General features: G+C 48.1%; 8 protein-coding genes across 16 annotated transcripts; 4 read left to right on the forward strand and 4 right to left on the reverse strand.

The window, feature by feature from the left end:
• The first annotated feature begins 1,941 nt into the window (after positions 1-1,941).
• Positions 1,942-15,604, forward strand: IMPDH2 (inosine monophosphate dehydrogenase 2). 2 transcript variants are annotated; one of them, XM_058844791.1, is made up of 15 exons: positions 1,942-2,136; positions 2,232-2,280; positions 2,376-2,477; positions 2,672-2,746; positions 3,193-3,399; positions 7,586-7,673; positions 8,246-8,445; positions 9,497-9,587; positions 10,259-10,354; positions 11,696-11,767; positions 13,937-14,080; positions 14,270-14,414; positions 14,500-14,643; positions 15,018-15,101; positions 15,359-15,604. In XM_058844791.1, the coding sequence occupies exons 1-15, from the start codon at positions 2,039-2,041 to the stop codon at positions 15,378-15,380; spliced, it is 1,617 nt and encodes a 538-aa protein (XP_058700774.1). In that variant the 5' UTR covers positions 1,942-2,038; the 3' UTR covers positions 15,381-15,604. The 2 variants fall into 2 exon arrangements, with proteins under 2 accessions (XP_058700774.1, XP_058700775.1); XM_058844792.1 differs by lacking the exon at positions 11,696-11,767.
• Positions 15,605-17,007: 1,403 nt separating this feature from the next.
• On the reverse strand, positions 17,008-18,734 carry NDUFAF3 (NADH:ubiquinone oxidoreductase complex assembly factor 3). 2 transcript variants are annotated; one of them, XM_058844799.1, is made up of 5 exons: positions 18,354-18,734; positions 17,800-17,992; positions 17,647-17,713; positions 17,395-17,495; positions 17,008-17,274 (listed from the first exon to the last, which is right to left on the reverse strand). In XM_058844799.1, the coding sequence occupies exons 2-5, from the start codon at positions 17,947-17,949 to the stop codon at positions 17,182-17,184; spliced, it is 411 nt and encodes a 136-aa protein (XP_058700782.1). In that variant the 5' UTR covers positions 17,950-17,992; positions 18,354-18,734; the 3' UTR covers positions 17,008-17,181. The 2 variants fall into 2 exon arrangements, with proteins under 2 accessions (XP_058700782.1, XP_058700780.1); XM_058844797.1 differs by lacking the exon at positions 18,354-18,734 and adding an exon at positions 18,118-18,230.
• Positions 18,735-19,471: 737 nt separating this feature from the next.
• Positions 19,472-25,563, forward strand: DALRD3 (DALR anticodon binding domain containing 3). Its single transcript, XM_058844793.1, has 13 exons — positions 19,472-21,855; positions 21,983-22,272; positions 22,356-22,627; positions 22,850-22,908; positions 23,006-23,128; positions 23,253-23,323; positions 23,426-23,484; positions 23,815-23,897; positions 23,999-24,122; positions 24,211-24,269; positions 24,376-24,489; positions 24,710-24,778; positions 24,965-25,563. Exons 1-13 carry the CDS (start codon positions 21,685-21,687, stop codon positions 25,082-25,084), a joined length of 1,614 nt encoding a protein of 537 aa, XP_058700776.1. The 5' UTR covers positions 19,472-21,684; the 3' UTR covers positions 25,085-25,563.
• A 140-nt stretch (positions 25,564-25,703) lies between these two features.
• Positions 25,704-30,343, reverse strand: WDR6 (WD repeat domain 6). 2 transcript variants are annotated; one of them, XM_058844787.1, is made up of 6 exons: positions 30,217-30,343; positions 27,733-30,148; positions 27,360-27,455; positions 27,051-27,167; positions 26,750-26,868; positions 25,704-26,668 (listed from the first exon to the last, which is right to left on the reverse strand). In XM_058844787.1, the coding sequence occupies exons 1-6, from the start codon at positions 30,326-30,328 to the stop codon at positions 26,181-26,183; spliced, it is 3,348 nt and encodes a 1,115-aa protein (XP_058700770.1). In that variant the 5' UTR covers positions 30,329-30,343; the 3' UTR covers positions 25,704-26,180. The 2 variants fall into 2 exon arrangements, with proteins under 2 accessions (XP_058700770.1, XP_058700769.1); XM_058844786.1 differs by having other exon boundaries at positions 25,704-26,868.
• Positions 30,344-30,414: 71 nt separating this feature from the next.
• P4HTM (prolyl 4-hydroxylase, transmembrane) lies at positions 30,415-48,043 on the reverse strand. 2 transcript variants are annotated; one of them, XM_058844794.1, is made up of 9 exons: positions 47,749-48,040; positions 47,597-47,678; positions 38,080-38,270; positions 37,013-37,109; positions 34,885-35,047; positions 33,082-33,267; positions 32,578-32,668; positions 32,017-32,140; positions 30,415-30,736 (listed from the first exon to the last, which is right to left on the reverse strand). In XM_058844794.1, exons 1-9 carry the CDS (start codon positions 47,995-47,997, stop codon positions 30,507-30,509), a joined length of 1,413 nt encoding a protein of 470 aa, XP_058700777.1. In that variant the 5' UTR covers positions 47,998-48,040; the 3' UTR covers positions 30,415-30,506. The 2 variants fall into 2 exon arrangements, with proteins under 2 accessions (XP_058700777.1, XP_058700778.1); XM_058844795.1 differs by lacking the exon at positions 30,415-30,736 and adding an exon at positions 31,692-31,821 and having other exon boundaries at positions 47,749-48,043.
• On the forward strand, positions 38,277-47,585 carry LOC131582030 (secreted frizzled-related protein 5-like). Its single transcript, XM_058844796.1, has 5 exons — positions 38,277-40,696; positions 41,421-41,593; positions 42,519-42,605; positions 43,775-44,103; positions 47,272-47,585. The coding sequence occupies exons 1-5, from the start codon at positions 40,371-40,373 to the stop codon at positions 47,377-47,379; spliced, it is 1,023 nt and encodes a 340-aa protein (XP_058700779.1). The 5' UTR covers positions 38,277-40,370; the 3' UTR covers positions 47,380-47,585.
• A 1,369-nt stretch (positions 48,044-49,412) lies between the features above and the next one.
• ARIH2 (ariadne RBR E3 ubiquitin protein ligase 2) lies at positions 49,413-83,729 on the reverse strand. 5 transcript variants are annotated; one of them, XM_058845453.1, is made up of 16 exons: positions 83,534-83,651; positions 81,171-81,304; positions 79,380-79,727; positions 67,198-67,265; positions 65,486-65,549; positions 60,683-60,830; positions 60,045-60,166; positions 59,062-59,171; positions 58,120-58,237; positions 56,808-56,858; positions 56,686-56,707; positions 55,026-55,177; positions 53,813-53,956; positions 53,390-53,458; positions 52,337-52,420; positions 49,413-51,860 (listed from the first exon to the last, which is right to left on the reverse strand). In XM_058845453.1, the coding sequence occupies exons 3-16, from the start codon at positions 79,626-79,628 to the stop codon at positions 51,789-51,791; spliced, it is 1,473 nt and encodes a 490-aa protein (XP_058701436.1). In that variant the 5' UTR covers positions 79,629-79,727; positions 81,171-81,304; positions 83,534-83,651; the 3' UTR covers positions 49,413-51,788. The 5 variants fall into 5 exon arrangements, with proteins under 5 accessions (XP_058701436.1, XP_058701437.1, XP_058701438.1 ...); XM_058845454.1 differs by lacking the exon at positions 81,171-81,304 and having other exon boundaries at positions 83,534-83,673; XM_058845455.1 differs by lacking the exons at positions 81,171-81,304; positions 83,534-83,651 and adding an exon at positions 83,205-83,488.
• On the forward strand, positions 83,701-95,090 carry SLC25A20 (solute carrier family 25 member 20). The gene is made up of 9 exons (XM_058845459.1): positions 83,701-84,034; positions 84,640-84,732; positions 86,664-86,791; positions 88,935-89,025; positions 89,978-90,095; positions 91,230-91,302; positions 91,870-91,979; positions 93,327-93,451; positions 93,942-95,090. Exons 1-9 carry the CDS (start codon positions 83,930-83,932, stop codon positions 94,002-94,004), a joined length of 906 nt encoding a protein of 301 aa, XP_058701442.1. The 5' UTR covers positions 83,701-83,929; the 3' UTR covers positions 94,005-95,090.
• Positions 95,091-113,455: the final 18,365 nt, after the last annotated feature.

Here is a 113,455-nt window from a genome sequence, read left to right on the forward strand (position 1 = left end):
TTGGAGCTCATCAGAACGGGAAGGCAGATCAAACCCACTTACAGCAGCAATAAACCATGTCTAGAACTCGAGGGAACTGCAGGAGAGAATGAGGCGGAGGGGATGTCTCAAAAAGGCAGGGTCCAGTTGCAGCCCAAAACCTCGCTTGATAATGAGTGTGCAGCCTATATGCAAAATACATCTTGTCTGTCCCTCCTGTGTTGACCCAGGTCTAAACAGCACATGTGATTGGCATCCTGCAAAGTGACCTTCAGAACTCTCCAGTAGCTTTGCCCCGTGAGTAACTCACACTACAAATCATTTTAAAGAGATGCACTCAACTATTTTTTTAATTTAATTTTACTCTTATATTCTCTGCTCTTTGTAATCTGCTTGGAAATAAAATGTTTTTCCCTGCAGCCTTTGTTGTAGTCTGTTTGAGAACCATTAAACTTTGTCTGATGTTTCTGTTGGAACAGAAAAGCCAACATGCCTGTTTACTGCTGTGCCTGTGCTGTAGCACGACAGCTCAGATCCGTGTGTGCCTCCCAGATAGGCTCAGCAAACCTTTGTTAGCCTGTTCTTTTTTTAAATAAGGGTAGAGAGACCTATCACACTGATCTTGGTCTGGCATGACACCTCCTGTTCTGCTGATCCTGTGACAGGTAATGCTGGCTCAAGAGTGCATGTTCTTGGCAGGAGGCGCTTTCTGATCTGTTCGCATTTTCTGTGTCCTACAGGGTAGTATGAGTAACACATTTCTTGAAGCTGCTTTCTGATCCTTGGACAAGGAATGAATATTCTCCAGCAGGGAGATGTAGGCACAGGAGCACTGTTCTTTACTCCCTGACCTAGTTAGTGTTAGATAGGGGTTGCCTTGGACAGCGTGTTATGGGGGAGCAGGTGAGAAGGTGTGTGGTCATCTCATGTCCCTGGTGCTATGAGGCTGGATCTGCAATGTCACAACAAGCAAACAAAGAGGAGGAAATTTCTCTGTAACCAGCAGTACAGGAACTTTTCCTGATGCTCAAATGGAACTGCAAGGATGGGAACATATCCTGGAAAAAGCCAACTGCTGTGTCCTGTAAGGCTCCCCTGATGCTGATCTGTGTTTGTGCCTGCTCTGCTCCTCTGGGCATAGTCCTGCTACAGCTCTTCTCCAAAATCCTCCTTCCAGCCCCAGTCTGTGGCACAGACCTGAAGGTGCTACACTGCATCCCCAGTGTGTAGCTATCCTCTTCACACTGCTTGTTTGTACAGTCTGGCCTCGTGGCTTTGGGAAGAGGAGGCTAATGCCTAGCTGGGATCACCTTGGATCCTCTGGTGAGACTTCTGCCTCTCCTTTTCATTCCCCTTGAGGTGCAAGACTGGCCTCGCTCCTGCCTCTTGACTTTCATCCTTCGTGCAGCTCCCTTTGACTTACAAAATTGCTTTGGATTCTCCTGGTTTGTCCCAGCTCTGCATTCACCACAGACCCAAAAAGCCCATTCTCATCTTCTGAAGCTGCAGGAGTACCCGATGTTGGACTTGGCTCCCATGTAACATGCACAGTGTCTCTCTGTGCATGTCACCATGTTACCTGTAGCTGGGCTTTTTTTGGTGATCTTCTAGCAGGTATCACACTGTACTGGTGCCACAAGTTGGTGCCAACCAAGCCAGAGCCCGGCACGCAGGGCCCTACTGAAGTTCAGCTCTCTCCTGTTGGTTGCCTCCTGTCGGTACACGAGCCCGGCGGCTCGGCCTGAGCAGAAAGCAGCCGCGATGACACGATGTCACCAGGCTGAGCACGTCCGGGCTCGGTGCTGAGAGGCTGTTCAGGAGGTGCTGAGAGCGACAGCCGCTCCCGGTGTGTCCCCGCTCCCGCCCGGCACAACTCCGGGCGGGGAACGGGGCTGTGCTCCCTCTGAGGCCCTCCACGGCGCCAGGGGGCGCTGTCGGTGCCGGTCGCTGCCGGAGTCGCTCTGTCCACGCCGTCCCGGGGCGGGCACAGCGGGTCCCTCCCGGCGGCCGTCGGGGCGCGCGTGCGCGCGGTTTGGCGGCGCGGGCACGCGGCGCGGCCATGGCGGACTATCTGATCAGCGGTGGCACCGGCTACGTGCCCGACGACGGGCTGACGGCGCAGCAGCTCTTCAGCTGCGGCGATGGGCTCACCTACAAGTGAGTGCGGCCGGCACGGGGTGGGGGGGGGGAACCGGGACTCGGGGCGCGGGGCCGCGGCGGTCGCTGATGCGTCTCCTCTCGTTACCCCGCAGCGATTTCCTCATACTCCCGGGATACATCGACTTCACGGCGGACCAGGTGGTGAGTGGCCGGGGCGGGGGAGCGGGCCGGGGGCCGGGCCGGCGGTGGCGCCGGTGCGGCCGCTCACCCGCCGCCGCCGCCTGCCTCCCCGCCAGGACCTGACCTCGGCGCTGACCAAGAGAATCACCCTGAAGACCCCGCTGGTCTCCTCGCCCATGGACACGGTCACCGAGGCCAGCATGGCCATCGCCATGGCGGTGAGTGCGGCCACCGGGCTGGCGGGGCAGGAAACGCTGCCTGAGGCGGCCGCGTGGCTGCCCTGGGGTCCCCGCAGCCCCTCGGGGCGAGGCCGGGCCCGGGAGCTCCATCGGTGCCGAGCCCGCTGCTGCACCCCGCTGGTGCAGCGCCGGGCAGTGTCTGCAGTGATTCACAGCCGCCTTTGTGTCCCCAGCTGACCGGAGGAATTGGGTTCATCCACCACAACTGCACCCCGGAGTTCCAGGCCAACGAAGTGCGGAAGGTGAAGGTAAGTGGCTGGAACGGCAGCGCCAAACTGTGCTGGCGTAGGGTCCTCCGTGGAGGTGAGCAGCGGGTCTGGCCTCGCTGAATGAGCTGTGTGAGGAGATTGCTGACGTGTGCCCGATCTTGGTGTTTCAGAGCTGTAGTGCTGCCAGGCACAGCCCTCTTGTTGTGTGCCAGGCACTGTCTGTGGTCAGCCTGGGACTTGAATCCTCCTGGTGTGGGAATATTCCTCGTCATTTCAGCTAGGAGGTTAGCCTGGAGACTCTTGGATTTTAACATTATTTGTTAGCCCTGTTGCTCGTTTGAAAGTTGTCCCGTTGGTGAGAATGTGGCTAGGCTGGGTGGTTGCAGACCCGTGTGAGTGGCTGCAGTAGCCTGCAGGCATGTGCCTCGCTCCTGTCTGGCTTGGCAGTGCCACTCAGCCTGGTTGCTGGATCTGCTTCCTTTCAGAAATACGAGCAAGGATTCATCACAGACCCCGTGGTGCTGAGCCCCAATGATCGAGTGCGAGATGTGTTTGAAGCAAAAGCTCGTCATGGATTTTGTGGGATTCCCATCACGGACAATGGGAAGATGGGGGGCAAGCTGGTTGGGATCATCTCGTCCAGAGATATTGATTTCCTGAAAGAGTCAGAGCATGACCTGCCCCTCGGTGAGGTGAGAAGTGCTCACACCTGATAGGTGTGAACACTATGTTAGGAAGGCGTGTGGCTTGTGATAAGGACAAGGGGGAGTGTGTGGCTGTGAGGGTGTTCTGCCAGTGGGGGGGAGCAGCTCCAGTTTAGCTCTGCAGATCTGTATTTGAGTGTATTTCCAGGGGAGAGTGTTGTGCTCATTTGCACTCTCTGAGCGACTCCTTCAGTGCAGTTTGTGTGATTCATGGGGGTTATCTTTCAGTGCTGTGGAGACTCTTCCCCTGCTTCACTAATTAATTGCTAGTATTTGTGGCTGCTGCTGTAGTCCCACATGCTGGCACTGGCCAGCTTGGTAGCAGCTGTGCTCTGCCCAACAAACCCTCCAAGTGCTGAGCTTCCTTTTCTGGGCTGCCTTTCCCTGTATGCCTCATTTGGGTTACTTGCTCTTTCAAATAACCTCCTGAACTTGCAGTCTGGCAGTTTGGCCTTCATAATGCTTTACTGTCAGACTCCCCTCATGCAGGAGAACGTTCTGTGACTCTGGTTACACGAGCTGTGTAACTGGAGATCTGCGGTGCTGTCAGGTTACACCACCAGTGCCTCTTGGCTACACTTTGCTCTTGGCTCACAAATATTTTTAGCTCTTGCTGACCAAACCTGGTGTCACATGCTGATCCCTGTTTGGTTTGAAATCAGCTATAAATACCTGATACAAGAGCCTTAAACTAGGAGTAGGTTGTAAAAGTGTCCATGGCCCTTTGAAGGAATGCTGCCCATTCAGAGGAGCCAGATAAGAATCTTCCCTCATACTTTCTGTGGGTCATTCAGCATGCAGAGCAGAAAACTTCCTACTGTCAGTATCTGGTGCTTGTCCCTTTTACCAGTCAAGGCCAGGGGAACGAATGGTCTCTTCAATCTTCTCTCCACTTGCAGTCCAGCAGTCGTTTTACCAAGCCATTTGTTGCCGTCCACTTAAGCACTCAGGTCTTCTGTAGCATGGGAAGTGCATGAATCCCACAGGCTTAGGATGTGTCACCAGCCCTTATCCTTGTAGGTGACTTTAACCTTCCAGACATCTGCTGGGAACTTGATAGGGCAGAAAAGAGGCAGTCCAGGAAGTTTTTAAGAGTGTGTGGAAGACAACTTTTTGTTGCAGCTGGTAAGTGAGCCCACCAGTGGAGGGACTATGTTAGACCTGTTGTTTGCAAATAGAGATGGGCTGGTGGGAGATGTGGTGGTTGGAGGCCACTTGAGGCACAGTGATCATGAAATTACAGAGTTCTCCATATTTGGTGAAACCAGGAGGAGCATCCAAAGGGGTTTTCTAATCTAAGGGGGTTGCTAGGGCATGTAGGAAAAAAAATTAGAGAGGCCAGAGCTTAGTTCAAACTTAATTTGGCAACTTTTGTAAAGGATAATAAAAAACATTTTTACAATTATATTAATGGTAAAAGGAAGGGTAAGACCAACCTTTGTTCTCTATTGGATGCGGGAGGGAGCTTAGTAACTGCAGACAGGGAGAATGGAAGTGCTCAATGCCTTCTTTGCCTCAGTCTTTATTGGGAAGACAGCTTGTCCTCAGGACAGCTGTCCTCCTGGGTTGGTAGATGGTGTCAGGGAGCAGAATGGTCCCCCTGTTATCCAGGAGGAGGCAGGCAGAGAACTGCTGAGCTGCTTGGATGTTCATAAATCTGTGGGACCAGATGGGATCCATCCCAGGGTGATGAGGGAGCTGGCAAATGAGCTTGCAAAGCTGCTCTCCATCATTTACCAACACTCCTGGCTCACTGGTGAGGTTCCAGATGAGTGGAAGCTGGCCAGTATGCTGCCCATTCACAAAAAGGGTGGGAAGGAGGATCCTGGTAGAGTTACAGGCCAGTATCTGGTAAGGTAATGGAGCAGTTTATATTGAGTGTCATCACACAGCACTTACAGGATGGGCCAGACCCAGCATTGGTTTAGGAGGGGTAGGTTGTGTCTGACCAACCTGGTCTCCTTTTATGACCAGGTGACCCACCTGGTGGATGCAGGAAAGGCTGTGGATGTTGTCTATTTGGACTTCAGCAAGGCCTTTGACACTGTCTCCCACAGCACACTCCTGGAGAAGCTGGGAGCCCACGGCTTGGACAGGAGCACTCTGTGCTGGGTTAAGAGCTGGCTGGAGACCAGGCCCAGAGAGTGATGGTGAATGGTTCTGCATCTAGCTGGGGGACAGTGACCAGTGGTGTCCCTCAGGGGTCTGTGCTGGGGCCTGTTTTGTTCAATATTTTTATTGATGACGTGGATGAGGATATTGAGTCTTTCATTAGTAAATCTGCAGACGACATTAAGCTGGGAGCGTGTGTCGATCTGTTGGAAGGTAGGAGGGCTCTGCAGAGAGACTTGGAATGGTTGGATGAATGGGCAGAGACCAATAAGATGACATTTAATAAGTCCAAGTGCCAAGTCCTGCATTTTGGCCGCAGTAACCCCCTGCAATGCTACAGGCTGGGGATGGTGTGGCTGGACAGTGCCCAGAAAGGGACCTGGCATTACGGGTCCATAGCCGGCTGAACATGAGCCAGCAGTGTGCCCTGGTGGCCAAGAAGGCCAGTGACATCCTGGCCTGGATCAGGAATAGTGTGGCCAGCAGGAGCAGGGAGGTCATTCTTCCCCCTGTACTCTGCATTGGTGAGGCCACACCTGGAGTTCTGTGTCCAGTTCTGGCCCCTCGATTTGGGAAGGACATTGAGACGCTTGAGCACATCCAGAGGAGGCAACGAGGCTGGTGAGGGGCTGGGAACACAAATGCTGTGAGGAATGGCTGAGGCAGCTGGGGTTGTTTAGCCTGGAGAAAAGGAGACTCAGAGGTGACCATATCACTCTCTACAGCTTCCTGAAAGGTGGCTGTAGGCAGGTGGGGGTTGGTGTCTTTCTCCAGGTAGCAACTGACAGAAGGAGAGGACACATCCTTAAGCTGTGCCAAGGGAAATACAGGTTGGACATTAGGAAAATGACTTTACAGTGATAAAGTACTGGAATGGTCTGCCTGGGGAGGTGGTGGGGTCATCATCCCTCAACATGATTAAAAAAAGACTGGATGTGGCACTCGATGCCATGGTCTAGTTGAGGTGTTAGGGCATGGGTTGGACTCGATCTTGAAGGTCTCTTCCAGCCTAGTGGTTCTGTGATATGTCTCTGATGCCTCAGGTTTCTCCTGAGATGTAGGTTCTATCACAGACAGCATTTTGGGTAGATGTAGGCATGGTCAGCCTCTTTCTGACACAAAATATCTGTTCTTATGGTATAAATAACTAAAATGTTCATTCTTTGTGTGCAACTGGTCTACCTTCCTGAAGGGTTAAAGAGTGTTCCCTTTTATCTTTGTCCAGCCTTCTTAAGTAACCTTTCATGGGGATTTGATGATCATAGAATGCTGTGGTTGGAAAGGGACTTGGAGGTCTCTTGTCAAGCCACCTGCTTGAGGCACTTTGAGCTGGAGGAGGTTTTGTGGGTTTCTGTCTAAATCTCCAAGGATGGAGATTTCATGATCTCTTTGAGCTGCTTTCCCAGTGGGCAGCCACTGTTGTGGTGAAGGCTACCATACCAGGTCAGATGTTCCCCTGTTCCTCACTGTCCAGCACTGCCCTTGGCTTTCCACCGTGTTTTGGCGCTTGTTTGTCAGAGTGAGTGTGGGTGAGCATATTTGGATTGATGCAACTCCTTTGCCCCACTGACCTTACCAGCAACAGCAATAGGTTATTCTGGGCAGAGCCCTTCCAGGGCCTGTGCACAGGAGATGCTGCCTGAAAATGAGATTGAGGGCACCATTTATGCCAGAACAGCACAAGACTCTAAAAGTGTCTCCAGCCCTTATTTGCATGTGGTCCATTGAAAGGGAGAGCTGTTAAGGTGATATCCCAAATAAGAGTCATCTGAGAGTTGTCCCTTGTTTACAGGTGCTTTCACTTGTCTTCTTGAGGCCTTCTGCCATCTTCTGTTTTCAGTGTACTAATGGGCTTGGGGCCTGATGCCAGTGCCCACATGGGGACAGCACACTGGAGGCTTTTCCTGTGTGTTTCTGGAGGCGTGTTGCTGTGCTGTGGGCTCTTTTGTGGAGCACTCCCGCACAGCCACTGCGGAGCATTTCACGTGGGCAGGGGGGGTTTGATATTTTCAGATCAGTGTGAAGGAGTTCTTGTGACTTCTTATCTTCTTCCACCCACTAGATTATGACAAAACGGGAGGATCTTGTTGTGGCCCCAGCTGGTGTAATGTTGAAAGAAGCAAATGAAATTCTGCAAAGGAGTAAAAAAGGTACCTGTGACTGTCTGTGGCGTGAGGGAGAGCCATGGAAGCGCTGGGCTGGGGCAGCAGTGGGTGAAAATATGGGTACACAGTCCCTGGGTGGGTGAAACATGGGAGACGACAGTGAAGAGAGTGCCCAGAGCCCTCTGCCAGGCTACAGAGTTCATTTCAAATCTGTTTGGAGTTGAAGGATTCTTGGTAGCCCAGTGTTTGGCTGTCCAGCCACGTGTCTTTGATTTTCTGTCTTGGCTTTCACATTTCAGCACTCAGTTCAGCTCTCTTAGGGCTTTGTAGTTTGACTTCTAATAGGATGTTGTGCATGTAATTATTTAAAAAATGCACACGTTTTCTATGGTTGATGTAAAAATACTGAGTCCTTCTCCAGTCCTACAAAAAAACTCCTTTCTTTGTTTCTCGAGCCAGGGCTGCTAGCATCCATGGCCAAGCAAGATTTGGTAACACACCTCTGAGTCTCCATCTTGTAGCAGTTTCTGACACTGCTCCTGGTCTGCTGCACTGCTCTGAGCTAATGTCTGTCTCCTGCAGAAATCTGCAGTAATGTTCTTTCTGTCTGTTTCCAGGCAAGCTGCCAATTGTTAATGAAGATGACGAGCTGGTGGCTATCATTGCCCGCACTGATCTCAAGAAGAACAGGGACTACCCTCTGGCTTCTAAGGACTCCAAGAAGCAGCTGCTCTGTGGTGCCGCTATCGGGACCCACGAGGATGACAAGTACCGGCTGGACCTGCTGGTGCAGGCTGGCGTGGACGCTGTTGTGCTGGTGAGCACCCATGGGGAGCCATGGGCATTGTGTTAGCCTGGGACACTGCAGGGTGAGTCCCTGGGCTGGATGAACATCTCTGACAGTGTGGCACTCACTGTCTTTGTCACAGACCTTTCTGTGTTAGAATATGGCAGTTTGTTGACCTCTCAGTCTTGTTCAGGTTAGAATCCTCAGATTGGAGGGATTACTCTTGCCTGGAGACTTAAGTGACCTGGAGGGAGTTTGTAGGGTGCATTGAAGCCCTGAAGAAGAAGAAAGGAGAAACCTTGTCAGTTAATACAGAATCTTCTACAAATACCTCTTGCACTCTACCACTAGCTTCTCTAATATTCCTGACTAAGTTTGGATATTGGATTTGTCCCTTTGGTGTTTGTTACTGTGCTACTCTCTTAGTGATGTTCAGGAGTGATCAGTGAGCCCAGAGCTGCTCTGCTGGTCTCCCTTTTTGGCCTGTAAACTTTTAGGCACAGTTGTCACTGCCTGTATTTGCACATGGTTTTCTCATCGATTGTGATCCTGTGAGTTTGCTGTGCTCTGAGGGCATGGCTGAGCAGTGGGAAATATTTAACAGACATGATTTCACTGGGTCACAGAGATTGGCAGGGACTGAGTGCTCAGTGCTCGACATCTGGTATTTGAGCTGCACAGGGGGGAGATGCATTCCCCCACCAGCCCTCCTGGGTTTCACAAGGAACACTCTCCATTTCACCTGTAGTTTGAGACAGGGTTGACAGTGTCCTGCTGATGCAGACAGATGGTTCTTATCCACAGCCAGATGTTCTGCTTGTTGCCTTCTGTAGAAGCTACAGGATTAAACATGAAGGATATTACTGAAGTCTTTACAATAAACTGCCTTTTACAGGGAAAGTACATTCCTGTCCTGACAGCAGCTTCTCCTGGGGTTCTGTGCCCGATGTGGAGAGTAATTTTCCCCGTTATCCGCCTTAGCAGGGACCCCAGCAAGTAGAGTGAAGATCTGAAGCTTTTTTGAAGCTGCATTTGTAATCTGTAGAAATTCTTGTTGAAACTGATTTTCTTTCTGTTGCAGGATTCCTCTCAGGGGAATTCCATATTCCAGATCAACATGATAAAATACATTAAGGAGAAATATCCCAGCCTACAAGTTATTGGAGGAAACGGTAGGCATGTGTTGAAGACTCCTCTTGTCTTTAAATGATATTTGTTTCTTAGACGTATAGGGAGCTGCAGGGATGTGAATGAAATGGTCATTTTGGTAAATTTTTATGAACTTAAAATGGTTTCTTCTGACTTGTGGAATGGAGCAAGACCACTGTAGACACAGGGCAGTACCCTACTGCTGCAGATACTTAGAAACCTTTGTTCTGCAGCACAGTGTATTGCAGTCCTCAGTAGCGCATTGCACATTAGCTTATTTTACACACCAGTTTACAATTTTGCATAATAATGAGTATTGCTTGATGTGGAAATCTGATGGCAATTTTCCCTGCCTTTTGACGGCAGAGTCCAGTGGTCTTTGTCTTTACCTGATGCTTCTGTTACCCTGTACTCTGCCCTCCCTACCTCATGTGGCCCAGAGTGCTTTGGACCATGCTGTGACTTCTGCTGCCTCAGCCTTTGGGTGGAAGTGTGTTGCAGAATAGCCTAAAGGGGCAGTGTCACCTCACCCGCTGGGGCAGAAACTCACTGCTCCTCCCAGATAGGCCTGGCTCTGGCACAAGCTGTTGCCCTGGGTGGGGGACATTGGCAGCTGTGAGGGAACCTCCAGGGCAGAGAAGTGTTGTTTGCAAAAGTGCTTGTCTGTTTTCAAACCAATTTCTGCTCCCCACAGTGGTGACTGCAGCTCAGGCCAAGAACCTCATTGATGCCGGGGTTGATGCCCTGAGGGTCGGGATGGGCAGTGGCTCCATCTGCATCACACAGGAAGGTGAGAGAGATCAGCCTCCTAAATAGGCTGAAGACATGTGTTTAATAGAAGTTCCCTGCTGAAAAGCAGCATGGCTGGGATGGAATTCTCCCATTGTGAGGGCAGTGTCCAGTAGCAAGACTTTCACCCACTTTGTCCAGGACTTCCAACCTTTGGGGTGGCAGCAGCAGCAAAGGCATTTCCCAGTACTGACCGAGACTGAGTAGAGCCAGTGTGGCAGATGGTGGCTTTGCCTGAGGGGAGCTGTTGGCTCGGTGTGGGATGGGGCTGGGGGCTGGCAGGCAGCTCTTCAGAGAAAGGAGCTTACTGGATTCCCAGTGCTAATGAGTGGAATGCACTGGGCTGTCCGTGCTCCCTCTCCCTCTGGCAGAAGTGTGCATGATGCTTGAGTATTGATCTGGGCTCGATGCCTTTGCAATTTCGAGGCCAAAATGGGATTTCTTGCTTCTGTCTCTGCAGATAGACAGAACTTGTGTGGGGCAGAGGCTGTGTCACCCTTAGTTAAAAGGCAAGAGGGGCATTCCCCAGGTCCTGAAGAAAGTCTGTCTTGAGGACAGACTCAGTCTTTGCGTGCTGAACCTCAGGTGGGGTGCAGAGAGGTGGTCCAGCAAGTTGCTGCAGTCCGCAAGCACAGCCCCTTACTGCTTTGGTCCTTGGTCTGTGCCACAGGAGGCAGAAAGTGAGCAGCTTCTGGCTGTAGGAGCTGCATTAGCTCTGCCCTTTCCAGCACGGACCCTGTGAGCAGCCCTGGCCCTTTGCTGTGTTCCTGCTTTGCCTGGCTGCAGGGGCTTCCCAGTCAGGGCAGTCTGTCTCAGGTTAACTTTCTAAGGAGGGGCTAGTGTCCTTGGGCTGACACTTCCATAGCCAGAGCAGAGCCAGGACACACATATCCTACCCAGGCTCTGAGGCAAAGGCATGCTCTGATCTGCAGAGTGTGAATGTCCCAGGGGTTCCTCCAGCTGCCCCGGGAGATGGGGTTGGGTGCCGGTCTTGGCAAAGGAGCAGAGCAGAGGTAGGATGTGGCGCTTCACAGAAGATGTGGTTGCAGAACTCTTGCCTGCAGCTCCCCAGGATTTTGGCCCTGTTAAGGGCAAGAGCTCTGGCTTTTTGGGGTAGGGGTCACCTCTCTGGGTGGCTGCTGGGGTAGGGTGAGCATGCGCTGTGCACAGCCGGGCCTGGCTGCCTTGGATCTGGACTCTGGCTTGGCTCAGGCTGGGAAGGATCTGCAAAGTCAGCTCTGTCCCACACTCTATGCTCTGCCCAGTAGCAGGTCACTTCTGGGGTCCTTTGTTCTGCTGCTGTTCTTCTGTCTCTAAAATGTGTGTGTTTGTTTTTGTTTAGCTGCTCCAAAGATCCCTCCAGACCTAAAGTCCCACAGCCCCAAATGCCCTTCTACTGTCACGGGCACCTATAGTAAGTCACTTGCCCTGTTCCCAACCCTAATTATGTGTCTTGAAGCAGGACCCTGATTTGGCTGCACATGGCCCTTCTGCTTGTTTGAGAATAATTTAGCTGTAGATGCACTTGGGGTTTTGTGGCTTTGGATACTGGTTTTGAATCTGAAATGAAATCTGAGAAACTTTCCTGATTTTGTAAAGCAGAATCTGAACTGTCCAAGCTGAGGGAACTCAGGCCTGTCCTCTCTCCACTCCAGAATCCAGTTAGGAACCTGACTACACCTTCTGGATCCCTAGCCAGGCATGCTTCTGCTGATCCAGCACTGATCTGCAGATTCATCACTGATTCTGCTGATCAGGGAGGCAATCCCTGAGCAGTTCTCAATCGTGCTCAAAATGTAGCCCCAGTTCTGGGGAAGTTGTGAACTGGCCAAGCCTCCCATGGAGCTGGCTCCCCTGAGTTACAAAGGGATTTCACTACACATGGCCATCTTGGCAGCTGCATTCTGTTTTTTCCCCACCAAGTTCTGTGGACAGAAGGGGCTTTTGCCTACCCAGTACAGGGTGCTGTGTTCTCTGCTCTGATGCTCTGACCAAGCAGCCCCTGCAAGGCAAGCCTTGGGCTTTGTCCTTTCTCCTATTTCTCACACACCTCAAAGGGAAAGGCTTACTCTTGCAGATCCTGGAAGGTTTTCTCTAGCAGATGATTTTGTAGGGCCACCCTTTGCCAATACACAAAAGGATAAACTCTCCCCCTGACTGTGTGATGTGTGTATGTGCTCAGAACCCTGCTTGGGAAGCCTGCGCTCCGGGGCTGTGGCACTGGGCACTGGGACAGTTGGAGAGGCACGATGCTCCCAGGGGCCCTGAGCCAAGCTGTGCCTTAAAAGGGCTGATCTCTGTTGTTGTGCTTGAGAGGTTTCTGCAGGCCCTGCACTGTCTGTGGCACAATCGCATAGACCTTGGACTCAAAACACTTCAGAAATTGGTGTTTCTCTCCACAGAGCTCTTCCACAGCAGCATTTTTCAGCTGCACTGTGGCCTTCAGCAGTGCAGAACTATGCAAGACCATCTCTTTAAGGGCATTGATGATAAATCTGGCAGCCTCTCCCTGGCTGGCTGAGCCTGAGCTGAACGCTGGGGTCTGATTAAATTTAGTTCTGTCTCAGTCTGGAGTCTGGCTGCCTTCCCTCATCAGCTGCTGCTGAGTGCTGGGAGTACAGAAACTGTAGCCTCCTGGCCCCGCAGGCCTCTGCCAGGGACATGCTGCCATCACTGCTGCCATGCAGGCTGAACCACACCTGGAGTTCACCAAAGTACTAATACTGTATGGCCATAATCTTACCCAGTTTATGGGGCTAACCATGACTGGAGAAAAGGCTTCCAGATGATGGTGGGGAAGGGATGTCTCCCTGAGAGAAGCTTATCTCAGTGTTCTTGCATGCCTGTGGCTGACAAACACGTTACAAAACATGCCCTCTTCTGGTTTTCCTTAACTGCTACTGACTGGGAAGAACAAGTAAATCCAAAGCTAATAATTCTCTCCTCACGGGGCAGCTAAACTTGACGGAAGCCTTGCTGTGTTGCAGGGCAGAAACATAAATTATTATCAAACCATTCTGCCTGTTTCCTTTTCCACTGCTGCATGTGTGTTTGTGTGTGTATGCAGACCTGTATGTATAGATATATTTATATCTATACCATATACAGGCATACAAGCTCTCAGACACAACTGCCTTTCCATTCAGGAGGCGCATCATACAGATGCTGGGTGTATGGACAAGGGGTCTGGCAGCTCCAGGAGAGAGCCAGCAGTGGGACATGGCTACATGCCAGGGATGCTTTGGAGAGGGGCTTTTGGAGTTTGTTTTATTTCCTTCCCAAGCTCCTCAAGTCTGCCGTGCACCAGGATTGAGCCACAAGTCTCGTCTGATCCCAGGCATCTGATCAAAAGACCCCAGTCCCAAGGTCACTCACAGCTTTTTGGAGCCAGAGGCTGTGAGGACGTCGCAGCAGACATCTCCCAGGCATCTGCTTCTCTTGCAATTCAGCCTAGGGAAGGAGTATCCAGGGATTTGTGCATTCTGAGTGCTGGAGCATGTGTGTGCTGGAAGCCTTGAAAAGCCTGCTGGGACAGTGGTGTGGGGCTGCATGGAGCTGAGCCTGTGTGTGCTCTGTCCCGCAGTGCTGGCGTGCGGCCGTCCCCAGGCCACGGCGGTGTACAAGGTGTCTGAGTACGCCAGGAGGTTCGGCGTCCCCGTGATCGCCGATGGAGGGATCCAGACGGTTGGGCACATCGCCAAGGCCCTGGCACTTGGTGCCTCCACAGGTGAGCACCACTGTAGGGAATCTCCAAGGAGGTGTTTCCATATGGCATCACACTGGGCGTGATGCCATTTACCTGCAGGTGGCTGGGGGCATGGGGGCTGCAGCCAGTGCTGAGCCCAGGAGCCCTAAGGGATTTTGCATCCACTGCCACTGCTGCTGACGTGCTGTTCCTGGTGGTATCTTGTGCCAGTGATGATGGGCTCCCTCCTGGCTGCCACCACGGAGGCCCCAGGCGAGTACTTCTTCTCGGATGGCATCAGGCTGAAGAAATACCGCGGCATGGGCTCCCTAGATGCCATGGACAAGAACTTGGGCAGCCAGAATCGGTATTTCAGGTCAGAGACGGTGCTTTGGGGCAGCAGATGAAGCTGTTGGGGATTCTCTGTTTCACAAATACCCTTGATTTGTGCTTCCATGCAGTGAGACAGACAAAATTAAAGTGGCCCAGGGGGTCTCCGGTGCAGTGCAAGACAAGGGCTCTATCCATAAATTCATTCCATACCTAATTGCTGGGATCCAGCATTCCTGCCAGGATATTGGTGCCAAGAGCCTGACGCAAGTGCGGTGAGTGCTTCCCCATGCCTGTACGCTGGTTAGGTCATGGTGCTGCTGTCTGGAGTCCCTGGGCAGCTGTACTCCAGCTGTGGTGTGTTCTGGATAGTTTGTATCTCTCATTCCTCATTTCCAGTGGGCACTACATAATGTCTGCCAGCCCCAGGGATGCAGGAGTGTGGTCTCTTGTGGCACATTCAGCTGGCTGGGCTCAAAATGTTGGGGTTACATTACCCAGCCTAGTTCTTGGGAGCACAGCAAAGCCCATTCTGGCCACAGCTGGAGGAACCAGTGACCATCATCCCAGCTGCTCCAGCTGAGCATGTGCCAGAGCACTGTCTTTCCTGGACTCTGCCTGACTTGTTACAAGTGTCCTTCCCCCTCAGAGCCATGATGTACTCGGGAGAGTTGAAATTTGAGAAGAGGACAACGTCTGCCCAGGTTGAAGGAGGGGTGCACGGCCTTCACTCGTAAGTGCTTCTGGCAGGATCCTTGTCACCTTGGGGCTGGTGTTGGGGGTCAGGAATAGCCACCCTGTACCTCAGCTGCCATGCCCTTGGCTTGGCGTGCCATTCATTGGCTTGCCCTGGTACAAGCTGTGGCCTGTCAGGGTGCTGAGGCTGGTCCCCTCTCTGGGCTGGCAGAATCCATTCCATACTGCACCTTTGTCCCTGCCGTGAGTGAGGTGGGTCAGTAAAGGGGCACCCTGATTCTGCTTCCCTGGCAGGTATGAGAAGCGCCTCTTCTGAAAGAGATCCGTCTGTCCTTGTGCCACTCAGCCCTGCGCTGCTACGCGTGGGAGCTGCTCTTGCTGCAGAAGTGCCATTATTCTGGGCTGCCTGGAGCTCCCGCTGTCCCTTGGCTGCTTTCTGACCACCCATGGGGCCCGCCTTCCACCAAGGAGCTGTGACCCTGGTCTGGAGCCTTGCACATGTTGGCCATGTTTTACAATAAAAAAATGAAAAGATGTGCAGTTGGTGTCAGCCTGGAGCTCCCTTTCCTTCTTTACCTCCCTTGCTCTCCTTCCTTGGCTCTGTCCCTTGCTTCCCACACTGTCAGAGGCAGCTGATAACTGCAGAAGGGACTCCGTGCATGTAAAGGACAACGGAGGAGAGAGCCCTGAGACAGGGCTGAGCAGGTAATACGGCATGGCTTCTTTAAAAATCCTTCCTGAGAGCAGAAAACAAGGGCTGGGCAGCTAGTCAAGAAATCAAACCATTTTACAAGGCCATTATCTGCTGCTGGGAGTTGCCCAGCCCAGCTGTGGCAGCAGCCAGGATGCTGCAGGCCACCCCTGTTCCTGCTTTCTTCCCCTAAACCTCTTGCAGCTGCCACACGTGCAGGCCCAGTGGCTGCACCCCCTTGGTCTGTTCACTGTAGATTACCTGTCCGGGTTCCAACAGACCAATTGTTTGCTGGAAGGTGGACAATAATGCACTGGAAGGGGCACAAGTTTATAAAGGAGCTGGTCTGTATTTCTGCAGGCCTGAGCAGTACAAACTTCCCTGGCTTGGTAGGTTTACCTGTGCTTGCAATGCCAGGAGCCAAGAAATATTTCACACCTCTATCAATTGTACATATCCCACATGTCACTGCTGCTGAAGAGTGTGTCAGTGGTATGGGGATGTCAAATTTGATTTATACACTAAAACCAGAGCCTTGACTACAATGCCACAGAGCTGGTGTCACACACTCATTAGGACACTTGCTAAGCAAAGCCACCCTAACCTTGCACCTTCACCCCCTGCCTTTGCCTGCCAAGGTGGCAGAGTTCAGGCCATGAGCCTTCCGTTAGGTACATGTACTCTCTTCTCCAGGGGTGACATCCCTAAGCATGAACCAACCAGTGGGGTACAGGACAGGGACCCTTTCCATGTCTCCTGCTGGAGCTGAGCCTTCAATCAGAGTGGGCACAGCACCCTTGGACCCACACTGCCCAAGGGACATTGGTGCTGGGGTGGTACAAAGCCCCACAGGAGAGCACAAGCCAGGCCAGCACCAGCTGGGACATACTAGTTGGGCTGGCTGCGCTCAGGAAGCTGCTGGCACATGGCATCCTAGCACCACACACGCTGCCCAGTGCCCAAGGTGAGCACATGCCCCATCAAATTGTTACAGCCTCAGTCTGCTGTGCATTAACCACACAATTTCTTGTACTTCCTATTTACATATATTTTCCTTGTAGAGCCCCAGATGTGCTTGGGGGTGTACAGCTCACCCCACCAGCTTTCACCCTCCCTCAGGTGAGACTTCCTTCTACCAAGGTGTGGGGCATGATCTTGGCAGAGCTGTGGGAGCAGTGCTGCCGGCAAGGCCTTGTACTGTGCCCCACAGTCCCCAGCCCACACTGGGCAGGAAGGCCAAGAAGCCAGGGACTGCAGGGAAGAGGTAAGCCCGTGTATTTCACAGCCCTCCTGTTTGCAGAGCCATCACCCAGCCGGCAGCTCCACAGTTCACTATGCAGCGTTTCTCAGTTGAGAGCAGTGACCCTCGGGGGCTTCAGGCAGGCAGGGGAAGAACTGCTCAGCCCATGGGCAAGGCACGCAGTGCCTACATCCCGTTGGTGCCCCGTGGGGGGATGAGCCCAGCAGCCACCAAGCGCCTTTCATTCATTAGGAAGTTGAAGGTTGCACATGCATTTGCCTGTGAATAGAAAAGGGAGTGAGTGAAACTCTGTCCCTCAGAAAGGAGAGTCGGCTCTTCCCCACGAGGTACGTGACCCCTTCTTTCAGTGGGGTGCTGCCTGTGCTCATCCGTCCTTACCGTGTCCTGCACCTCCACAGCAATCCCGCACTCCCGCATCTGCTTCAGCGTGGCGGGGTGGAGCCGCTCCACCCTGTCCCCTGTGCCCAGCACCAGGATCTCTGCAACCAGGGAACGACAAAGGTGGGCAGGGCAGCATTCGAGCTGCCTCGGCCCAGACCTGCCCTCCCTGCAGGGACCAAGGGCTCCCGCACAGCCACCCCGACAGGAGCCCGAAGGGAGGGCAGCCCGCGCCCCTCCTGCGCCGCGTACCTATCTGGGGCTCCAGCAGCCGGAACAGCGACAGACTCTCGTGCGAGATGTCCCGGTGGGAGCCAACCTGCGGGGACACGGCGGGCGTTGAAGGGGGCTGTCCCCGGTGTGCGGTGGGTACCGGCAACCCCCGCCCCGCCGCCGGGCACTCACGTTCCACTGGAGGATGCTGCGGGGCAGCACGGCGCAGGGCCCCACCACCACGTCTCCGCTGATGGTGAAGCCGCGAGTGCTGTAGCCCTCGATGAACATGATGTTGGGGGACTCCGGCTCCAGCACCATCACCCGCGTCCGCTGGTACATCTCATCATCCGCCGGCGTGAGTCGGTGACCCCGGCAAGGCGCTCTGCGGGGAGAGTGAGCAGCTGGGACACGTCGGACCCACGGACAGGCCCCGGAGATCCTACGGCATCCTACAGGCACCTTCCCCGGTCACAGGGAAACCGCAGTGCCGGTTATCGGTGCCGGTACCTGCCCACAGCCCGCCCCACCGCCGGCACCAGCCGCCGCAGCGCCGCCACCGCCGCCATGGCCGCGACACCGCCGGAACCGCCGAGCGGCCCCGCCCCCGCCGCTACCGCCCCCCGGCGGCCGGGGTCGGGACAGCGCCACCGGGGGAGCGGGGTCGGACCGGGGCTCCCGGGCAGCCTTCGGGGTGCCCCCGCCCGCGGGTCCTGAGGGGCGGGAGGGCAGCGACACTCACGCACCTTCTGCCCCCGGGTCCGGGCGCGCCCCGACCTGCAGAGCCCAGGTGGGCGCCGGAGCGAAACCGAAAGCGGCCGGCGGCGGGGCGGGAGTGGCACGGCGGGAGCGGGGTGCGGGGTGTCCCGCTGGAAACCTCCCCGACCCCGCCGCCGGGAGTGGCTGCGGACCGGCCCGGGCTGCTGTGCCGAAGGCTGCGGGGCCGGAGGTGAGAGGGGAGCGGGCGGCTCCCCGGGCGGGAGGGAGCGGGTCCGGGTCTCGGCTGCGCTCCTGGCCCGGCCCCACCGGTGTCCCGGGGCTGCCCTAGGCTCGGCACGGCACCCCGGTTCCCCGTGCGCCCCACTGCGGGCAGCTGTTGCCAGTCGGGGCTGAAGCCCCCGAGCCGCCGCCGGGACCTCCCGCTGCACCCTCCCCCCTCCTGCCGCGCTCGGTGAGGCCGGTGGCACTGCGGGCTCGGAGGTGCCCTGAGATAGGGGACGCACGTCTTCCACCTGTGTCACCCACCCAGGGCCAGCCGTAGCCTGACAGTGCGGGGGCTACCGGGAAGTTCCCCGGCAGTAGCGGCGGAGCACTTCCCTCCACCGTGCCGTGCCGGAGGGATCAGGAATTCCCACAGCCGGCAGCCTTGGCCAGCGCGGGGTCCTAGGGATCCGCGGGCGACACCGCGAGAGCTCCGCATGGGGCCGGTGGGGTTCCCCCCGCGGTTTGAATTCCCCCCGTGGCGGTGCCCAGGGCTCCTCGCCGGGGCCGGGGGCTGGAGGCGCTGGCAGCGGCGGGGCCTGACCGGGCTGTGCGGCCTCTGGGCGCAGGTGCCGGGGCAGGTGCCCTCCCTCGGGGCCGGCTCGTGTTTCCGGGCCCCGTCGGGGGCTGATGGGTTGGCACCAGTTGCTCCAGCCCCACCGGGGCTTTGTTCGGAGCCGTTTCCTTTTGGCTCGGCCGTGCCGCCCTCCCCTTGGCACCCGGCCCGCGGCGCGGGGGGAGCCGGCAGCACAACCCCGATCTCTGCCGGCACCCCCGATCACAACGGCCCGGCAGTGGCTCCCACGCATCTCCTCCGCCCCGTCCCCGCCGGTAAGTCGCCCTCTCCCCTCTTGGCCCACAGACTGTCCCAGGGTCGGGGTGACATGGCCGTGGTGACTGTGCCCATCCCTCCGCGGCGCCACCGCGGGCAACGGAATCCCAAAAGCAGCTGTCCCCGCTGTGCCCAGCTGCCCTGGGGTTTCGTTACCCGCGCTCCCGCCACCGCCTCGCCCCACACGCCCCCGCCCCTGCCCACCGCCCTATGCTGGGCAAGAGCCGCGTGTCCCACTCCAGCCGTCCTGGGGCTAGGGCAGCGCCTAGGGTCGCACTGGAAGAAGGGTGGTGGCAGGATGGGCTCAGCGTGTTGACTCAGCCCCTGAACCGGCCTGGGGGCTCTTCTGTTTCTTGTGCCCCCAACAGCTAAAAATAGCAGCTGGCTTCCTGGGAGAGTATGGGGAGCATGGCGGCTGTGCCACAGGGTGGATGTGGTCCCCTGCACCACGATGGTGCAGGCTGTGTAATACTGCCAAACTTCCTGCTCATGCCGGCTCTCCCTGGCCGCCCCAGCACCCCAGTGCCTGCCGGGGTGGGCAGGATCCAACCCCTGGAGAGAGATGGCTTTGGAATGACACGATCACTCCCGCTGAGCGGAAAGCCAGAGAGCCATCGGGGATGTCGTGTCTTTCCAAAGCTCTTTCGGCGCCTCCGAGAGCCCTCCCCAGGCCGCTGCGCGGCCAGGGCCCACGTGGGCAGCCTGCGGGGACGCTCTGGGGATGTGGAGGATCCAGCCTGGACCCACCTTGAATGGCAAGGTCCAGCAAGCCCCCCCGGCCGGGCAGGGGTCCTGGGCAGCTCCTGCACTGCGGACAGTCAGCAGTTGGTCTGGTGTGAGCAGCGATTCTCAGATCACCTCTTGGCTGTGGGTGGTGCAGGGAGCACTCCACCATGTTACGGCTGGGGGACATGTTCTCACTCCTGCCCTGGGGCTGCAGATTATCACTGACTGTGGGCTGCAGCCTTGGGGCTCCAGGGTTGCCTGAGGAGCCCCAAAACGTGTTGTTGCATTCCTGGAAGAGCCCATGCTGCAGGATCTACCCTCGCCCTGCTCCCCCCTCCCTTTTCTCCCAGGCATACAAGCCCTGGAGGAACCGGTTTGGGCCCTGCGGGCAGAGCTCCCTCCTCCCCCCGCCACCCCCCTCGCTCGCCTCCACGGGGTGGGCAGGAAGGGCACAGTACAGAGGGAGGTCCCTAGCTCCCTGCTGTGGTGGGGTTGGGTGCTTCCTGCTCCCTACCAATCAGGCTTGGTACCATGGGGCTGCGGGTGTGCTGGGTCCTTGCCCTCTACCCAGTTCAGCAGCCACTGGCACACTTGTCTGGGAGCTGGCCAGCAGCGTGAGCCCATCTGTGCTTAAACCATCGCTGTGGAGCAGCTCAGCTCTGCAGATGTAATCACGACCACGATGACGTGATCTGATCATTTCCACTTCCTTCTTCCTGGGGCTGATAAGCAGGACACTGCTCTTGTGCTGGAGAGGAGAGCAGCCCTCTGGGGCAGGCCTGGAGAACATCACACCCACAGCTGCTCATCGCTGTGCCCTGCAGAGCCCATATCAGGAGCACACGGGTGCTGCTGGTGTTCCTCAGCCATTATGTCACAGCCCAGCCAAGCCCTGGGGCTTGTGGAGAACAGGCTGGACTGGCCAGCCAGTGACACCGTACCCACAGCTGTGGTCTGCCTCACACACTGCTGCCCATCCAAACCTCCCTTCCCACCACGGTTCAGGCTGCTGGACCTCCCAGGGACCCTTGTTGTCCCCAGCAACCCAAGGACCAGGTAGGCTGTGCTCTGGGGTGGACCATGCCCACAGCTGTGCTGTACTCCCTGCCCTGGGCGGCCTGTTTCTGCCCAGACCGCGCTGACCCCGGCATGGCCTCTGGCTGCTGCTTCCTGAGGTTTTTAGATCTGGGCTCCCCAGTGCTGGAGAAGAGGGGACACCACTCCTGTGCATCTCAGGATGACACCATGGCCCTGCTGGAGTGAGGCTGAGTGGGACTGAGACCTTCTTGGGCCATTCGGGGTGCCTGGTTGCAGCCCCATGGTCCTGACCTAACACACCCATCATGGCGGCACCCGCTGTCCGCCACTCCCACCATGGTGTATCCGCGCCCGTCCCCCCAAGATGGCCGCCCTGCCCGGCCTCCCGCCCGCCACCAAGATGGCCGCCCGGGAGCTCTGCGCGCAACATGGCGGCTGTCGGGAGGGCGAGGCGGGACGTCACTTCCAGTGGCGGCGGCGGAAGCGGCGGCTGAGCTCCCATGGAGATGGGCGAGGGCCGCCCGGAGGTGGCGGCGACGCTGCGGGCTCTGAACGGGGCCCTGGGGCGGCCCGCCGCTCTCTGGGTGAAGGAGAGCGGTGCCCGTAACCTGCGTCACCGGGATTTCCTGGCGCCGCGGGCCGCGCTGAACGCCGCCTTTCCCGGCGGGCAGGTAGGCCGCGGCGGCGTGGGCAGGCCTCGGTCGGGAGCGGGGATTTGCGGGAAGTGTTTGATGGGGACGGGAGTGGAGCTGTCCTTTGTACGTGCAGCCCGGACCTCTCTTCACCCTCCGCCCGCAGGTTCCCCCCGAGGCCGTGTCGGCGGTGCCGTCGCTGCGGGGCCCGGCAGTGCTGCCGCTGCGGGTTTGCCGGCAGACGCCGGCGGGGCTGGCGGTGCAGGTGCGGCGCCCCGAGGCCTTCCAGCGCCTGCTGGGGCCTCTGCCCGGCCCGGCCCCCCCCGCCGCGGGGGCGCAGACGGGTTGCGTGGTGCTGCACTGCCCGGCCCTGCGCAGCTCCGCTGCCCTGCGGCCCCGCCACCTCCGCTCCGTCCTGCTGGCCGATCACCTGGCCCAGCTGCTGCGCGCCCAGGGGTGAGTGCCACCGTCCCGACCTGCTCCCGGCCCCTCGCCACAGGGCCTGCTGCTCCCAGTGCCTGCCTCACCCTCTCTCGCAGGGTCGGCGTCCGCCTGGTCCCTGCCCTCAGCGAGGAGAGAAGCTGGGACGTCCTGCGGCAGCTCCGCATCTGCTGGCCCTCCGCCTCCGGTAGCTCGTCCCTCACTGACGCCGTCTCAGCCTTGAAGGCAGCGCTGGGCCGGTGCCCTTGTGCCTCAGCCTGTGATCGGGGGCCGGGCACAGCCGAGGGTGTCATCTGTAAGGTGCACCTGAAGAGCTTCGTGGAGCAGCAGGGCTTGTTGGGTTACGACCCCAATCTAGATGTGCTGCTCGGTGAGCCTCACATGTACAACAGCTCTGGTGTGGCAGTGGGGGTAGAACGGGTGCAAATAGGCCTGTTTACTTTCAGTTGTTTCTTAACAAAAATAAGGTGGGGGGGATGGACACAAATGGCTTTCCCCTCTTGTTCCCTTTCAGTCTGGTTTGAGCCTGGGGCAGAGCCCATGGTGGGGGGTGGAGAACCCCGTGGCTCACTGGTGTCCCTCCTTCTTTCAGTGACAGAGGGGACACTGCAGTCCTTGGCTGAGCTGCAGGAAGCTGTGCTGCAGTGCCCAGTGAGTGACCCCATGGCACTGCCTGCCTCCCACTTCCCAAGTCACCTTCCCTTCTGCCAGGCAATAGGATTGAGCTCCCTGTTGTGCTCTGCTGCAGGCCAAAGGCCAGAGCAGTTGTTGCAGCATTGTGCATGTGGTGAACTGTGAGGAGGAATTCCAGCAGCAGCAGCTGGATGTGCTCTGGAGGATTTTGGATCCAGGAGCTCACACAGCTTTGCAGGTGAGCAAGAGCAACCTCTGAACCTCCTCAGTGTGGTCCCCAACATCCACCCTTGGCTCATGACTAGGTTTAGAACAGGGCTGCATTTCACTCAGTTCCTAGCCTCAGCTTCTCTGTCTTTCAGAAACACCTTGTCTGTGGGCCAGTGAAGGTGACCAACCCCTCATCGCCCATTGGGGCAGACCAGTACTTCCAGTAAGTTGGTGTGCAAGGCACCTGCTGTTTTCTCTCCTGCTAAGGCTCCCTGTGGGCTAGCTCAGCCCACAGTGGGTGGTTCTGTTTCTCTATTTCTCCCAGGCTCCGAAAGCGCCAGATGCATGAAGCCTCTGTGATAAAGTATGGGGAGCTTGCACAAGGTGAGAGTTTGCTCTGGGGCTCCATGCATAGATGCTTTTCTATGCCATCTGCATTGCTCCTGTTAGTCCACAGCCAGGGGTGGCTGCACCCCTGCAGGCTGCTCCTTCTCCCCTCAAAGATCAAGCCAGGTGCTGCCCTTGCTTTGGGAAGGCATCTAAACATCCAGGGCACTGGCACAGAGCAGCTCCTTCCAATGGGAGCCAGGGCCAGTGGTATAGTGGTCCATAACTACTACCTGGTCCTGGCAGGGGTGTCCTGCCTGGGTGCTGGGGGTATCAGTATATGGGAATGGAGCAAGCTGTTCATGATAGCACCTTCATTCTCCACAGATAAGGCCTGGACAGAGGTGATTGATACCCTGACAGTGGCTGCCATCAGGTTTGAGATGCTGAGCACTGCTCACCGAAGTCAGGTAGGACAGCAGCTTGCATGGAGCCAGGGCTGGCAGGTTGTGGGAACAGCGGAATGCATCTGTGCTGAGCAGCCTGGACTGTGACTTCTCCCTGCCCTCAGATCACCCTGGACCTGGAGAACAGCAGCATCTCCACAAAGGGAACAAAGAGCGGTGCCTTTGTGATGTACAACTGTGCCCGACTGGCCACGCTCTTCAACACCTTCCAGCAGGCTGTGGAGCGGGGTGAGCACCAGCCCCACCACCTTCCTCTGACAGCCACACCTGGAGCCACAGGGGCTTCTTTGGGCACAACAATCTCCCTGCTTTCCAGGCACATACCCACCTCTGCCACCAGCATCTGAACTGAATTTCTCCTGCCTCCGAGAAGAGGTGGGTGCTGAGAGGAGGAATGGGGGCATCTGTGCACCCTCAGCTCTGGTGATGGATGCTACAGGCCCAGGAGGATCTGACATTGAGACACATGATCCCTTTACAGGGAGAATGGCTCCTGCTCTTCAACTATCTCCTGCCCTTCCCTGAAGTCCTGCAGCAGGCAGCACAGCTGCCTCCACCTTCCAAGGGGATCCGGATTACTGCCAACACAGAAACAGTAAGTACCATGTGCCATAGCATCTGTGGATGCTGCTCCAGCAGTCCCAGCCCAGGGCAAAGCTCCATGCCAGCAGGTGCTGCCCATCAGTGAGCAACACAGGGCCAGTGCTGACAGAATAGACTGCAATGCCCCTGTGGCATTCCTGCTGTGATAGGGTGGGTGAAGGCTCAAGACCAGCCAGAATTCACTGTGCCATGAGAATGTCTCTGCCTTGCAGGTGTGCAAGTTCCTGATCCAGCTCAGCATGGATTTCAGCTCTTATTACAACCGGGTGCACATCCTGGGGGTGAGTTAGGTGTCTCAGCCTGCAGCTTTGTGGCCCTGCAGTTCTTTTGGGGCTGCACTGCAGATGGGGGAAAGCCATGTGGGGAATGGTGCCAGCAGTGTGATGGCCCCTTGTCCCATCCTCCAGGGGTGCACAGGCACCAATGGATGCAGGGCCAGCCCCAAGCTGCTGCCTTTTTCCCTGCAGGAGCCGTTCCCTCATCTCTTTGACCAGATGTTTGCCCGCCTCCAGCTGCTGGGAGCAGTCAGGGATGTGTTCCACAGCGCATTGGCAACCCTGCACCTTCCTCCTCTCAACCAGATCTGAGACATCCCTGAAGTGCTGTACCATGCTGTGACAGTCACCTACACACCACATGTGGGGGGAGAACGAGGCACGTTCTCCTGGCAGGGCAAGGGGCTGCCCCAGTGGCAGGCAAGGCCAAATTCAGCCCCACACAGGCCCTTTCCTTTCCATGGCCCATGGTCTTTGGGGTTAGGTCTGTGCTCTCGGCAGCTGTGTCCAGTGTGGGACATGGATATGCCTCTCCACATCCACACCAGCAGAAAAGGGCTCCTGTGGCACCCTAGGAGCTGCGCTGGGAGTACTGGGGAGGTGGCACTAGGGACCAGATGCCACAAAGCCAGACAGACACCAACTTCACTTCCTTCAAAACTTTATTGAAGGGTGCTCCGTGCTGGCAGGGTGCTCCGTGCTGGCAGGGAGCTCCTGAGGCTCCAGGCCCCTACTGGGCTCTGAGCCAGGCCCCAGCACTGGGGTCCAATACACTTGTTGCTGGACAAACACTGTGTGTCTGACCTCAGGGTTGTCTGTCTTTCCTTCAGTCTGACTGCCCTGGGTCCTGCTGCTGTGTAGGAACAGCCCACTTGGCCTGAGACAGGTGGCATTTATGGTCAGCCCAGTCACCACTCATGCCACAGGGTGCTGCTGTGGAGGATCAGCATCCCTGTCAATTTCAGCACCATCCTGAGCACTGCAGGGTCAAGACTGCCACACAGGGCCCTGTCCCAGGACACACAAGGCTGCAGCCCACCATGTGTCACACCAGTGCCTGACCCTTGCTGGCCTCCTGCTGCTCTCAAGCTCCCAGGGCCAGGCCATGTCCTCAGTGCCCTCCCAAGCAAGGTTCTTCTCTGAGACCAAGTCTGGAAAGCGGACATGGGTCCTTCACACCTTGGAGAGGAAGAACTGCTCTTGGGCAGTGGGGATCCACAACCCCACTTCTTTACTGCATGGGGAAGCCTCAGGCTTGTCCAGGAGGGATCACATCTGCTTTCTTCCCAGAGACCACTGGCCCTGAGCACCACAACTGTGGCATGTGCCACAGTGATGGGCAAGAGCCCAAGTGCAAGATGCCCTCCAAATGCAGGCAGGGACCTGGATGTGTCACACACCTACCCGATTACTGGGGAGCCTCTTGTGGAGGAGGTTTGGAGGAGGCTGTGCCACACAGCATCTCCAGGCCCTGCCCACAGAGCACACAGTAGTACCACAGCTCCCCCCCAGCCTCTACCTCCCAGCAGTCCAGCTCAGCTAGGTCAGGCACATGGAAGAAGGTGGTGCTGAGGGGCACCAGCTCGCCCGGGCGCTGGTTCCACAGCGTCAGGCGCTGGTCCACTGAGGCAGAGAGCAGCAGGTCTGGCCGCAGCACCCGGATCCCCGTCACATGGGCAGCATGAGCACAAGGCCTGGACACCCGCTCCAGGACCTGCAGGCAGGTCCCTGCTATAGCCTCACCCCTGCCCAGGGCTACCTCCAGCAGGCAGACATGGATGGAGCCATCATCACTGCCGCTGGCCACCAGGTACCGTCCCTCGGGCGTCTCGCGGATGTGAAGGCTGTTCACGCCGCAGCTGTGGGCCATGATGGTGACCAGCGGGGCATCCAGGGCTGGGTAAACAGGCTCGGTCAGGAAAGCAACGCTCACCTTGGTCAGAGGGAGCAGAAGAACTGCCAGACAGCAGCACTCACCCAATGGCTGCATCTCTCCCTCTGCTTGGTGCAGGGCATCCACCGCGTCTGTGATGGTGCCGGTGATGTCCCAAAAGGCAATGCTGCCATCAGTGGCTGCACTGCACAGGAGGTGCCTCCTAGAATGGGGGGTGGAATCTCTGGCTGCATCCCTGAGGGTCCCAAGGAAATCCGTGGAAGTGGCAGAACAGCCCCTAGGGATTAACTTCTCCCTTCCCTCTTCCTGCTGAGCTGCGATCCCTGTGACGACAGACATTTCTCCCCAGAGCCCATCAGCTACAGCCCAGCATTTGGGGCTCACCTTTCCCCTCCTGCCCATGTGTGCAGGAACGCCTCCACCTTCAGCACACAGCGCTGGTGGTAAAATGACTCTGCTACCAGCACCAACTTCCGAGCAGCCTCCAGCAGCCCAAAGATCCTGTAATGGAGCAGAGGGCAGTTGGCTGTGGGAGAGTAGGAGTTTCTGGCACCACTGCCCCATTTCTTTCCATGTGCTGTCTTATGCGCAGCTCAGAGCAGGCCACATCCACAGCAGCAGTGTCCTGTGTGGAGCCTGCTCTGCTGCCATCACCAGCTCCATTCTCCATCAGGCCCCATGATGGCTCCTCACCGGACTGATCCATCACTGCAAGCAGCAGCCAGGAACTTCCAGGGTCTTGGCAGCTGCTTGGTGCTGGTCCCAGGCACAACTGACAGGGACATGTACCTGCAGCAAAGACACAACACTCACCAACACCTCTGTGGCTCCATGCAGGTGGGTGGCCCAGGAGAGCAGCCCTGAGCGTTTCCCTAACACCAAATGCCCCTTGAGGCCCACAGGACACTGTACAGGAATCACACATGAAGCCACGTTGGCCCTGTCTGCCTCAGCTGAACCTGCAGCTGCACAGAGCAGGTATTCCAGTGGAGGCCCATACAGTTCCAAACACCCTCCCACTCTGTGATCACTACTAACCCTGCCTGGGGCAGTCCCTGAGCATCACCTTGTCTCTGGGTCCATCTTGATAAGCTTGTGCCTGTTCTTCTTCTGCTCCCAGTGCTTGTCCAGCCGGTGGGAGGCCACATGGATGACCTGGCAGGCCACAGTACTCTCAGATGCTGTGTCTCCAGTGCACAGCAGCCGGTAGCACTCAATCTGTGCACGGCCGCCTGCAGTGAAGAGCAGGGCAGACAAGCCCTCATCACCAAAGCCCTCATCTCCAGGTCCTGTGGCAAATGCCAACGTCCTTACACTGGAAATATGGTCACTGATGCGGGCAAGGGGCACAGCTGCCCGAGAGTTCTCACTGAGCACCAGGACACAGGCCGTGGTGTCCTCACTGCCAGTGACAAACACATTAAAGGTGGCATGGCCGGGCACCTCCACAGCCCCCAGGCGCCGCACACAGGTGATCTCCCGCCCGTGCAGGGATGCCAGCAGCACCTGCTGCTCGCAGGGCTCAGGCTCACAGTGGTACAGCATCACATCCCCAGACTTGATAAAGGCGAACATTTCAGCCAAGGGGCTGCTGCAATAGCTCCAGGAGCGGTGCCCACCCCCACAGGGGATGCAGTGGATGTTCTCGCCGATCCTGGTGCTCCACACTACAAAGTTGTCAGCATGAAAGCCCAGCACAAGCAGGTCCCCATCCGAGGTGAAGCGCAGCTCCTCAATCCACTGCAGCCCTTTGCAGGGCCTGTGCTTCTGCAGGACCTCCAGCTGCTGGTCCTGCAAGCGGAGCTGGCGGTAGACACCATCCCGGCCAGTGCTGTAAATGTAGCCCCCGTGGATGGTCACTGAAGTAACTCCTGTCTTCCCGTGGAGTCCGAAGAGCACTGACAGTGGGGACTCAAGAGGAAGAGCCTCTTTGTGCAACAAGCAAGAGGGCTCCAACTCATTGCTGGAGTCCTCAACAACTGGGTCACTGCCACCATTGACAATGCTGGTGCTTTTTGCAGCACACTCCGAGGAGCTGTTGCAAGAGAAGAGGAGAAGGGAGCCCCGGCGGTCCCCGCAGACCAGGAGCCCTTCCTGGGGCAGAAAGGCAGCACAGGTGTGCCAGCGCTGCTTGCAGGGAGGCAGCAGATACCGACCCATGAGCTGCACCCAGGGTGCCTGGCCTGGGCGGTGGGTGACGTCCAGCCAGAGCATCTCCCCGTCGGGCCCGGAGGCCAGAAGGGCAGCAGCGGTGTCGGGGGGCACTCCGGGACGGGGGGCCCAGCTCAGCCCGTGCACGGGCCCCTCGAACAGCCTCAGCTCTGCGGCGGCTCCAGGGCGGCTCAAGGCGAAAAGAAGGAGGCGCCCGTCGCCGCCGGCCACAGCACACAGCGTCTCGTCCCATCTGTCCAGCGGGGCGGCCGCCAGCACGGCGCGGGGCCCGCCGGCGGTGGGGTGCAGCACCGGCGCCCAGCGCCCCTGAGCCACCTCGAATGAGGCCAGCCCGCCCGCCTCGCCCAGCACCAGCACCCGTCGCGGCCCCACCAGCAGCACGGCTCGCGGCCGCTCCGGGGCCCCCAGCGCCGCAACGCTGGGGACCGCCTCTGCGGCCGCTCGCCGGGGCTGCCAGAGTCGGACACCGCCGTCGTCGCCGCCCGTGGCCAGGCGGCCGCCGGCGGGGCGCAGAGCAAGGGCGCGCAAGGCCCCGCGGTGACCGCGCCGCGCCCGCCGCACGCCGCCGCCGCCGCCCCACTCCAGGCATGCGCCATCCTCCCCAGCGCTGACCGGGAGCGGCCCCCGCAGCACCACGGCGGCCACTCGCGCCCCGTGCCCGTAGCACACCAGCAGGCAGGTGCCGGCCCCGTCCCCGCCGCCCAACTCGCCCACGGCCCAGAGCCGCACGCTGCGATCTTCGGAGGCGGAGGCGAGTAGCCCCCGCGACGCCGCGTAGCAGAGCGCCAGCACCGCGCCCCGGTGCCCGCACAGCTGACGCTGCGGGGCCGTCGCCGCCGCCGCCCGCCACACCACTACGGCCCCCGTCGCCGTGCCGGCCGCCAGCGCCAGCCGCGCCCAGCTCACCCCCGCCAGCACAGCGCACCTCAGCGCCCCGGCCCCGCCGCAGCTCGCCTGTCGCAACCAGCACCCGCCGCCCCGCCACTCGTAGAGCGCCACGGTCCCGCCGCCCAGCCCCAGCGCCAGCCGCCTGCCCGGCGCCCAGCGCACCTCCCACACCCGCGCCCCGAGCTCGCGCGCGGCCCCGCCGCCGCACGCCGCCAGCCGCGGCCCGCCGCTCCCTCCGCCGCGCAGCACCGCCAGCACTGCCAGCCAGCGCCCACCGAAGACCGCTACCCTCGATGCCGGCCCGGGCCCCGGCTCGACCCGCAGCCCCTGCACGCTGGCCTCACGCAGCACGCTCCGCCGGCCCGCCGCCGCCGCCGGCCCGCTGCCGCTCAGCCGAAACGCCACCACCTCCGGGCCTGTACCTGCGGGACACCGCGTCAGCCGCCGCCGCTGGTCCCGCCGCCCGCCCCATCCCGGTCCCAGCGCTCACCCGCCAGCAGCACGTCCCCCGCGAACTCCAGCGCTGTCACCGGCGCCACCAGCGCTATCGACTCCATCTTAGCCGCACCAACCCCGCCACGGCTCCCCCCCCCAGCGCTCATTGGCCGAGTCGCACGTGCCACCGCCCCGCCCACTGCCCATTGGACAGCCCCCGCCGCCACGCCCCCAGAGCACGCGGAAGCAGCGCCCGTGCCTTCACGCTTTATTGGCGCGCGACGCGGCCCCGCCCCCCCGCCCTGCGCGGGAAAAGGTCACGTGCGCGCGGTAGCATTCCCGGCACTACAGCTCCAGGTGCACCCCGCTGTAGGCCTTGTCCACTGTCCATTCGCCCGGGGCTCCGGCCCCAGCCCCCGCCTCAGACCCCGCAAAGCGCTCCATCTCCTGCTGGAACTGCTGTTGCCGCCGACGGTTGGGGTCCACGTTGATCCAGTTGTTGGCGATCCACTTGGTGCCTTGGGTGACCAAGCAACCCCCGTGCAGAGCAAAGTCGTCCAGCTCCCCTACCCAGCCTGCAGAGCAGAGCCCCGTTAGACAGTGGCAAAGGAGGGCAGGCCCCGCTGAGACCGCATGGGGACATATGGCCAGTGAACACCAATTCCATCTCTCCTTCCTGCACGACCTGGTTGGATTTGAGCTCAGATACATCTTACAGGAGTTACTTTTCCTGGCACCCCTCCATTTTAGTGCCATCTCACCCTAGTGCCTACAAGGAATTAATCAGGGCAGGCTCCTCAAGTGCAAAAGGCCCACTGCCTCCAATTCTCCACTCAGCACAACTGGCTCTCACAATCCAGATCACAGCATCTATTTTTCTCAGCTCTTTTGGAAAAAAGAAGGCTGACACAGAAGAGATGGGTACTGCTACTAGAAGGCCTGTGGAAGTCAGAGGCTTGCAGCTGTTTTAGAGACTGCATTTCAGCAGTTCTAAATGACCTGTTTACAATGATCCTATCGTTTTTCTGTGGCAGACTTGCCTCAGCAGCCACTTTCCATTTAGGAACAAATTGCTCATAAAAACACAACAGGGCTCTTCTCACAGGAGAGAGATGGTCTTGATATTATCATACAACAGCCCCAACACTAGTCTTGTGACCTCCTTTGTGGATTTTCTAGAGATGGAAATATGGGCTGCTCTCAGGGGACCTGAGATGCTACACTCCTTCCTCCCACCACAACTCAAAATCTGCCATGGAAACCCTCTGGAGCCATACTCACCAGCAGCCTTAAAGATTCATGTCAGTTCCCAGCCTGTCAGGGAAAACCACACTGCGCTTCATGACAAAAACAGCCTCAAGGACACATCATGGGGCTGCGGCTGAGCTACAAAGCAGGCATTGGCCCCAAGTGTGGCATGGGGTGGCCCATGTGTCCCCATGCTGCAGAGCTGATGGCCGTGCCTTTGTCTACCTCCTCTCTCCACCCCTTTGGGCAACACCACATCAGTGACACATTCTGAATTGCAGACCAAGTTCCAGCAGGAGTTTCAGCTTGCACAGCAGGATGGAAGGCAGCTGGTGATGGTGAGTGCAGCCAAGGTCTTTGTTTGCTAGCTAGTCCTGTCCCCCAAAGACATCAGAAGCCACTGACCTACTGCCTGTAAACAAAGGCCTTTCAGAGTCAGGAAGCTCCTACTCAGCTGGTGACAAAAAGACTCTACAGTTCCCACTAGCTGGCAGCTACCACCCTTTTTTTGGCTGTTCTTTGAGCTCCCAGCTGCAGCAAGGAGATGATTGCTGTCACCTACTGCAGTCCCACCCCTCCCAGAAGCTGTTTTGAAGTGAGCTTGTACCTTCTCCATCTGACAGGTAGTTGTACCAGAAGACAGCAGTGCCTTGCTGAGGTTTCACTCGCAAATTGCCCTTGTCACAGTTTTTCCGAGTATCTCGTAGGTCAATGTCATTCTGGATCAAAGACTGGAGAGAAACCATAGGGAAGATGTCACAAACAGGGCTGGAACAAGGCATATGCACTGAGTTGTCCTGCTCCTCACCCTTGCCTGAGACTCACAGCATGGCTTAATGTTGATGCAGGGGCTTTCATAACCCACCTGGAGCAACCAGTTTCAGGCCCCAGGAGGTTCATAACCTGTTTCTGAGCAGATGCCATTTCTTAACACATTTCCTGACACCTCCTGAGCAGGGAGAGCTGAGCTGTCAAAGCCCTGCCCCTCCTCCCCTGTCCTCAGAGGAAAAAGACTGTAAGTGGAGCACCGTTTCCCCAATGCTCTAGCTACAAATGCTAATGCATACCAACCTAAGGCACCAGACCCCTTCTGCAGCCACAGTAAATAAAGACATTCAAAGAGGGACTCAGAATCCCCAGGGGTAACATGTAGTTGAGGTTCATTTACCATCTCCTCATAAGTCCTGTTATCAGCAATAGGGAAGACTGTTTCACCTCCTCCAGTCACATTGTTCAGGTAGAACAGCACGGTCACATACCTGCAAGACAGAGGCTGTCAGAAGACACACCTGGAGCAGGAGGAGATGCACACGGGGTGTCCATGCCCTGCCCCTCCACCATAAACATAGTGGCTCCTCCAAGACATCACATGGCACAAGATTTACACTATCAGCTTTTCTCCAAGAGTAACACAAGGACAACAAAGAAAACTCCTACCGAGAGTAGTGAATGCGCTTATAGGCTCTGCTGGGGATGGCCCACCCACTCCATCTTCCATGTGTGGACCCACAGGATTTGCTCACCTCCCCTTTAAAACCCCTTCATGCCAGTGATGTCCTGAGCCGGTTTGTGAGCCCACAACCTGACCACTGAGTCCCAGGTGAGATGAGAGGAGGTGAGGTGAAATGGCTCCTCACACCCCTTGTCTTAACATGTTCAGGGCAGAGCTTACCGGCAGGAGGTCTCAAAGGGAGCGCTTTCATTGGCAACAAGCTTTGTGTGGCTGCAGGCAGTCTCAGGGAACACGGGGCCACTATCCATGTGGGCGTGGTAGTGCCCTCCTTGGTCATACCGCACAACCTGGAGGGGCTCGCTGTGCTCCACGATCTCGGGGGGCAAGCGAGTCAGGCGCATTACCCTGAGGAAGAGCAGAGCAGGTGAGTGGAAAGCCATCCTCACCCTAGTCAGCTGCTACCCCCAAGCAGATAAACCCAGAGAAAGAGAACCCCCTTCCCCAAAAGACCGGACAGACGCATGGGCTGTAGCGAGCATGCCAAGAGACAACCAGGTCCTTACTGTCTGTTGGACCATCAGCATTGGCTCAGAAAGCCCTCATCAAGGTTAATGAAAAAACAAAACAAAACCCAAGGAAGCATCTCTAGCAGGACTGCTCTCAGGAAGACTTTGCTTGCTCAGCAAGATCCCTTTTGTGCGTGTCCCTGGAGCATTCATGTGCCATCTCATCACTTCTCTGGACTCCTGCACACCACCTACAGACCTCAGGGACAGTAAGAAAAGCACAGGGCCCCTGCTGAGAGTGAACAAGAGACTAGCTCTAGGAAGTCTTGTCACCTAACTCACCTTTCCCTGTTGCTTTTTCAGCAGCCTCCCCCAGGGCAGAGGGGCACTGGAAGTGATCAAGGAGACCGGAGCCCTCCTGCTCTGGGATTTTTCCACTGCTACATCTGAGATCATCCCCAAGGCAAGCAGGTACGTCTTGAGACCTGCCAAAGAACACTCAGAGCTCTGAGAATCCAGACTGGTGAAGCCCTTGGGGCAGGTGCAAGGAGAACGTGGCACCTGGGCAGGACGGCAAAGCCCCTGCAGGCACTGCCTGGTTCCAGGGAGGACCAACAGCCTCCTTCAGTGCTGCGTCTTCACATCCTCCTGACAGCAGCCAGCTGGAGAGCGTATAAGCTGAATGCTGGTGCCTATGTGTGCTGGCTAGCTGGCATAGAGAAGGTGGCAGCCACAGTCTGCTCTAATCAAGGCAATATGTGATCCCATTTTCCCACTGGAATGCACTGAAGAAAAGGAGTGGCCAACAGCTGTTTTTCAGGGCTCAGGACAGATTTTACCCACCCATATTCTGGGTGAGGACCAGCACCACAAGAAGAAGCGAGTCTCCAGTCAATTATCTGAAACTCACTACAACTACATGATTTAGCCTTCATACTGGGTTTCAGCTCTTCCCAGTACCAAATCTGAGATGAAGGGAAGGGTAAAAGGTTCTCCCATCTGCCATGAGCTGCCCTACAATATGTGTGTTCAGAGGCTTAAACTATCTTGACTAGTTTAAGGTGAAGTCGTGCTTTTTAAAAAGTCAGCTCTGAACAGCAATAACAGATTTCAGTGAAATGCATGAGTAACTAAAACAAATGACAGTAACTGCTGGCACACAGACAGCATTGGAAATGGGCAGTTTCTCCCAGTAAGCTCAGTTACTAATTAGAATGAATGATTTCATATACTGCCAAATCTTCCTGGTTTTATAGGGCTGTTCCCAAAAGTGAATAAAGATGCTGAAAGGCTTGATTTTTCTTTTTCCCTTTCCACAGGACAATACAAATTCTTGTTCTAATGAAAACCTCCTCTCTCCATTTTGTGTCTGTTTATTGCTCTTTATACTCCAATGACTTTTCACACAATTAGAAATCTGTGTGACTATTAGCAGGTCTACCACTGCCTCTCGCAGCACACAGGTGATGCTTGTGCCTACCCAAATCCAACCTCCCCTCAGCTGCCTGGCCCTTACCTTTGCCGAATGGCTCTCATGACCTGGTGTGCCCCCTCGCCCTGGTACAGCCAGGTGTGCTGGCTGTTGCGCACCAAGTCACTCATCTTCACTTTCTGGCTTCCCATGTACTTGTGGAAATCACGGATATTCAACTGCTTGAACTCCTCCAAACTTAGCACACCTATGGGAACACAGGAAAAACCACCTGAGTCTGGTGCAGGTAATAGTTCTTGCATCCTGTACTTGGAGAAACACCAGCTGAGGGCTCTGCAGAAACTGCCTTCCTCACACACACCCCAGTCAGGGTCCACTGTGTCCACCACAGGCTGCACCTTTTCTGCCCGTGATCACGGGCTCCAGCAATGCTCTCGCCTGCAGCAGAGGACACAGAGCAACCTGCCAAAGTGAATTGTGCAGGGTCACAACTGGGACAGGCAAAACACCATTTTAAACTTATACACAAGAAAGTCTGTGCCACCCAATGTCTTGAGGCTTATTAGTTAGATATTTAAATCAACATGTTTAAGGACAGAGTGGGACCTCAGACCACATTTTCTATATGACCTTGCAAGGCAATTAAGAAAAAGCCAAATCAAAAACAAGAAGTACATTCTCCTGCATTTGTGTAATTGCAAAATATAAATGAGGAATACATGACAATATGGTCTTGTGCAAATAGAAATAACAGAAAAGCAAGAGGTATAAAGCAGTTTCTCCTAAAACAGGTATTTCTTCTTTGCACTTAACTGGAATCAGCAAGGGATGCCCTTGCCTTTGTCAGCTTCAGGAAAATCCTTACATTTGTTGTTTCCTCTTTCTGGAGAAGGGAAGCCTTGCACAGGTCTCTGATACCAGCATGCAGTGCACTGCCCTGGGCTGCCCACCACACACCATGGGCTGGGAGAGGAGGCACTCAGGCAGCAAACCCAGTGCTGCTGGGTGCCAGATCTGCTCCCTGGGCACCAGCACCCCCTGGCAGGAGGAAGGACCAGCCACAGTGGTCAACCAGGGACAGCTCTTCAGGTGCCATGTCCTCAGGTCATGACCAAATGATCCATTGTTATTATTTCTAGTGTCTCTCTGTCCCCACTTCCCCTTACTCCCCACAGTCTTTGATGACACATTGCCACATCCAGGTTGTGACCTGGTCTCTCAGTGTCATGTACCAATCTAACAACAGAGGGAAGCAGCACTCTGGAAGCAAGGTCCTGCCAATAGCCCTTTAACAGGACTTTTCAATTGTTAATGTCCAGAATGGTGGAAAAGCCATTGAGGACTCAGTCATACCCCTGCCAAGAATGCCACCAGCCTGGAGGAGAGTTGCACAGGGTGCCCTCCGGATATTTATGCATTCACACTGGTACTGCTTCAAGTCCAAAGCAGCTCCTCCTGGGCAGCTCTCAATGCCAGGTCACTGGAAGAGAGTGTGTAGAGCCTGTGCATTCACTTAATTTGATTAGGAAATGGAGTGTTGCTTAATTGAGGTCACTCTAATTAGAGCAGTAGAGGTTAGAGTGTATGTCCGGACCAGCAGGAGCCCTTGGGACACCGAGGGCAGGAGGGGCAGAAGTGGCATCATGGAATACAGAGAGGTCGCAGCAGCGAAGTGGGGGGACAGCGCCAAAGGCTGACAGACAAGATCACCCCCACCTCCACTTATTCCACTCTCCCCTCATAGTGATGCAGGCCACTTGGCCTGCTGCAAAAGTCTCCCTGGAAGCAGGGGGGGAATGCAATGTGTATCTGAACATGTGCATCCCAGGTAACAAGAGCTCTGTAGTCAGAACCTGAGCAGTCCCTCAGACTAGGGAAGCGGAAGCACAGCCCTAAGATCCTGTTACAGCAGTGCATGAACCAAGGCTGGTGTGACAGTGGGGAGGGAGTGCAGAATTGTGGTCTGGTCCTGCTCCAGCAAGATCCAAGCCTAGGCAGTGGAACCAGTTAGCCACTACAGTGGTGATGCAGGGGTGGGAGTGCTGCATTTACTTCCCTGAGAAGATGTCTAGGGCAGTGCTACTTCCCTTCAAAGAATTCAGCTAGAGAAAAAAAGCCTGGGCAGGGACATGGCTCTTGCTTTTCCCCAACATGGCTGTGTAAGGTGTCCAAGGTGCTGATGGTGAAGGGACTCCCATGGAGCTGCTCTTACCATTCCCATCAGGATCAGCTTTGACTGCTGTGTACATCTCCCGGATGTTTTCAGGGGTCATCCACCTGCCGTTCCCAAGTCGGGTATGGGTCAACACCTGAAATTCATAAATGGATCAAAAAAGCCCACTGGTTTCTTGCACTCCTAAGATCCTACAGATTCCCTGCACGAGGCCTGGTGGGATCTCCTTCATGGCACATTAGCCAGACAGGCATTGGCAAACTACTGCAGAAAGACGATTGCAGTGAGAATCATCAGTGTTGCCAATGAGTGCTGTTATTTCCAGTTTAGGTCATGGCAAATGACTGCTTGGACATGATTAACCAGCCCTGAGGTAGAGAGAGCACAGCTGTTTTTTTACTTGTCTGAGGTAACAGACTTGGGCTTGGAACAAAATTCTTGCCTTCAACATGTACAGAGAGATGCAGAAGCCTAAACAGCTCTCAGCAGGCTCTGACCTTCAGAGAAAGTAGCCTTGCCCTGGGCTGTCATTGGCATAGCTCCCCATACTCCACAGTACTCATGGTGCACAGGATGGCTCAGACTCCCAGCTTCCCCTGAAATGGGAGCCTGAGGAGGGACACTGTCAGTACTTGTCCTGATGCACCCTGCCATACAGGGCAAGGGTGCTGAAGAGCTGTGGACAAGGGGCTTATTATCCCCCCACGGCTCATCAACAGTGATGGGTGGCTTTGGTGAGGTGTGTGAATTCCCACAGTAAGTTCCCCACAGGCTGCACAAAGCAGGGCATACATGACAAACTCACTTCCCAGGACACACAGAAAGAGGCAACAACCCACAGCACAGGAACATTTTATCCAGCATATTCAAAACACAAATGTTCTGCCAAGGACTGTTGCTGTCTCCCAATAGCATGACAACTGTTGCACATTGACCAAGAAACTTCCCTTCTGAAGGCCAGCACAAAATTTGAGGCATAAAATTAAGCAAATTGTGATTGGTATATCTGGCCCCACCCAAGCACATGAATAGTCAAGAGAGCATCTGACAAGGGGATGTGCCAGAGGGTCCCCAGCAAACCTTCCCCAGTCTGTCCCACATTCTACCTCTTTGAGCTGCAGTTTCCCATCCTGATTGTGATCCAGAAGATTGAAAATGTCCATCTGGCTGATTTCGATCATTTCCATGGCTTCCTCATAGTCCTCTGTTGGTAGGATCTGGCTCTTCTGCAGCCCCTTTAGCTTTGCCAGATGGACAATGAGCTTGCACTCCTCCTCTGTCAGGAAGTCAGGGATTTCTGCAGCAAAAGTGTGAGCAGCAACAGAGACTGAGGAACTATTACAGTGGGATCCCATGCTGGTGGCAGGAGACTCAGGAAAAAAAAACAATAGAGGTAGGGGGGAAATTTAGAAACTATCTAAGTCTGGGACATTCAAAAACATCTACCCTTCTACCAGAAGGGCTCTCAAAGAGCATACACTACACACTTGAGCTGCTGGAGGCAGGTATTTTTATAGCAGCAGTTCCTAAATGTTTGGATCCTGGGGTCAAGCCCTTAAACTCTCTCACAAATACCACAATGGACAAAGGAGTGAACAAACACATGCATATCACTGCATATTACCATTTCAAAGGTGCCATGTGGATCACAGTCTGGGAACTACTGCTTTACCGGAAGCCAAAAATCTTTACAGTGGGCAGTGCTGACGGCCAGGGTTTCAGACTTCCCTGCTCTCATGTGGACAGGATAACACTTTGCACAAAACCAAATCCCTTTCAGGGGAGCATGGCACAGTGCTCTACTGTGAAACTCAAACAGAAAGGAGAAAAATTCTAACTTACTCCTACTCAGTCTCTTGATCCCCCATTAAAAGTGGTCTTCAAACACAGTATTAAAGAGGACATGGAGGATGCCAGACTCCATACCCAGGCATCTCCAGCTTTCCTTTGCAGCACAGACCCATCAGCAATCAGGCAATTCCACAATCCCAAACAAATTAAAGCACAGAGAAATCCACTGATGACCATGAGACTAGGAGACTTCTAGCTGCATGCTACATTGGAAAGCACTGGCAAGGTCCCATTGCATAGCAGTTAGACTGTGGTCCAGGAGGTTCAGAGGATCCTCCTGGCTGGTGTCTGTCACAGCTATGGTGACCTTGTTACCAGCTGCTGAGACTTGAAAAGGGAAAGAAAAACCATCAGTGTAGGACAGGTTAAGTGCTCCTAGACCCAAGGTCTTGCTCTCCAAATTGCAGCTCCCTAGAGCACCTGCAGGTATGTGCCAAGGACACACTATAGATCAACTACAGCAGCAATCCTCAAATGGAGGGAAAAAATTAATTACTTTCATGACCTGAAATCAACCCTATCGGCTCAAGCTGTCAATAAGCAGTTGGCTTCCTGCTAAGCACAGACCAGAACCAGCCCTGTAGAAAATGAGCTGTTCCTGGGAAGCCCCAGGAACACAATGCAGCCAGCTGTATCCTTAACACACTCCAAGGAAACAATTTCCGCCACAGGCAGCACAGGGTCCTTGTGCCAGAGGATGCTTCCGAGCTGGAGCTTCTACTGACCAGTTTGAATCTCATGGCACAGCACCAGGTCCAAATGAACCATGTGCACTGGCAACCAACACCCCCAGTATTTCCAGTTCCCCAAACTGGGCTACAATAATGATGGCTTATGGAACCTTAATTACATGCTGGAGGAAGGACAATTCCACTCGTCAGAGGTAGTAACGGATTTCAGAATGAAGTAGGAATTCTGTTAACTGGAAAGTGTGTGGCCATGCAGGTTGCAAGGTGAGGGGGTTTCCAGCTGAGTGCTGCCAATCCCGTCTGCAAACAACTTGGTTCCACAGCTGTAAATTAGTTCCTCTCTGCCTCCGGCTCTCCTAAACGGTTAACTTGTGGCTGTGAGACCATCCTATCTCCCTGCCTGCTCAACAATAGCTCCAGCTAAACAAATGCCTCCTAATTGACTTTAAGCAACACTTGATTGCTTTTACAAAAAACAAAAGAGAGGAAAACATTAGGGTTTATGAAATAATGACTAATCCTGGAGCAAGAGAAAGGGGATGGGTTGGAGCACTGGTGTCAAACCGAGATTCAATCTCAGCTGAAAGAGCTCCAAGACACATGGGCCAAGTCATTCATCCCTCCCCAACTGCCCTCATTTCCACACCTGCTGATCTAAGCCAAACCCCTGCTAAAATACAAACAATCAGGGCCGCTGGCAAATGAAAATTGGAGCATTGTCTTCCCCATGAGGGCTCTGAAAGGGCCGAACTTAATGAGGATGGATTGACAAAGAGGTGGCTGGTAGGCTATAAAAGGCATTCCACAGTCAGGAGCAGTTCAGTCTGCAGTGTGCTGTTGGTTCACTTGCTCCAAGCATGGTCACGTCCCCTTGCAGGCACCCCTTGAGGTTGGGTGGCCCGTGGCTACTGGGTCTCCTGGCACGCCTGCTGCTTTGGGGCTCTCCAGGCGCCTGGGCAAGCTACCTGAGGAGATCCTCCAGCTGCATGCCCATCCCACACCGCATGGCCTTGTGCTACGATATCGGCTACTCCGAGATGAGGATTCCCAACCTGCTGGAGCATGAGACCATGACAGAAGTCATCCAGCAGTCTTCCAGCTGGCTGCCCTTGCTGGCCAGGGAGTGCCACCCAGATGCTAGGATTTTCCTCTGCTCCCTCTTTGCACCGATCTGCTTGGACAGGTAAGATGTTTTTATGAATTATTTCAGCTGTAACGGTTAACTCCCTGCAGGAGCACAACTACATGTGCCTCCCGAGAGAAAATGCATTCAATGGGATCTGTGCAGTCCCCAAGAAGCAGCACTGCTGCTCTCGGCAAGGGACAATTGGATTACTCAGCATGGAACAACCCTCTGAAAGTGAAACATGAGCATTTCATATCACAGGAGCAGAAATATGTTCCCTCCTTGGGATTCTACTGCTCTCTCACCCCAGGCACTGCCGTCACATGCCCTGGCCAGCCCCTCATACACTGCTGCTGGCACACACCAGCTTCACCTCCTACCTCCTGTGCAGCCCCTCACCCCAGCTCCTAGCCCAAGTATATAGTTTTCAGTTTCCCAACTGTTTCCCAACAGTTCCAGCAGCAGAAGGAAATCCCCAGCTTTGAGGTGCAGCTCTCAAACTACAGAGCTGCTAAGAAAATTTGGTGTGTAATCAGGCACCTGTAAAGGTAAGCAGTCTTTGCACAACTAGAGAAGATCACTAAGGAGGTGAAGGGCTTCTGGCAACTCGCCTCATCCCTCCTGTCCTGAGAAATTCTTTGCATTCCTGGACATGAATGTTCAAAAAGAAATCAAAGCTTTTTCCTTCCACTCAGCCCTGTGCCGCAGCAGTGGTGCTAGGGCTCAACCCTCAGCCTCCTGCCAGGCACACAGAGGTGCTGAATACCCATCCCCTCCCCAGGCTCATCTATCCCTGCCGCAGCCTCTGCGAAGCTGTCAAGAGAAGCTGTGCGCCCGTCATGGCTTGTTATGGCTATCCCTGGCCTGAAATCCTGAACTGCAACAAGTTCCCTGCAGATCATGAACTGTGCATTGCAGCAGTGTCCATGGATGAAAATTCCTCAAGCAGGAGAAGTAAGAGGTTTTTTTGTTTATGTATTTTCCCATATGTAACACTGAAAGCTCAAAAGGATGATCCTATGACTTGTTTCTATTCTGCTTATTTCTGGTTTTAAGCTGTATTTAAAAACAAAAAAAATTACAAATTCTAGTTTTGTTCTCTCTGGGAACTGTGTCTAGAAAATTAGCGTAACATTGACTGTGGCTTGTTCCTCTCTCTGCTGTATTCATTAGCTCCCTGGGTGCCGTCAGACCCCACAGGGTTTGGGGCAGGGGAAGGGAAAGGCTGCAAAGCCTCTGGCCCAGGCACAGCGGGAGAGCTCATGGAGTGCAGACTCCCAGCAGCGAGATGTGCTTCCACTGGAGCTATGGAGCTGAAGCCTCAATCTTTCAGCTGTGTCTAGGGTTTAAAAACACACAAAAAGAAATGTTTTGCAAGCCTTCTCTCTAAACATTAGAAACACCATGAAGGGACATAAGCCTCTGCAGACATGAGTTACACTGGAAAAAAGTCTGTCTGAAGGACTCGATTAACACCCAGATACTGATGAACACTGGGGGAGATTCAAGAGCAGTTAAGAGGAGAACAGACATTTCAACATCATTTCAGCATCACTGGATGGAGTCTGGCCATACCACTGGTTTTGCTGTTTCATCCAAATTAGGAAACCTTCACTAAGTATTTTCACTGATGCTTTAACATGCAGCAACTCACACAAGCCTGAACAAAGCACGACAAGTGGTGTCTGCCCCAGTCACAGGAAGGAGAGTCTAACACTTCCCACCCTGCTTGTCTGAGGTATCTCTCCACGGCCTGGGTAGCTCAGAAAGAAGCATCACTAAGAAACAGCAAGCCATCACTTGCAGATCTCAAAAGTTCATTGTGCCTTTTCCAGTGAAGCTTGACAAGGGTGTTATAACCTAATTTCTGTTGCAGCAGTGCCCCGAGCCAGCTGCAAGGACTGTGAGCTTGAGGAGGCCAGCACTGCCAGGGAGATCCTGGAAAGCCTCTGTGCAAACGATTTTGGTGAGTACCCTCCTTTTCCTCTCAATTGCTGCCATTCCCTCCAGCAGCCAAGCAGTGGCATGGACAGAAAATAGCTTTGCCATAACATACTGACTTGGAGAAACTGCAGCTTTTACAGCAGATCCCATGGAATTTCAGTTTCTACCTTACCTGTGAGGTAGCAGGAGGACCCAATTCCTGGCAGTACTGGAAGTGAAGACCTGGTTTATTTCTGATTTGGGCTCTGATTTGGTTTTGTTCTGTGACTACTAAAAACCAGCAGTATTCTGGTTTTCCCTTGCAGACAAACATTTCAATCAATGCCTGTAAGAATCTTCAGCAAATTCCACGTCAGCTATTTCAAACTTTAATAGTGTTGTTCTAGTATTGTGACTCTCCCTCTCATAGTCCAAGCAAGTGGCAGCACTGGCTCTGCTCAATCAGATGGCACAAAGTTTTCAACATATTGTCTTGAATTCAGGCACACATATTGGAAAACAAAGACATTTTTCAATAAAAGAGGAAAGGTTACAAATCCTGAGCAGCTGTCAGCCATGTCACTTCCTGAAATCCCTGCTTAGAGAAATGTCAAGTAATTTGCACAAGACCAGGAAGGACTTGGATGCATGTACTTGCTTGTGCCCATGATTCCTCCAGCATTTCTGCAGTGATGCTGATAAATCTTCGCCACTCTTAGGAGGTAAATGGATTGAGAAGGAGAAGGAGGTCTTCTCTCCCACAGAACAAGAGGAAATGGCTTCAAACTGCAATGGAGAGGTTCAGATTGGGTAATAGGAAAAATTTCTTCACCAAAAGAATTATCAAGCACTGGAACAGGCTGGCAAGGGAAGGGCTTGAGTCACCATCCCTGAAGGTATTTGAAAGACATGGAGATGTGGCACTTGAGGACATGGTTTAGTGGTGAACTGGGCAGTGGTTCAAAGTGGCAAAGATCAATTGAGGTATTTTCCAACCTAAATAATTCAGTGATTCTAAGAACAGTGTTCAGTACTGGAAACTAACCTCAAATGAGAACTTTTACAAGTTCACTGCAATTGCAAAAGCTTGGACAGATACCTCCCCACATTACAGAGACAGCAGAGAAGCCTTGGGCTTGGCTCTATGTGTTGAAGTAGGTTAGAACTATGAAAAGTAAACTGAGCTAACAGCTTTTCTTCCAACCCCTGCAGCAGTGAAAATACGAATCCTGAGGAAGAACATCACCACCACCATCTCGGACTTTGACCTGGACCCCTCCAAGGTAGAGGTGCTGAAGCATGGCCCACTCCTCAGAACTGAAATCCCTGCCAGGCTCCAGAAGTGGCTGGACATAGATGCCACGTGTGCCCACAACATCATGAGAGGCACTCACGCAGGAGTCTTTGTTGTATGTGGTGAAGTACAGAGTGACAAAGTGGTGGTGAACAAGGCCTATGCCTGGCAGAAGAGAAACAGGAACCTGCACCAGGCAGTGCGGAGGTGGAAACATCACCGCTGCCCCGAACAGGCGGGATGGAAGGTCTGAAAAAATCTCAATTCCAGCAATAAGAAACTTCTCCCTTCCCTATGGCTAGAAAACTCCTTTTCCTGGCAGGTGGCATTTTGGAGATGTACAGCCGTATTTCTAGGTGATTTGAAGCAGTCATAGTGCACAGATAGGGCTTCACTACAGATCCCTGTTTTACCAAGACAATGCTTAAGGATGCAGGTTTAACATGTTCCTCTCACAAGGCTCTGTAGATCCAGGACGTGCTATGTTCAGCTTTGCGTAGGATCCAACATCACAACAAAACTTAACTATGCAGGTGAGGACAAATTAGAAGAAACCTTTAATAACAGTTCCTTCTAGTTCTCAGTATTGGAGCTGGTATTTCACATTCATTATTTGACCCTAAGACATTGATGCTGTTCAAATGCCTGCTTGCTTTCTGTCTAGAGATTACACGCAAGTCTCCCTGACTGCGAAGCGATACTTTTTATGTAACGGAGGAAATACTTTACTCTTGAACAGACTGAGGTAAATTAATGGGGAGAGGAACCCACCCCTGCTGTGCCTAGCCCCTTAAAAACTGGAGGCTGAACTCTGCTCTTGAGTCAGGCTGTCCGTTCAGCTTCTTGCACTGAGAGCTAATGAGCATCCACGCACGCAGAAGGAAATGGCCATTCTCAAGCAGGAAGGGCACAGAGCAGATAGCTGAGGGTTTCCATATAACAGGGAAAACTATTTTTCAACATCAGAAATTCAGTGTAGATCAGAAGATTCTGGTAACTGAGGATATCACAAGAACCTTGAGAAAAGCAGAGCATGAGTGAGACATCAGCTGTTCAAAGCCGCTTTGGTGTGAAGAGCAGCTTGCTCAGGACTGGGAGTTGAGTCCCAGCCCCAGCACAGTAGGATTTTGCAGTTTTCATATGGGAGCAGGGGAGAAACCTTCCACAGCTACCTGGCCTTCCACTTGTACATAAGGAAGATAATACATATGGGAAAACTCAAGTCTCACCAAGTTCTCTGCAGCTCACTCTCTCACTCAAGTGGGACTGTCACTCCTTGCAGGGGTACACACTGTGCTCCAGACCACACAGCAGAAAACAACAAATCCCCAAATGAGGAAACAAGTTGGATTTCTACCACTTAACAAAGCACTGTCCATGGAAAGTTTTCTATATTGGTTTAAACCTGTGGCTGAAATAAAAAAAACACACAATAAGAAAAAACAGCCTTTGGGAGGAATGCTTTCTGCCTTGTTGGCGATGCCTGCAGCATTGGCCGAGCAGAGACAGCCAGTCTGCTGGAGACACATTGCCTCCCTGTGTTCACAAGGCACACCAACAACTCACGCTGCAGGCTCCTCCTCACACTGGTGTGGGCTGAAACGAGCATTCACACACACACTCTGCAATTCAGCTGCGCCCTGACATTTGTGCAGTGATTACTTCTCTTCCCCGAGGCTCAGAAGAAAAACATAGCCAAATTTCCTATTTTTATTCCTCCCCACTGTCTTCTTAGAAACTGCTGCCCAATCCACAGAATCTGCTGTCAGGTGGTCCCTGCAATGGCAGTATCTTCTGAACAGACTGCGTTTGGAAAAAAGAACACATAAAAGCTCTTGAAGGTTGAAAAGGCTTTGTGTGATTTGTTTTCCATTAGTAGGGCTATTTGATTACTAGTGTTTCCCAACTGAAAACTGCACAGATGGTCTGACTTACAAGCTTTAGAAATTATGCCTTGTAGCCAGAGGGGGGAAAAAAATAGGGCAGGGATTTTTTCATAGCTCCATAAAATACACTTGGGTTCCATGCAGATGTGACTTACCTACAATTAAAAACCAAAACCTAAAGTTCCCCTATGGTGCACAGCCCATGCTCTGAAGCCCAGAGAACAGTAAATAATTAATGCGTGTCTGCTGCTGTGTTCCCACTGCAGCCTGCTCTGCTGAAAGCAAAGATGATAGACCAGGCAGTGTTTCCTTAAACTGGTTCTTGTATGCTGCAGCACTTCGTATTAAATCCCCAGAAACTCAAGAGTCTTTGCTAAGGGCTTCTGTATTCACCAAACACAACTAAATTAAATACACACTTCCACTAATTTAAGCAACAAAGATGCAATGAATTAAGTTGTTTTTTTTAAACCGGTTGAATTAGATTGGTACTGCTTGCATAGATAGAGAAGTCTCTGGAAGTCTTTTAAAGTCAGAGCTGGCTCCTGGCAAGTTCATCCAGGAGATAAGAACTGTCTTGCAACTAGCAGTTTCTAAATAAGGGACTCCTTATCAGAGGACAAAGGAGAACACACTCATGGCATCTCAAGTGGTGAAAGTGTCACTGTCTGTGACGGCATCCTCAGGGAGCAAAGCTTTCCTCAAAACCAATGGAACTGCTGGAACAAGAAACTAAAAACTGCAGGATTACTGCTGCCAGGACAAACCTGCCTTTTATCATCTTCAGCACCTTCCTTGCTGGCCAGGACCAACTGTTTCACTTCAGTGGTACTAGAAAGGCAGGGAAAGAGGAAACAGGAGTTTTCCTGAGTGAAAACCAGAGCAATTGCCACAGACTATGGTTCTGGTAATGACAACAGTTTTGTGATGTTATGGGGTTATCAGCTCCAGGTTAGCGTGTCTGTTTAGTGAATGTCAGACAGAAATCCACTAAGAAATTAATGGTGAGGTTTTCAGTGTATATGATCTATTTATAAAAAGAAAAAATATATTTATCTCTATTTATATAATTGAGAAAGCATCTGAAAGATTCTATATGCTGTCTTTTCAGAAACAAAAGGTTTTCTCTGACTTTGCAATAGTAGGAATTTTGTAATGATTGATTCCCCCCTCAAATTATTTAGCATATTGTCAGTGACTTTCCAGAACACTGAGTTCAATTAGTAAGACTTGACCAGTGACAGCAAAACATGACAGAAAGGTAAAGAAGATTTAAAAATATCTGAAAGGCAAGTGTTGTGTGGTTGTGTATCGGAGCAGCTGAAAATAAAGATAAACCTAGAACAGGACACAAGATGGTGAAAGACTTTAAAACTATCAATTCTCCTGTTACTCATTTCCTCAGTGTTGAAACATCAATACTAAATTGCTTATTCATAATTGAACAAAAGTTTGGATATCTTTTGTCCTTTCCTTATATTGAGCAGCTTCTTCAAGGTTCTTGCCAGTGATCTGCTATCTATTCCTAGTATTTTACAGAGAACCTGAAAAACCTAGAAAGGTTAATCTTCCGAATTCTTCAAAGTGGGCCATCCAGAATACGTAACCTCTGCAAATTTTACATCAACATACCTTAAACGACACTACACTCTTTAACGCAGCCCCAAGGAACAGCAGCACGGGGAGGTGATGCCAACACGCGGGAAGTCATTTTCCCCCGAGTGGGTGTAAAACAGCGGCGGGTGTCAGACAGACACGCACACACCCCCCCGCTCCGCCGTCAGGGCGGAAACCCCCCCGCTACCGGCTCGCCCGGGCCCGGCAGCAGCTGCCCCCGGCGGGGCCGGTACTCACCGAACAGGAGCGGCTTGAGGCTGAGGGTGCGCACAGCGTGGGCCCTGCCGGGCACCAGCTCCACCCGCTGCGTGTGGCCCACCTGCGGGGAGAGCAGCGGTCAGCGGTCAGCGGTCAGCGGCCCCGGTCCCGGCCCCCGGTCGCGGCCTTGCCTTGATGCCCTCGAGGCGTGGGAGGGCGCGGGCGGGCGGCGGTGGCGGCGGCGGGGGGGCGGCGGGCGGCCCGCCGGGCTCGCCGGCGCTGAGGTGCACGAAGAGCAGCAGCCCCAGGACGTTGAGCACGTAGAGGTGCGCGAAGATCATGAGGACGAGGAAGTAGGGGCGGGAGCAGACGGGCCGCGGGCGGCCCCCCGGCGGGCCGGGCAGCGGGGGCCCCTCGGCCCGCGCCTCCGCCGCCGCCATCGCCCCGGCCCGCCCGGCCCCGCGTCACCACGGCAACGGCCCGGCGGGCGCTGCGTCACCGCGGGGCGGGGCCAGCGGCCGCGGGCGGGGCCAGCGACAACAGCCCCGCCCCTCCCCATCTCACTGCCAAGAAGAGCCAGGACACCGCCGAAGTTAGAAAGTCACAATTTATTTCAAATAAACCACGGGCACACCTCTGGCAACCGTCTCCCGGGCGGTTTCCGCCGCCCCTGCCCCTCTCTGGTGCCTGCGAAGAAAAGCGAGGGGTGGGAGCAGTCCTGTGCCCTCCCACATACCTCAACGCTGTCCCAGAACCCCAACCAGACCGAGGCTGAGAAAGGAATTCCCAGAACGAGTGCCTCATTTAAAAATAAAGTTCTATTTTTCACCTGCTTAAAAAGTCTAAAATTTAGAGTGCAAGACTATAGTACAGAAACCTCCTGCTGCCCCGTCTGCGGGTGGGCACAGAGACTTCGCTGCACAGGGCAGCAGTCATGCAGTTTATGGTGTCAGTAGAAAACGTTTTGTTACAGTCTGGGAAGCCTGAGGACGAACAGAGATGAGGCAGCCAATGCACTAACACAAGCAAAGCCCAAATAAAAAGAGTACCAGATGCAAGGATGGAGAGGTGTCGGGCTGGCGCAGGAGCTGGAAATAAGTGCAAAAAAGAAAAAAGAGAGCAAACATTCCATGTCTGTAGCAGTAACGCATCAAAGGGAAACTTGTACCTCAGAATTAATGGCTCCTGAGCCACACTTTTTATTACCTACATCCATATAACCTTGCTAACACAAAGAGGACCATGTACTTATTACAAGGGGGGGAAAATGGCCTTTCCTTGTGGTGCTGAGAATCCTCATTTCCTTCCTGTCACCTGCCTCCTGAGCAGTGTCATTCACCTTACACACACAGCCAGCAGCCCCTGTGCCTTGAAGTCCATGACCTTCTGTACAGAAGTGGTCCTGCCTGCACTGCAAAACCAAGTCCTGTTGTTTTCCCGAAGTATGGCAATAGGATCTGTGGGTGCAACCCAGGACTTTCACCACTTTCAGAAAGGATGTTTTGTTTAAAAAGAAATGGAACTGTTGACAAAGCTCTAATTTCAGAAAATTTGAAAGAATTAGTGGGTGCACTGTGCAATCCTTATTCCTGTTCCTCAGCCAAGCATCTCAGCAGCCTGTTCAGTAAGCCTGGCCACAGCTATATGGTCTGGCTTGTCTACAAACAAGGATTCATAGCAAAATATTTTGTGGGGGCACAGAAGAGGGAGGGAGGGAAGGAAGGAGGGAAGGAGAGAGACAAAACCTCATTCTCATTTAGCTCAAAGCCGGACAATTACGTAACAGAAGTGAAAATTCTTTGGGATTAGGAAACTCCACGTACATGTTCTGCAAAGGCATTAGGTGTTAAGATAGTTATGTTTAGACAACAAGAACACCAGCTTTTATCCTAATCAGTACTTTGCACGTTACATTTTTAAATAATAGTTTAAACATTGGTTCTATTCACTGCAAACTGCTGTGTCTCAGCAAACCTTCCCCCCTCCACTATCCCTTCCCATGGAAGCAGCATGCCAAGACATTTGGGAAGGGGAGAGGAAGAGAGACTGACCTCTAGGATATACCACGAGGAGGGCACAGAGAGGCTGCTGCTGGGTGCAGAGTGGGAAATGAAGTCAAGAGACAGTGGCTGGAGCAAGGTCAAATCTATCTCCACAGCTCCAGCCTCAAGGGGAGCCAGAACAGGACAGAGCAGGAACACAAGGAGCCATGGCTATGGAGATCTCTTGCACAGCAAGCAGTGCTGCTCCCAGAAACCACAGACCCCTTCCCTGCTCCCTGACTCCAGCCATCTCTCCACAAGCCTGCCCAACCCTCAGCTGCTTTTGCTGTAACACTCACTCCACGGCCAGCAGCTCCTCGCAGTGCATCCCCTTGTTCCCTGAGGATAGATCCCACACCAGGGATGGGAGGGAGGAAGGAAAAGGCCTCTCAGTTTGAAATTTTCTGCTGTGTACAACAAGCATGGCCACAGAATTAGCTCCTGTGACAGCTACTCCTTGTTTAAACTAATGCATCAGTCTTAATAAAATCTATGAGCCCAATTACACCTGCTGCAAATACCTGGGTCACATGTCTCAGGTACATGAAAGAGGTTAAAACAGCAGTTAGCTTATTCTGACACACAGGGATTTAGCACTTTTCCCCCCTCCAGTTTAATCTTTATCAAGTGACATTGCATAAGAACAATACAGGGATGCATCAAAGGCAACACTTCCAAATACAGCATAGAAGAGAATCCCACGAGTTCCCCACAGAGGTGAAAATTTCCTCAGATCAGACTCCAGCTGCACCTTACCGGCTGCAAACAGCAAGCTCCTGGTGCAAGTGACACAGATATCTGAAATCCTATAAAGTGGCCTGCTTCCTGTAGCAAACAGGCAAGAGTCAGCATTTAAGTAACCTTTTTCATGTTAACCCCTACTAAGATGAACTAGGTTTTAATATTTTTATTTTAGTGTATATTTTACATTAGAAAAGAGAATGTTAATAAAAAAGCTCCACATGCTCCTAACAATCAATTTTCTGATAAGTTCCCACCAGCATCAATACTAATATACAAATAAATTAATTTTGCTAGGTAATTTTTTGCCTGGCTTGGTGCAGGCTCTGCACAAGCAGTGCACCTGTATTCAAGTGCCTGTCCACATTGCCAACACGTGCCAGGGAGTGTGTCGTACATAATCTTTCTTCCTCATAATGTAGTGGTGTTTAGTCTCACTTTGATGAACGAGATCAATTTTTCTCAGCCATGCTACCCAGCAGGCACAAATAATCTTTATCAGGCTGCATGGCACTGTTATAACATGGATTCTTTCACTCTGCAAAAGCCCCAAGCCTTGATTAACAACTGTATGCTACTACTCCCTCATCACTCACTTTGGCAATACAACATCCTCCCCACAAAAACAAGTAAAGCAAAAATCTACATGGAAGACCTAAAATTCGTCAAATGCAGAATCTGATTTCTCTCAAACTCAAGGCATATTCCCCAATGTTAACCGGTCTGTCCCCTGCAATTCCTCTGTTTGTTTTTGTTTCTATAGCTGGATTTTGCACAGCTGATTTACAAGAAAAAGAGATGTCACATGTGATCATACTGAATCATAGCCACTGTGGGTACTGTCAGGCCAGACACAGCAGCAGCCACCCTTAACACCAGCCACTCTCCTCATGCAATGCCAATGCTGCAAAGTCCTGGTTAAAGGAGCATCAGAAAATCTAGCCGAGATATTTTTTAACCTCCTTCAGTGACTAGGAGGATTTTTGGGTCAGAGGAAGGGAGAGGGGGGGAAAAGCCCATTAAATTTACAAGCAGATTAAGGAAAAACACTCCACTGCCAATTTATTTTTAAAAAGGGTTTTGTGTTATTCTAAGGTTTGTCTGTATAATTGTACAACCATTGAAAATTACATAAACTGTAATGATCTAACACTATTAACAGCCATTCAGAAAAAAACTCCCTCCTCTTCTGAAACCATCAAGGGCAGGAGGAAAATGGCCCAGGATATGCCAATCTGAGCTCTGGCCTCTAGCCTGGCAGAAACAGAAACAGAAAGATAAGAGAACAAACTGGACTAAGAGGTGGTGTTTGCATGTGTCTGACTTGCAAGGGGAGGGGTGGCTTTGTCCTTGGCCGTGTTCTCCCAGAGGCAGTGCCTGCTTATCCCAGTGAAGCTGCCATCACTTCACTCGCTGCTCTCACCCCTGCACTGTCACTTCCTCCTCTCTTATGTGTCATGGAAGTCTTTCAGCAGGGTCCTCCGTCTCTGCTCTGCTATGTGCATTTGATTCTCTAAGTCCTGGTAAAAGAAAATATACAAACTGTTAGCATAAAATCTCTGAAGAAGACCTTATTTTCCTCAGGGAGACACTGAATTCTAGCTTGAGAAGCACCAACCATTGCATACTTCATGCACACTCTGGATTGCAAGATCCCAGATCCTTTTCCTTTTTATTTGGGCTCCCTCTGCAGTTACCTGCAACCTGCTCTGTCTAAAATGCTACACACTTAAGAAACCTGCTTTTCACCAGAAGGCTGCATGCAGTCTCCTCCAGAGCTCCATGGGGCTTGTTTCATTTTACAGGAATCCCTGAAGCCCTCACTCTTCTCCCATAAGGCAGTGGGCACTCTGCTTCTACATCATCTGCTGGCTAAAGATGGTTTCTGGATCTAGTTTCTCAGAACCATCACTTGACAGCCTTAGTGCTCATGCACTTAGAGCTGCTCCCAACAAACAAAATCTGGCCAACAGGCTCAAGCAAGCAGAACACTCACCCCTCTGTCATAGCTGTCTGCTCGCTCCACCTTCCAGGAGAGATTTTCAATTTCAGCTTCCAGCTGGGCCTGCTGGTATTCAAACTGCAAAGAACAAAATAAGAGACATCAACAAGAAACTAATTTAGTGGAGCAGTTTCATTACGCATCGGAGCAGACAAATGTGTTCTGCTGACAGCAGCGGTGGCAGAGCAGGTTTGTGTCTCCTCCTTATCCACCTTCACCTAGATAGGATCACCCTTTTGGGCATTTCTTGTGTGAGCACTCCCCAACCCCAACCTGCATCACTCAAAGTTAACCCAGTCGGCCTAAAAACACTGCACTTGACTAATATATCCTAATTCAGGTTATTTTGCCATGAACAGGTCACAAAATGCTCTCGTAAGTAGCTCTGCAGGCAAAGTGGAGGGATTGTTAACCACTGCTGGGAGCAGCAAGTTGTTCCACTGGCACAGTCAGATCCAGAAGAGAACATCTATCCACAGCCTTAGAGAACACATGACGCCATGAAGAAAGATTCTATAACAGGTTTTACAGGACAGCTGAGTCAAAGGAAAAACTCTTCACTGAATTCAAGGTTATTTTTGTACTTTTTCAGCCCATGAGATATACCAAGCCAGCAAAGAACTTATAGCAGGAATAAAAAGCAAAGCTATTTATTTTTATTATTTATTTTTATTATTTCCCTATTATTTTCTTGATCCAAGGAAAAGCTCTCCTCCAGCAGCTCTTCACAGGAAATATGACCCACAGCATTGTGATAAATCTTACCAAGAAATAAAAGCACACTTCCAGCCTCAAAACATTCTGGATAAATGGCTTGTTAGTGAAAGTGCAGTGAAGTCCCCTGGGAAAATAATGTAATGTATAAGAGGACAGAGCTGCTGGTCGACTTGAAGTGAAGAAGAAAGGTGCAAACCCACCTATTTATCCTGTCCTTACCTCAAACTCAGGACTAATATTTCAGACACTGCCCAGCTCTGGAATTCAGCCCAGCATGCTGCCAGCTATACCCCAAAAAGTCATCAGCAAAAAAAGAGCAGAGCATCTTACCAGCTTCTTTCTGGGACCAGACTCCATGTAGTAGGCATATGGATATGTGTACTGCAGGGTGTAACGACACTGTCCAAGAGTGGGAAGAAGAGAGAGAGAAAAGGACAAGAGTCTCAGTCTTGGAAGTCAGCACAGTCACATTTATGTGATCACTACAGGCTAAGAAGCTACCTCCTGACAACTGAACACTTCCTGGTAGAATTTCCTATACCTTCCTTGGAAGAACTTGTGCAGATCTGTGTATTGTGGAGTATGACTTCACAGAGGTCACTTCTAGATGATTTTTGGTTAGTTCATGTCCTAGACCAGAAGTACTGTCCCACATAACCACAACTCTTAAATTCCTTTCCTTACTTGATGTTATGAATTTAGCATTCTGGCATATATTCTCTTCTCTGTGCTAAACAAGACACAATTACCCACCTTTGCAAGTAGTTTTGCAGCATTCTGTAGGTATTGCCAATCTATCCATGTTCCTAAGTTGTTCATAACTCTTTCTTGGATTTTCTCCTGGATTCGTTGGTATGTCTGTGCCTCCAGCTGTAGGCTTTTATTGTGATTCTCCCACTGGAAGGGGTGGGGAGGGAGGGAAAAGAAAAAAACGTCATGAGAACAGAGTACTACAGCTGCAAAAGCACAAGCACTAGCAAGCAGAAATTGGAGTGGGGCACGAGTCCAGCAAGGCAAGACATGCTGTGGGAAAGAATGGCAAGGCAGCACCTCCAGGAGCAAGTGGTGGAGGCTGTACACAACAGACTGACAGTAGCAAGAGCAGGGGAAAACCCAGCTCCTCCAAGTGGGAATGCTCTCTGGTCACACAGTGACCTTGTGTCTAACAAGGTGGAAAGTCATGGTGATTCCTCTACTTAAAGGATCTCTATAGGAAGGCCAAGAGTTTAAATTAACATTTGACATGGGCTGAGTGAACTCCAATGTCCACGTGTGCATTTTAAATATGGCTATTTCCCAAAGCCTGTTGGACTGGAGAGCCAGGAATGAAGACATTTATTTTATGACAGGACTTGGCTCATGCTGTGAAGCACAGACTCATTTTAATGGGGAAACTGAAACACAGCAGTATTTAACCTCTACCACATTCTCATCTAGAGATGCTGCTGTAGAGTTGCTCTGCATGGCCAAGTGCATGGAGCCTGCTGTGTGGACAGAGATGCTCTGACAGCAACTTTTAAAAATGTGATTACATGAAATTTTAGTAAAACTTTGCTATAGCAAATGGAACTTTGAATATGGTAGAATTTATTTAGTTTTTATCTGTATAAAGACGTACTGCAGAGAAAGGGAGATACCAAGTCCTGAAAAGAAATGATTGGAGCAGTATCTATCTACTGCAGCAGCACTCAGCCTATAGGTACATGGTACAGTGGCACACAAGTAATACTGATTTTCTCTAGCACAAGGGAATACAGGAGTGAATACAATTTGCTTTGGGTATGACATCACCGGTTTGGATGGGACTTTCAGGGCAGTATTTTGAGTGAAAAACAACAGGGCCTGAAAATTCTGCATAGATTCTCTTTGGGCAGTTTCTTGCACGGAGATTGCTGGCAATGACCTTTGCACCAGGCAGGGAGCATTAAAAGGCTACAGCAGCTCTGGCCAAGGAGATGTCTCCTACCCTCTCAAAATAGAACAAGTACTTCTTAAGGGCCTCCCTGGCCTGTGCTTGCTGACTCTGGTTTACAATATCAGGATTCTCTTTGTACCGACTGCATTCGTAGTACTCGCTGCCGTGAGTCTTCCAGTCTCCCAGACACATCCAGCAGAAGTCTGCAGAAAACAGCAAAAAACTCACTGTGATGCACAGAAAAAAACCTCTGCGAAAGAAAAGCTTCAGGAGATAGAGCCCATCTGTTTTCAGATATTTCTGCTAAGCCAAGAAACACACACGTTTTGTATCATCTTGCAAAACAGAACTCAACACTGAGCCAAAAATACCAGCCTGTCTTGAAGATTTTAATTGCACAGGCTCTCATTCAACTATGGAAAGTAAACCTTGAATTTCTGCATCCTGTACACCAAAACCACTGGGCAGAACTGCACTTGCACCCTGCACATACTGTCTTTAACTCTGGGTTAAAGAGGCTGCCAGTCTCTTTTGTGAGTTGCACCCTCCCCACCATGGGCACACAGCCCCATGCAAACCTCTCTCTGAATAAAACACAAACAATTGGATCCTAAAATGAACTAAGTAATGCAAAAGAAAGTCTGCCTTTAGTTCTCTCCAGGAGGGAAGAGCCCAGGCAATGTCAGATGTCAGTGGTTTATGATACTTCGAGTTAGAAGCTGCTGAAATAGGAAGAAGGCAGAGTAAAGAGAGCAATAGTAAAAATAGCAAAACATGACAATTTTCTGATTTTGGAGTGAGGCTGTGAGTGATCTGATGCAAAGGAAAAAAGATGGAGATTAAGTTGCTAGAATAAGAATCCCTTCTGTGTTACTTATGATAACGAGACCGAAATCTGAAATTCCCGAGTTCATCAACCTTCTCAAGTGCTAAGTCACCATGGTATCTTGGCACTTGCCTGCTCCCCCTTGTCACAGAGCTCCATCAAAGCACATCCAGTGCTGCTGAGAACCCCAAAGTGAAGAAAATGAGAGAGGACAGTCACCTTTAATCACCTTCCCAATAAGGTTCTGGTATTACAATAGTTTCTAGTGGTACACTTAACTCAGAGGGCTGAATACAGCTATCTCACTCCAAGGCAACAGAAATTAATTCTGCCATGAAAAGGTAACTGCAAGAACAGGTTGTCATTTTGAAGGGCCACAGAAAGGGTCAGAGACACTTAGGCTGCTAATTGCACAGGAGTAGACTGAGAAGTTCAACACCGGCTGTTACATATAACAGTTCACAGCTCCTGCAGTTTCATCTGGGTTGAAGCTCAATATTTCCATCACTGAGCAGAAGGACTTAAACTGATCTGAGTAAATGGCTACGTTTGACAATATTTTCAGCTGATTACAAATACAATTACATGGAAAGATCTCCTGTGATATGGATTCCACTGTTAATATTTTGGAGACTTCCCTATCCAATAGACATGTCAGGGGCAGAAGCCAAACCAGCACTGAATCAGAACATAGCTGAGATCACAGCCAGTGGGGGAAAAAAGCTATCACACAGAAATCTGTAATTAATATCCTGTTCAGCTTTTACTAGGGGGAAAATATCTCAGCCTGTGTTCACAATTTATCTTAAAATCACAAAAAAAAAGTGAAAGGATCATCACCACTTACAAACATTGCAGAGAAAACAGCTTCCAAGCCCAACTTACCATGCTTGCATTTGGAACATTGCTGAAAAAGAAGAGATGAGAGGCATTTGGTTAGCAGAAAGTGTGGGAAAAAAATTCCACTCAGAACAAGGGAAGTTTGACGTGTTCAGGGAATTACTCACCATGTGATTGCAGCCTCCATTCTTTTCAATACAGATATTGCACTTGGGACACTGAGGAAACAGACACAATTGTTAGATCCAACTCTAACAGCCTTCTGAAGAATGACAGCACTTGTGTCATTATTCCTCTCTGCCTTTTTTTCTTAAAAATATGCATTCATGTATGAGAAATATTCTCATATGAGAATATTAGCATTTATACCCTGCTTCCCACCAGCTTCTGACAGCTCCATTTAAAAGACAGCAGAAAGGCAAAATTAGGAAGTTACACTGCAGCACTGGACTGTTTGCTCAAGAGAACAAATTTACTGTTGTTAGTCCTTGTAAAACTGAAGGTTGTGCTGAATTACCACTCTGCATTTACTCAGGCACAGAGACACAATTAGTTCATGTATGACAGTGTATCACAGCTACTTTGACTACAGATAATTGTCACTATATTCTGCCTTCAGCAGCCACTAACAAATGATGTCTCAGCTACCTGCAGAAAATTTGCCTAACCACAAGAGATGCACACACCCTCACTCTACAGATACCCAGGTGTCCGGATACATTTTTTGAGCTGCATAGGTAAAAAGGAGGAAGTGAATTTTGCTACTTTGTATAAATTTTCATGTCAGGCAAAATGTGTGCTCAATAAAATAGAGTCTTATTTCTACAAACAAGCATAGCAGGAACAATACCATCACATGCTGACATCTTCTCCAGAGAAGGAAGGGAACTTGAAATCCCTGGTCCATCTAAATACCTCCTTTCTTAACATAACTGAAGCTTGCAGCTAATCACCACTGTCACAATTGCCACTGGCCATGGTAGCACAAATGTAGCACAAAAGAACTGTTTTGAAGTCAGGCCACAAAATTCCAAAAAGACATTAAAACTTCAAATCTTGGAATAGTACTGACTTTGCACTTATGACACCCTCTCCTTGCATTTTAAATACACCTCCACTGATCATTTCATTGTAGTCACAATTCTTTTGCCTGTGGGAGGACAGCGCACCTGGCAGTCAAAGACATTCACACCAGGTCTGGAATAAGGACCACCAGGTCCTTACTGCAGGAGGGCAGCTGAGCTTCCCACACAAAGCATTCCCAAGGCATTCAGCTGAGTTCTATCACTGCCATAGGGACAAAATTAGTTCACATATGACATTAGCTTCTGACAGAAGCTTCTTGACAGTCCCTAGGGAGCTGTGAGAATTTGCAGTCTGTGAAAAAGAAGAACACAATGCTATGTGTGCACAGAATTATATCCTGCTTTCCAGGCAGGGCTAGAGGACAAGAAATAACATGCAGGTGCCTGTCCTTACATCTTTAGTGTGAGCACTGATGTAGTTGGCTGTTTCAGAGTCATCTGCACACTTGGTAAGCCATTTCCGAATGGTAGCGCAGTCTGTGGGCGCGTGGTACATCTGCCGACACTTAAAGCTTAATAGTGGGGAGAAAAAAAGAAAAAGAATGTATCAATTTCTACAGAAATGACTCAAGGATTGAGGTTTTCCTGACCAAAATCTGGAGGCCCCAGTAAGGGATGGAAATGCTCTTGTGTATTTGAAGAGTGTGAAGACCAAGACTGAGCTCCAATTCCCCCTTCTTGTGTAAAAGCCAGAGTCAGGATGAAAGTGGATTCAGGCCTGACAAATCATGTGTCTGAGGGCTGATGTGTCCCTTCCTAGAGCCTACCTATGTCTCTTCTAACGTGACAGCAGAGTTCTGGGGTAGACCAGTCACTTATAAGTAGCCTGACTCCAGTGGCAGGTATCAGGCATCTGTATTAGCATGACTTGACAACCCCAGGTGAATAAGGGCCATTTGCATGGAGATACCAGAAAGCTGAGTCTCTCTGACTCTAAGGGAGTCAAATGTTTGTAATAAACTTAAACACTCAATACCAGCAGATAGCAAGGAGCACTCCATGTTTACTACCAGAATCTATATCAAACACTGTGTAGGAAAATCTTTAACCTAGCCAAAATGTGAGAATGTGGTAGATCTGTGACCCGTTAGTTAGTCAAGCTCTGTGTCCCCTGGTGTCAGAACACCCAAGTTCCCAGGAGTTTAAGAAACAAGGGGACGTCTGACCACCTGCAGAAGTTAGATCACAAGTGTCCAATTACTCAGGCTAACTCAAGTTACAAACAACTCTAGCATTTCAGATACTTCCACACACCAAAACTGTTGGCAAGCAAAAGGATTGACTCTGAGGACAGCACACACTTTCCCTGTAATCTGTAAGCTTCTCTGTTTCTTACCAGAAGACCTCATTGCAACGATTGCACTGCACTCGCCGGGCTTTTGGCTCTTGTACCTGTATGACCATAGGGCAATCTGCACCAGGACACAGCTGCAGCTGGTAATGGCTCTGTGGACACAACAAGGGAGTAAGATCAGCACTGGGTGCAGGAGACCATTATCTGTTCAACTTTAACCATTCCTATCCTCAAAAAGGCAGTTATTTTGTATTATAAAAGAGTGGAAAGTGTCACCAGGTCTTGGCTATCAGAGCAGACCCTGCATCTCCTAACATGGAAGAGGTTTGTTACTTACTTACAGCTTCTCTAGGGGGAATTCAAATGCGCAGTTACAGGCTAAGTCAAAACAACAAACAAAACCCCACAAAGACACTAAACAATTTTACTCCTTTTGAGCTCTTCCCCCATCTTCTCCTTATTTTCCAGAAGCTATTCAGCTGCTCTCCTGTGCTGGCCATTTCTTCCCAAAGGGTCTCTTATTGAGGTGACACCATGCCTTTATATTGCTTTGCTGCTTTTTTAGTATTCCCTGTCTGTTCCCAGTTATCAGAATACTCCTGCATATTTAACCTTAACAACTGCTGCTTTAATTTCAAGAAAGCTCACATAAAATGTAATTGAGCAAGCCAATTCAGCTGGGCTACCCTAAGCTGAGGGACCTATTTTTCTGAACCTAAAAATATTTATGTAAGAACAAGAAAGACTTGAATAATCAGATTGAAGTTTTGAAATTCTCAGCTGCAACACTGAGGATTTTGAAGCACCAGCCAAGGAGTTAGTTACAGCAGAATTTACTTTGGCAACCTGCTAGAGCATTTTGTCAGTGAGGCTGTCTTACAGAAGCAATCACATCATGCCTATTGAGGACAATATTGCTGCAGGTACTGCAGTTCTAATCAAAAATGCAAGACATTCCAAACAAAATTTCCGCAAGTTCTTGGTGACTTGACCCATGGTATTTTAAAACGGAAAAAATCTACTACCTCCACATAGTCCCTGAAGAGGTAGCGCCTGTATTTGTCTTTCAGCTCTTCACTAGGCAGCAATGGAAACACAAAGTCTTCTGGTGTCCGGAGTAGACAGTCCTGAGCCATGCAGGACACCCCTGAGAAGAGAAACCAACATCTCACAACAGTGCAACTTATACTAAGGGGTGAATTCTCAGAGAGTATTGAACACAGTTTCCTTGGAGCCATCTGTTGTTGTGGCAAGAGGGATACAACTGTGAAACAAATCTGGGCTGCTGAAAAGCTGAAGCCCAACTGTCTTCACCAAAAGATGACAGGGCACATGTGTACCCAGGACCAGTGAGTGCTTCAACCAGCATTAACAAGGTCAGATACTTAAATTAGAAAATTACATGTTACTGCCATGCCAACATGAAAGACAGGCTTGGAAAAGCCCAAAGCAACTCTGGCAACTACTGGCTTCTCCCCAGCACAAAGGGAACAGATGCTTGCATCCACAAGCACTCCAGGGGCATTGCAACAGTCCATCATCACAGATGCAAATTCTATTCAACAGATTTGCAGTTTCTAACTTGTTACAATCTTGCTCTTGACTCATCAGCATGGCCAGTGGGGCAAATACAGACCCAGCACCACATCGACCTTGAACTCACCAACTCCAACACCATCCTTGACGAGCACTGTACAGTGCTGCTCCCAGCAGCTGCGACAGAACTGGTGCTGACAAGCCAGGGAGAGCAAGTTCTCCTTCCGGACAAACTGCATGCACACTGCGCAGTGGTGGGAGGAATGTACCATTGCCTGGGAGAGACACAAATCAAAGTGAAAGCGTCCCAGACCTCCTAGAGCATTTTCAGCTCATTCACAGACACCTGCCCCACCCTCACTGTGACAGTGGTCTCCACAGAGGTCCAGGCCAGAACAGGTTTATAAGCAGCTGGTGTGCTAAGGTGCTGCACTGCCCCAAACAGTCAGTCCTTCTCAAGAACCTCTAATCTCGCAGAGCACAAGTTGACAGTCGCTGAAGAGTTTCTGCTTCTCCTCTGTTGCTGCCCAGAACTCACCTTTACTTTTCTGGTTCTTACTCTCACCTTGGTCGAAATATGTCATTGTGTTTGTCCTTCCCTGGATTTACTACTATTCTTTGTTAGCTGGGCCAGACTATCTCCACAGGCTCTGGAGAGCAGCTGTCACTGCAAACAGACTTAGCACTGCCCTTGTACCAGACAGTAATTCTGGGTAATGGGAGATGCAATTGTAGAGTGTTTATACAGAGAGGAAAGGGAATTCACAAACTATCACCTCCCATCTCTTATCTTCTGTCTATGCTACATTTGGCAAAATAGGCATCGTCCCTTCAGCTGAAAAGGATTAAGAGGGCTTGTTTCAAATAAGGCATAACTGCTATTGCTTCACCAAACCACTGAAAGTAGTCTGGTTTCCCCCTATGTAGTGCAAAGCTGATCCCTAGACAACAGATCTAGCCTGCAACACATCTCCACTCACCCCTGGGACCTGCAGAACTAGGTCTAGCTCAGCATCATCAAAACCAAGGCTCTACCAAACTGTCAGCTGCAGTTTATGTTCCAGTTTTTCCTTTCACAGACAAGTCATAAAATCACTTTGCAACCACTTTGCTACTCATGGAGAAGCTGGTGTGAGCCTGCCATCAGTTTCCACACCGATCTCTGCCTGCCAGAGATGCAGAGCAGCAGCCACATGACTGACAGAACTTGATTTATGGCATGGCCACATGAAAGAGGAAGCAATGCAAATCTGTTCTAAGTGGCTTCAGTTACAGACCAGAACAAGACTCACTGAGTCTGTAATTGCACTGATTGCCTGGATCAGCTGCTCAGACTGAAGAGCACACGTGCCACCTCAAACCCTCGCAAGCTGCCTCACTGAGCTCACCACTTCAGTTTCTCCCTATGGGGTCAGTCCCTCTACAGACACTCACTATGAGCATCTGTCCCCAGAATCATTCTGCATTACAAGCTGAAGCACAGAACACCTTGCTCCAGCACACACAGACTGTAATGAATCACCTAGAAAATCAAGTTTAAATTAACCTTTTAACCATAGTATCTTTCTTCCTAAAATAAAATCACCATTTCTAGGAGATTGGAGAAATTATTAACAGCTCAAAACAACTAAAGTGTGTGTTTGGGTGTGGCCACTGCTCCACATCCCACCCACTGGAGCCTCTGGTCCAGGCCCAAAGTAGACCAAGCCACTTGAACACTGAAAGCCACACCTGTGGCAAGGGATCAGAACAGATAAAAGGCCGTAATTACAGCGTGCAGCCTTGATGAGTCCCACTGCCTTGGACCTTACAGCAGCTAAGATTGACTGGATCCAAGGTGGTTACCATTACCTCTCTTTCTTTTTCTTTTTTCTTTCTTTCTTTCTTCTCCTAACTTCCTTTTCTTGAAACCTGGATGGATTAGAGTTTGCTAAGTCAGTGCCTTGCCTTACTTTAATTGGATCTTGCTTTAATATTTGCCAAGTCCTTTATGGTCCAAAGTTTGTATGCAAAAGTTTGCTATTTAACCACCTGAGAAGTTTGTTGTCTTCTCCTGCACTCTGCCCAGGGGTAGCAAAGTAGCTAAATCCCTTTCAAACACTTGAGAGAGCTCAGGGTGTGACAATTTTTCAGGTGAAGTGAGCAGGGTGTCCTTGAGAGTGGTGAGGAGCTACTTTCTACTGGGACAACACAGTGCTGGACAAAGAAGAACTGTCATTTAGTCGAAGCTGAATTTTCCAGCAGAGAGATCATGGTAACCTGGGAAAAGCACAATCTCAACTGCTACCTTCAGCTAGACTTGCTAAAAGATTATAAAACTTGTCCAGCATTGAATGGACAGAGCTGGGCTGAAGAAAATTAGCAATCTCTGCCTGGCCTTGTGGAAAAAATACAGCACTTAACAAAAGAGAAGAAAAAAAATTGGTAAGGGAAAATCCATAGTCTGCACACTTTTGGGAGCTGCTTTAATAGTTGTTCAAAGAGATAAGCACAGAGCTAAGCAATGAAATAAGGTGGTGAATGGGTGGGTCTTTGACTGAATTGGCTAAAATACTGCACATGACCTTGGAGGCAGAACACAGTGCCCAGCACAAAACACATAATGAGCTAAATGCTGAAAAGATACTAACAGAAAACTTGCATGTTTGACTAAACAAATCTCTTGTAAGAGAAAGAGAATTACATTTGCAGATTGCCTGCTTGAAGGGGAAGGACTTGGAGAATGAGATGGGGCTTTCCAGACGCACTAAAGAGGTGGACCTTACTGATGATGATGTCACCTGCCTTTATCCTTGGGAGGAGCTTGATACAGCAAAGCCATAACCCCAACCTCTCCGTAAACTCTGCCCATAAAGACTGACGCTGCTTATGAGAGGGAGTGTGAGGAGGCAGCACCCACTGCAACAACTAAACAAATACCCTATTCTGCAACTGAGCTGGCTCAGCTGCAAGAAAAATACAGCAGGCAAGCAAAGGAAACCAAAACAGTATGTATGGAGGATTTCACTGATGGTTGGGGGCGGACAGCATAAAGCTGTTGGAGGACAAAACACAAGGACCCTGGGGTCCCAAAGTGTCCTTCACAGTGCATAATGACAGAGAGCCCTGGTCTCTGACTCAAAGGACAGCCTATTGGGCAGGAGGTTTAGACCCCTGGAGAGGGGAGAACCCATCCCCATCCCCACTCCAGCATAGGATAATCTCATTGAGAGTGTGCAATAGGCTTCTTGCCTCCAACTGATACACGAGAGGGGTCTTGCAGCCTTTCAGTCTTCTCCCATGCTGTTGTTTGCTGAGCCAGAGAGAATTAACTCCCTGATTAAAGGACTACCTGACTCATTGAAGCTTTAGGCAACTCAATTGCTTAGAGCTGCTCACGTGGATGGACTGCAGGCAGGACCTGGTCTTAACATGGGGGCAGTTGGTAATCTATGGCAGGTAGGACTTGTTGCAAATGAAGACTCAGACTGCTGTACAAAGGGCAAAGCTCAGGGATCCCATGGATAGCCACAGATGCCCGTCGCAGAGAACACAAAATTAACACCAGATGGAGAGTTCTTTCTTTTGAAAACCAGTCCAAGCGGGACTGGGTTTTCTTTTTTCTCTCCTTTTACAGGTATTTTATGAGAAGATGATTGGCCATAAGCAGATGGAAGTGGCAACAGGACTGAAGAGTTACACTGTTCTTCATTGCATCAATTATTTGCATGCATTTTGTCTCAGTAGTTTTGTCATGTTTCTATTTGTAATGTTTTGTCTCAGTTTTGCAGTATGTATAGAAGTTTGCCTCAAGCATTGTTTTGAGTTGCCACATTGGGTGAAAAAGATTCCTATGCCACTTCCTACCTCCTCAGAGCAAAATATAAAGTCACTATAAATTAAAGCTGGGAAAGTGTTTGGTCCAAACTCAGGACCCTGACTGAAATGATGTGCCAGTGGTCTTCACCTTGCCTGCCAAGGAGGTTGGAATGGCCCATTGCAGGGGGAATACTCAAGCAACAGCTGATACAAGACTTGGATAAATCTTGAAATACATAGGACTAATTTGCAGGTAATATCAATTTAGAATTTTCTTTTTTTCTGGACTTTAGGCAGATTATTTGAGCCCATGAAGCTTACACTTCTGTCAGTTTAGCTTTTGCACTATCTGCTAGTTATAAGAGAGCTCAGATGCCAAATCAAGCTTTTAAGATCTCCTCTCCCCCACAACCCAGATGCAGTATTTTATCACTCAAAATCTGACACATGGCAATGTGTTCCTAGGTTAATTCTGCATTATACCAAGACACCCACCATGAATGAAACCTATAAACATGCAACAGGAAGTTTCTATTTAAAGGGGAGGGGGGAAGTATCTGAAGATCTGTGTAGCCCTGGCTACAAAAAACAAGTTGTTGGTTCAAATATCAGCACTGACTGACTCAGCAGCAACACAACTCACTGGGAGATTTGGCTTAAGCATCCCTGAGCTGAGCAGTGCAAATAGATAAAAAGGTAAAAAAAGATAAAAGAAAAGATAAAATTTTAAAAATCTGTTCCAGACACAGACAAGCTCTGTTCACTCTGTGCTGCCGGAACTTCCTTTCAGTGACTTTTTACAGAGAACAGAATTGGAAGAGGCAGCCAAGCCCATGCACTCTGCTCCTTCCATTGTCTGCCATCACTTACGCCAAAAAACGATCCTAATTTTCTTTAAGAAAGTAATTCTTGAACACTACCTGCAAGCCAACAGCAAAGCTGCTACTAAAATATAAGAGACCTCTTGAATGCATTCTCATTTCAGAAGTAAATCCAGCAATGAATCAGGGTGTAAGACCTGAGTTTGTAAAGGGTTAACATTGGACAGAGTATGCTATTAGTAATGCAATCCCCCGGGATGGGGGTCAGATGTGTCTGCCAAGGGAACAGACGGGATAGTTTGCATACTTACATGTTTGGATGAGGTGGGCTGAACTCGTGCTTCTACTAGCAATTGGGCAGCATTAGACTTGTGCCTGAAAAGGCAATTGAAGAATGATCAAATCAAGTTCTGAATACATTTTGCATTCTTAAATTGATCCTTCTTGCCTGAATAAACAGTTGTCTCTGTGCAAATAGTAGGGTAGGTTTCAACAAGGAAAGTGGAAATATCTCCTGTGTGAGGCTCCTTCATATATAGAGCTGAGCTCCCATCAACAAAACTTAATGAGAGTTTATTTGGAACCAGAAATACTACTTCTCCTGGTAATGGATTAACATTTCCCCTATACATCTTGATGAATGTTTTTCTACAACTATCTCCCTCCCCCAAAAATTATTTTTAAGCTAAGATTTTCCATCCACACTCCTAGACTAGTCCTAAGCCACTGTCCACAATAACACACACCCGTGAGGCTCCAGACTGTCTCCTATTCCTCTGTTAAATTAAGCTGTCCCTGTTAAGTCTCACTTAAACTCCAGACCATTTTCTAGTTAAGCAATTACTCTACCACCCTTTAGGCATATGAAGCTGTCTCTCAGCAGCCAGAGAATTATGCAACACATTTTGCTGTTTGTGATTTCCTTTGCAGATGAATGTTTGTATCTCACTGAATTCAGAAACAGCAGCATCACTGCTGTGGCCCTGCTGCAAGTCCTCCCTCCTCACCAACACTTAGTTGTACTAGTGAGCTTTCTTTTGAGAATGTCATTTTTTATCAAGAGAGCAGTTAGATAACTAGATGGCTGGAGAACAATTTGCAAATTCATCATTTTAGAAGTAAACACTTCCCCAAATTTCCTTGTGTTTAAGTCTCATCACTTAACCTGCATGATCACCCTGAGCTGCTATGCAGGAATCTCACCCTCCTTGAACCCCAGAGAAAAGCTTTCACAGGATACAGGGTAACCAAGGAGGCAACAGCATCCATACACAGGATGCATTTTCCATACGTTCTCTGGATGAAGTTGCTGGCTACAGGGCCAAAAATGTCTGGGCATAATGAGTCAAGCTGATATGCTCTCTATTTTCAGACAATGTTCAGTTCTCAGCCAGTATTTTGTGGAGGGGCTGCCAGCCAGCAGTGCCTCCCAATGCACTTCTCGCATACGTTTGGGCCGAGTCCGAACCCTCATTCTGAAATCAGTTGGAGGGCTTTGTTACAGTGACACTGACCAAACAAGGGAGCTGCAGTGCTCAGTTCTCTCACATTATCTTCTCCTGGTCTCCAAGTGCTGGCCAGCTTGGAAAAAAACATCACTTAATGTCAACAAAAACTTCAGTGTGAATGTACAACCAAAGACTACATCAGTATAGGGTCAGTGGTCCTTTATGATTTATGGCTCCTATGTTCAATGTCTATTAAATAAATACAGATGCAGCACTCTCAATCTGTTACCTCAAAATTTAAGATAGATTTATCTAGAGGGTTCCTAGCATAACAATCATTTCTAAACTGAAAGACATTTACCACTACTACCCTCTCCCTGTTTAAAAATTTCTTACAGGCAGTGCAGCCTCAACAGATCAGTAGTTTTCCTCTGCTCCCTAAAATGGACTGCATGTCCTGCTTCCAGGTCCAAACACACTTGCCAGAAAATACACCTATGGAGCACCCTGAGCATTTTTGCAAAGCCAGGGGGGAAAGCACTAAGCAAAGATGAGATAAGACTATTTACACTTACCTTTCCAAAATCTCTGAGATTTGCCAGTGGAAACTAACTAATACTAGCTTTGCAACAGCATGTGATACCTAGGTGGAAAATAAAATAAAAAAAAAAGGTCAAACTTCGCACATTTTGAAGCCACACTCTGCTTAGGAGTATGATTTTCATATCAAAATTGTACAAACTCAGTAAAATATCCCAGTGATAATCAATGCACATTAAATTGCTACACATGATACTCAGAGCCAGTAGATCTGCAATACAAAAGCTGGAATGAAGTATGGGTGTACCAAAAACTAACTCACATACTTTGTTACAATAGCACAGAGAGGAAGGAATCAAGAATGCACTGGATTAATTTAATGGCTCATAGAAGCCCCATATCCAGTCCTGACTGTCACCACCACTCTGGAAGGCCAGACTGGACTGCCATCGGGTCCTCACCAAAAATGCAAAGTAAGAACTCCAGGGCAGACAGATACCACTTACTGAGGTGAGAAGAAGCAACAGGCTGCAAATACAGGCAAACTGTGACCGCAAAGGGTATGAGGAAAATACAAAACATTTTGTCAGTCCTTCACTGTAGAGAAGAAAGTTACACACTGGCGTGGACAGGAAGACAGAAAACTACTGTGACAGGGTCTGTTTCCATGCAGAGCTGCTTGCATTACGTGGAGTCTTGGCAAATACTAGCACAATCCGTCCTAGCCTGAGCACCATCAGAGTACTGCAACATGACATTTAAAGTCATGCTACAAGGGTACAAGCAAACAAGTTCTCCTTCATTTTATGTATTAGTTTATTTCAGAAGAAAACAGACTTCTCTGCTTGCACAAAAAGACTCCTACCCACCAAGACGACAGACATCTGCTGAGCTGATAGACCTTCACCCTGCTTCTCAACCCTTTCAGGTCCTAAAGTTCAAACAAAGCAGGTGTCCTCCAAACAACAGACCTTTTCCAGGGGAATTCAGAGGGCTGGCAATGCCTGTCTCCCACTGCTATTTGTGCTAGGAAGCACGTGGGCAAGTTTGGTGTCTGTACATTCTGCATTCAAACCCCTTTTGACACTAAAGGGCTCTGCCTCCCGCACTCCAAGACAAGCTATCACCAAGGCATCTCTCTGCTCACAGAAAACAACTCCTTCTGTTCTAGCTGTAGGAAGAGTTGTTTTTTTTTCTCCTAGAGAAGCTGTCAGTCCCAATCACTGGCTGAAATGCCATAGGCCTTCTTGAATGCTGCTACAGGTGAATCACAGGATGTGATGCAGTACAGACAGCACACCAACACAATCCTGGAAGGAAAAACAAGCAATGGTCACTCCTATAAAAACAGTCAGGCTCTGCACACCTAGAAGCAGCATATTCATTACTCTTCTAAGTCAACCCTGCTGAAAAGGTACAGTTTCACAACACAACTGACCTATTGCTGCCACATGATACTGCCCTGGTCCTGCACTGACATTTTTCAGTGCTGGATGGTTGGGTCAGAGAATTAAACCAGGGCAATACCAACACACAAAGCAGATGCGGTGTTTAACTGCCTCTTACCCACCTCTATATTCTGATGTGCCCACTTTGCTGGCCACTAAGAAATCCCACTAATAAAACAGCAATTTTCAATATACAAATAACCCCTTTTTCTAGGAGAACCAAAGCATTAGTTCATGCTGTGCAAGATCTGGCATGTTACCTTCCTCAACTTTACCAGCAATGTGATGTGACCCTCTGAAAACAAAGGCTTCCAGGCAGCACTGCCCTCCCTCCCAGCACAGAAGCCTGTGATTAGATGAAGCGTGGCACACAGGGCTGCTGCTGCCAACACACAGTCTGCATGGATGAAGTGACACTGCCAGCCTGGGACGGGTTGTAATGTTAAGCCCCCAGCCTGGCAGACCCAGACAGACACCTCTGACTTGTTTGTACAAGGAAAACATCTGCATTTGAGTCTGTAAAACAAACAAGCATCAGGAATGTGGTCTCTACAAGACTGGCTTCCTACAAATGCAAACCACATGCTAATGAATCATTCTTTAGCAGTAATGAAACTTTCTCAGTAGCAGTAAGGAAGAACTGACAGAAGAAAACAAACCCCTGGACTTAAATGGGAAACTAATTTGTAACATAGGAAAACGAGTATTTTTCAGTTGGATTTTCAGAGCCTGAGGTATAGCATTTGTTGCAGCATCACGATTCTATGGAGTTACTTGTTCCCTGAGGAGGAGTCAAGTACATCCAAGACTGAAGATGTACAAAGAGAAAGACAAATACCAGCAGACATTTCTGAAATCTAACAAACTCTCCTAACACAATCAAATGCTTTTGAGCCAAACTTCATGTCAGGCAAAGTGTGGAATTAATGCTCCAGAAGGATGCCAGACTAACAGATCTAGAAGAGTAACAGTTTCTTGTGACTATTCCTATTTAACTCCAACTACAAGTGTCGACTGGATCACCTGTAGTGCTAATTTCAGTACTTTCATCATAAAAGCACAGAAGAATATAAAGCACACAAGAATATAAAAATTATAAATTTTCAATTCATAAAGCCTGATCCATGACATTAGATCACTTTCATAAAAGCTCTGAAGCAGAAAAGTTTTTGATACTACCTGATCGGAGCCCAAGTGATCTTGTGAAACAGAATTTCCAGAGTCAGTCAGTTGCAGCAACATAAACACAGTCTCCTAGGCACAGAAGTACCACTTCTTACAGATTAAAGATAGGTAACATTCAAACTGTAAGAAAGAGGGATGGGAGAGGAGCAAGCAACTGATGACGCTGGGGCTGTGCCTGCTGAGTGGAGTCTCACCACATGTTATGTCCTGCTAACCAACAGCAAGGCTGGGAATTCAGAAGACAAATGTAAATACCATCAGGGGCCAACACTACTGAGGAGATTCCAGAAAACAAGTGTGAGAAGAAAAACAAATGTTTAACAAAAGCCTACTTCTATTGATTAGCAGCGCTCCCCAGCCTCTCTTCAATGACTGTACACTCACAATGACTGAATGATTGTACCAAGTCAGACAGTTTTTCCATAATAACATCCCAGAAAAGTTAAAATATTTCTTTGTAAGCAGGAGCAAAACCATGCTGAACACAGAAAAATACCAAAAATTGCAATCAGAAGTTTGGTCCATGTTTACATAATACATTATCTTACAGTACTGAAGAAGCAGTGTACAGAAGCTGATACTGCTGGCACACTGTCCAATGAAGCATTTCCTGGACAGTCAGAAGTTTCACCCAATGAAGTACCTCAAACTTATAAAACACTTCAGAAAAAGCACTGATTCAGTCTCCTACCAGTTACTAGGTGCCACAAGATCTCAGGAACAGCAATGATTTGTCTCAAACACAAAACACATTTAAAAAAACTTACGCCTCTGATAAATTGTCTGCTTTGTTTAAACTTTCCTATTCTCATTTTAGAATCCCAAGAACCAAAAAAGGCAGTAACACACCCCACTTGGCATCTTGCTGGCAGCAACTTCCTTCAGTGAAATACTTCCACAGACTCCAGTGCAAAGGGGAATGCATATTCTATACGTTGCACTATTTCAGTATTTGCCTGCAACCCATCAATTACGCCAGTGCTTCTACATAGCCTGATTTCTCCAGAACTGGGATTAAATTTATTAAAATTTAGAAGCTGAAAGCAATCGTCATGCTAACTTTTTTTCTTTTCCTCATTCTCATTTCTCCACAACCAGCTTAAAACTTTAATATCAAAGATCAACTCAGTCCAAATCTGAACCCAGAAAATTTCTGACTGAAGACCAGACTTCCTTCTCCATGATGTGGCAGCAAAGCTGAACAGACAGAATCTCATCCAGCCTGCCATTTCCAGCTTTATTTTAAAACAGGGACTTTATCACCTCCAAAGCCTCTTCCAAACCTCCAGTTCAACTCTGACTTATGGAGTGCTTCTGATTGCCAGAAATGGGCACCAAATGTTGACCGGTGCACTGGAAAAGGGGCACAGCACAGAGCAAGGGTGCCAAGAGGAAGCTGCTCTGCATAAGGAAAATCTCTACAGGAGTTGCAAAAAAAGTCTGAAGATTTTACACAGTGCTGAACAAAATCAGATTCTGAAAGTGGAACAAAATAGTAATGCCACTGCATCAAACACAAATCTATCCATTTTCTGGAAGAGTGCACAGTATTTTTTTTCCATTTCCATCTCCATTTATCTCCTAGATACTTTAGTCTCTAAGATAAGCAAAATTCTCACACTTCTGAAGTGTGAAAGAGAGTCTGGCACTCTTTAGGACAAGACATTATCAAAAGAATTTGCAAAGAATCCCTGCAGGTACCTTGCTGTGTTCAGAGCGATCAAAACAATTGTCTCAACTTGCTTCTTTAGATAAGCCAAGGTGTTTGGAGAGCTGATGTTTCATCTCTTTACAGCAGAAAATCTTTTCAACCATGCCACCTTGACAATTGCTAATTCAGACAAAAATGTTTCCTAAAAGCTAAAACACACCATCTTTTGTAGAGATTATATTCTATGGAAATTGCTCAAGCATATTTATATCGCATGCATATCTCATGAGTTCATTTCACTTTTCTCAAAAGGAAGGCCTATTTTTTTGGAGGTGCATTTCAATCCTCACTTTTGCAGAGGTACGGTATCAGGAATTTAAAACAATGATCATCACATGATTCTCAAAGAGATTCAATTCAGAATGAGTTGGAGATTCTAGGGTCTGGTTGGAGCTGACATCTCATGGCTTTGCACCAAGCTGACAATTCCTGTTAGATCAGAATTGCACTGAAATGTCTGCCCAAGAAGAACACAAATCTGGCATAAAGAAATGTAGCTTCCATTTCTTTTATTTTCCCTAATCAAAGATTTTTATACAAATAGATTTAAGCAGATAGGATTAATCTTGAGAAGCATTTGTTTTAATCCACAAATAGCTTTTGTTAGTTCTACAATGAAAGGATGAACTTCAAAAGATACTAGTTTGTGTATTGCATCCAAACCTCTAAAAACACACTAAAATTCTTTACAACAGGAAAGGCACGCAGAGCAAAAGCCTCTGAAATTGTTTCTGTTGGTGAGAAATTATGGCAAAATAGAGACTGAGCTGAGCTGGCAGTAGAGTAACACCTTAGAAAGAAACCATCATTTGTATTGAGTAATTTCACTGAAGAAAAAATCCCTTCACACATGCTTTACTTCAGTTTGCTGAGGTAAGGAAAGTGAACCACAAATGGAAAAAAAAATCATTTTATACTTGTTTTTCTTGTGGAAAGCAGATCTGACTGCCTCCATGCCTCATTGGAAAAATTATGTGGCTGTCTTGTTTTTACTGGAGGGCTTCTCAGAAAACTGCAGAAGTATCAAAAATTAAGAAAGGGCTACCCAAGGTTTTTTTTTTTTGGACCACACTTTGTCCTTTGATCTACCTCTTATAAGCAGACTTCCAAGATGTAATCCTAGTGGAAAACTCAGGAGGTTGCAGGGGCTTGAGATATGATTCACATCACCCACTGTAAACACCCCAAATGTTCAAAGTCTTGTAGCAAAATCTTTCATATCTGTTACAGGTTTCTGAGCATAAGAAGATTGTTTTCAAAATTGAACTAAAATTAATTTCATCTAACAGGAAAACCAGACAGTCTTACAACAAAATCATATATATTGCATTTCTTCTTTTTTTTTTTTTTTCAATTTACTTGACTGAACACAAGAAAAAAAGTGAGAAAAAAGCCCTCCACCTTTAGGTTTCACACAGAGGATTGGTTACGATTTGCCTGATATTTCAGGCCCTCTCCTGATTACAGGCTGCAGCAGGTAAGAAATGCCACTTAGGAGACTGTAGCTGTACTCTCAATACCATGGAAAGGTTTTGACAAACAGCACTACGTAAACTCTGCTTCATCACAGGGTTTTAATCTGTACCCCATCACTCACCTTCTGGCATGCAGAGACCTGGTGGCAGTCTGCAAGATTAGAAGCATATTTAGGAGGCAGACTGCAGTTTGGGAATGACAAACACTGCTGGTGTCACACCAGGGTTGTGAAGCTGTCAGTGCATAACCTAGCTGGCCACATACTGAAGAAAGGGGATCTGGGGTTAAATTCTAGCTCTTTCCCCACATTTACACATCGCTTTAATCCATCCGCTCTCCTACACAAGGACAGCAACAATTTCAGCTGCAGCTGCCAACAAACAGGATCAGTAGGACTCAGCTAGGAAATCTCAACATACGTATTTCTCAAGCTGTTAGGCTATTCTTCCTGAGGAAATTCAGAAATAAATATTAAAAGAACAGAAACATTTAAGCAAGCTGGTATGCCAGAAGGCATTATTACAAAACAGCTATGAGATCCCTTCTTTGAGAGATTTAGAGCGAAAGAAATGCAGCAAGAAAGCTGTAAAACAGAACACAGATATAAGATTGACATGAGATTCCCCAGCTGTCCTCCCTGCAGTTATTCTTTCCAAAGCAACACAGTGTGAGAACACCAGTGCCCAGCACATGCTGCACTTGTGCTTGCTCCCTGAAAGCTGCCAACACCCAGCAACACACCCCACTGCACAGCCCCTGCTGGGGTGCTTTCCCCGCAAAACACAGGAAGAGTGGACAATTCCTTCTGGTTGACAGAGAGGATAATTCAGAAGATGCACAGGGAAGAAGCAAAGGTCTGGTAATAAACTGAAACCACACAATTGAGACCAGTGGCTCAGAACACTAGGCAGCCAACCCAAACTGGGAGCACTGGTGTGTGCACAGAACCACAGTGGAGCAGGACTTAGGTAACCTTGTAATGAGTAATACCTGCTCAGTCCCAAATAACACAGTCCTTCACTCAACAATCCCAGCTCTAAGGGTGTTTTACTTTTGTTATACAAAGATGAAGAGGAGGAACATCTGCTCTGCACAGTATTTCACAATGCACAACACAGCTTGTTTCTGCTGCACCATCCTTAATAGGCACAGTACAAATTTGGCAAAGTGTTCAACTGCTTCATGCTGCTCCTGTGATCATGATGTCCAGCTTTAAGCTTGCAACATGAAACAGTTACCGAGAGATTGTTTTGGCACTTTTCTTGACTTGTGTCTTGCCTCTACCTCCCACCAAGATCGCACTCATCAACAGCTGCAAACAGATTTCTTTGCTCACTGCAGTCATATTGGCTGTAAGATACACTTAAGGTGTGAATCACAAAGAAATGTGTGGGCTATAATCACTTTCCACATTTGCGGCTCATTTTTCCAGTCAAGTTGAGAATTTCAGCAGTCCTGGGCAATAAGTAATAAAATTGTTTTCTCTCCTCAAATGACTCCAGGAAGGTGTCACAAGGTTATAAAGTTTGGGTGCTCCAGCCAGCTCTCTTATTCTGTTGACCAGAAGTCTACAAAAACTTAATACATTTTCACAAAACAAAAATACTTTTCTGAGCCAAAACAAAATACACTGAAGACAGTTACACTGAAGTTAGACACACTCATGTCCTCTTGATACTACTGAAGTACAGACATTGTGAATGTGTAGGCAAAAACGAAACTTTTGCATTGCAGAACTTCCAGGATCTTTCTGTCTGGGAACAAAAAGCAGGTAAAGGACAAAGGTATGTCTCAAACATGAGTGCTCCTAAGGGTTACAGCCTCAGACTGGATGTCCCACATAATGTTGGCTTGGTGTTAAAATACAGAACACAGTATAGATATAAACCTAAATATGGCCTGACTAATCTAGGGGTTTGCAGATACTTTGAAGCACTGTGTAATCTTTGCCAAATAGCACCACAGGGGTTCTTTTAAAAATTCAAATTTGCCCATCAGGTTCTGCCATTTATAAATAATTATATTTACATATTTACTGCTTACTAAGACTTTTCAATGTTGGTGCTTATGGACTTGAACTTTGAACACATATTCTTGAAACACTGTTTTTATGTACATGCATTTTAATACTTCAAGGGGCTTTAATCCCTCTCCTGCACCTGAGGTACCCAGGGCAGAGTGAGGCTTTAACATTGCCATTTTACATTACAGAAAGTTCCGTGAAGCCATTATGGCACTGAAAGGATGACACTGCAGCATTGCAGGTTAGTTCAGATAAGCAGCACCCTATAGCACATTCTGGGCCATGGTTTGAACAGCAATACAGCAGGGCACAGACACACCAGGGTCCTGACATATGGCCCTTCACAGACACTTTTGTGATTGCAGGGAACAGGCTTCTTCAGGAAGGGCTGCTCACACAGGCTGCCAGTCCCCACACACATGACCCTGGGTCTGCTGGAGATGGTATTTGCAAAAGAGCACTGCCAGCTCTCACCACGCAGCTCTACAAACTAACTGCTCTGTGTCAGCGCAATTTGAGTGCGTGGAGCAGCCTCAGAGGGCTGTGTTTTCATGAGTAAATACTAATCTGGTTGCATGAAAAGATGCAACATCAGTCTGGTGAGCCAGAATATATGCAAAACTGGTTTATCTCTGAAAGATCAGTAGTGATGACACAGATTAACAGAATTATGCCACAATATCAAATACTTTTTGCATCTACTAAGATTTACTCTTCAAGGGACAGAGCTAAAAAAACCCACATCACAAGGTGTAATTTCAGGACGCACAGGAAGTAAGCTTTTTTCTCTCCGATAAATATTAGCAGATCACTCAAATTAGTGAAATGAAAAGTATAAGTTCTTCAGTCTTACAGTTCCTCTAGTTTTAGTGGAAAGACGTCAGTACCTGTAGAACAACATGACTATCTTCCCTTACTAGTTTGCATATGCAGGAAGATCACAGCTTCCTCATGACTGACAATCAGCTAACACCTAAAGTCAACCTAAATTTTTTTTTCATAAATTCTAATTGCAATTGTTTTATCTGGTGGTTTATAACAAAAAAAAACAACAAAAACCAAAAAAGAATAACACTAGAAAAATCTGCCTTATCACTGAAACAGAGAAACCATTGCCAGTTATTTGAAACATTACAGATACTCCAGACATGTATGGAGACCCTCACCAGAGCCAGGAAGCATCATTAACAAACAAAAACAATATGACATAATCATACACTTAATTGCTTGCCAGTGACAGGCTCAGCTTTGTTTGTACAACTGCTGAGGATCACACTGTTTGCATGTACTGATAAGCCACTCCAGGACCCACAATCACCCAATGACAACTGACAGAGTTATCTCAAAAGCAAAGTTACTACTATACTATTTTAATTCATTATTTTTGAAAGATACTGTATCTTATAATTGTATGTATTTCTTAAAAAGAACCGTTGTGAATTCATTTGCTGGTCTGAAGGCAATATGAGCCACTCTGCTTTTGAGAGCATTGTCCTTCACAAGTGTTGACTGTGGTCAAGTGACCTTTTGAGGAATTAAAAGTGACCTACTTCAATTCACAAGCCTTTTGGTCAGAGAAACACAATTCTGGGTATTATTTTGAGATTGTCCTCTGGTATGCTTCAATAGAGATAGTATGTCCTAATTTTAGTCAGGGTATTAACAGAACCTTCCTTAGATCTTCGTATTAACAGCACTAACCAAGCAGCAAAGACTTAATTTTCTTTTCCTTGAAAACCAATGAACTCACAGTTCTTACTAAAACCAAAATGAAGAAGAAACTTTCAGAGCAACACTTATTACATCTCTCTAGCTTCTGTATGGCTCTGGAATAATCACTAATGTAGTGGCAGGCCTGTCACACAGCACAGCTGGTTTAGTCTACTGCTGCCTTGTTTGCACTAATGTTTATATTCATGTTTTCACACCTGACAAAAAGCAAGTCAGAAGAATTTGAGGCAAAAGTTTCCTACAACAGTAAGAGATACAAGGACATAAATTTACCTACATGTAGGGTGTCACGCTTTTATCAGACTTCAATTTCTAACTGTGCTGTTTCTAACTGGGACAAACAAAACACAAGCATTTTGTTGAAGAGAGCTTCTCTTTCAGTGTTGCATATAAACTTTTAAACATGTTCAGGGTGTTCACACCTGACCTGACATTAACCAGCCAGTGCAAGGTTTGCTCAGTTCAGTGCCTTCAGCAAGAATGAGCTATAACTCATGGGGAATACAAAGGCCAAGAAGGTGTCCAGAGACCACTCTTTACGCTACACTTTAAAATAAAATAGGAATTTAACAATCAGTCTGAAATAGCCGAGCAAAACAGTTTGAAAAACAAACGCTGAGGGTTAACGAGCAGAACAAATGAAATCCTATCTATTTAAACTGTTACTAGCCACTAACAGCACAGATTGCAAATATAAAAATGTAAAGCTCTGAAAATCTGTTTCTGGTCTTTAAAGTGTATAGACAATATGTCACGAAGAAAAAGCCACTCAATACACATGTATGTGTCCCAGAGTTAACCTTCAGAAAGCGAATCACCTAATGAGAACAGACAGTGGCAGAACATTCCAACACAGCTTTAAGCCCATTCATTGCATTTATTTTTTATTTGCTTTAGGGAATTGTATTCATCTATTAATTTGTGATAGTATATCACTCAGATACCAAGTCATTCAGTGGTTTCAACTTTGTACCTCCTGAAGATAATCTTTAATTTACCTTCAGCCTTCCCTGCTGGGGCAACCATTCTGCCTTAAATATGAGCTAATGCAGAAAAAGCACCACATAATCAGTATCTATCATAAAGGAGTAAAGGAGAGAAACGAGTAAAGGAGATGAAATCAAAATTAACTAGATGCTCCAAAAGAACAATCATCGCTATCCAGACATTGTGAAAGGTAGTTTTAAAAAGAAAAAGCAGTTTTTACAGCTCAAGGAAATGAACAGAAAAGGAGGTTATATGACTCTTTAAAAAGTCTGCCCCTGTTTACTCATATCCATTAAGTCCATGGAAAATAATGATTATAAATAGCTCAGCATGCTCCATTCAATTTCTTTCTTCTCTGTGCTCGCTAATTCCTTCTATTCCATTTCGTCTCAGAAAACTAACAAAATCACAAGTTTCCTTGGTGGGGAGAGAGGAAGGAAGACAGGTTGTTGAAGAACTGCAAGCAAGTATGAAACAAAAAGAAAATGCTGCAGATACACAAGAGATACCCAATAAAAGTGCAACTGTGGGAATATTGTTGCTGGAGAAAAGAGAGTTAATGTGGCACTTTGAGGGCTAAAGCATGAGTACGTGGCTTACAAGATCACATCTTTCCAAACCGCTACTCAAATTCAATTTCATCTTCTTATGCATAAACCAAAGTGTGTAGCATTTAATTTTAAAAGTAAATTCACAGGCGTATTCTTGATATAAAAGAAAACTCTTTCTACAGGGCATTAATGTGCAAATAAAGATCAAGAGATCCCTCTCATTTTAAAAATTAGATTTGATTCAGACAGAATAAATTGGAATCAAAACCTACCCAAGACAGTCTTTTTTACATGCTGCCGTCATCACCTGTCCTGCCTTCAGGGGCTGTTCCAGAGAAGAGCAAGCACTAGAAGACCTGGTTTGTTACTAGGAAGATGCAGCAGCAATTTCTAACCAATGTCCACATCTAGAGCTTAGAAAACTCTGCTTTCCCCTGGCCTGTCTCCTCTTCTGACTGACACGAAAATAATCAGTTACAAAAAGAGAAAGAAAACTTCACAAAAATCTTATTGAGCATAGTAACCATGGAGCTGACTGAGTGTGACTTTTCTGCAATGAATTAAGTCACACTTGCCCCAAGAGGTGGCAAGTTCACTGTACTTGAATTGCTATCACTGCAACAGTAGGGTTAAAAACTGGCATGACAGCTAACCTGTCTTTGAAAGTCCAGGATTATTCTCAGAACCAACCAAGAAAAGTGGTTTTGTTAGAATTACAGAGTTTTAGCATTCCTATTTGTCAGTTATCTTCTCAAACACAGGTGTACCAAGCTGTACCATTTATGGTTTTATTTGTTTCTTTTCTACATGCCCTCTTTGCATTATGTTAATACAAAGAGTTATAACTCAGGAATTTTGGTCATGAAGCTGAGCTCTGCAAAAAAAAAAAATCAACATTCAGTGAGGAAGATTTTTCAGGCCCCAGTATGTAACAACTGTAAACCTTTGAGTCAGTTTCAAACAAGGGACCTTCAATAATGCTCCTCCAACCCCCCCGTAACAGCAATGTTGCCACAGCTTTCATTACAACTGTATTATCAGCATTTGCCTGTTCACAACCACAGACTTGTCTTGCACCTGTGTTAATGCAGAAACCTTTCCTCACCTTTAACGTGGCAGCCAAGCTGGCCATGTGTTCATTCAGAGTGCTCTCCGACTCCTTGTAAGTCAAGCAGGTGAACTGATATTCCTCTGGATCAAAGGCATCTGCTCCCTGCTGCTCCACGTCGTTAGCTACCCCATCATAATAATCCTCAATATCCCCAGGATCCTCATCCTCTTCCTCCTCCTCGCAATTAGGGTCATAATCCTCTTCATTGCTGTCAGAGCCCTGGCTGTTCATGTCCACGGACATCTTAATGCCCTGCCAAACTGCAGACCAGGGAAGCAAGCGCAGCTTCTTTTTTTTCCTCCAAACTTTATTGTTCTTTTGATTTCATCTGAGCTCTGTCTCCTAAGAGAGGAAAAACAATTTTTTCTGTGCCTAAGAAATTGTAAGAGGTGCCAAGTCAACAACAAGTAGGTGATCAAACAGCTAGGAACAGACCAACCCAACGGCCCAGTAAAGAGGATTCTGCTGTGCACATCCCTGGTTTGGATCCACTGTGACTGTTGCACCTCCAAAGCCAAGGCTGCTCTTACAGGACAGATCCAAATCCTTGGAGACTGGGTTATTACACTGCATCCTAGTCCCCAGTGCAGGCCCCGTGACTTCTGACATTTGGAAGCTGGCTGCATAACCTTCACTGCAGATCTTCTCAGAGATAAAACTGAATTTATGACAAAATTCTTTATCAACAGCCTGAAATGCTTAAGAACAGCATCCTAGCTATTTAATTAACAGGAAAAACCCAAACCTCTTACCTATGACCACAGCAGCTAGAAAGGCAACCTGTGATATCCTGTACAACTTGTAATATTCTGAACAAATCCGTATTACTTTAGAACTACAGACATTAAGCGGGACTTAGGAAAATAAGACAAGCAAACAGATCTCTCACATGCACACAATTTAACAGTCTTCAATACCATCTCAAAAGAAATTGTGAAACTAGTTCATCCCTTTAAATTGGTTCTACTGGATGTGATGTGGCTTGGGCCTTACATCTGAAGGGGCAAATAAAACTATAATTTATTGCCTTCCCAATACATATACTTATTACCTTTTGAATGTAGAAATTTATGCTCAGGTGTTGACAGCTGTTGGAAGAAGCAGAACAGCTACCTTTCTTCTTTTTTAAGATTCTCACTTGTTTTGGAAAATTCACACATCTGATACTTATCTGAACTACAAATCTTCTGTTTGTGTAATGGAACCATATGAATTTGAGCTCTAGAAGATTCAGCAGTAAAGCATGAATCAACCTTGAATTATGGTAATCTCATATCTAGTCAAAAATTTCCATTTACCTGAATGATTTGGTTTAGAGAGACTATATTAAATACAGAAGAATTAAAACAATACTGTAACCAAATTTTACACATAAAAACATGTATTGAAATCAAAGCTCTATTCTCCACATGCAGCACATATTTGGTTCCTTAAATACACTCCCATTCTGCATTACTATGTTGTCAGCTCTGCCACTCAAATATATTCCCTCAGTATAGCAATTTGTAGCTGCTGGGGAAACCATAATCAAGCTTTGATAATCCTGACTTTAGAGTACAGGAAATCATAACCACAAATTTTAATTATTTTTCCTCAACTCTTGGTTTTGTTTTGTTTCGTTTTTTGTCTGTTTGTTTTTTGGTTTTTTCCCGTTTCCGGTCACCTGACCAGGCAGCAGAGAATAACCAGGAAGAGATGGGATGTACAATTAATTTGAAGGGCTTCAGTGATTTCAGGAGATATAAACCTCCAGAGAGGCTGAAGACTAGTACCTAATTACATTACCTCCTGAATTCTGGTCTTCATTCCTTTCATTGTCTCTTGATTCCTTAGCTATCCACAGCACACGTAGCACACAAATAATTTATAGCACTGCTTTCCACAGGACTTCAGAGGAACAGACACACAGTCCCTCCATACTGGAAGGAGACAGATGTGAAATCTGATTTGGCAGATACAAGGCAAACCCTCATCCCTCCCACTACCCTGCTTAGAGTCTGGGCTTAATCTGCATTGACACTGAGCTCTTGCATAAAATAATGGATCTTTACCTGCTAAAACTTATATTTAAAGAATGACTTATTTGAGCCTCTAACCCCAGTGTGGACTATCAATAGCCCAGTGTGCAACAACTTTGATCAGCCACCACAAAACCTGATCAAGTTTCACAGGCCAGGGAACTTCTCAAACAACTCACTCAGATCATTCCACACTCTAGAAAGAGAAAAAACAATACAAAACCAGGAGAACACTGTGTCCTCTGCTTTTCCAACTCATGGCAAGCCACATTCAAGCAGTGAGATGTTTGTAGATATCCAGGTAGAATAATGGGCCTGCCCAGTACCTCCCAATTACACACCTCTCACTGGGGAGGGGGTGAGAGGAGTGCAGAAATGTCTCTCTGTGCCATTAGCACATTTTTGTGAGCAGAGGAACTGTTTGCACAGGCAAATGGACATATGGATTTATCAAGCTGCAGGACTGGGTGACTTCTGTGACTCCTGTCCCAATTTTCTAGGAAAGAGCTCATTTCCAGTATAACTGAACATCACACTGACACAAGTGAAGGGAGAAGAAGCACAAGGCACAGGCTCTGTGGACAAAGGAAAGGAGGGTACTAGGAAAACCAGGAACAAAACTCACCTATCTTCAGCCCAATGCCCAAATCAAACACTTTGAATACATAGACAAGACAGCTACTACTTGATAGCACTAATTTTTAAGACATAAAGATGTTAAGTTCAAAAGATAGAGTCAAAAAAGCAAGGATTATTTAGATTAAATAATGACCATAACTCCCAAGACCAAATTATAAAATTTTAAACCATATTTAGATCACCTTCCTACCCAAGGGAGGATGATCTCCTCCTTTACCACCTTTATCCAAGATACTCCTGTATCTTCACTAACACTGATACAATTTAGTCACCTCCCTTGCTCCAGTCTCTTCCAGGAACTCCTAAACACACCCACCCCTACACTCTGCTGTCTATCATCTCCAACCGTGTCCTTTCCCTGACTCCTGCTTTGCAACACAATTCTTAACAAGGTCTTTTGAAACAAAATGCCTTCCATAGTGCCACCACATTATGTGATCCCACCTCATTCCTTGTCCCACTACATCACTTTTCTTATTTCCTGCCAACCCTTGTTGGATTCCTCTAATAACTCTTCTCCAATTGGAGAATGCTCCTCCTATTTTTTTGTTGATATTTCACAACCCTTTCATACATTTTTTTCTTCTTTCACCTCTTTATTTATCTGAAAAAGAGAGAGTTCGACTTAAGTCTATCTCCTAGACTCCTTATCCACGTAACCTTTAAACTGGCTAACACTCTCCCTTTTCCCTCAAACTATCCATTAGCCTCAGCTCCATGCTGATCGATGGCTATCGATGCTAATTGCATCTTCATCTATGTCACCCAAACCCATAATTCGTGGATCATCCCCAATTACCTCCTCACATATGCAGGGCACACCTCACTGTTTCTTCTCCACTGCTTTTAGGTAGGAATTTTTTCATCCAAGACAGAGAAACCAGAAGACACCCTATTCTTTTCACCACAGACGACCCTGTAGGAACCTCCTTGCAGCTGTATCACACTCCCCCGGGAACACACCCGCTTGCCTTCCTCTTGCCTGTCTTGGTTCACACTATCACGGCTGCCTTGTCTTTCCCACTTTCCCAACTCATCTGATCCATTTCACTCCTGCCCTTTCTAACCTATGGTCGCTTTTAACAAGTTGTTTTACGGATAGCTACGTATTCCACAGCACCTCTGGCTTCGGGCAGAGCGGTACCCATCGCATTTAAATTACCTCGGGTCCATTCTTTTGGAATGCGTGAGACCAGCCCCTGCGCTTGTCCCGCACAGCCAGAGCGCCGCAGATTTGTGTGAGGGCGGAGCAGGAACACGGCGGGAGAGAAGCCGTGCGCGGAAAGCCCGGGCGGCGGCAGGGCGAGGAGGGGCCCCCGCACGGCCGCCTGGAGCCCGAGAGCTTCGGGCTGCGGCTTCTGCCGGGGCGGAGCACCGAGCTCAGCACCGGGCACGGACAAGCGGCCCCGCATCCCCCCCGCCGGTCTCGCCCCAGTCCCAGCAGGGCCCCACCGAGACCCCCAGCACAGCACGGCCGGGCCCCGCACTTACCGGGCGGGCAGGCGGGCGGCGAGAACAGCGCCCCGAGCTCCTCCTGCGCGCCGGAACCGCCGGGCCCGGTGCGTCACCTCCGCCGGGCGGGGCGGGGCCGGGCCGGGCCACGGCGCTGGAGCGGGGGGGAACGGCTGAACCACTGCGGATGTGCGGGGGGAAGCGGCCCCGCGCCCTCAGGAGCGGCCCCCGGGCCGGCCTCGACCGGTGACAGCACCCAGTGGCCGCGCGCGGTGGCAGCGCCGGGAGCGGCCCCTCGCACCGCCGCGGTCCCGGCCCGCCCCGCGCCCGCCTCCCGGCGTGCCCCGCACTGGGCTAAAGGTCGCGGCGCGGAGGGGGCGGCATTGGCTCGGCAGGGACGCAGCACCCCGGCCCCGGTTCTCACCCTCCACCGCCATGGCGAAGCAGCCGCAGCCCATCAGCCCTTTGAAGAACTTCTTCGCTGGCGGTTTCGGGGGCGTCTGCCTGGTGTTTGTGGGGCACCCGCTGGACACCATCAAGGTGAGGTGGCGCGGGACGCCCCGGGACAAGGGGGGCTGCCGGTACTCGGTGCGGGACACTGGAGGGTGGACTACAGCTCCCGGCAGGAACTGCGCGGGAGCGGCGCGGGTCCCGGCGGGCGCCATGGCAGAACTACAGCTCCCGGCAGGCACTGCGCGGGAGGCGGGGCTTCCGGTATGCGTCGAGAGGAGGCTGCCTGGCTCCCGGAAGTGCTGCAGGGCGCCCCCTGGCGGCTCGGCGGCCGGGCGGCTCGCAGTCCCGGTTTCTCGTGAAAAATCGGGAAAAGAGTGTCCGTGCTCCCGGTGGAGTTGCGACCCTGTGCCCCTGCGCCACGGGGAGGCCAGGAGTGACCCTGTAGGGTCCAGGGAGCTGGGGTCGTCATCCGGACGTCATCGCAACAATTAATTAGTTAAATACATTAACTACTCATTACATTAAAAATCAACCCCTTCCCTTCTGCAAAGGGCTAAAATGATGTCAGTGTTTCTATCAATGTCTTCAGGTCCGGTCACAAAACGTGCTCCATAACAGCCAGAGGTGTTCTGTCAATCAAAGTTTAGATTGTAATATTTAATAAAACAATGTTTTCCTCTCCCTCTTACTAGGTCAGACTGCAAACCCAGCCTAAGCCACAGCCTGGCCAGGCCCCACTCTATTCTGGGACCTTTGACTGCTTCAGAAAGACTCTTGTTGGAGAGGTACTGTGACACCTGCCAGATCTACCGGTTGTTTCTGTACATTGTAGGAAAGGAATCGTGTGCCCCCCAGAGACCATACAATTCCTGGGTTATCAGTTAAATTGATTCTAATTAACATTTGTAAGCAGATTACAAAGCTTGGGGAATACTTAGCATGCACATGCTCTGGGTTCATGTATCTTTGTTTTGCTAAGAAATGTTTTTGGTTCGAAATAGCATGATATTAATGTCTGAAGTTATAGACTGGAGCGGATGTTGGCAGTTGTTTTTTGGCCTTGTTGTAGTTAGTGAAATTTTGCTGGTATTTGGAGTCATCTCTGGAAATTCTAACATGGGTAATAACTTTTGTTGATACAAGCAATACTTTTACTTTCTTCTGTAAGGTGTTGTGCCACCTATAAGTGGGCAGAGGATCTTTGATTTATAGATTTTTTCTCCCAGAGTGTCAATTATAGTAGTTGTTCAACCTTCTCTAGAAGGTGGACAGTGTCTTTTACTCCTGAATCATCATGATCATGTTGTTGAGCTAGTCTGTTTTGTTTTTAGAAAGGCACACAGCCTTGATTTAAGGTCTTTAATTAAAAGAGAGTCCAGTTTTGTGCTTTTAAAGTTTTCTCAGCAGCTATTTACCATTTGAAAATAATGGATGTAAAGCCCAACTGTTTATCTGCTTGCCTGAAGTCTCATTTCTAACTGCTGGATCTCGTTAGGTAACTCCCTGTTGAATGAAAGATCTGCCTCAAATCTGAAATCTACTTCCATTGTGGTATTAACAGGTTGTTATATAACCAAAGCAAATCTTGCTCCCCTGGTCTCTCCCACAAAAGACTGGAATGCTGTGCCAGCTCTGAATCCCTGGCAGTTTTTAACACCCCTGCTGCAGCACGGACGTCAGAGCTGAGCCATAATAATAGCCTTGTGATGGGAAGTTCAAAAGCAGTGCTGCTTCTCTACTCCTACTCAATACTCATCCGTTTCTGTAAGGAAAACTACTAAACCTCTCTGGCAAGGCCTTTTGCTTCCCAATGCTCATGGGGAGGTTGAGCAGCAGTGGTTGATCTCACAGCCAGGTGTAATTTCATGGCAGAGCCAGTTGTGCCTGTAAGACTTCAGTATGCTCTGGGATGCACTGGTTTATTGGGGCAGGGGGAAGAAGGGGGTGCAGAGACCAGCAAATATTTAATTGATGTGTCTAGCCTTTATCTAGGAAGCTCTCCTTTTTACTGGAAAAAGTTCAGTTTAAAGGCAAGAGAAATGAAATAAACACAACTGCTGGGGTATGCATTAAAGCTTTTTCATATGTGTAGTGTATGAAAAGAAACATCAGGAATGTATAAAACATCAGGAATGTGATGTTGTGTGGAGAAAAAGTTTGGATTTAGGGTAGGAAACAAAAAATAATTTGCTCTTGAACCTTTTCCAAAGTGGATTCATGTGGGGAGTGAAGGCGTTCCAGTTGCTCTCCGTGGCTCTTCCTTTAGTTAAAGAGTGAATTAGTTTCAGCATTCTTAGGTTCAGTGTCAAGATTTTACGCTACTGGATTTGACAAGTTACCAATAAAACACAGGTGCATTTCTGTGTGTAGGCTCAGAGTGTTCTCCCTTGACATAATCTATTAAGGCTCTTACTCACATGGCTTTTAACTTCACTTGCTCATACTTGAGATGTACATGCAGGTGATGGGTATTGTTATAGAAGGGCATCAGTGGTGCCAGTGTTTCCCAGGAAGGATAACTTTCCTCTGTAGCAGTCCCTGAGCCTCAGCTAAACATGTATAACTGCAAATGAACAACAAACCCTTTTATTCCTCTGATCAATTTGACTGTTAGATGGATCCTATCCTGGATTGTTGCCTTTCTCTTCTCAACAAGTTGAAATGTGTGCAAAGTTTATGCAAAGCCAAGTAATTCCTGTGATAATGTTTCTTGCAGGGAGTCCGAGGCTTATATAGAGGAATGGCAGCTCCTATCATCGGAGTGACACCCATGTTTGCTGTGTGCTTCTTTGGATTTGGCTTGGGAAAAAGACTCCAGCAGAGAAAACCTGATGATGTTTTGACGTGAGTTCCTGGTTAATCAGACGGTTGGGAAAGGCATCCTGAGGCTCTTACTGCATTGTCACACGTTGAGTTGTGGTGTAAATTTGTGTCTTCTCCTAAGTTATAAATATAGTTCTGAAAAATAAAACACTCATGTTTTAATGCTTCTGGAAGCGTGGGACTGATAGCACAGGTTAAAAAGAGACATTGTGTGGGCAGGTGCGATGCAATTCCCTTTCTACGCAAGAAAGAGCCATTAAGGAACAATTCCGGTTTAGATGAGTACAGTGAGAGTTATGTAATGATTGCCTGCCAACATTCTTGCTGTTAACAGAAACTATGGGAACAATAAATTCATGGTCAAGCAGTCTTGACAACATTCACAGCCCTGATTCTCTTTTCCCTGTTAGTTATGAATCTTCTTGTGTCCCTTCATTAGGATATGAAAACAGCCAAAAAAATGTTCTATTATTATTTCTGAAAATAGGTGTCTTTGAGCAGCCCTCCTCTCAGGCATGTCTGACCTTCAGAAACAGCAATAGGAAGCTGAGAAAACTTGATGGGGCTTTCTACAAGCCAGCCTGTGCATGAAGAAAGCCCCCCCACCCATGAAGTACTCCTGCAGTAGCTTTGCCAAGCTGTGATTTACAGGGACCTGATCTGCAGGGACTGGGCAGTAGCTCAGCAACATTTTATTCCATTATTTGTGTGCTAGGTAGGAGCTCTGTCAGAAAGTAGGAGCCCATCGTATGGAGCCAGCTGTTGTGGGGTGTTTTGGTTTCTGTTGGAGCCTTCCCTGCACAGGGCTGGTGTGAGCACACCTGGCCCTGCAATACAAGCCACTGCCAACACAGTTCCCATTGCTCAGAGGGAAGCAGTGAGGTGCTGGGGAACTGCTCACGTGCCCTCTGTTATACCATGGCAGTGTCCTCATGCAGGCAAGACTGAAGGGAAAGGCCAGGGGAGCAGTAGGGACTGAACAACAAATGCACCATTTACTTATTCCCAGCAGCCTAATCACCTCAGTGCCTTGTGTTTTATACACATGGTACCAAGAGGAAGTTTTAAAGAGCAAGCTGAAGAAGGACAACGTAGGTTTTTTGAGTCTTTATGTAGAATTCCTTTCAAGAAGAGCAGTGGAAAAGAACAAATAGTGTATGTACTGTCACTGTGCTCAGCTGTGCTGTTCTGTGGGTGCAGACCTGACACAGTAAAGGTACAGTGGGCTTGGGATATGAGACCCAAAAATAAAGATCAGACTCTTAGTGCTGTGGTTTTGGGCCTAGAGGCAAGCCATGCTGATTTTGAAGGGAAGTTGTAGAAAGAAGAAGATGGAGAGAAACCTGAGAAGCCCATCCTGCCTTTTCTGGGGCTGAATAATCCCAAGGTGAGCTGAAAACCTCAAAACCTAGTTTGAGTAGGAGGTGCATGTGGAGTGGCGAGGGAGGTCTGAATGGTCTGGAAGATATAATGGGAATTTGAATAAAGAAAGCTGTAAGAAGTGGAATAGAATGCCGTCTCTTGGGCAAGTGGAGACAAGTGGAAGGTGTGGAATTTACTTGAATTGAGATGTTACGTCATCTTACTAGGGGAAGTAGCAGGAGGCTGGATGTAAAGATAGTTTTGTGATGGAGAAACTCAACTTGTTTAAGGGATTTTTGTCATGGAGACTTTGCCACGTGAAAGCAGGTACAGAATGTTTGGGATCATGGCAGGTTGGTAGGACAGACTCAGCTTTGGCAGAGAGTGAAGGAGTGAGAGGTTATGGAAAGGAGGCTTCTGGCTGCACAAGCAGGAATATGTGTGGAATCTGGGGTCACTGAGGAGAGTATGGGAAGAATGGAGGAGGAAGAGATTTGGGAATGAAAATGAATGGGGAATGCTATAGCAAAAAATGCAAGTAGATGGAATATTAGCAAATAGAATGGATATGAAGAGCTGAGTTGTGGTTGCTGTAGGAACCAGTGCTTTGAGTCCCAGAGGTCTTAAATGTTTAGCTCTGCACTGACAAGGCACTTCTGCACTGATAAAAGCAGTGGATGCATTTCAAGTTCCACTGCCATGTTCATGTGGAACAGCACCATCTGGTGATGCAGGGGTCTTTCTGCCCTTCGTTTCCTGTGTGCTGTGTTGTGTTAGGGTCTTTTCTGTTTCCTTGGGGCAGATATCCTCAGCTGTTTGCTGCTGGCATGTTGTCAGGAGTGTTCACAACAGTAATCATGGCTCCAGGAGAGAGAATCAAGTGCCTTTTACAGGTAAGGCATTGGATGGTGGTGATGGGAATTTAATTTTAGGGGTCTAGTCTTTCCACAGCAGGAATTTCTTTGGTTAGTGCATTTACCCTGTTCTGTTTTTTGACAGGACTGACACAACGGTTATTTTATGCAGCTGTGTCACAAAGAAGCATTAAACAAACTCACCATGACAGTATAAGTACACACAGCATTAATTGCTCTATTCATTTTACAGAGCTCAAGCCTTGTGCTATGGGACAGTATATGAGGCATCCATGGATGCCTCAGTCTACTTCAAAGTATGGAAAAGTCAATTTTTTCTGAATGAAACTTTTCATTAAAAAAAAAAAGTGTAAACATGCTAGATCATGAGATTCTTTCTGATGTAAAGAAGTTGTGTTACCTTGACAGTTCCTCATGCAGAGCTAAGGAATGCACTTCAGAACAGTGTTCTGGCATTTGTGTGGCTGTTAGCTCTGCACCTCCTGCGGGAGTTTTAAAGTATTGTTGGAAAATGTAAACCTGAACAAATTAAATACCATCTTTAGCAGGTGTGGGAAGCTCTGCTTGTTTCAGACTATGTTGAACTCTGTTAATACGGTGATGGGTGGTCACATGTTAGTTCTGACAGACAGGATATTATCATGGGAGCTTTTATACACATACAAATGGTTTGAATTTCACTGAACTATTTGAGGACTACTTTTTGTCTGGAATTACCTAAGTGACTCAAATTGTTTCAAACTTACACTGTGGAAAAATAAAGGAGAATCTGTCCTCTGCATGAAACAGTAACCACAGCCTCAACTTCAATGTGAGAGCTGCTTGAGGAAGTGAGGCAGAGGTTCCCTAGGCAAGAGCATGTGCTCCTTCCTCTCTAAAAACACATGTGAAGCTTTCTAACTCTTGGCTGAACGATTCTGCATCGACCAGAAACCTTCACTGGTCACAAACTCTCACTTTAATCCTGCAGATCCAGGCAGCTACAGGTGAAACCAAGTACAGTGGCTCCCTGGACTGTGCCAAGCAGCTGTACCGCGAGGCTGGGATCCGGGGCGTGTACAAAGGAACGGTGCTGACCCTCATGAGAGGTAAGGGACAGTCCTGGTCCCTGCTGGGGAGGGGGGGGGACTGTAGGATAAGAAACCAGACACAGTATGGGAGATCTCACAGTCCCTTTAGCCAATTGGAGGGGCTGTGTCACCCATTTTCTTTCTTTCTTTTTTTTTTCTTTCAGTCTGCAGAGCTACTCCAGTGCCTCAAAGGGCCTGAGAAATAAACATGAGATTCTCAGTGAGTGAGGAAGAGATTAGATGACAAGGATCAGAGGGATATAGGAAATAATTAAGATCTGAGAAGCCAAGAGGAATGAGAGACTTCAGGAGAGGAGCAGAGAGAACAAAGAGAAGAGAAAAATACAGAAGTGGGCTTTTTTAAAAAATTATTTTCTTCTTTTTTTCTTTTTTTTCTCCTTGAGAGAAGGATTGTGCCTGTCTGTGACTGCTTAAAAATATGTGGTGGCAGCAGTTATGCTTTCTACCCTTTTGAGTCTGGGTTATTTTGGACTGGGATGTCATGACCCCTCTCTCAAACACAACAACAACAGACCCAGAACCCTTTATGTATTTTAGTAATTCCCCTTTGAAAAACTGAAATTTCTGTATTTTGTTACTTCAGTTTAGGAATTTGTTCTATCCTCTGCTTCTCACACAAGTGTAGCAGCCTGCAGTGTAATTCTGGCAGTGTCCCTAGATAGGGGCTGGTTCTTTAGTTTAGGTATGGGATAAGAATAGGCTGTGGGAATAGCTTTAAAAAACACAGAACAAGACCCATCAACTGCAGAAAAAAATCCCCAAATAGAATCATTAGAATTAATAGTGTGTAAAATTAATGAAGTTCCTGTGCTGCTGTGATGTGCTGTGCAGAAATTTGGACAGTTTAGAGCTGTCTCATCATTAGTGAATGCAACCAGATTACAGTCTGGTTTGAAAGGCTGCTGACAGAAAAGTTATTTTCCCAGTTCTTGCCTTTAGCACCTGCTCTCCATGGGAAAGTCCAGACTCCTCTGTCTAAGGCAGCAGAAGATTTTTATTTTGTTTGTAGAAGAGGTTCAGAAAAGGAATCTGTATGTACTTAGTGGTGTTGCTGAGCTGGCATGGAGCTGGTGTGTCTCTGTGCTTCCTTTGGTTTCCCACCCCTCACAGCCTTTGTTGTTTACCCACCAGACGTCCCAGCCAGTGGAATGTACTTCATGACGTACGAGTGGTTGAAGAACATTCTGACCCCTGAGGGAAAGAGGTCAGTGAAATCTCACAGTCATCACTTTCTGGACTTCCCAGACACTGCTGATTAATCTCCCCAGTTACGAAGAGATTTAGAGCAGTATCATCAAAACAAATTAAAAAAAAAAGAAAAATGGTTGCTCATTGAGTTGAGCTGGTTTGGTCTGGGGTTAACTGACAATTAAAACAATATTCTGAGTTTCTCTCAGATTCCAGTTTGGGCCAAGTAAGGAATACTGAAAGGAGGACTTCACTTTCAACCCTGTATGTGCATAACATGCTGTGGGGCTTATTTTGATTTTTTTTGTGGAGGTTTGGTTGGTTTGGTGGTTTGGTTTTTGTTTTTTTTTTCTCAGAGCATATATGTGTGTGCTGCTGAATAAAAATATTTGAATCTTTAGGATGGAGTTGGTCCATCTTGGAAAGATTGCACTCTGTCTGCAGCATTGTGCTGCCTTCTGGCTCTCAGCCAGGCTATCTTTTTGATTGTCACATTGGTCAAAACAATGAGTTTGACTTTTTTTTTTCTTTTAAAATATTTTTTTTCACTTTTTCCTCCCACCCCACTCTGATCCTTTCACAGTGTGAGTGACCTCAGTGTGCCTAGGATCCTCTTTGCTGGGGGCCTGGCTGGGATCTTCAACTGGGCAGTTGCCATTCCACCAGACGTGCTGAAATCACGTTTCCAGACTGGTGAGTTGCATTCCAGTGTGTCACTCAGTGTGGTGCTCCTGGGAATGAGCTGGGCACTGATGGAAGGATGCCTTCTGGGAGGCAGCATGTCTTGGGTGCTGCTTGAGACAAGTGCATGAAAAACCCAAGTGTGTTCCTAACATTCTAGTTGGTTTCCTCATAAATTCGTGGCACATTTGGCTGCACAGCTCTGTTTCTGCCTCCTTGATAATATAATGATCCTGACTTGAAATACCTGATTTGAAACCTAAGCATAGAACTCATAATAATAGAATTGTCATAGCTGTTTTGTTACAAATGTAATTCTTTGAGAGGTTTTCTTATTCCACTTCAGATTTATTATTTCACTTCAGGCATAATTGTATAAATTGTAGCCTATCTGCAGTTTATAGTAACAGGGTGTGACTTGCTTGAGAGCATTGCTTTCCAACTGGCAGCTCTGCTCTTTAATGTCTGTGGCCTAATTACAGTTAGGATGGGCCCAGGCCTTGTGCTGCAACAGAGTTTGACAGGTTTTCCCTTGGTTTCTCTGCCAGTCCTGTCAATGAATAATTTTGTTAAGGCTCCCCATTGTCTCTGTGGACTCAATTCTCCACTGGACAGTGACCATTTTTCTTGAGTCACAAATTATGATAATCAGTGAAGGAAACCTCATTTATTTTTCTCTGAGCAATGGTTGCTGTAGTTGTTTGTACCATACCAAGGTCTGAGGGGTGAAACACATCACAGCTTTGATCCTGTTCCTCTGAGCCAGTCCCCAGTGCTGCTGTGTGGATGACGTGGGCTCATGGTGGTTCTGTTTAGCTGGGCTGATCTGTGGATTACCTCTTCAGAGGGCTGGCAGAGGCAATATTTCCCAGGGCAGTGTCAGGAGAAGGAAGAAATTGTTTTTTGGGTAGAGTAGCTTTTAAAAAACACCTCAGCATATCCATGTAACATCAGCATTAGAACATCCTGTGCTTTTCATTTGAAGTCTGTTGCTGTTCTTGGCTGGGGCATGTGATCATTTTCTTATTAAACAGCTTCATCAGTTTTTATATCTGACATTTCTATCACCTACGTGCAGCTGTTTGGAGAGCTGTGATCAGCAGTGCAAGTAACAGCTCAGACTTCCAACCCTGACAAAAGTTATTCTCCTTTCTTCCCTGCCTGCAATGACTTGATGATGTAAATTCTTTGGTCATGGTGAGCACCTAACTCCTGTTCAATGAGCCTTTAGTGAGCTGTCTTCTTTGTTTGCTGTAGCGGTGTGAACCTGTTGAAAATCCGGGGCTGTTACATATGGCACATCCTTCAGCCCTTGTCACTGCCACACATTTGGGCTAATGCTTTGTGCATCCCTTTCAGCTCCTGCAGGAAAATACCCAAATGGCTTTAGAGATGTGCTGAGGGAACTCATCAGAGAGGAAGGAGTTGCATCTCTGTACAAGGGGTTCACAGCTGTGATGATCAGGGCCTTTCCTGCTAACGCGGTGAGTACGTTGTGATTCCGGATGGGTTTTGGGGACATGGCTGCACTCAGTGAGTGTTTGCAGTCTGGAGGGGACACAACTGCCTGTTTACTCTTGTACCATTTCAGTGAGGTTCTTGTCACTGCAGGTACTTTTGACTGTTGGTGTCCATATTCTAAAATGGTACTTTAGGAGCAACAAGTAAATCTTTCTTCAAAGCTTTGCATGAAAGTTCTTTGTTGGCTTTCTCAGATAGTTTTTATCTACTGGTTGTACATTCAGCTGTAGAAGAAGGAATGAGTTTGGACTCACTTCCCCTTCAATAAATAAGGAGCCTAACAGAGCCAAAGTTCAGCTTTTGTGGAGGGATACAGTAGAATTCTTGCCTCTGGTTCAAGACTTGTTATGTCCTCTTCCTCCTTCCATGTAAACCATGTTAGGTTTTCATAGTGCAGCTTTGTTTGAAACAGACTTTTAGAATCCTTATTTGTTCTGTGTTCTCTTTTTCCAGGCATGTTTTCTTGGTTTTGAAGTTGCTATGAAGTTTCTTAACTGGGTTGCACCTGGTTTATGAAGACTAGGAAGCCTGGAAACTAGAGAGAAGGAAGAGAGTGCAAGTCTGCCTCAAAGGAATAAATGAATTATCACTTAATATTTCAGGAATGATTGTTTGCCTAATACCTTTCTGCCTTTCTCACATTCTTTAGGTGGTGCTATATGCCAGTCAGAAATGCAAGCTGTAACTCTGACAGAGTTGGTGAGGAGTTAGGGGTGACAAATCTTCTGAGCCAACCATAGCAGTGACACTGCTAACACACAACTGTCACTATCACGTGTGCTACCTTAAGTACTTCCTCATGGAAGAAGGAGACACATCTTAAAATGTAGTTCTTTATTTACTGAAGAAACATGTAGCTATTAACGCTGAAAAACTTCCTTAAAATATTTTTTTGGCAGCATGTACTTAACTCTCAGGGCATAAGTCAGCAGCTGCACATGGTTGTGTCTGCAAGAAATGTCAGACAATGTTCTCATCCTGTAGTTTTTCAGTTATGGCTGTTTCTGTGTTAACACTGGTTTTAATCTCCTGTGCATGTACAGCAGAAAACACAACTCAGCAGGGGTGGCCAGAGCTATGTCTCAGTGGGTTGAGGGGTGTTGCAGGTACCATATCAGGTCTTGCACACTCATCTTTTCTGTGGAACTAGGACACAAAATGCATTATGTTTAACATTTGTGCTAAGCTTTACTGAGGGAGCCAGTGGGGAAATGTGTTTAATTAACCTGAACTTTTCTGTCCCACTGAAAAGAGCCCAAATGTGCTTTCAAAAGTACAGCACAGCTCGTAGCAATCTGTGATATATTTGATTCATCAAATACTATGTCCTGGGATTCAATCCCTGACACTGATGTGAGAAAATTTAACAGCACTTCCAAGAACTGAATTTCTCTGACACGAGGGGGACACATAAAGAGGACACTGGCTCCACAGTCTTGTCTAATTTTATTCTTTCTCCTGTTCCTTGGTTTTCTCTTACTATTATTGAACATAATCACATTTTCATTTGAGAAGTGACTAATACTGAGAAGCAAAAGGCAAATTTTGTTTGTGATGCAGTGTTACTGGAACTCAATAAAATGAGGTGCTGCTTGGCTAGAATCTGTGCCTTGGTTCATTTACTTTTTGCGTGGTCATGCATGCTTAGTTTTGCAAAAGTTTTCCAATTCTTAATTCTGAGATTGATTGGGAAATAAACTGTGCTGTGGTGTCTTTGCTAATCCCTTGCTATTTAGCTTTTCAATTTCTGACATGAGCTGTGGAAAGGAATATTCTGCACTTGGCATGTTTGTCATACAAGTCCTTTAGGTGTTGCATTGTGGATGCAAGTTTCTAACTCTAAAGCAATACACTAAATAACACATCTTGAAACAAATAACACATTGTGGGAAGTACTTGGTGTGGTCTGTTGACCTGTACCATGAGGACACTGCCTTCACCCTGCCCCTTCCACAGGCAGGGGCAACCCTTCCCACTCCATGCTGCTGAGAAGCCTTGAATTCTACTTTCCCAGTTTTTATTTTGGAAGACCAGAAGGGAACCTGCCTTCCTCAGAGTCCACCTCTTGTGTTTTACAGGGCAGGAGGAGTGGCCCCTGGTGTAGGAAAATTTGAGTCACGTGAAGCTGCTTCCACACTCTTGCTGTGCCACCAAGGGCCTTCCCTGTTCCTCAGTGCTCAGGAGTGGCTGCTGTTCCTCCTCAGATGAATGCAATACTTACAGTGTGAACACTGAGTTAGTACTGGTTTGGGGAAATGATTACAGGATAGAAGCCTCTCAAATGGTTTTAAACATAATTCTGGGTTTATTGAGGCTAAATCCCAGCTAGTTTCAAGCTGTTCAGGTCTGCTCTGTCTCTGTGCTACCTCACCACAAAATGCTGCCCTGTGCTGCTTTGGTGGCTTCTCTGGCCTCTTTCTAGGGCTGTGGTACCTAGAAGCAACTTCCAACTTCAAGAAGTCTTATAAAGCTGAATTTTTATTTTCAATTCTATTTATGTGCTCAGAAATACTGACACTTCTTGGGAGGGACGGAAGTGCATATTCTTTCCTAAAATTCCAGAAGGTAATGCTTAAAGCTGCCCATTGCAGCTGCCCTGTCAACAGCATCCTCTTGACCTCCTAAACTCCCAGAAAGCTGGGAGGAGCTGAAGCAGAGGAAGGCTGAGATCCCCAAGGCTCAGTCACGAGCCATGCACTATGGTTAGTGCTCTCTCCCACCCCAATCCTATCAATCCTAAGTGTTCCAGACTCTGAAAAGCATAAAATTCTTGAAGACCAAAACAGGGATGAGAAATGCCCTGGATTGAGCTGCTGGGTTTAAAAGCACAGCTCCTGCATTTGAGCAGCAATGAGTCCACCCTCAATTTGTGTCTGGCCTCTGGCTTGGTGCTAGCACTTTACCTTGGCTCTGCTCTCACCAGCTGAGTCTCTCCAGTCTGTGGCCTTCTTGCTCTGGAAGACTGAAATATTTCCTTCACTCTCTACTGCTTCAGTTGTTATTAGTAACTGTAGACTCTTCTTCTGCCAAACTATCCCTTTTAACATTTTTTTCTTAAACATTTCAGATCCTGACTTATCCTAATTATATTCTATATTCTCCCAATTCTAAGGTTTTTGCAGAGCTTTGTATTTTGCATGATAACATTCTGTTGTTTACCATGGTTGATGTCATTTGGTGCTTTTAGCTAAGTAAAATATGGCAGAAGACAATCAGGAATGAGGGGCTGCTTTCCAAGAGCAGTGGCAGGAGAACAAGAGCTTTGCAAAGGCTCATCAGACACATCTGCTTGCTTATTCAAAAACTGAAACCCAGGCACCCTGGAAATATTTTAAAAGCTGCTCATGTCTCTAAAGATTCTGCCATACAAAATTTGCCAATTCCTTGCCTTTAATGTGTGCAGCCTCAGAAAGAGAGAAGGATTTTAACACAGGCATAATTTCCTATACCCTGAGGACTCTTTTGTTTTCAGAGGCCTAGATTTGCATTCAAATGTTTTTTTCTAATTGCCCAGCTTCTTGAGGGAATTCAGGCAGTGTACCTGCAGGTTTAGGGCACACAATAGCAGCTGGTACACTGGTGCCAGCCACTGATACCGATGATATTTTTCTTTATGCTCCTTCTGCTGGTAACACCTGGGCTTGCTATACCAAAATCAGCATAGAGTGCCTCCAGACTCTTGTGCTGTACATCCTCCTGGCCCCTTCTGCTTTGGTGCAAGTGATTTTTCCAGTGGTGATTCAAGGTGTCTGGAAGTATTCCAGAAGTAATCCACAATAGATAAATCTTTCCATGCTTGCATTTCTCTGCCCATTGTGTACAATGTGCCTTTTGTGCACACTCAGCATTGCTATAGTGACAGAAAGGTCCTTGGAACACCCCTGACAAGTCAGTCTTGATCAAATTTATCTAATTAAAGGAAGCTGCCTGTGAGAGGCACATTCAGTACAGACTCTCCAGTTTGGAAAAGGGCATTGCAAGGTAGATCTTCGAAATGGTGAGCAATGTCAAGAGGATGCATTTACTCATATTTCTCATGGGACAGGATGTACAGTGAGGAGATCAAGCAATATTTGAACAGAATGAAAGAAAACAAAACAAAAAACCCAAATCAAAACAAAAAAAACCCCACGGAACAGTTCATCAAGATCTACTGAAAACTGATAGGGCTGCAAAGCCTTGGCACAGGATGTTCCTGAATTGCTGGTAGATGGGATTTGGAGGGTGTGCTAGGGAAGGCACAACTAGTGTTTTATTTCTTGTGTTATTTCTGTAAGCATCTGCTGCTGGACACTGTTGGGCAGAGGAAGAGACTGACTTCATATCTGATCTTCATCAGTTTGGCCAGTGTTTAATACAAAATTATGGGCAAACGCTGACTAATTTTGTGGGGTCTGCACAGGGGAGGGTGGGCTGGCCAACTACCTTCAGGTAACGACATACATTAGGACACAGCACCACCTATAGCTTTGCATGTGCCCAATTGGCCTCTAATGGTTCAGTTTTCCATTTCTACATTGTTCTTTTTATCTGCTGCCTCTCAGATAAGAGGACTCCTATGTCAATATCCTTGTGCCAGTGAGAGACCAGCCTTGTGCACAGCTTGAACAAAGTGGTTTTCACCACCACATAGTTGAGAGGATGACAGAGCAGTTGAGGCTGGAAGGCACCTCTGGACACAGTCCAGTCCAGCCCTCCTACTCAAAGCAGGGCCCACTAGTGCAGGTTGCCCAGGACTGTGTTCAGTTGGGTTCTTAATATCTCCAAGGACAGAAACTTCACTTCTTGGGGCAACCAGTTCCAGCTTCACAGAAAACCAAGTTCTCTTATGTTTAAGAGGAACTTCATGTATTTCCATGTCACTAGATACTACTGAGAAGAGCCTGGATCCACCTTCTAAACCTTCTCCAATCAGGCATCCATACACATCAGTAGCCTTCTCCAGGCAGAACAATTCCACCTCTCCTGGTCTCCTCATATTGCAAGTGCTCCAGTTCCTTCACCGTCTCTGCAGTGTTCACTGGACTGTCCAGTATGTCAATGCCTCTCCTGCACTGGGGAGCCCACAACTGGACCCTGCCCTCCAGCCGTGGCCTCACCAGTGCTGAGAGCAGGGAAGGTGCATCTCCCCAGGCTGGTGGCAACGCTCTTCCTAAAGCAGCCTAGCAGCTGCTGGCCTTCTTTGCCACAAGGGCATGTTGGTAGCCCATGTTGCTCTCCTCATGACATCCTGCTTCCAACCGTAGCGTGTGACCGCACTGCTGGCTTGTCCAGGCAGGCTAAAATGCCTGCTGAGTCAGTGGCACGAAGCCATGCATGCTGTGGCACTGTGACTGTGGCACTGAGTGTGCTCTGCACTGAGGGGTTTCAATGGTGCTGCCCAAATATCCCAGCTGAAAATAGATCTGGCTGCCCTGGCAGCTGCATCCTGGGGACTTTTGCTTCTGACTCAGATGATGGCAGGGAGATGCCTGCCTTGCAGTCGGGGGCTTCCCAGGAGGGTGGGTGTAGGGATTGCTGGCATTCCTGTCTCTTCTCTGCTCTCCAGGATGCCTTTTGGGTGATTGGATCACAGGAGGTTGTGCTCATCCACAACCTTGGGCTCCAGACGTGGCTCTGTCTGACCCTATATTACACCACACTTTGTCTTTCTGCCCAGCAGACCCTGACCTGAGAAAACTGTCCAGTGAAGGGGACAAACAGGCTGCCTGATGCTGGATGCTTGAAATGGAAAACCATTTCTAATTTAGGGAGATTTGTGTATAAAACTGAGAACATTTTCCATTACCTCAATGTATTAGAATAGTTGTGCAAGTGTATCTCAAACCTGGTAAAAATGTAAACGTTAAGGAGACATTGGACAGGATTTTTACTAACGTCTGTCTCTGAATTCAGAGTTCAGACAGTTCAGTTTAAGCTCAGACAGATCCATTTCAGCAGTTCATGATGCACAGGTTGTCCCTAGACTTACTAGAAACACGGCCATAAAGATCAGTATCAAAGTTTTAGCAACAGGCCACAGATAAGCTCCACTTCCCTTTGCAGGTGACAGTTTGAGCGTTGCTTTGCTGAAGGACACAGTGCTGTTGCTAACCCTTGGCACGGAGGGTGGAAGCCTGAGATGTTTGTCCGTGCAAAGATCTGACTTCCCTTCTTCATCAGAGACCTGGGCTCAGGCTTCTCCCTCAGCGCTGCTGCTGCTGCTCTGGGCCTGAGAGAAGCTGGACACAAGCTCTGGATACAAAATAAATGTTGAGCTGTCGGGATATGGATTCCCTAAGGCTGAAAGCATATCCCAGCAGCGACATTTCTCCTTGGTACTATTTCCTAATACTGTTTCCTAATAGTTATTTATTACTGTCAGCTGCTGGCTCCTTCTTCTCTCCACCCATGTCATCAAAAAAATTCTAAACTGTGATTTAGCTTTGAATGTTTGTCCTGGAGACCAAAGGCAAGGAAATCAGCTCTGCGTCCCTCCCCATCTTTAATCCCTACGCAGATTTCTGCAGAACCAGCTGAAATGCTGAAAAGGTGTAAAATTACAGCCAGTCCTCCTTCTCCTGGGGCTAAGCCCATGTGATTCAGAAAAGCTCCTGAATGCCTGCATAGACAAATCCTAAAAAAATACTTCCCTCTGAAACATAATCCTCCCGCTCATCCCCCGCCCCTCCCTGCCCGCTCACCCTTGCCTCCCTATCACTCCCTGCCAGGCAATTATCTGCTTCGTTTAGTGCCTCCAGGCCGGAGCCAAAGTTCAGGATCTGGCAGTCGATGGCAGGAGCTCGTTCGGCGGAGGGAACTCGCTGTTCTCCCGGCCGCACCACCCATTTCCCATCGGAGCGGGCGGGCCAGCCCTGCCTCCGACCGCAGGGCTTCTCCTGGGGAGGAGCCCGAAGCTGCTTCTCCTGGGAAGGAGGCCGGAGCAGGCTCTCCTCTTGCTCTGCCAGCATCCCAGGGCCGGCATTTGCCGCTGCCGAGACGGGGAATGTGTGTGGGCAGAGCCCTGGGTACCCCTCCCGATCCCCGTCCTTGCTGCGGGTGGGAGAAGCTGGGATGTCCCGGGTCCCCGCACCCTGCTCCGTGCAGCAAAACTCCATCCAACAACCGAGTTCAGTTTCCCTGGGCTGGGGAGGCTCCTGGGGGTGCCTGCCAGGGATAATGGATGAGGCACGGTGACACGGCACCGGTGTGCAATGTCTGTCTCTCCCGACACGAGCAATTCCTTGTGATGTGGATGAATCTCTTAGGTGCCGATGACAAATTGTTGGGGGTTTCCCCATTTTCTTCCCTATGGCTCCAGCTCAGAGGATGAAGCATCCACACACCGTTGGCCTCAAAAGCACAGACTGTTCTTGGCATTTCTCTCATTAATGCTCACAAAATGCAGCTTGCAGCTGTTCTGCTCTCCAGTGTGGGCATGTCCAGAGATGCCAGAGCTGCCTGCTGCTTTGGGAGAGCAGCCCGTCCCAAGAAAGCAGCCCTTCCCCAGGACAGGTCTGTGCTGATCTCTCCTCTCTTCCCCTGCTTCATTCCGTGCTCCTCCTCCGGGCACAGGGGTGGGTGAGAATGTCTGTAGGGACCTGTCCCAAAGGGAACTGGGTTGTGAAGCACGACCCCTCCGCCTCACTCCCTCAGCAGACAGAATTTAACACCGCTAATGGTACCCTTTCTGGAAAAGACAAAAGAGGGCTGTGTCATTAAGAATGGGGTTTGGGCCTCAGACCGAGGGTCTCGGCCCAAAGCTCTGCGGGCAGTGAGAAGAGCAGAGGGCACAAAGCCCCGAGCTGTGCCTCCCCAGGCTGCTGCCACCAGCTCTGCCATCCACAGCCGCCAACTGGGATTTACTGGGCTGGAGCCTGCGTCCACACCCAGAGCTCCAGGCCTGGTTTTAAACACAGTTACCTGCCACAGTTACCCTTCTGGGCTTGGCCTCTCCAGTATCTGATGGCTGTGAGATCTGTTGACTGTTTAATTATGTGCTGCTTTGTTTCAGATTGACTGCATGGTTTCACTGACGTCACTTAAATCTTGTCTCGTGAGAAATAATAACAAATTGTTCCCCTTCATCTTTCCCGCAATAGTTTTTGACTTTCTCCTTCGGGTTCTCTTCCAACCTGTCTTATTTAGCCTAACCTTATATAATGCCTTTCCCCTTATTTTGTAGTTCTTCTGAATACCATTTCTAAAGAAAAATATAGTAGTTTCTATCAGCCATATTGATATATTCTGTTCTATTCTCTATTAGTTTCCTCTTGCACTGGCACATCTGGTTAACAAAATGGGTATTGATTTCTAAATATGCTTAAAAGTTTCTCTATTGAGTAGCTGGCTGATAATCTGTCTTCTATAGGTTCCTCTATAATTAAATTTGACTGATCTGGAATAACCCCCCAACTTTTACTATATTCACAGAGCATTCTCTGCTGAAGGTGGTATACACATTGGGAAAGGATGAGGGGTTTAATTTAATCCATATTGCTTAGCAACATTTACACCATCAATAAACAAGCACTGTTTTTCTGAACAAAAGACTGCTGGGAGTTTCTCCATCCTGACTGTTGCTGGCAATGGCAAAACTGACAGTGTCCAGCCTGCTGCATTTGGGGTGTTTCATTCTGTCTTTGTGTCCCTTTTATTCACTCTTCAACTCACCTGCTAAAATTTTGCTCAGAATAATGGTAAGATCTTGAAGTGAGGTGTCCATGGAAGAGGCTCATCTTGCTTCTCATGTCTAGTTTTACTTGCTGACAGAGCTGCTAACCGCATTAGTTCCATGGCTGTTTTATACTCCCTGAAACATGATTGCTAGGAGCCTTGAAAACTGTTAAATGTTTGCCCACAAGTATTTTCCTTAGTAAGATCTTGGGCAATTGTGTGTCACTTCAGAAATTTCTCACGATTTAGCTTCTAAGGGAAAGATCTTTCCAAAGGCACTGGTATCCTGGGATGCATGTGTTCAGGAATGTGAGGGTGAAATGCAGTGCCAGCCCCACCTGAGCGCCCTGGTGATGAAAACAGGAAATTCAGCTTTTCTATTTATACAGATGATTTCAATGGGACATGAATAGCTCTGAGATTTATAACCCCTTCGATCCACAGAACATCTGGCTGAAGTCTTGTCAACCAGTGACCCACTTTGTCTGCATCATTTAATGATGGAGAGGCTGAGGAGGAAATTCCCTGGAGGGAACTCTGCCCACAAGCTCTGCCCCAGCCCTTCAGAGCCTTTTCTGTGTCAGATATCAGAAACATCCTTGGTGATGTTTCTCTTCCCCTGTGGGAAGGACCTGGCCCCTGCCAGCTCTGCACAGCCAGGCTCAGTGTGTCCAAAGCCAGGTCACAGATTGCAGCTCCTGCCGGGGAGATGTGACCCCTCGGCATTCAGCTGTGGTATTTGGCTCTGGCAGGACACAGAACTTTCTAAGACCCCAAAAAGGGCTACAAGTAAATAAGGAGGTGACATATTTTGGGGGAAAAAGGCTCATTTTCATGCGTAAGCTTGTTGCGCACAGGATGCCAACTCAAGTGTCCCTCAAAATTTAAAATGCTTGGTAGAATCCAGCTGGGAAGGCACAATCCAGAACTTCCTGTGTTCTTATAACATTCTAGATTTGTTTTTTTCTTATTTGCCTCTGAGATTTTTTATTCTTTGTATATTTGACTAATGTAACAGTTGACAAACTGTTACATCATTTTTGTTTATGTCAAAACATCTCAAATATAAACTTTTTTTTGAGTAAGTAATCAACACCAGTACACATTTTGCTGCAACATGTAACTATCTGACTGAAAACACTGGTGCTCTTCAGTGTTGACAGTAATGATCCTTACCACTCGATTTCCATTTTCATAAGAGAGCAGATTTTCTTGTCATATGCCACGAAGCTCAAATTAAATTAATTCTAAATATACTTTAAAATATTTCTGATTTTAAGAATTTATTTACTATTTAATTTTTTACTTCTTCTTGATTACTCTTATTTTTTCTCTAAAAAAAATAAGGACCTTCTTTGCCCTAAGTATTGCTTAAGCAATTTGTCTCCATAAAAGTAAATAAATAAGTAGGTTTCCATTTACTGAAAGCATGGAGCAGTCATCCTTAAATTCTCTAACTCCTTCGAGTGACTGCAATATTCATTTCCAAAAGAATCTTCCCTGAGACTTCATCTGACAAACAAATACTGCTTCTAAGGTTTGGCCATGATTTTCCTCCTGTTCCAGCAGCTCTTGCCTAATCGGTTTGAATATGAATTTAGAGACGAATGAGAAATCTGTTATTCTATATATGTCAGAGGTAAAGTATAATCTCAATTCCCTTGAGGGCAGTTTGTCTCAGTCTGGGAGCCTGAATTGCTGATACAGTGAGTGCCTGCTGTCTCCTCTATTTTTCCTTCTATATTGGGTCTTTTCCTGTAAAAAAATATACTGCTCAGAATTCCAAAAAGATTTTGACCTTTCCCAAAGTACTGGCCTAGTTTAAAGTGTATTTTAAACTATTTGCTTTTGACTATGAGCAGATTCTGAATTCTATGATAGGGATAACTGGGCAAGCAACTGTCCTTTAACATGAGATACCATCACTTCCTATTCTTACACACAGCTTCAGTCTGAAGGCCACCAGTACAGTGCAAGTCTTTCTTTTGCTTGAGCTGCAGAAAACAGCAACTGGAGCAGACCTTCCATGTCTGGCACTTCATCAAATACTTTCCTGAAGTAGGGTAACAGTTTTTCAGTTTTGTCATTTTTGCCCTCATTGTTTATTTCTTTGATCTTCAGCTATCTCAGTTTAAAGGTAACTAATAATTATTTGGTTTTTTTTTTAAGCTTCAGATGTGCTGTTTTGGGTAGAGACAACCCCTGTGAGGGAAGGGGCTGCCCCATCCCTGTGGTGGGGTCCAAGGAGGTCTGAGCAGACAAGGAGGATTGTGACAGTGGCAGGATGCTGAGCAGCAGAGCTGGACCAGCCCCCTGTGCATCCCTGCTGCGCTGGGCTGTGGCCCTGTGCCCCCAGTCACACCTCAGCCATGGCCACGCTCTCTGCTTGTGCCTGGCTGCAGTAGGACACACTCCCACTGCAGGCACCCAGCACTGGCCCCTGCTTCCATTCCATTTTATCCTTTCCATTTTATTTAACTTATCTTTCCTGGACTCATCATGTCTGTATTTCTCCACCATGGGAATAGCCTCTTCCCTGTTAAACCAACCTTCTTGCAGCTTTCCTTCTAAGCACCTGCACTGCCACTGTGCAAACTTCAGCCTCACTAACTCCCAAGAAATCCTCCCATATAACCTTTTGTTTATTCCCCACATAGTCAAATATCGTGTTTTAGCCGCGCTTTTGCTGCTGCAAGAACATTTTGTATTGTTTTGTCCTTTTTTCCCCTTCACTTTACATGCCCATTGAGTCCCCCATTTGCCATGTTTTTGTTCAGCAGCTTCTCCCTCTGGACTAGGCTTTGTGTGTCTGAGACTTGGATTTTGATCCCAAGCAACTGGAATATATTTTCCCCCTGTTTAAAGCCTCTCTGTAGGTAGAAACAGTTTTGCAAATTGAAACAAGATTTAAATCAGCATTTTTCTGCAGCAAATTTCTCTCTTTTGAGTACTGCTTTGATTTCCACAGCATTTCTTCTAAAGTTCAGCAGCAAAGTCTTGAGAGAATAGCAGCTTATTGCTTCTGCGATAAACTCTTATCTTTTTTATAATTTACTAACCCTGCCACTAAGTGGAAAACGTCTCTGTCTCGGTGCATGTTACATAGCCTGGGAAGCAGCAATAACACTTACCCTGTTGGCTCTTAGGAAAGCTCAGAATAAATAACTTTGCAATCAAAGTGTTTACACATTAGAGCCTCTTCCCTCCTTCCTCATTTCAGGCAATTTCATCCATCAACAGCCCTCTCACTGACTATTTTTCTGTAGCTCTCTGGCAGGGTTCAGTCAGGCTTGGGATGTTTCTCCATGGTCTGGTTGAACACCATCCCTCCCATCAGGATCCTGGACCACCTCCTCCTGCTGCCTGCCCAAGGCCTCGGCCTGGGGTTGGGTGGGTCAACTCATCCTCCTCTGCCCTTTCCAGTCATTTCTTGTCCTTGCTGGTTTCATTTCAACCCAAGGCCAACCAAAATTTCAAACTCAAAACACCCTTTTCAACGAGATGTTTCCAATTTTCAGGATTCTTCAGCACCAAATCTTTCGTAACCCTGTGCTGGGCTTTAAAGCTGTTGGTAGGTTTAGAGCACAAATGAAGTGAGTTGGCCTTGAGATACAAAGCTAAGCAGACAATAAACAGCTAAAATAACTAAATAGAAAAAAAAAAAAAAAGTCTATTTCTGAGCCAAGACCCCTTTTGAATCTTGCATCCTGAAATCTAGTAACTGCCTGAGGGTGTTTTCAGATAAAGAGAAACCAATCAGCTATTGAGGGGGACAGTGAAGCAAGCTGGGCTGTCAAAGGTGCAAAGAAAACCAAGAGCAAACAATGTGCTTCCAGCTCTGATCAGATTTTGGTACTTGCAGTGCTGCTTCTAATGGCTGTGTTCCTTCATATAGGAAAACTGCTCAGAGGGAAAACGTCGTCAAATGGAAACTGTGGAGTGATGGGGGCAGAATCACTCCTGATAGGCTTTGGGCTGCACTTCACTGTCAGGAAAAGCTCCGTTTCCTTTATCTCAAAGGGTTGAAATACTCTGAGGCAGGGAGGAGATTGAGGGAGACAGGCTTTAATTACACTCTTCTTTCTTGTATGATTAAATATGAACAAAAGAACTACTGCACTGCACATCCCCTGCACTGAGATCCTACTGCAAATGCAGAGACAGAGCCAAACTTTGCCAGCAATCTTCTCATTTCATCAACAAGCTTGTGTTCTGCACGTCAAAGTCTGCTCAGGATGACAAGAGAAATAAACTCTACAAAATCCAAAGAAAGGCCTGACAGAGCTCAGCCAGACAGGGGATTTTATTAATAATTAAAAATAATACTTTGAACACTAAATGGTCTTTCATGTTCCTCTGAGCCGTAGTATAAATCTAGACTGAATCTTTTCCAAGAGGTTTGTGTTAGCTGTGACTCAGAAAAACCAGTCCCCTCCAAAGAGGTGTGAAGAGAGAGAGGAAACAGGTTTTTTCTCTGAGTGCTGCCTACAGCTTCTTGCTGACTGCAGGTTAACCTCAAGGACCTGACATTGCTTATGTGAGTTTGAAAGGGAATCCCCCCACACATCAGCAGATAATGTGAAACATCAGTGTGAGGACTGAGTGGCTTTGAGGTGACATCAGGACCTAAAATGTGTGGGTTTGGGGTGCACTCCTGGCTGTCATTTTTCACTTTCTCAGAGTGCTGAAGCAAAAAAGGCATTTCTCAAGGCAGTTCACTTTAAGTATAAGTGAAACACGGCAGATGAATCCCCTTAACAGGAGGGAGCATGTGGTACCATGCTGGTCTTTGTGCCCCAAGCCCTCTTTGCAGATGTTTCTAGAGAGCTCTGCCCAGCTGTGGTGAGGAGGTGCGGCAAAAACACTGACACGTCTGTTTGATATGGTGTCAAAATGCTGTCAGAATTCTGGGGACAATGCTGTCAGAAAAAATGCTGATGGACCTGGCTGAAGATTGGTTGTAAAGGATATCAATGGAGAAGATAAGAAATGTGTTTGGTGCAGGAGAGGAGAAGAAAGACTGAGAAATTCATAGAAAAGTAGAGTGGTGGAAATGATGACCCAGGAAAGTGGCAGAGTTTATTTGGGACAAGGGTGAAACAAGAAGCTGGAAAAAGATCTGGTGTGGTTGAGCTACAGAAAACAGGAGGGACTGGATATGTGATTCTGCTGAGAAAGGCTAAGGAAAGGTTGGAACTTGCCTAGATGTGAAAGGAAAATGTGATCCCCAAGGCTACTGATGCAATTACCAGAGTCACTGAGAAAAAATCAACAAGAGGTCAGGGGAAGCAGCATCCTTTCAAGGCTAAATGATGCAAAACCGCACATTCTGAGAAACATTTCTCACAGTTCAGGAATCCTTTGTAAACACAATTAACCATAGCTCTGATTGTGAGAAGAAAGACAGCTAATGTTGTGTGGAAAATGCACACAGAATGGCTCAGAGAGAGTAAGGCTAATGTCAGAAATACAAGGATAGAGCAAGTAGTAGGGTGTAGCTGCAAGTACAGACAATATCTACTAAAAGCCAGATATGTTAACACCATTGAGACACAGTTCTGCAGTATATGGTAATATTTCCAGAGGCAAAAAGTAACACCAGACTCCCTGAAGCAGGTTCTGCTCTCCTGCAATAATTAGTGTAAGGCTGAAAAAAAGGCAAAGCACTGCGAACTCACAAAATCAGGACAACAGAGGCTTGTGTTCCAGAGATTGTGTTTATTCAAGGGCTAATTACAGTAGGCAAGAGGTTTCTTAATGCAACAGAGTGAAAGGAGAATAGATTCCTACAGGAACAGACAAATTACAAGGAATTTACCTGTCTTGTAGAAATTTGTCTGTCCTTTATCGTCTTCCTTCTTCTCAAATAGCTCTCCAAGTGCTGTGGATAACTGATGTCCCTAAGTGGTGTCCATGCACTGAGCTTTGAACCCCCTCTTCTTTCTGGCACTTATACAGAGGGTTCCAATGAATTCTACAGAAGGTCTGGTGCAGATATCCAAAACCCCTCTTATGATAAAGGGTCTGGGGGCTCTTGAGATCCTGTCACTGCTTTCCTGTGGGTTGGGGCTGGTCGCTGGAATGCCTGCAGACACACAAGAGGGAAACTGTGCGCTCACAGCATTAACACAGGCATTTGCCTATGTAAATTGATCTTTAATCCACTGCTTACGTGGTGCTGGGTACTGGATGTGACACAGTGAAAAGCAGCACTGGACTACCCTAAGATCAATGTACAAGTTCACCTCCTTTCACAGAAGGACCGTGCACCGAGAGGCAATGACTTCTGATGTTGTGTTATGTTTGCAGGTTCTGATCATACAAACCAAGGACAGTGGCCCCAGCATTTGCTCCCTTCAGCAAAACCCATTCCACTGACACTGGCTTCCCTGCTATCCACCTTATTTTACCACACTAGATGTAGTGTGGCTGTAGCCTTGTCTCAGTACCTAAAGGACCACACACGTGGGTCACTCTTTCCTGGCCCAGACCCTACTGAGAGTGCAGGGTCCTACATGTGCCAGCCCACAAACCTCTGGGCTCCCAGGCTAGCGGAGGCCAGAGCTGTCCTTCTTTCCAGGGGGCAGCTGCTCTCAGTCGATTTGATCCACCGGCATTGCCCGCCCGATGTCGCCGAGGCAACATGATCCCCAGGGAAGTGGGATGTGTTGCCATAGCAACACGATGCTCTTGGCTCCTGCCTCCTTCCATTGACGCCATGGAGGGAAAATATGGGGCTGCTGGAAGCACTGAGTCCTATCGGGGATGGAAAGTTGGGGTGGCCAGAAGATCATGGCAAAAACAGGCATTAACACCTCTTTGTAACCCTAACTATGAGCAGTTATAGTTAAAGGCTCCGGCTGCTGTTGCAGAAGCTTTACCAGTGCCTGCATTAATGCACTGCTCTGAATGAAATCATTAATGTCACATTCCTTTATTACTCATGATCACATGTTTTGCTTTATAGTTAAATTATGAATAATCTAAGCAGGATACATCTTAATGATGCTGTCATTCTTATTCTGGATGTATTGATTCAGCAGGTTCTTTCAACACAGACTCTCTGACAGTTAATGTAATGAGCATTTTTAAATAACAGAACACTGAAAGGAGAAAGAGGGAAAATATGTGACTGTCCATAGAAACTGATGACTGCTCCTTTTCCAGAAATGATGGAAAATACTGATTCACTCTTCTCTGACCTTCACAGGAGAAGTTCAAGGCTGTTCTAGCTCTTTTACAGCAGGTTTCCTGCTGTTCCAAGGCAAAGATCTATTATTTTCACACCAGTAACTTCCACCAGCTGGCAAGGACACGACCCCACTATGTCGGGTATCACCAGCTCAAGAGAGAGCTCACCTAGGGCTTATGAGATATTGAGGTAAGGTTGGAAAGGGATGAATCATAAAAGAGTGCCAAGAAATGATGGGGTCCATGAGGCCCCTGGATACACAGAGTCTATCATGAACAGAAGCTGTGTATGGTGTGCATCCTTGAACCAGTTGTCTTTTCCTGAAGCTGCAACACAAATATTAGGACAACATATCTCATTAAGTTTTTGTAACATAATTTATTTAGAATAACTGCCTTTGTGAGCAGATAACAATGGAAATGATCCAGGTATGAATGTACAGGGTGTTTTCAGAGTAGGGAAGGACTTCACATTAGTTTAGGACCAAGCATGGCGTGGCTGTGACTCTGGCACAGCCCCTGTGTGCACACCCCAACAGAAACACTTCAGGCAGACTGAAGGAGCAGGAGGAAGTACTGCAAAGGAAGAGCTGCTCACAGAGCAAAGTGTACAGTAATGACATGATTAATTGCTTGCTGCCATTGTTCAAGTTTTTACAAAAGCAGAACAACAAATCCTTTTGGAAAAACTTGGGATTTCTACAGTATAAATAAATAAATATGAAAATATCTCTCACTGTTTGAAGAATAAAGACACTTCTTTATTTATCTTTCAGTGATAAAATGGAGAGTAAAAAAGAGATTCATATCATTGAAAAGACTCTTCTTTAACTAAATATAACTAGAATGTCTGACTACAAAGTACAATACTTCATAAGATCTGTATCGAATATTTATTGGTTCACAATTGCTTGTATGCTCTGAGGAAAGAGATACAGATTTAAAATATTTTATAGGTATTTACAGAAAAAAATAGAAATATTTTTGCACTGCAAAGCACTGAAAAGGGTTCCTGGAGCCATTCACAACATGGACAGACATGAATGTCTCTGATGTCACTGTTAGGAGTAGGGAGATTGCTGTGTTTGCACCCTCAGTCTCACCTACTGGCTGACCTGGTATAATCAATAAGAGCTCTTAATAACTACACAAGGAAAAAAATGTTTAAAAATTTATAGATAAATATTGCCAGCACGGCTGTGAGGAATCTAAAGATCTTCCTGTACGGACACTAGATGTCAATGGAGAGACACTTCAAAGCAACTGCAACAAAAGGCAGTGCTGCTGCATTCTCTAAAACCAGATTCTTCTTTTCCTCTCTTTCTAATGCAACTCTTCAAGGCTGATAGCCTTGAGAATTAAAGTCAAAAACTCCCTCAGGAGCAGCACTTTACACAGAACACCCATTCAATTAGTTCCCTACACAGACTTGATTTAAGTCCTAGTTGAAGGCAGCAAACATTTTTCAGCTCTACAAACCAATCATTTTTTGCAGAGACTGACAAAGAGAGATCTGGACATGGTGAGGTGGCCTTATAATCCTCTGCCTTGGATGATAAGATCACCTGTTTCCTTGAATGAAGACATCCAAGCTGCAGTCAAACATCAAATACTTACATAAAACTTAAGAACCTAAAGTGAATTGGAAAACCAGACTAGAAGTGAGAAGTTTCATATCTCCGTTATCCTCCCCTGAGATATAGAATCCTCTACCAATATTTTCATAATGTACACCAAAGCACAGGATGTGAAGAACGACATTAAAATAGAATAGGAATTGCTTACTGATTTTCTCTGAAAACTGGTTAATTTGATCTTCATGCTGCACTATGAGTTTAATTAAAACAAGTGCTAACAGCTATAATGAAGCCAATAAAAGGGTTTTCAGAGGGAAATATAAAAATTAGGGGATTTTGTGGATAAAGCTAATTTTTACTGTTGCAATTTACATTTAATACTGCAATTTCAGCACTTGGAATTACTTAATACACCATGCTGACCTGCAAAATGAGCCCTTCATCGTGGTGTTGCCCAATGTTTGTGTACAGCACTTCTGTGCCTGGGATGGATCTGTGAACACCAAAGAGCAGGTCACAAACACTGACAACAATGAAATGTGTCAATGGCTTCTGGTGGACCACAAAAACATGGCCAAAGAGCAAAGGCACTGTGGCTCCTGTCTCAGCAAGGGATCAAGTGCTGCAAGAGGAGAGAGAAATTGAGTCTGGAAGGAGGCTCAAGGTGCCCCACCAGGGGAGATAAGCAAGATGGGGTGAGGGATAGATTGTGGATATAGGGTAAACCTTGGAGGTGAAGGGAAGGGCAATTGTTATTTGACATGCATTTAGTGAAGATGCATGACAAATGGCCAAATGCCAAGTGTGGGAAATGGTTAATAACATTCAATCTACAAAGGTGACAACAGAAGATGTGAAAACAGGAGCGGTAGCAACAGTGACAGAGCCATACGTGTCTGAGTAGTAGCAGATTGGGACCCAGTACAGAAATGCTCATAACCTGAACTGCGTCAGGTGGAAATGTGAGAAGATGGGGAAGGGACAAGTTTGTACATACAGCAAAAGACAATTTCAGAATTGCAAGCAAAGGCTCAAGGAAGAAATGAATTTCAGAGCTCTTTGTATGACAAACCCCTCAACATCAAGAGACTTGTGTTTGAACAGGTTCTGCTGGAAAACACAGCAACTGATAGCTTGGATTTAGATTAGTCTTTGAACAACTCACAGGGAGGATAATTTTCTTTCTTCTCTTAAAATGAAACAATCTGAAAACCTTTCACTTTTATCTAGTAGCAATGTCTGTGTACCCTAACATAGCCCTCCAGTAAGATCAGGGCTACCCAATGAGTGACTGGCTACCACAGGACACGCACAAAAGTCTTTTCCCACCAGTTCACTCTGCCCAGAATTCATACCAACCTCTGTGGAGAAGGTCTTAATGTAATGTTTTCAGTGCTGGAGCCAGAAACTAAAGTACAACCAAAATGGGTACAGCTTCCACTTTGTATACAAGAGAACCAAGTGCTTGTCTAAATCCTTATTTGAATATCCCCTGTTTACACAGCAGTGCTGTTGCTTAGGGCTTCTCTGACGTGGGAACCATAAACTCTACATCTGCTATACAGTGTTGCTCAGGGTAGTTTAAACAACGTGGTCATCCCACACGTCTTATGTCACAGATACTACTTTTATCTAGATTCAAACATGTGCCATTTTACATCACAAGTATGACATGACAGTCAGAGGTATTTCTTTTTATATCTAGGTAACACCTAGGTCAAATGATTTAAAATAATCAGGTATTTTAAGGTTGCCTGAAATTTTTTAATTGTTACCAACAGAATCAGTGTTTTCTGTCAATGAAAATCTGGACATTTATACAGATGTTTCTTCCAACTTGACACTTTGGCATTTATCAACAAATGCAATAAGGTATATTTCCGAGAATTATCCAAAATATTTTTGATGGACTAAAGGTAGTGTCAAGGCAAAAAATTTCAGCTGACACAAGCATTTAATTGTATTTATTTAAAAAAAAAGTTAATTTTTTTCTCCTGTCTTTGTACTACTGACAGACACTCCCATATGATTTGTTGAAGTTTACAGTACTCAAGCTATTCACTCTAAAGGTTAACAAAAATACATACTAAATCTTGCTTACTGTCACAAGCAAACCAACTGGTTAGAGCACCAAAGTTTGGTTTCTGAGGTTTAGCACTTTCCTGAGGAGGAACCAAAGAGAGGCAGGAGAAGCAGTTTCATCTTGCACACAGTGTTCAAGGATCTCCACATCCTGCTTGTTAAGCTCAGGATCACTTGTTTGTTACTATTACTCCTGGTAAAATGCAAACTCAGAAGATTTGTGTACATTATGCACAAATTTATATGATGTTTATGCACATTTGCAGCAACAGGAGCAAGCAGTGGGCAGAAAAATATTTGAATGTTAAACATAGAAAACTTAAAATGCAAAACTCAGCATGTTTTTTACGATGAGAGTGGTCAGCCATGGGAGAAACAGAGCAAGGGAAGTGGGATTTTTTTCATCTCTTTATATCTTAAAATGAAGACTGGATACATTCAGTTCATAATGATGTTGAAAAG

This window comes from Poecile atricapillus, chromosome 9 (assembly GCF_030490865.1).
Source record: "Poecile atricapillus isolate bPoeAtr1 chromosome 9, bPoeAtr1.hap1, whole genome shotgun sequence".
NCBI lineage: Eukaryota > Metazoa > Chordata > Aves > Passeriformes > Paridae > Poecile > Poecile atricapillus.

Coding starts and splice junctions, on each gene's coding strand:
- IMPDH2 (XM_058844791.1), top strand. CDS start 2,039: ATGGCGGACTATCTGATCAGCGGTGGCACCGGCTACGTGCCCGACGAC. Junction 2,137..2,231: donor GGCGATGGGCTCACCTACAA/GTGAGTGCGGCC, acceptor GTTACCCCGCAG/CGATTTCCTCATACTCCCGG. Junction 9,588..10,258: donor ACAAGTTATTGGAGGAAACG/GTAGGCATGTGT, acceptor TGCTCCCCACAG/TGGTGACTGCAGCTCAGGCC.
- NDUFAF3 (XM_058844797.1), bottom strand. CDS start 18,176: ATGGCGGCGGTGGCGGCGCTGCGGCGGCTGGTGCCGGCGGTGGGGCGG. Junction 17,993..18,117: donor GTGGGGCGGGCTGTGGGCAG/GTACCGGCACCG, acceptor CTCTCCCCGCAG/AGCGCCTTGCCGGGGTCACC. Junction 17,496..17,646: donor GCTGCTGGAGCCCCAGATAG/GTACGCGGCGCA, acceptor CCCTGGTTGCAG/AGATCCTGGTGCTGGGCACA.
- DALRD3 (XM_058844793.1), top strand. CDS start 21,685: ATGGAGATGGGCGAGGGCCGCCCGGAGGTGGCGGCGACGCTGCGGGCT. Junction 24,123..24,210: donor CCAGCAGGCTGTGGAGCGGG/GTGAGCACCAGC, acceptor CCTGCTTTCCAG/GCACATACCCACCTCTGCCA. Junction 24,490..24,709: donor TTACTGCCAACACAGAAACA/GTAAGTACCATG, acceptor TCTGCCTTGCAG/GTGTGCAAGTTCCTGATCCA.
- WDR6 (XM_058844786.1), bottom strand. CDS start 30,328: ATGAGCGCTGGGGGGGGGAGCCGTGGCGGGGTTGGTGCGGCTAAGATG. Junction 30,149..30,216: donor GGGGGACGTGCTGCTGGCGG/GTGAGCGCTGGG, acceptor GGTGTCCCGCAG/GTACAGGCCCGGAGGTGGTG. Junction 26,869..27,050: donor ACATGGGCAGGAGGGGAAAG/GTGAGCCCCAAA, acceptor CCCCCATTCTAG/GAGGCACCTCCTGTGCAGTG.
- LOC131582030 (XM_058844796.1), top strand. CDS start 40,371: ATGGTCACGTCCCCTTGCAGGCACCCCTTGAGGTTGGGTGGCCCGTGG. Junction 41,594..42,518: donor AAATTCCTCAAGCAGGAGAA/GTAAGAGGTTTT, acceptor CTGTTGCAGCAG/TGCCCCGAGCCAGCTGCAAG. Junction 44,104..47,271: donor CCGAACAGGCGGGATGGAAG/GTCTGAAAAAAT, acceptor ATCTATTCCTAG/TATTTTACAGAGAACCTGAA.
- P4HTM (XM_058844794.1), bottom strand. CDS start 47,997: ATGGCGGCGGCGGAGGCGCGGGCCGAGGGGCCCCCGCTGCCCGGCCCG. Junction 38,271..47,596: donor CCTCAAGCCGCTCCTGTTCG/GTGAGTACCGGC, acceptor CTTTTGCTGCAG/AAATCCCTGACTTCCTGACA. Junction 32,141..32,577: donor ACAGGACTTATGAGGAGATG/GTAAATGAACCT, acceptor GTTTCTCTCCAG/TCTTTGATCCAGAATGACAT.
- ARIH2 (XM_058845454.1), bottom strand. CDS start 79,628: ATGTCCGTGGACATGAACAGCCAGGGCTCTGACAGCAATGAAGAGGAT. Junction 60,167..60,682: donor CAAGGATGGTGTTGGAGTTG/GTGAGTTCAAGG, acceptor TTCTCTTCTCAG/GGGTGTCCTGCATGGCTCAG. Junction 51,861..52,336: donor CAGACAGCTATGACAGAGGG/GTGAGTGTTCTG, acceptor TTCTTTTACCAG/GACTTAGAGAATCAAATGCA.
- SLC25A20 (XM_058845459.1), top strand. CDS start 83,930: ATGGCGAAGCAGCCGCAGCCCATCAGCCCTTTGAAGAACTTCTTCGCT. Junction 89,026..89,977: donor GAATCAAGTGCCTTTTACAG/GTAAGGCATTGG, acceptor TTAATCCTGCAG/ATCCAGGCAGCTACAGGTGA. Junction 90,096..91,229: donor GGTGCTGACCCTCATGAGAG/GTAAGGGACAGT, acceptor TTTACCCACCAG/ACGTCCCAGCCAGTGGAATG.